General features: G+C 36.7%; 1 protein-coding gene and 2 pseudogenes across 1 annotated transcript; all 3 read left to right on the top strand.

Annotated features, from left to right (window-relative positions):
- The first annotated feature begins 11220 nt into the window (after positions 1–11220).
- LOC115866444 (protein MAL2-like) lies at positions 11221–19474 on the top strand (annotated as a pseudogene).
- Positions 19475–69314: 49840 nt separating this feature from the next.
- Positions 69315–115999, top strand: EMB (embigin). Its single transcript, XM_030881973.3, has 9 exons — positions 69315–69625; positions 80380–80469; positions 92832–93018; positions 93250–93338; positions 102850–102977; positions 105555–105834; positions 106627–106660; positions 108999–109053; positions 109632–115999. The coding sequence occupies exons 1-9, from the start codon at positions 69517–69519 to the stop codon at positions 109647–109649; spliced, it is 990 nt and encodes a 329-aa protein (XP_030737833.2). The 5' UTR covers positions 69315–69516; the 3' UTR covers positions 109650–115999.
- A 2437-nt stretch (positions 116000–118436) lies between these two features.
- Positions 118437–119234, top strand: LOC115866428 (peroxiredoxin-4 pseudogene; annotated as a pseudogene).
- Positions 119235–144179: the final 24945 nt, after the last annotated feature.

Raw genomic sequence — 144179 nt, 5'->3', positions numbered from 1 at the left:
TTAAGGGAAAACAGAATAGAGGAGTAACCATGGGAGGAATTAAATGGAACACAATTCTTCTTGATGGAATACATTTTCTCTTGTGTATTACCATTTTCTTGTTTGTGGCAGAAGCCTTAGGTATTCATAAAGCGTTTTACAACCTTCCTGGTTTGTTATGAGGTTAACCTCTTTATTAGTAAGTAATTTCTGATATAGAATTTTAATATTAACAATCTCTTTGGAAAACATGTCTCTGAAAAATTATTTTGGGAATGAAACATTCTGTGTATAAGTATCTGAAATGAGCATTTCTGGTGGCATCTCGAGGGAAGTTTGAGATCTTTTTCTCTAGAGCAGCCAAACGGCCTTGCAGCAGTGTCCCAGGGGCTGTACTGAGGAGCTGACATTTCCCTGAAGAATGTAATAAGGATAAAGGCTGAATTTTTACTTTGGCTTAGGGAGAAACAAAAGTTCCTTCTGGAGTTTCGAGAAGTCAACTTAAATGAAAAGTCAGCCATTTCTGCCCTAAACAATGCTTGGGTTGCTAAAGGGAGAGCAAGTATGTTTCAGCAGAAGGTATACATTATAAAACAGCAAAATTAAAAAGAGTGACACTTTCCCCCTCCTTCCCCTCACATTTTCATTGTCATCACAAATACCCAGGATGTCTTCCTCTTCTTCTCTTTTAAGAATTCTTTAGTTTTCATTGTGTTCATATCATTAAATGTACTGCAGTGAGGCTGTTTTTCCTCTTGTTTGTACTTCTTAAACTTCATTCTATCACAAAAGTTGGCCAGGAAATAGAAGAACATGGACTAAATTCATCATTCATAAATAATCACAGTAATAAAAATCATGTTTTGTTTGAATTGTGCGTTGTACTTTTTCAAGCACTTATAGCTATGATTGTCTCACTTTACAAAACCCTCTGAGGTATGTACGGCACTTGATCTCATACCCTTTCTTTCACATTTATTTATTTATTTATTTTTGGCAGCTTTGGGTCTTGGTTGCTGCACGCGGGCTTTCTCTAGTTGGTTCAAGCGGGGGCTACTCTTCCTTCCGGTGCGTGGGCTTCTCATTGCAGTGGCTTCTCTTGTTGCGGGGCACGGGCTCTAGGCACGTGGGCTTCAGTAGTTGTGGTCTGTGGGCTCAGTAGTTGTGGCTCGTGGGCTCTAGAGCGCAGGCTCAGTAGTTGTGGCGCACGGGCTTAGTTGCTCTGCGGCATGTGGGATCTTCCCGGACCAGGGCTCGAACCCACGTCCCCTGCAGTGGCAGGCAGATTCTTAACCACTGTGCCACCAGGGAAGTCCCGATCTTATACCCTTTTGACAGTAAGGAAACTGAGGTCCAGATTGCTTACTGATGTGTTCAAAATAAAGAGCAATATTATGATGAGTAAGGCGCCTGGTGCCTAGTCTCAAGTTCAGAACCACAGACTAGCCTACATTGCTCCTTCTGTACCAGGGGTCCCTGTGGCAGGGGTTTAGCTAGACATTCTGGGCCCTTTATTGATAAATCTGTAAAGAACATGTTTATCCTGCAAAATTTAGGGTTCATATGGGTGACAGAGTGAGAAGACAATTAAGGCACGCCTGACTCTGCTCTTCTCCCCATAGCCTTCCATGCAGACCAGAGAAACACAAGTCATTGATTTTCCATCATCTAAAACATTGATTTTGAGCAAGAGGTACTTCCTACAGGCATAGGAGATTTAGCTGAAGCAAGGACTATAAATACAGTACCTAGTAACTGATTCAATATCCTTGGTTGAGTTATGTCTTCCTATTTTGTGACTTCCAAATTTGTCTCTTGGGAGCTCTCCAGTTACTAGGCCTCCAAGCCTTGCTAGGTTTCCTCCCGCTGAACCCATGCACTAGGGTTGTTGTGTTGTTGTGGTCATTTTCAAGGAAAAGAGAAGGGATATCTTCAAAGCAATGCATGACCTAAAGTAGCAATTCTCAATTCTGACATTTAAAAAATGAACTCACGGGCTTCCCTGGTGGCGCAGTGGTTGAGACTCCACCTGCCGATGCAGGGGACATGGGTTCGTGCCCCGGTCTGGGAGGATCCCACATGCCGCGGAGCGGCTGGGCCCATGAGCCATGGCCGCTGAGCCTGTGCGTCCAGAGCCTGTGCTCTGCAATGGGAGAGGCCACAACAGTGAGAGGCCCATGTACCGCAAAAATAAAAACAAACAAACAAAAAAACCCCAAAAATGAACTCACACCTTGACACCACCCCAAAGATTCTGACTTAATTGGGCTCAAGCAACAATATTTTTTAAAGCCTTCAAGAGATTGTAATATGTAAGTGGGGCTTGAGAATCACTGTTTCCAGGAAATCATAACAGATGTATTTTAGAGAAGTTCCAGAGAAAAGAACAGAGGGCGATGCAATACTATATGCATTTAAAACTTTAAAAGAACATACGTACATTAAGAAAATGCACATATTGAGGAAATGCCAGTTTTGAAAAGGGATTCAGAATTGTGATGGGATTATTAATACATACAAGTTTTTAAATGGGTCAACTCAATTCTTCTTTTCAGGGAAGCTAAAACTTTACAAATGGTGCTCTGACAGAAGAGAGATTTAATCCAGTCAAGACAGGTAAGAAGTATTAGAGAACCTTTGAAAAGGCAGAAGTGGGAGAGAAAGATCGATAAGAAAGGATGATGTTCGATTTTTAAAATCTGAGTTGGGCCAAAAATATGAAGTGAGGAGTTAGAGATGTGTGATGAAAATGGGATCTGTGGTGAGAGCCTCGTAGCTCAAGATAAAGATGTTGCTACAATTACTGCACTATATATCTAAATATTTCAGGGTACTGTTCTGGTGAGATGAAATAATGACTTTTACTTCTTTCCTGACTTAGAAAAGGAAGCGCAAAAGTCATTGTTAATTTAATTGCTTTTTCCTGGAGAGCTTGCAATGCTTGGCAGCAAGGCAGAGAAGGAACGATATGTGCTCGGGACTCAGACCTGGAATCATACCCTGGCTCAGGCCACTTATTGTAGTGATGAAGGATCGTGCAGTATTGAACTGTGTGCATCTCTTTCTCGTCTGCGCTTCCTGAGGATTCCCTTCATAAACAGAGGCATCTACTTTGCCTTAGAGTTATTAGGTAGAGCAGAGAGGTAAAGAGAAAAAACAGTTAACTTTCAAACGTTTTTTACTTTAAATCTAGACTTTTGAGAGTAAAACAGAAGGCTGTCAGAGGAGCAGAGTACAGATGTCTGCCATAACTACTTATCTCTTCCCTGGGGGATGTTATGTGAAGGTGGCCAGGCTGGAGGAGAAGTGGGGAAGGGAAGGAGTGGAGGTCTCCCTGTGGGAGTTCTGCGGAGAGGAAGACTTCCAGGCAGTGGTGCAGTGGCCATGACAGAGGAGAAGGTTTTGAAGAGCATTTAAAAAGATTTGCTTGGACCGTCCCACAGAGATGCTGGTAAGGTCTGGGAGTGAGACCTGGCTGTGTGCACACATTTGAAAGTCTCCCAGATGGCTTTGACATGCAACCAGTGTAACAGAAAGCACGCTACCTGACTGAGAGTAGGCAATCAATAAGCACTGGTCTCTCTTCCACCCTTTTCATTACTTCCACCATTACCCACATGCCCTCATCAAGTCACGTCTATATTACTGCAAAAACATCCACACTTGTTTCCAAAAGTTTAATTTTACCAGATGAAATGACTGCTTTTACTTTGTCATCACTGTGACTGGAAGCCACTGAGGAGTTTACTCCCACTTTGGAAATCAAGTCCCACATCTCTAGAGTTTACTGTTTCTCACAAACTTACATCAACATGCCCATGCTGACATAACAAGTCCTCCAAATTCTCTGCCTTAGGTAAATAAAGCTACGTAAAGTTAAGCATAATAGGCAATGTCTCTTATTTATTCAACTAACAGGTTTTATCATTTTTGAACTATCTTGTGCCAGTTGCTTGACATACGTAATCTCATCAATCCTCAAAGCCCCCATAGCGAGTAGGATAGTAATGTTATTTTTATCAGTTCACGTTTTGTAAGTTTTTAAGAGAAATGACTGTGCCTTGAGCCTTTTGGAGCCTTGTTCTTCAAAGTATGGTCTGGGCCAGCAACATTAGTATCACTCCTAGAACTGCAGAATTTTCAGGCAACACCTACTGGACCACCCTACACCTAAGGGACCTAAAAGTTAGAAAGAGCAGTTTAACATTATGCTCAACTGGTCATTTACACATTACAGTTTAGGAAGTACTGTAAGTGTAAGTACTCAGCTAGTTTAGCAAACGTCAATCGCACAACAAAAATGTTTAACAAAGCTTTTACTCTGACCTTGAGAGACATACGTGTTTGATAATAGTAAAGGTTATTTCTGAACTTACAGATGGTCTATAGTGTTAACAAAATATATAATGAAAACCAAAAGCCTTGAGTCTACAAATTAACGACAGGCCATAGTACTTTGATATCCTCTTTTGAGATATTCAAAGAATAGATGCTATTTCTGAGTTGAACTACAAATTGATACTCAACCAAATAACACTAAAATAGATGTCTCAGGAGAATTTCCATACACATCACTATCTAATATAATAATAGTAATATGATTAATTAATAATATAATAAAATAAACTGTACACAAATAAAATGATATGAAAAATAAAGATGATTATTTAGTTTAACCATCTGCTGTGGGCTGAATATTTGTGCCCCCCCCATTATACAATAGGATTAGTGTACTTATAAGAGGAGACACCAGAGAGCGTGTTCTTTCTCTGCCATGTGAGGACACAGCTAGAAGGTGGCCATCTGCAAGCCACGAAGAAAGTTCTCACTAGAGATTAACCCTGCTGGAACTGTGAGAAAATAAATTTCTGTTGTTTAAGCCACCCGGTCTATGGTATTTTGTTATGGCAGTCAAAGCGGCCCAGTTACCAATTTTCCCTTCTGCTAACCTCACAAAGAGAATGGAGTTAACAGTTGGTAATATCATTTACGGGGAGCTCTAACTTTTAGCAAATACATGAACCCAAGGTTCTCCTAAAATCACTGAAGAAGTTTCCTAGAGTCCCCTTAAGTGGCCAGGTACTTTACAGGGACATATTTCAGAGTCTCATTTACTGAGCATACAATTTTTGACAAGTCTACTTATCTGGTTTCACCTCTCATCGAAGATTAAAAACTATAAAAATGAAAAATACTAGAAATTTGGTAAATTTGGACACCTTCAGTGCCATAGAGGTTGACAGCCTTCTATTTAAGAAGGAAGACACACAAAGTCTAAAATACAGTCCTAGTGCTTTATTTCAATAATGGATGTTCATCAAAAGTCATTAAGACTACACGGATGTGCATAGATTACCCTTGGTTTAAAGAGGCAAAAATGAGATGTCTTTAGTAATGATCCTTCTAACACTATAAAAACACCATAAGGGCAGGGACCATGTTCTCTGTTGTATCACAGGGTTAGTCCCATGCCTGGCAAACACAGCAGCCTTATACAGAATTTATACTTATAGAAGGAAATAGTGAAATATACTCAGTGATGCACCTTGGAGCTGAAAGCTTTAGTTAGCTGGAAAACTTACTATGTATAAATATGCAAACCTCAGTTACTGACTGTTTAATTTTATTTCTAAAAGGAGTAGTTCATTGTTAGAATGTCAACACTGAAGAATTTTTACATGCTATTATTTCTTTTATTTTTTTTATTGAATGCACATGGTACAAAGGCACACAGTATAAAATTCTAAAATGTTCCTTCCATAAAGTTCTCTAACCATCCAGTGCTTTCCCTAGCGGCAAATATAATTCCTTGCTTCTTTTGCATCCTTTCCTAACTACTATTAAGTGCAAGCAAAATTTAATTTTATTCGTTTCAATATTGTTTAGGGGATGTTGCCCTGAAAAAGCAGGTGTTCTTTTTTATAAGGTAAACTTGTTGTAATTAGAATAATTTGCATCCCACAGATAAAATGCTGTCCAAAATTCAATGATCCAGAAGTGTTCTTTGAACATTAAAGTAAAAATGTGTATTGTTGTTCTTTATTACTCTCTGACGAAACTGGACTTGGCAGGAGCAGAGTCTGCGATAATGCCAAGTTTATTTCCAGAGTTTGCAGTCAGAGAGTAGACTATACTAGAGACCATGGAAGCAGTATTGCAAATGATTATTGGCCCAGCGTTTGGGCATTCACAAAGGACTGGAGAGAAAAAAGGGAACTAATACTTATTAATCAGTAATAACCAATACAATGTGGTAAAAGAATTCTTGGACCCTGGCTCAAAACACCTGAGATAGTTCCCTGATTTTCTTTCCAAAAAGTTGCTTTACCTTGGAAAATTGCCTTAGCTCCTCTGGGAATTGTATCCTTACCTATAAAATAAAATTTCAAAGATTTCTTGCAAAACTTATATTCAGTAATTCTCAAAAGGCTGGTCATAAGTTATCGTAACCATTACCATATCTCTTCATTGACTATGAAGTGTCATAGAACCTAAAGTATTGTTATTGTGGCTGGACACAGGATCGATGAGGTTTTAAACTGATGTTGAACAGGAGCATACCTGTTAAGTGTAAGATCTCTCGGCACCCCCTGCTTTCCAGTTAATCTGCGAAGAATTTAGGATTTCTCAATTTAGGCTTTTAGGATTCCTGGATCTGGGTTTTCAGCAGAGTAGGCTGTGATGTGTCCATACTACTTTTTTGGACTTTGAGTGACTCTGAGTGTGGGTCTCTGCATGTGCAGATTTTTTGGCCAACAGCAGTGGAATCTTATGCTCTAATGTTGGGAAGCAATAGATTAAAACAATTAAATCAGACAAACCTAGGATTTGAGCTCTAGCTCTTTCAGTTACATTTTTTGATCTAAATAGCAGTTTTCTCACCTACAAAAAGTATCATAAATAATAGTAACTTCCTAGAGTTGATATAAAGATTAAATGAGAGAATTCACTTAAAATATTTAGCTCCGTACCTGGCATCAAACAAAAATTTAGTACATTCTACTGTGTTTATTGTGATGATGTTCTGATAGATCCGATTATTTTCTTTCTTTTTTCAATGTGCTAGGAAGTTGCCCCATAAAATTGATTTTGGTTTTCAGTTGGGTGAGAATTCAGTTGTTGGAGACATAGAAGCTTTACTGACATTCACATTTCCTTCCCTTAGTTCGTTTTTTAGGTAATAGATTTATTGTGATAACATTCACATACCATATAATTCATCTATTTAAAACATATAATTCAATGATTTTTATTATATTCAGAGTTGTACAAACATCACCACAATCAAGTTTAGAAACTTTTAATTACTCCAAAAAGAAACCCCATACCCACTAGCAATTATTCTCATTTAGTTCATTTTGCTTGCAAAAGTGGGGGAAAGGTCGTAAGATTGCTCTTGGAAAAAAATGAGTGCTGAATAAACGATCAGTGGGTAAGGGGAGAGTATATCATGCAAATAAGTTTGAAAACAATATACAAATATTGTAACAGAATAAATGCAATAAAATTCAATAAATTCTGTTTCAACTCTGTGGAGTAACACTCTTTGTGGAAAAAAGGAACATAGGATTTCTTTTGACAAATAGTACCCTCATCATATTATCATTCTTTTTGGAAATCGTTACAAAAACATTTATTATTCTTGACTTAATAATGTTCTTCTGGGAATATATCCTTAGGAAATCATTCAAATTAGCAAAAAAAAAAAATTTTTTTTTTTTTGTAAGAGCCCTGCTTATGGTTAGGATGTAAAAGAACGTGAAAGATCTTCACTCCTACTGACACAAGTTACCCAATAAACTGAAAACTGATGCGTTTGTTGAAAACCACCATTTTGTGAAAATCCTATTTGGTACAAATAAATCTAGAACTAAACTGTCCAGAGAGATAAACTCTTCACAGCTGAACAAGAGACAGAAAACACTTTTACCTGGTGCTGTTACTGAGGCTGGGGACAAGACAGGTGGAGGAGCAAGCCTCCAGAACAAGGACAATCTTTGCTTTGAGTAAGGGACAACTGCCAAATGTTTTTTGGCAGATTTTTCTTTTTTTTTTTTTTTCGGTACACGGGCCTCTCACTGTTGTGGCCTCTCCTGCTGCGGAGCACAGGCTCCGGACGTGCAGGCCCAGCGGCCATGGCTCACGGGTTCAGCTGCTCCGCGGCATGTGGGATCTTCCCGGACCAGGGCACGAACCCATGTCCCCTGTATAGGCAGGCGGACTCTCAACCACTGCGCCACCAGGGAAGCCCTGACAAACGTTTTTGAACCTCTGAGCTGATGCGAGGGCTTTGAGTCTGAGGAAGTCTCAGATGCAAAGAAAATGCTCTTTCCAGTTAATTCTCTTACATGAGTATGTTACTGAGTAATCAGATCCAGAAATCGAAAGACATGGCATTACCTTGCAATCTCACAGTTTAAAACTCTCTTATTTTTGTTGTCTTCTGATCTCAGAAACCCTGTGGTCTCCAAGACATAAATTTGTGAGGTCTCACTGTCCTGTAATACTACAAGAACTAGAAAAAGTGACATGTTGCTAAGAATGTGGAGCAACTGGAATGTTCATACATTGCCAGTTGGGATGTAAAATGGTACAATTACTTTGGAAAATGGTTGAGTAATTTCTTATAAAATTAAAGATACCTACGCTCCAGAAATTCCAGAATAAGTATTTATCCTGGAGAAATAAAAATCTATGTCCACAAAAGACTTGTACAAGATGTTAATTGCAGTTTTATTCATTATCTCCCCAAATTGGAAACAACCCAAATGTCTTTCAACACATGAATGAATGAACAAATTCACACACGGAATACTACCTACCAATAAAGATGAACAAACTACCAAGACAGATGACAACATGGATAAATCTCAAAAATATTATACTGAACCAAAAAAGCCAGACACGAGAATAACTACTGTATGATTAATTTATACTTCGTTCTACAACAGGCCAAACTAATATATGATGATAGAAAGCTTGTAAGTGGCCTTGGGATGGGAAGTTGGGGGGAGGGTGGGATTGGCTGCAAAGGAGATCAAAGAAAGTCTCTGAGCTGATGAAAATTTTCTATATCTGTATTGGTGGTTATATAAAAGTGTACATTTGTCAAAACTCATTGGTCTTTATAATTAAAATGTGCACTTTATTATATATAAATTATATCTCAAAGTTGATTGTTTTAAAAAATGTACTTTAAATTCAAATAAATCTTTGAAACAGTTATTTGCAAGTCTTGTAAACAATTATTTGCTGGAAATTAATCATTTTAGTGTTTCCAAATACAGAAAAACAAACAAATAAATAAATTGAAACAAACTATGTAACTAGCAGTTGGGTGATGGCATAGTCAAATTAAGGTAACTCAGTGTGGAATAACATTATTCAGGGCAGTTACATTTCTAATTTTATTAGAATATTTATTGGAATTTAGTTAGAATATTTAATAATATTTCTAATATTATTATTCAGAATACCATTATTCAGGGCAGTTAAAATTTTAATTACTAAAATTTTAATTATTAAGACTGTGTAGCAGCACAGGATATACAAATAAACATTTAACTAGAAAACTTAGACAAAAAATCTAGAATGTTATGGACTGCTGACATTGAGATTAATGAGACTCATAAATCTAAGATCTACAGTCTTGAAAAAAATCATAGTTAACATTTTTAGCTGATTCTACACTTTACTGATAATGTGCAAACAAAATAACCATAATAATAAGAAATAATACTGCCAGCAAAACTTAGTAGAATAGATCAAGAATGTCTAGTTTAAGGGATTACATTAAGTGATTACATTTGTGAAAGTTTATCATCATCCTTTCTCAGTAAGAATTATAAAAGCCTTGGTGGAAGTTTGGCATGCTAAAATTTTTCACTTCTAGCCTTATTATAAATATTAATATTTGTTAAATATTTTCCCAGTCCATTATATCTATGTAAAACAAGCAGCATAAAGTATGTATCTCTGTGTATTATTCTTCATAAATATTTTAAAGTTTAGCAAACTCTTCAGATCATGCATTTTATTAACATATCAGTTTATTGTCAAGTTTAGCACCAGCCAATACTTGTGAGGAAATGTCTTAATATATCACTATTCCTCAAGTTCTGTAAATATCTAATATTATGGTGAAACTCTTGTAAAAATGAACCAGTATCCTACGACAATAACCTGCATTTCAAGCCTACTTGGTAAGGAATAAAACAAAAGAAAGATAGCAGTGATATCTGCATACATTCTAGCATAGAAAAATACTCACAGCAGCAGTTCACCTGTTCAGTGTTCTTAATATCCTCAGAAAAATAACTGATACTGATTTCAGTTGTGTTTGTATCTGTAATCTGTACTTACAAGCAAGCCATGCTGTGCTTGCAAAGCAGCTGTAGGTGAGACAGTTAATATACATGAACTTGATTTACATTTTGGAATTCAAGGGCAAGGATAAAGGATAACTGGGATTTGATCTGTCGAGGAGCATCTCCAGAGTAGTCAGCAATGAAGTAAAGTGAGACTAAGATTGTTCCTTTACACATGGTGAGGAGTGCAGCTGGATCGTGTCACTGCAGCAGCATTTAATTGTAAAAGTAGTCCATTTGGGGAAATGTAAGATGTCAGACTGTGTCTAATATGGCCAGTCCCAGAAAGAAAGAGAGAAAGGTAATATCTCTTCTCACGAACTAGAGCTTTCTTAAATATAAGGTTTTTTCTAAATGTAGCTACTAATGTTTCTAGAATCGTTTACAGTTAAAAAAAACAAAACAAAACAGATGGCAGTCAGTTTTTCAATTTCTTCTAATGTGTTGTCTACAAAACTCAGGCACATTGGAAGTCCACAGACTGTCTCATATAATTAATGTCTTCACAACTGAAGAGTCACTATTGTCTGAATTACTTAAACATCTATCTTTAGTTACAAGTTCCCCAGACACAATCTTCTCTGCTTTGATAAAATAGAGGAGAAAGAAAGTACTAGCCTTGAAGTACTTCATGTGTGGGTAAAGGAGGATAAACTTGACAAAGAAATTGAGTAGTTGCAGGCAGAATATGAGAAGAAGACTGGGAATGAACAGTACTAATGAAGCCAAGGGAAGGAAGATATGGTCAACAAGTACGAAAGTTACAAGGAGACTAAGTACGATGAAGTTGAAAAAAACCTGTCAGGTTAATCATTTAATAAGGGAGAGAATGGGGAGTGAGGAGTGAATGGGTGTGAAGGAAACGAAAGCGAATATGGACAACTTATTAGAAGAGTTTGGCTGTGAAAGGGTAGATAGAGAGGGATTTAGGGGCGAGGTTTTCTGTTTTGTTTGCGTTTGTTTTGCCTGGTTTTAAATATGGAAAAGACATGAAGATATTTAAAAGCTGATATGGCTGAGGCAAGAAGGATAGTTGGTAGTGTCAGTTTCCTAAGAAGGCAAAAGACAAGTTGATTCAGAGTGCCAGTGAAAGGACTGGTCTTCAACAGGAAGAGGGTCAGTTCCTTTATTCTACTTTAAAGGAGGAGAAGATGAATGGAGAAGGAGACAACATTGGTGGATTTATTGGGGAGAAACTGAGGTAGGTCCAATCCAATGGCTTTTGTTTTTTTTTTTTGAAGATGGGAGACATTGTAATTAGACATCTAGTGTCAGACTTAGTTTCCTACCTTTAAAATGGAATGTTTTGAGGATTAGTTGAAACAATGAATATGAGAGCACTATGAAACTGAAAGTACTGTTTACAGTAATTATTTTCATTATAGATATACCCTTGTAAATTTGGATACTATCGTATTCTCTTTAATAATCAGAAAGGTTTTTTTACTGTGTGGCATTGTTTCCAAATCTTGTTTTCAGATAAGTAACAGTATTTATTATCTAGAGATATTGTGAGACTAATAAATAAATATAAAATATTGCATTTTATTTAAAATCACAAGATAAATTCAATATTTTATTTCACTATATAATATAAGTATAATATTCATTCATACACAGTTTCTTTTGGTAGTTTATTTTTAGGGTGGAAAGGTAATTGTATCATGTAAAATGTCTAAGAGTAACTCCAATACAATAATTACAAAGTCTATCAGATTTATGTGAAAACACCACAAGATGACCAATATCTATATTTTGATGTTCTTCCATTTCAGCTCTTTTTTATCTCCTTAGGACCCATATGCTTATTTATCTTTCTCTGTTTCCTTCCACTTGGAGAGCAAGTTTGGTCAACTTCAACATGTGAGGTAAAAAAGAACAGAAAAGAAATGGTCTACTGTTTGCCAAATTCTTTTTCAAATTGTATTCACACATGTCTGGAAGCATTTTTATAATCATTTTAGATTAAGCCTTCAAATACTGTGCTAATTCCTTTCCCCAAGTATTTTTAAAGGCTACCTGCTTCTGTATAGGTTTAGCAATGCCACTTGCTATCAGCTACACCTGTCCATTCCTGTCATGTTCTTTATTGTTATATTTAAAAATGGACCACCAAGAATTTTTAACGCAATTCAGGAATATCATGATTAAAACAAGATTATAGACCCCCTCAATCTTTGGAATCATCAAAATATAGCATAGTGTACTGAGAAATATTTATGAAGCCTACTGTAAGCAAACTCTGTGCCCTGCCATGTCCCCCAGGTTCTTAGCATTGTAGTACATGCCAGTAGACGTCCAAGAACAGCACATACATTTCTTTGTGGGTTTTCTCTGGCAGCTGGAGGCTGCTATGCTGGTGCATGGTAGCTGGCTGGAAGTTCTGGTAAATTTACATCTCTTGGGAACATCTTTCAACCACAACTGATAGGAGATAGTATTTAAATACCCCAGCTCCCTTGCCCCTCAGTTGGGATAAGGCTGAGGTGCATGTTCTACAATGGGTCCCAAAGCCCAAAGTAGTAACTTGCTTAATAAGACACCCTTGTTACTGCGCTGTTATCACATTTTTATGCTATTAAATTTGTCTCCATTCCGTTTCACTTTCTCACTCTGCTACCAGTGTTTCCTGAGGTCATCTCCTATCTAAACTATTTACACTTGAATTTCTTTTTCAGGGTTTACTTGTCAGGGGAGTAAAACTAAGATACTACCACATATTCTCATATATATTTTCTCGTGTAACTTAAAATTTCTAAATATGGTGGAGAGAAAAGAACACAGAAAGGAAACATGTTGCCACAATTTTCAGAAAAATTAACCTTATGTCCACTGTGAACACTGTAGGACTCTTGAAAATACCTGAAGTCACCTATATAAATTACAAAATGATGAAAGTTCTATTTATTTGTGATTGTAATATATTTTCATCAACATATATTTTAAAAGCTACAACTATCATGCCGTGTATTCATGCATTCAGTCAGAAATATTTCTTGAGCACCTCCTACTCGATCCAAAGTACAGTGCTAGGTTGTGAGGATAAAATGGTGAATAAAATTGATAAGGTCCTTTTTTTTTTTTTTTTTTTTTGCGGTACGCAGGCCTCTCACTGTTGTGGCCTCTCCTGTTGCGGAGCACAGGCTCCGGACGCGCAGGCTCAGGCTGCCATGGCTCACGGGCCTATCCGCTCCGCGGCATGTGGGATCTTCCCGGACCAGGGCACGAACCCGTGTCTCCTGCAATGGCAGGTGGACTCTCAACCACTGTGCCACCAGGGAAGCCCGACTATTAATGTTTTGTTAAGAAATTTGGCCTTGGAGGATTTAAGCTGGGAAGTGAAATAACATTTATATTTTTAAACAACTGTTGTAAACACTGTATTGGAAGATGAGCATAGATCACTTCAACGTCCAAGTAATTTGTGTTAAAGCCTAAAGTTCAAGTCCAAATCGTTAGAAATGTCAAACTATTTTAAAATATGCTGCATCAACCTGACTATTTAATAATATGTTGAGATTGCAAAGTGTTTCAAATGCTTACTTGAGAGTAGTTATAAGAGCATAAAATGAGTAGTCTTTCACAATGTCAGGACTATTCTTTGTTTCAAATTCAAAAGCATCTCTTCGTTTGCATTCAAATATGTGTGTGTGTGTGTGTGTGTGTGTGTGTGTGTGTGTATGGCACTAGCCAGCAGCTTCTCTATTATCAAAAAATAAAGCAAAGTAAAAGCTCAGTGGCAAAGCCTATTTAGTGCATAATGGCTTCCACATTTTCCACAGTCTCTGTGCTGCCTATTCTTAATGCTGAAAATAATTGGAATAGGCGAAGCATGATGTCTTCCCCTTTACTTATAAATTACAAAGCTCTTTTTGTCAAAGCTATGATTGCATTCATTCGAAGACACAGCCTGAACTGAAAGAAATTCTGTAATAATAATTTAAGGAATTTAAATGGAATCACCAATTACCTTTCTATCTTCCCCTTCTTCTTCCTTCTTTTTGTTCTCCTCCTTTTTATTCATTCTGTAGGCACTTTCCTTGTGTCATTTTACCACTGAGCCAAAAACCATGGATACAGTTAGATTTTCAGAACTGTTCTGTGGAGCTCTGGGCTTAAAGATATGCTCATTTTCTCCCCTTAATCCTTGACCCACTATCTCACTTTGAGTCTTCTTACCCACTGAACAATTATATCCTGTTATGGAGGGAGTTTCATGAGTCATTGCAGTTATAGATGTCAAAAGAAAACCATTTGGAAATTGGGAAATCCACTGAAGAAAACACCATGATATTTTCAAGCAATTATAAATACATTGTTATAAAGGAAAATGATTACTTATAAAAACAAGCAATACATTCAGAAATTTTACTCATCTGGGAGGAAATCCACACTTTTGATGAATCAAAAGTGAAACTGCTTTATTGTATCTTTTCATTTGAAGCTCTTAAAGCATTCAATACATAGGAAAATAATTTCAATAAACATATTTTATAATAAAAAAAGTCAGAAACTGTTAAAATTTCAAGATCAAAGTGAGTCAATGATACAATTGGAAGAGACTAATATGTTCTAATATATGACCAAAGTAATTATTTTTATTGTACATTGCAAATGATAATAACCATTTTTGCTGAAAATGAAAACTGGGACATAAAATAAAGCTATATTAAACATTTTAAAGATTATAAGAGAACATAATAAATAAATACATGTCTATAAATTTGAAAGCATACATGAAGCAACAATTTTCTCAAGAGGATATATTAAGATAATCAAGCCAAAACAAAAAATCAGAAAAAACAATAGACTAATAGCCAGTTCATCAGGTATTTTTAATGGTAATGCCAACTAATAACTTTGTTTTGCTGAAGAAAAGATTAGATAGACTTCAAGGTCAAATGTCAGAAGGGACACATGCTAAAGAAAAGATTTTTCTGATTTATTACCGAAATTATCTAGTAAATTGAACCACAAAACCCCTTTTTAATTTTTAATTAATTAATTATTTAAACATCTTTATTGGAGTATAATTGCTTTACAATGGTGTGTTAGTTTCTGCTTTATAACAAAGTGAATCAGCTATACATATATTCCCATATAAAACCGCTTTTTAAATATGTGTAAATCTGATTCAAAATACTGTAAAAGGAAGCTATGCTATTATAATAATTCTATAATTAATCTTAAATTATTTCATTTTACCCTTTTAAAAATCGTAACCTCAGTCATATTTGGGATAACAATTCTAATCTTGATGAGAAAATGACTTGTATCTTTTTTTTATAAATTTATTTTACTTATTTATTTCATTTTTGGCTGCCTTGGGTCTCCATCGCTGCACACGGGCTTTTTTCTCTAGTTGCGGTGAGTGGGGGCTACTCTTTGTTACGGTGCACTGGTTTCTCATTGCAGTGGCTTCTCTTGTTATGGAGCACCGGCTCTAGGCGTGCGGGCTTCAGTAGTTGCAGCATGGAGCACGTAGGCTCAGTAGTTGTGGCTCACTGGCTTAGTTGCTCTGCAGCATGTGGGACCTTCCCGGACCAGGGCTCGAACCTGTGTCCCCTGCATTGGCAGGCAGATTCTTAACCACTGCGCCACCAGCAAAGTCCCGAATTGTATCTTTTTTATAATTAGCAGTCATTGACAATCAACTATAATTAGCAGTCATTGACAATCAGTCAGCTTTTTTTGGCTTATATGTGAAAGATCTACTTTATCTTTAATTCATATTATATTATGTAAAATGCTGGAAAATGTTATGTAAGAAATTGCAGTTGAACAAAATTTGCTTTCATAGGCTTTGTTCAAGTTGCATGGTCACAATGGTACTGCAAAATGTGCTCTATTTAATTACTTTTCTTTTGTTTTACTTAGTTATCTCAATTTTCTGAGCTACACAGATGTAAGTCTTGGCACTGCACAGCATACAGACATGGGAGTGTTTTATTGTTTTATGAGAAATGCAGTTGGATAGATCCCTAAAATTTTCTAAATGATTCAGGTATGATAATATAAAGGTAGCTAGATTATGATAACTTTTCTTCTCTTCCTGAAAATGACTATAATATTTAACTGCTGTGCAATGAAACCATAAATTATAATACAGACAGCAAAGAAAGGAAGAAAATCTGTCAAAACACATTCTAAATTGTTAAAGACATAAGTGGATGTGTCTGGCTAAATGAGATTTAGAACTCCTTAAGCCTTTTTTACTTTTAGAAAGGAAAGAGATCTGGAATTTTTAAGTCTGAATAGAATGATAAAAGAAAACAAAGTATTAACCAATCTCTCTATCATTAGTTATTTTGATCATCCATCTATATTCTTTATCCAATCAAATTATATAAAAATTTTAATAGGGAGAAAGAAATTTTACTGAGAGAGGAAAATAAATTTTACTAATTGAGGAAACTAAACCGAAGAGACTTAATAAATAAATGCTTTTTTGGGATACTGTAATTAGCAATGATAACAGCAATGCATAAAGCAAATTATGAGAGTAAAGTGATTTTTCTTCCTGCTAGGCTATAAAAGATGCTTTTTTAAAGGGCACATTAGTATCATTCCCTTCTTAATGTAAGCTTGGGCATCAGCCCAGGTACCATTTCTAAAAGCAGTAAGCATTTAACAAGGTGTTTATAGAAATACATCAGTAGTATCACTCAAGGGGAGCTTTGCATCTCTAGTGAAAGGACTAAGTAGTCATTAGCAACTTAACTTATATTGAAATCTTTTGGGCAGTTTTCATAGGAAAGCAATGAGGTATTCACTAAACTGCTCAGGAAAATTAATTCCAAATGAAAGAAATGCATTTAAAGTTCAAGAAGTTGAATGGAAATGCCAATTAATCACATTTTCTATTTAAGATAAGATTAGATAGACTTCAAGGTGAAGATGGCAGAAGGAACGCATGTTAATACACCAATTCTTGTGTGCATTCTCTCTGTATACATTACACATCATATATGCATCTCTTCCTGCTATGTAACATATATGTGTGTATGTATAAAATGTGTATGTGTGTGTATATATATATATACACACACAAAACAGAAAAATTAATAGAGATGTAGAAAATGGTACAGATATAGAATTTTTAATATCAGAACAAGAAAGTAAAGTGTCTAGATGTCTAGCTGCCAGAAACAGAAAAGAAACATATAGCAATAAGCCATATTTGAAGCCATTAGACCTGTGCAGTGACTGTCACCTAAAAAATCCACAGCGGCTAAGGCCTCAGCACCTGTAGAGAGAGAGAAGCCAAGTCTGCAAGCCCCATGTACAGTGGGGAATCAGAAGTTGGAACCATCTGTGAAGCCAGAAGATGGACTGCATTCAAAGTGACAAAGGGAAATTTCATAATGATAAAATGAAAAATCAACCAAAATATGACAATTGAAACTTGTGTGCACTGAACCAGAACTTTGCAATATATAAAGCAAGACTGATATAATTACAGAGGAAAAATCTCAAATCTACAAGTATGGTAGGATATTTTAAGCAACTAATTAAGAAACTGATAGATTAAGCACACAAAAAGCAAGTCTTCAAATATCCAAACTTGGTTAATACTTTTTAGTCCATAGATATTTTAGAGATCTATTCACCCAATAAAGAATGTATATTTTTAAGCACATATTTTCAACCTTTATAAAAATGAATCATTAGTCTGATCAAAAGTTTTAAGAGATTCAAAAGAATAACATTAAACAGTCCATAACTCTCTAGTCAAAATAAATAAAATTAGAAACCAGCAACCAAAGATATCTAATAAAACACAATAATTTTGGAAATGAAATAACATATTGCTAAATAACACACTGCTAAATAAATAACAATGGAGATTTTTAAATATTTAAAATTAATAAACAGAAAAGGCACTTTATGTTTCAACTGGTGGTCCTAAATTAATCTTTGAATAGAAATGTATAATTTTATATTCATAATTAAAAGATAAGACCAACCGAGAATAAATAAACTTAGCAATTGTCTCAAACAGTTAGAAATGTAGTAAACCAAGAAATACCAAAAGTAAAATAGACACTAATAATATAGAAAATGACAAGAGTAACAGAAGCAATAATAACCAAATATCAGAAATGATGATCAACAGAACTAAGAGATAGTTTATTGAAAAACAAATAAACATTCTTACAAGCCTGGTAAATAAAGCTAGAGAACATAATGCATAAATATCAACACATTTGAGGTTGGTTGTTTGGCCTGAGGTGACCCAGCACTGGAGCCTACCCGGGCTCTTTGGTGGGGCTAATGGCGGACTCTGGGAGGGCTCACGCCAAGGAGTACTTCCCAGAACTTCTGCTGCCAGTGTCCTTGTCCCCGCGGTGAGACACTGCCACCCCCGCCCCCTCTGCAGGAGACCCTCCAACACTAGCAGGTGTTTGGGGGACTCGTGTGGATCCTGGTCGCCTCCTCCAATGCTTCTCTACCTCTACTGCATGGATGGGTCATGTTCGTGTCTGTGACGGCTTTCATCTGTTCCCTCCTCTTCCTGGGTGTGTTCCCCTCTGGCGTGGTGACTCAGATTAATGCCAGCTGGAACTTCCTGGGTTTTGCTTACCATTTTACAGTGTTCGTCTTCTACTTTGGAGCCTTTTTGTTGGAAGCACCCGCCACATCACTGCACGATCTACGTTGCAATAGAAGCATGGCTGTGCAGCCGCTCTTGAACGATAACCAGTATAACATAAATGTGGCAGCCACACTCTAAGGTCACTTTCCATTGTCACAGAAATGATTTGCTACATCCTCAAGTCCTGATAGCTGCACTTTGCTTGGCTGTGAGATCACTGTGCGAATAGACATCTCATCGTGAAGTTTTGAATATGTACCACATTAGGGGTCTCACCACTGCTTAACAAATTTTTGCCTTTGTGACGACAGCTTGTTACAGTTGCAGTTTGGGTCTGGCTTTACAACGATGGCGACCGTAACATCCCTTACAAACTGACTGCTTGTGTGTTAGTTTCATTTGTGTACTTTTTATGTCTGATCAATTTGGATACCATTTTGTCCAGATATAACAACGTCCCCAAAGTAATTTGTTTAGTATATGCAGAGAATCTAAGTATAAGTTTTGGTTCATTTCACGGATGGAATTTTAATTTTAGTATGATGTTAAACAGAGAAACAGCCTTTAGTTTTACATCTGTCTCTTTCTCTTTTCTTATTTTAAAGAAAATATCCCTTTACATCCATAAAATACATAGATATCATTCATGAAAAAAGGGGTATCTCGTGTTTAGTTACTGAGTCACCTGAACCTTAATTTTAATAGGTAACTAAAACTCCTGAAGAAAAACACATTTCAAATAAGCTTTCCACTGAACTCTGTGTTTTAGTGTAAAACAGAGATCGACGCTCTTTAAAGGTCCAGATAGTAAATATTTTAGGCTTTGTGGGCCATTCAGTCTCTGTCACAATTACTCACCTCTGCTGTTATTACGTGAAAGCAGCCATAGACAATAAGTAAACAAGTGAGTGTAGCTGTGTTCCAATAAATTTTTATTTACAAAAACCGGCAGCAGGCTGGATTTGGCCTGTGGGCTGCAGGCTATCGTTTGCTGACCTCTGGTGTAAAACTTTGGTTATGGGTTCTGTATTTTATTGAACTGATCCTGAAAGGTATAAAGCAAATTAGACAAGCCACGTAGTATTTAGTCTCATGCAGTAATCACATTGCCTTTGGGTTAATGGTCAAATACTTACCCTTGAGGGGGCTATAGTTTCTCAAGCTAATTCAAGCAGAGTCTTGGGTACAGGAAAAAGTAATTTATGAAGTGAACCCTAGTTGCTTAATCCACCTAAGTGTTTCCTAACAACTAAGCAAACTGCTCATCTGGCATCGTTAAAATGAGAGCCCCAGAGACCACTAACCACTCCCGGAACTGGTATCTAGCTCCTCATGTCTTACTTTGGGTTTATTTATGCTTCAAATGCAGCTGTTTGCCCTGTGCATGAATATACAAATATTTATGTGTGGATATGTGAGGCTTTACCCAATAGACTTCTTCAAAGGGTGAACTTTTTACTTCTAATTCTTTTACATGACTCTGAGTTAAATTTGAATAGAATATGAAATATAACTTAAGGTTGTAGATCCTCACATGTTTAGAGAACAGTCCTGACATCTATTGAATATGAATAGTACAGAGACGTATTTTAACCCACCTCAGAGACCCTGGCCGTAGCAAGATGCCAAAATGGCTTGAATGGGAGAACAAGATAGAGTTAGGCCCCCAGCTCACACCACCCGTCCAAACAAGATACTTATCTCTTGCCTCGAGAGGGTTACCTCTGGGAAAAGAGGGCTTTTGATTATTTTATACTTTCAACCCTTTGCTTTTTGGCTGAATCATCCACTACAAGTGCCAGGTATAAGCTGGGCTGTTAGATTTCATGGAACATAGAACAATACTGAATGAGTAGCATAATCAATGCTCAATGATCAAATACTGTTTATGTGATAATCCCCTAGAAAGAAGAATCTTATTACGGTTTGGTTTGTGATGTAATTACAGAGATAAAAGGTATATTTACTATGTGGCAAGAGGAAATCAGTCTTGTGACTTTATACTGATGTCATAGCTTTTCTATAATATCCAACGTCCCTGGTTTTTCTAGCTCAATGCTACACTCTTAACCCTGAATTATGAATTGTATATTACAAAGTCATATATGTGCCATAAGGATATATTGTCCATTCCGGCTGGAATTGTTAAAAGTTAGTCTGCTAGATTTAGTTGTGAGATTATATTTTTGTTTCCAAGGTATAACAGGTCCATGCTTGGTGGCATTAAATTAAATGATTTCATGAAACTGCTTGGTGACACTTTTGTAAATGGATTGCTTCTAGATCATTAAGAACCAAGCCTAAAACTCATCTAACTGTGAATACTTAGCATTGTAAATTAATCACGGTCTAGATTTGTGAGCTGACTGACAAAGCACTTGAACAAAAATTATGGCATTTGAGAATTTCTTTATATATCTTAGCTGTAAAAATGGAAAGTGTTGGTTGGTTTTAAAATCTGGTAACTCCATGATGAAAAGAAATTTATTTTATAAGTGTTGTAACTCTAATAAAGTATCCATTTGATAAAAAATAAAATCAACACCTTTGAAAGCATAAATGAAACTGCAATTTTCTCAAAAGATTGAATTATGTAAGTCAAAACAAGGCCAAAAAAAAAAAGATTTAAAAAACCCCAAAATATATAGAAGACCTAAAATTTCTCTCAGAAGCAGATCCCCAAGACAAGCATTTGGGTGCGAGTAATTTATACAGGACTTGACCTCCCAAAGCACTGACTGAGAAGCGGAGAAGCAGTACTGGGAAGAAAGTTTTTGTGTGGGTTACTGCTGAGGGCAACTGGGGCTCAATCCCATTGGAGACTCTGGAAGGCTGTGTAGAACTCCGCTCAGAATTATCGTGCCTGAGGAGCGAAGAAACTAGGCTATTTATCCACAAACTCTCATTTTTCCTTTGTTGAGGGTTTCTCTTGGGGATGTTAGTTCCCTGGAACTTGTGGCCTGCTCTGCACAGAGCCAAAGAGTCTGCAACCAGAGAATTCCAAGTGCTCCTAGTAAGCAGTAGTTGGCATGCACAGTACAGATGGATTATGGGCAGGGCACCAATAGCCTGTGCTGAAGTATCTATTCATTGTTTTTTTTTTTTTTAAATACTTCAGCAGGATGGCTGGAGGAGAACAGTGATGGGGGTCCCTCACCACCAGGCGTCCAACTTGGGAAGCCTCTGCATCCCCAAGGGCCTGAGAGCCCCCTCTCCCATCCAACCTATTAACACTCAAGTCTTTTCATTTGATTAGAGAGTTCAGATGCAAGACAACTCATTTTGGTTTGGGGTAATCAGAACAGACTGTTTGCAGGATGTGAAATATGAGCAGAGCAAGTGTTCAGTGGGTAGCAAGGAATGAAGAGGACACTCCAGGTAGAGAAGACTTGTATACACGGAAGGAGCAAAAAAGAAGAAATGAGAAAACTCAGTTCATGTTTCCACATAAATGAGTGATCTAGGTTGACTGGGGCAGAAAGTTTGATTATGTAAGTGGTTTGTATGACAAATTTCAGTGACAGGTGATTTAGAAAGATCTAGAATATGATTTTAATCAACACTGCCAGCTGTTTTAGGTAAGGAATTGACAAAGAGAATGGTGTTTTAGAAAGTTAAATCTGTCCATAAGGTCAACGATGGGTTTTAGGGCAAAGAGCTGCAGTGATTTTTGAAGTAACGTAAAATCTACAAATAAAGTGATAAGTGCCTATATTTGGACTGGCTACAGTGGGGATAGAAAAAAAAGGACAAATATGACAAGAGGGAGGATCACACAGAATTTTAGAATCTATTTTAGAACACCACCCACTTCCCCACCATTCTGAAGATCAGGTAACTGAAGCAGAGAGGGGAAGTGTCTTATCTGATGTCACAAGGCTAGTTAGTAGCTGAGACAAGTATAGATTTTGATCACTGGACTCTAGGTAAGGGTTATTTTTAAATTCAGAGGCTCCTTCTTCCCATGGTAAGCAAATGATCGAACTCTGCTTGTTGCATTTAGAATTTCCTTTCTCCTTTCTGGTTTGAGGCTTAAGAAGGGAAGTAAGAAATAACCAACGATCTTTTCCCTTATCTCACTAGAAAAATTTTTAGAACTTGCTAACTGGTTAGACATGAGGTTCAAAATCAAAGACTGGAAGACAAATGTATACTTTGAAGGCTTAATGATTGAGGAAATAAAATGGATTTTAATTGAGAAAGTGAAACTATTTTTGCAGAGATAAAGACATTTCCTCTAGGCTTACTGAGTTTAAGGTGACAACAGGATATACAAATATGTACGGTCAGCATGAAGATGGAGTATATGGTCAGGCGGATATGAGACTCATCTGTATACAGGTGCTGACTTTACTTATATACCCATTGATTTCAGACGTGATTTTTGAAGTTATTTTATTTAGTCAAATTTCTCTTCTTCTCTATCCTGAAAGACCTAGGATTGAATAGGAACTTCTTATTTGTTTAACTTGGTACAGTTTGATTAATCTCTGATGCCCAGTTGCTATATAATAATACCTGCATCACATTTATAAATTTATAGTTATTTTTATATACTTATTTTTTAATTTAACTATAGTTGATTTACAATATTGTGTTAGTTTCAGGTATACAATTTTAGATTATTTTCCATTATAGGTTATTATAAGATATTGAATATAGTTCTCTGTGCTTATACAGTAAATCCTTGTTGTTGATCTATTTTATATATGGTGTGTATCTGTTAATCCCATACTCCTAATTTCTCTCTTCCCCTCCCCTTTCCCCTTTGGTAACCATAATTTTGTTTTCTGTGTCTGTGAGTCTGCTTGTGTTTTGTAAATAAGTTGATTTGTACTGTTTTTTTTTTAGTTTCCACATGTAAGCGATATTATACAATATTTAGACAAAGTTATTTTAAAAGGAAATATCACAGAGTAAGATTTGACTGTCTGGAAAATACAATATCTAATTCTATAATATTGCCAAACAAATGCACTACAACCTTTTTTTAAAGTCAAGCATAAATTATATTTCTTATTCTTTAGAGAATGTTTAATAAGAATATCTTGAAAAAAATATTTTTTAAGTTTGTCTGAGTCTCTGCTCTATTAAATTGATTATGAAAAGTATTTTTTTCTTTGAACTATTTTCTTTCTTTGGACAATTTTTTTAGAACAGTTTTAGGTTTACAACAAAATTTAGAGGGAGGTACAGAGATTTCCTATATACTCCCTGCCCCTACACATGCATAACCTCTCTCATTGTTAACATCAGTCACCAGAATGGTACTTTTTTTTTTAAACCAAGGATGAACCTATATTGACACACCATAATCAACCAAAACCTCATAGTTTACCCTTGGGTTCACTCTTGGTATTATACATTACATGGGTTTGGACAAGTGTATAATGACATATACACTGTACCCATTATTATTATATCAGAGTATTTTTACTGCTCTAAAAATCCCCTTATAATCCTGCTTATTCATCTCTCCTCCCCTTACTCCACCCTCAGCAACCACTGATCTTTTTATTGCCTCCATAGTTTTGCCTTTTCCAGAATATCATATAGTTGGAATCATAGAGTACGTTGCCTTTTCACATTGACTTCTTTCACTTAGTAATATGAATTTAAGGTCTTTCTTTTTTAATACATTTTTTATTTCATTTGCTGCTACAGTCTCTAGGTTATATAATTGTTACCTATTTGTTCCAAGACCCATTAAATTTTTATTGCTATTAGTGAATATTTATTAGGCAGCTAGTTGAATGGAGAACTAAATACAGTATGTGTTTGGAAAATGTCTGCTTTCTAATACATGTAAGCTTAAGTGATTTAAATTGGGAAACAAACAAAAACCAAAATAAAACTTCTACTATACGCCAGGCACTCTATGAGCATTCCACTTAATCCAGAAAGCAGCTTAAACATTGGTCTTATTATCCCCACTTTAACGATATAGAAACTAAAATAGAGATTAAGTAACTTGCCAATATTAATATAATTACTAAGAGATAGAGCCTACAAGTGAACCTATCTTCATTCACTTAATCATTCATAACCAGGAGATTGGGAAAAACTGATCCTTCATTTTAGCATGACAACACTTGGCACTCACCAAGATACCCACCACTCTCTGTTGTCTTCTACTGGGCCTACTTTACTCATTGTGTGATTTGCCTAGTTTCTCGGTGAGCCCAGAAATAGCTCAATAGCCTTTGGATAATCCTGTTTATTTTGAGAAACTTATGCTGAAAAGTTTCAACATTGATATGAAGTCTCAAAAAGCCAAGAACTATCCTGTGGCTCCTTGGAATTCCTGTAGTTGCCCACAGTCATCTAGGAATGCCCATGAAGCCTCTTTTACCCTAGGAATCTCCTGATGAATAGGTGAGCAGGAAGAGAGGCCAAGCATATCCCCGTTTTTGAGTTACTGACAGCTGCCTAAAATTTCAACAGGAACTTTAGGGAGTAAATCATTTCTCTAAGTGTAAATTGACCTTCAAATTAATGACCCATGGAGAACTGAGGTATTAATTCATTCAGCAGTAAATATTTATTCCACTCCCAAAGTGGGCTTTGCACTGTGTAACGTGCTGGAAGGGTCCCTGGAAAACAGGTTGGGCATGGTGTCTACTCTTATGGAGCACGGGTTGTGTGTGTGTGGGGACAATAAACAACTTAGCAAATAAATTAAAAATATATAACTGTAGATTATGAGAAGTGATGAAACAGGGTGCTGTGATAGGAACTGGCATAAAAGGCTTTATTTTAGATTGGGTGGTCATGGAAGGTTTCTCTGAGGATATGACTTTTGGGCTGAAACGTGAGAAATGAGAAGGGTCCAATCACATGAGGGGACAAGGAAGCAGAATTTCAAGCAGAGCTAATTGCAAGAGCAATGTGAGGTGCTGGTTAAAACTGGGCTTGTTCTAAGAACAGACAGAAGGCAAGAATAGCTGGAGCTTCCTGAGGAATGAGGCTAAAAGCAGAAAATGAGGTAATTAATTGTTCTTATTTCATGAATTTAATTAAAATGTTCTGGCATATTTGTAAACCACAAGACCCCTCAGTGGATTCTGAAGGCTTCTCATTGTTTAAAAGTGAATAAGAAGACAAACATCAATAAAAATGAACAAAAGATGAAAAGACACTTTCCAAGAAGATAGGACATGGTAATAAGCACAGGAAAAGACGCTCAGCATCATTGCTCAGCAGAGAAACACAAATTAAAACTACCAGGAGCTAACACTCCCCAATAAAATGGCTACAATTATAAAGATTAATAATGTCGAGTGTTGGGAAAGATGCAGGACAACTGGAACTCTTGCACATTGCTTGTGGGTCGCACTGCTTTAGAAAATAATTAGGTAGTTTCTTCTAAAGTTGAACATACACTTACCCTATGACACAGAAATTCCACTACTAAATTATTTACCCAAAATAAATGAAAATACATATCTACAGAAAAATTTGCACACAGATGCTCATAGCAGCTGGATTGGTAGTAGGCAAAAATTAGAAACAATGAAAAGGTCCATTCACATGTGGTGTATCAATATAATGGCATATTCCCCGGCAACAAAAAGAAACAAACTACCAGTAAACACATCTATATGGATGAACCTCAAAACATTATGCTGAGAGAAAGAACCTAGACATACATATAAACACAAATGTGTGTGTGATAATTCTATTCATACAAAATTCTAGAATGAATAAAATTACCCTATGGTGACAGAAAGTGAAAGCCGATGAGACCAGTGGTTGCCTGGTGTTAAGAGTGGGAAAGTGTTGCCGAAAAAGGTCAGGAGAGAACTATTTGGGGTGATGAAAATATCCTAAACCTTGATTGTGATGATGGTAATATGGGTATAGATATTTGTCAGAACTCATTGAACTGTATAATTTAAATGGGTACATTTTATTGTATATACATTATACCTCAATAAAGTTCATGAGAAAGATAAAAAGCTAATTAATTTTTGTTAACGTTCATTGTTATTGTTCATCAGATCTATTTTCCACAGTAAACTAATCATATGTTTCCTGTATTTCTTTAAAACATACTTTTTTATTATTTTTTTAGGGTGTTAGAAATATATATATTTTTAATATCTTTATTGGAGTATAATTGCTTTACAGTGGTGTGTTAGTTTCTGCTTTATAACAAAGTGAATCAGTTATACATATACATATGTCCCCATAGCTCTTCCCTCTTGCGTCTCCTTCCCTCCCACCCTCCCTATCCCACCCCTCTAGGTGGTCACAGAGCACCGAGCTGATCTCCCTGTGCTATGCGGCTGCTTCCCACTAGCTATCTATTTTACGTTTGGTAGTGTATATATGTCCATGCCACTCTCTCACTTTGTCACAGCTTACCCTTCCTCCTCCCCGTATCCTCAAGTCCATTCTCTAGTAGGTCTGTGTCTTTATTCCTGCCTTACCCCTAGGTACTTCATGACCATTTTTTTTCCCTTAGATTCCATATATATGTGTTAGCATACGGTATTTGTTTTTCCCTTTCTGACTTACTGCACTCTGTATGACAGACTCTAGGTCCATCCACCTCACTACAAATAACTCAATTTCATTTCTTTTTATGGCTGAGTAATATTCCTTTGTATATATGTGCTACGTCTTCTTTATCCATTCATCTGTTGATGGACACTTAGGTTGCTTCCATGTCCTGGCTACTGTAAAGAGAGCTGCAATGAACATTGTGGTACATGACTCTTTTTGAATTATGGTTTTCTCAGGGTATATGCACAGTAGTGGGATTGCTCGGTTGTATGGTAGTTCTATTTGTAGTTTTTTAAGGAACCTCCATACTGTTCTCCATAGTGGCTGTATCAATTTACATTCCCACCAATAGTGCAAGAGGGTTCCCTTTTCTCCACACCCTCTCCAGCATTTATTGTTTGTAGATTTTTTGATGATGGCTATTCTGACTAGTGTGAGATGATATCTCATTGTAGTTTTGATTTGCATTTCTCTAATGATTAATGATGTTGAGCATCCTTTCGTGTGTTTGCTGGCAATCTGCATATCTTCTTTGGAGAAATGTCTATTTAGGTCTTCTGCCCATTTTGGGATTGGGTTGTTTGTTTTTTCGATATTGAGCTACATGAGCTGCTTGTAAATTTTGGAGATTAATCCTTTGTCAGTTGCTTCATTTGTAAATATTTTCTCCCATTCTAGGGTTGTCTTTTCATCTTGTTTATGGTTTCCTTTGCTGTGCAAAAGCTTTTAAGTTTCATTAGGTCCCATTTGTTTATTTTTGTTTTTATTTCCATTTCTCTAGGAGGTGGGTCAAAAAGGATCTTGCTGTGATTTATGTCATAGAGTGTTCTGCCTATGTTTTCCTCTAAGAATTTGACAGTGTCTGGCCTTACATTTAGGTCTTTAATCCATTTTGGGTTTATTTTAATGTATGGTGTTAGGGAGTGTTCTAATTTCATTCTTTTACATGTACCTGTCCAGTTTTCCCAGCACCACTTATTGAAGAGCCTGTCTTTTCTCCACTGTATATTCTTGCCTCCTTTATCAAAGATAAGGTGACCATATGTGCATGGGTTTATCTCTGGGTTTTCTATCCTGTTCCATTGATCTATCTTTCTGTTTTTGTGCCAGTACCATACTGTCTTCATTACTGTAGCTTTGTAGTATAGTCTGAAGTCTGGGAGCCTGATTCCTCCAGCTCCGTTTTTCTTTCTCAAGATTGCTTTGCCTATTCAGGTTCTTTTTTTTTTTCTTTGTTTTTTTTTTTTCACTGTACGCGGGCCTCTCACTGTTGTGGCCTCTCCTGTTGCGCAGCACAGGCTCCAGATGCACAGGCTCAGCAGCCATGGCTCACTGGCCTAGCTGCTCTGTGGCATGTGGGATCTTCCCGGACCGGGGCACGAACCCACGTCCCCTGCCTCAGCAGGCGGACTCTCAACCACTGCGCAACCAGGGAAGCCCTATTCGGGGTCTTTTGTGTTTCCATACAAATTGTGAAATTTTTTGTTCTAGTTCTGTGAAAAATGCCAGTGGTAGTTTCACAGGGATTGCACTGAATCTGTAGATTGCTTTGGGTAGTAGAGTCATTTTCACAATGTTGATTCTTCCAATCCAAGAACATGGTATATCTCTCCATCTGTTTGTATCATCTTTAATTTCTTTCATCAGTGTCTTATAATTTTCTGCATACAGGTCTTTTGTCTCCTTAGGTAGGTTTATTCCTAGATATTTTATTCTTTTTGTTGCAATGGTAAATGGGAGTGTTTTCTTAATTTCACTTTCAGATTTTTCATCATTAGTGTATAGGAATGCCAGAGATTTCTGTGCATTAATTTTGTATCCTGCTACTTTACCAAATTCATTGATTAACTCTAGTAGTAAAACATATTTTTAAATTATTTTATTATCCTTTACCAGTCCTGACTGAAGTTTAAAAACTGATTAGTATTTTACATCACATGGTACAGAGCTATAAGAAAAATAGGATCTTTTCCTGACCTAGGTTAATTTCCTGTATTAAGGAGAACTTTGTCTTTTTTTTTGTTTTTTAAACTTGGGGTATTGTTGTTAAAGGGTGAAAACTATGGATATCCAAGTGGAATTTTACAGAAAGATTTTTAATTATTATCATAGTATTTTAGATTTCTTACAGATTTAAGAATAGATATGCCCCAAAGTTTGATATCTTAAAGCTCCCTGAAAAATAGAGACTACGCCTAAGACTTTATGAGGAGGGTCAATGCCCGGGCAACAAGAGTGAGGGAAAAAGAGGTGAGTCACAGAAGGAGGAAAGGTGGTTCACTGTCCAAAAGCCACAGCTTCAGATGGAAGCACAACGTATTTCTCATAATCAGTACAGAAGTCTTTGAGGAAGGTTTTATGGAATCCTTGCTACTCAACAGTCTGAAAGAGAAGGAAAGGAGAGGAATTTATCTGCTGGCTCTTTCATTTTCCTGACTCTAATTAGCCTACATTTGTCCATGGGTGTTAAACCCCACACTTCTGAGTTGTGTTATCAGGTGCTGGCGGAGCCTCGTCCCAGGTCCCACTGCACAATACTTTATATGAGTCTTGCCATGACGGGAAGAACCAGAGCTACTGTGAGTCCTATCAAGTTGGGCCTGGGTGCGTGGGCCCCTGCACTTCCCCTTGTGGATGGTGTGCGAGGACTGTGCTGGGCCAGCTGGCAGCTGGGAGGGCGGAAATACTGGCGGTGTGGCAGATGAAGCACTGCTGGTGACAGCGGGGACATTCCAGTGAGCACCCTGTTGAAGCCTAGCAGGCAGATGTGAACGTGGGAACCTGGGCAGGCATGTGAAGTGGGTTCTATACTTGAGGTCAGAAGACTCTAGAAGCCAATTGAGCATTTGTAACTGTAGGATAATTTGTCCTTTAAGTTTGGGGGAAATTTGGTGGTGGTGGTGAGGAAAGAAAGGAAAATTTTCCCTCTTGGACTGCTTTGGCAAGGGAGTTTACTACTTCAAACTAATAACGATATTTGGCAACTAACTGTGCTTTTAACCTAAAAAAATCAATATTTCTTATGAAGGTACAGATTAATGTCTTTTGATGGTATTACCATATTTTATTTCCACCATGAGCCCATCTGCACTACTTTATTAAACTACAGTTGTACATTTCAGAATATTCATTCATCTACAAGGTTCTGGTTTGGTCACATCTGCAACTTAACCCTTAATTAAAAATGAAACAAAACAAAATGAATCACCATAATATCATCGTTATGTAGGCACGATGTCAATTAATACACATTTTAATTCAAATAAAGCTGAATACCACCTTATGCAATAAATGTTCACCTTAAAATTTGAATTAAGATTTAATTTTTATAAATTAAATATTTTAAATGTTAGGCTAAATCCATTTGAAAGTAAACAAATCCTACTTAATTTATAATTCTTGGCATATAAATTTTTCCATATAGGGTCATAAATATTTTATTTCTTTAAAATACAGTTGTGCTAGAATTGGATAAAGCCAATTTTGTTATACAAGAAAAACTGCATGGCCCTTGCTAAGTAGAAAAGTTCAGGCATTAGTAAATCATCCTATTTCTCCTCATTTTGGGGAAAGTACATCTGCATGTACTTTCTTTGTTTTTTTAGGTTGCAAGTAATCTAAGTTTTCTTTTTTCCCCCCACCAAGAATGAACTAGAGAAACATCTTTTTTCATTTTTTGTAGTGCTAGGAAATTTTTTTGTATCTCAGGGGGAAATTCTGAGGCACACGTAAGTCATGGGTTGCCTAGGGAAAACTAATTCTACTAAATATAACAAATAAATACAATCAGTATGGATTATGTAATTATACATAGAATGCCAGATAATTTATACAAGTGAGAAAAGAATGAAATAGAAAAATAATATCAGAGAAGTAAGGTCACAAAACTGGTCAGTGACCAAAGACGGTCTAGAAATTTGAGAGCACAGAATCCTAACCACTAGACCACTGGGGATAGAATTTTGAAAATCTACGGCTAACTACGTTTTTGCTTACCTCAAAGCCCATCCTACTGCAAGACAATTTTTGTCTAGATCTGACCTTAAAATTCAATGGAAGGAGAAGAAATAGTCTCCTTAGCCTCATTCAGAGTTATCTCAACAGTGTTTATATCCAATATATAATTTCAATTCTGAGGTTGGCAAAGCAGAGGTTTCTAGGTCAGAGAATCAATCTCTTTGAGTCTCTTTAATCAATATTTTAGTTAGGTTCAGAGAAACTAAATATTCCTGTTTGATTACAGTTTGTGTTCTGTGCCTTGGATCAATTTCCATAATTAAAAATTATACCACAGACACTTTTCTCTGCGTACACATACATGAGCACACATACTTGTGCACACATATGGAGCAGCATACACATTCACATGACATCACAAATCTTGATTATGAAAAATACAGTACATCTTCCTGGGATGAAATGTGGATGATGAAAACAAAGAGAGATTGAATTTGTGTCACCGTTATACTTATTCCAGGTAAGATGACACGGGTCTCTCATTCCTAATTATTAATTCTGATTTTTTGTACATGTATTACTCTGCAAGTTATGATTTGAATGGGGTAGAAGATCCTTAATAACATTAATGACATATTATTAATTAAATATTGAAGAAATTAATTTCCACACATAAAAATAGGAAAGACTAATGAGGATTTTTATGCACAAGATAATACTCTGTTGACTAATGCTTAAATCACAAAAATATTTGTGAAGCTACAAATGTTTAGTTGATGGATTTTAAATTTTTAATTACTAAAATGTACTATGGAATATTTTATACATTCCAAAAGAACAAAATGTTAACAACAATCTATATGCTAATCGCCAGCTTAGAAATAAAACATTCCGATATAGTTAAAGCTGATTATGAATCTCTTTTTAATAGCAACACATTTCCTTCAACTTCTGAGGTTACTTCTTTCATGAAATTGCTGTTTATTACCACCATGCCTGGCAGATTATATATATATGTATAATATGTATATATAAAGGGTTTAAAAGTTTTATTTAAAAAGCATCATACTATATATATTTTCTGGCAATTTTTTTCAACATTAAATTTGTAAGGTTCACCCATATGGGTTTGTATAGCTTGGATTTATTTGTCCTCTCTGCTGTGTAACATTTCATTTTATGGGTCTATCACAATTTATCTAGTTTCCAATTAATGGACATTTCAGATTTTTTTCTATTATAAAAGTACTGTAATCAGTTATTTTAATTACTGTCATAGGTGGATGACTGATCCTGTGACTGGAAAATTCAGGTGGCTTGTTGAAAAAAGTTCTACTTGCAGATGTTTTCCCATGATCTGTCATATTTTAAACGTTTCAGTAGATTTCTTTCCTTCCAGTTTTATACATTCAAAATACGATTATTGTGCATAGATATTGCCTTGTATTCAATTTACACAGAGGAAAGAAATGGAATATTTTAAAACCACATTAGAGAACAATTTTCTGGGAGCGGGGGAGAAGGAATTGTTTGGTTGGTTGGTTTAAAACAAACTGTGCCTAGAAAGTGCTTAATACATTTTGTTGAATAAATGAATAATAAATTTAGAAATATTTTATAGCTTGGGAGTCCAATTTAAAACAGCCTCTGGTTTATTGTTTCCCAATTTCCCATTATAATATGTATAAAGACAAAGACAAAGCCCACATTGCCATCAAACACCTAGGATAGCAGTAACCCTACTGCTAGAATCTGAGAGGAATATTTACTATCCCTAGGTTGATACAACCAGTTAGAAAAATGCAATGGACAACTTCCTTGGAAGAGTGCATCTCAGATGGTACAATACTGCCTTCTGAAGGTAGGTTGAGAGCAGTGTGCTGCAGCCAGCTCATAGTGGTTTGAAATAGTCAAGTGCTAAATTATCAGAAATTTTGCAAGCTGGTTGTTACATTGGAGCTTGAAATCAGCCACGGTGCCAATATTTACATCATAGAAATCATCAAAGGCTACAAATCAGCCTTTATCCCCCAAGCTGGTTATGAAACATTTATCAACTCATCACTCTTACTGTACTCCCTTCCCTCTCATTACCCCAATCAGAATTCTAAATGGCTGTTATGCTACTATATAGGTACTGCTTTGAAGGCAGCAGGGATATTTAAACGTGCTTCATTTGTGTGTTTTGTTTTGTTTTTCTATGCAGTTGGACACTGTAAATTTCAGAAAACAAAGTAAGGAGAAGTAGGCAAGGGAATAGAATTTACAGAGGCAACAGGGTGCCAAGGGGATATGGGCATGGTAAAATCCCTACAATTAAAGCACTGCATTGCAGGTCAGACATGGTTTGGGGAGGGGACTGGTGGACAAAGCAGACCCATCCAAAAACTAAGTTTCATTCCCCAATTATGCAGCCACTTATCAGGGAAGTGACGGGATGGATGTTGGACACGAACCACACTGTTTACTTCAGCTTGGCTTAGCCTACTGAAAGGGACTCATTCTACCTGGTCAACCTTATTCCTCATGATTTTGTAATAGGCACAAAAATTAGGCTATTTTTACTAAATTTTTATCCTTCAAATAGTTTCCCCTAAATGGATCCTCCTTTCCCCCTGTCTGGACTGTCTGATCTCTCCCTCCCATAGACCTTCAGACTCAGGGTCTGTGCATTACTTGCGTCACCTGTCAACACAGCCATGTTTAAACCTCTGTGTGTTTAAGAAAGTTTTTTAGGCTGATATGTATTGTTTTTATACTCCCTTTTCGATTACCTTTCTGTAGCTCAAATTCTTGAGTCTCTCTAACCTTCCTATTGTGTCTGCTCAGTCTCTTTCATGGCAATTTATTTCTGTGATTTCCACATGTGTTGTTAGTTTTTAACTGTCATTTTATTCCAGCGGGGCTTTTGTCCTCCCTTTCTTGTGAGACTATATATGCGGCACAGCTTTAAGGAACAGCTTTGCATTAGCTGTACCAGGTGGCCTAATGGTAATCACTGTCTCAGGAACAGTATGATGCATTAACAATACGTGTTAATTTTCCCTCAAGCCCACCATAGCCATAGGACTAGAATTTCACTTTATTTGGGGAGATATATATATATATATATATATATATACTTCTTTTTTTTTTTTTTTCCACATAGAGTGGAGGAAGAGACAGGACAAGCTTTCTTATTATCTCCCCGTAACATTGGGCAATTTAAAAAATTAAATCATCCACCAAACTTGTAGACATGTGAGGGTCCCAGCTCTGTTCAAATTTCTGAGTTCCAATTCACTGTCCTGTGTAGGCTGCAGAGCACACCCCTTGTTCCCCGTCTCACATGGGATGGACAGCTTGAGTCCCTAAAGTTCTGGGAGAAAAAGCACATCACAGGACAGTCTCAGGTTCCACTCACATGCTTACCATTTGGTTTTCGGTTTCCAGTTTATTTCTGGTATCGATCAATTTGCGTCTTTGTTGAAAACTTAGTTATGCATTTAAAATAAGTTTTGTTATATTTCACCTGCTGTGTCTAGGTATTTACAGGGGTGGTAGAGTTTCTTAGTCAACTTTCCTGCTAGAAATAGGAGTTGCATTTTACAGAATTTTATAGTCAGGAAAAATTCTTTGAAAAGTGAATTTATCCTTCAGTAAGAATAACAATTGCTAGTAAGCACATTTTGGTAGAATTAGATGCTGCTTTCTATACTGCTAAAGTATAATATATATTTTTTAATGGGCACTACATAAAATTTGCCACTACAAATACATGTGGGGGCTTTGAATTGGTAGAATTCTTCCTAAGTTTAATAAATAAATAAAAAGCTCCCTCCAAATGTAAAATATTACTAAGAATATCAAGAAAATAGGGAAAATAAGGCATATCAGAAGAATATAGCTTTGTGGAATACTTGGGGAAGATACAAAACAAATTTTTCTCAACAAATGGGAGTTTATTTATACCCTAACTAAAAACTGAGCTGTAAAGGTAGTCATATAAATCAGACTGCAACAATGCTGATGTAATAATCCATTTCAATTTATTTCCCAAGCATTTGAGATGCATGTAAAACGTGCTGTGCTCAGACCTGGGCAACCCAAACACCGTAATTATTCTCAAGCATCTTACTGCCTACTGTGAGAACGGCATGTAAAAAAAATTAAAACCCAGAATAATGGTGTGGTACTAACAGCACGTACAAGAAACACAGGGAAGGAAGACTTCACTGAGGAGACAGCACCCTAGCAAGAATTTGAAAGATAAACAGAATTTGACGTGTTAACTAATAAGGGAAGGACATTCCAGGCAGGCACAATGAAGAAAATGCCTCACACGCTGATGTGCAGCTTAATGGAAATGATGCTTAGTTGGGATCATCTATGTTGAACAAGAGTGTATTAATACTGATTCACAGAATTGGAGCCAGAGGACCTTGGAATATCTGAGTCCTCCCTTGTGAGTTTGATTCAGTTACTAATCAAGAAGAAACACATTTGAGAACTGATGTGGATTTCCCACACACGAGAAGAACAACCAATTAGAAAATAGAATATAAATCTTAGAATTTGCTACAGTATCCCGCAGTCACATGAGAAATGTGAGTTAACTTGGATGGGAGCCTGTTTTGTACCAATGCAGGTGCATACTGTGTGTCAATGATGGTTGTATGATCAGCACTCAATCATAGGCCCCCTTTTTCTCTACACACTTTGTATGTGATGTGGTGGTTTTGAGCAGAAGCAGGAGCCTATGATTAGCTTCAAATCCAAACTCCACAACTTGCAAGTTCCATGACTTTGGAGAAAGTACTTAACCTCTAATTGCCTCAGTTTACTCATTTGCACGATCAGAATAATCTAGTAACTACCTCGGGTCCTTGTAAGGCTTCAGTGTGCTAATGTGCACACAAGTATTTTAAAAAGCGACTGGAATTTAGGAGATATTAGCTATTTCTATTATTGCTATGTAGATCGTCTGCCTTGGTTTTGTCCCTCATTCCTGTTACAAAATATTTGTTCAGAGTTCTCTTGGGGGAAAAAAAATCCCACATATCCTCAAATCAATATTATATGTATTATCTATGGGGTTATGTTCAAAGTGACCTTAACCTTATCTACAATATTTAAAAATTTTTATGCAGAGAAAAAATGTATTACTTACATGTGATACAAATTTACAATCATTCCTACTCTCGGCTTGTAATTTCAGTTTAATGCTGACTGAGATACAAGTTTTATCTTACCAAGGATATTTATTTTATCTTTTGAGCTTTTTTCAGATACAAATACAGATATAATCAGTATCTCCCTTCTCCCACCACGTGTGCATTTACCATTCATTCATTCGTCATTCATTCAGTCATTCATTCCTTTAATCTTCAGTTACTGAGTTCTGACTATGTACAGACATTGCTTCTCATTATTTAGATATGAATTATAGTTTGATCTGCACAATTAGCAGATGGGTAAAAGAGAACAAAAATATTGTGTATAAACATTTGAAGCATCTCAGCAGGAAATCAGTATTTTAGGAAAATTTATAAGACTTGTAAGAAACACAGAATAATGATTCTCATATACGCATAAAGAACAGGTAGAATGCTGATGATAGCACCACCTGGGCAATTTTAAATATAGCTTGCAATGGAGGAGGGGATGTTTTTCACATGTTGATATGTGATTTTTTTAAAGGAAAATAAACATAAATACAGCCAATCAACTATGAAGCACACATAGGATATTATGGGAAAAGATTTAAAATGTTTTCTGCAACTTTGTAGGTGGAATAAATGATCCATAGGTGACTAAACTATGCACAAAGAAGTGAGGAAGAAAATAAAATTTATATTAAGGTTTGTTTGTGGTTGCATTATTTATGTTTTCTGCCAATAGGAAACAAAAAAGATACTCTGAGGCTGAACTACATGTTTTTTTTGCTAATTTTTTTAAATTGAGGCAACATTCGCTGATAACATTATATAAGTTCCATGTGCACAAATTATATGCCGACTTCTGTATACATTACAGCGTGCTCACCAGCAAAAGTTTAATTTCCATCCATCGCCATACAGTTGACCCCCTTTATCCATTTTGCTCTCTCCCCACACCCCTTCCCCTCTAATAACCACTAATCTTGAACTTAATTTTTGTAAGAAAATACTTAACCCGACAAAATGTTCTTTCCTTTTTTCCTTCCTTTCTTTCTTGCTTTCTCTTTTAAAAAGAAATCTAAACATCATACTTTTAGAAAGAATCTCCATTTCTGTACTCTGGTGGAAAATACATAAGGTTTGGCATTTTGGCCAGTTTCATTTTGAAGTATCTTGATTTTATTAAAGTCTCATGATATATTTCCATGCCGCTTAAAAAAAGAATTTTCCCCTCCACTAAGTTTGAGAATCTTTATTAATATGCAGGGCCCTTGACACCACACTTCCCAACAGTCAAGTTGTTTCTCACACTCACCCAGCTTGTTTGTCCTTCCCCATTGCCATTTCAGATGTGTTCCCTCCTGCAGGACAGCTCTATATTAAGCTTTATTAAGCACATTCCCTCCTAAACCCACCTGATATCTGTCATGACTACTCTAAGTCACCCCAGTACTTGTACCATCAATTTAGATAAACTGTTAATTTGTACTTACTTGTTCCTCATATGTAGTGTGTTTGGCTAAAACAACAATAGCTAAATTCTTCTTACACCCACCTTATAAACCTTTTTAAAAACTCTTAAAGAGTAGAAACTATGTTATATTTATTTTGTGTTTTCTTTTCCATTCCCTGAATCTTTATGTAAGATAAAGAACAAGTATTTTATTTCTTCTCTAAATTTTAATAGATAAAGTGTCCAAAACCAAATAAAACAGAGAATTGGTCAGTATAAACTCTACCTGTAAAAGCCAATTTTTCTTTGATTATTACTCTAAGGATGATGACAGCGTCTTTTAAATGACTGGATTTGCTCTGAATCTACAAGAACTACATTTATTTTATTTGCTTAGGGAATTTCTTATCCTAAGAGAAATGTATTTGTGTATCAAACCAGAAACGAAACAGAGGAGGTCAAATGAATTAAATTCAAAGTTTGTTTTCAATATGTACCTTAAAAATAAGTAGAAGTTTAATGATTTATTTTGTTTTCATTTTTAGATTCTCAGAATAGCCTTCTCTCTCAATCCCTTCTAGCTAAGGGCCTATTTTCCAATTTTCTGTGTATCCCGCAAAAGAGAAAAAAAAATCATATTATATATATGAACATTGTCCAAAGGTGTTTGTGAGATATATTTAGCAGTATTATAATGAGGTCATTATCATGAGAACAAGAGAGAACTGAAAAAAGAAGTACTGTCAACATAGTAGAAGTACTTTCAACAATTACCTTTTTTTCAAGTTGTTTGATCTGCTGAGTGTTCCATGAGATGATTTTAAATCTATGAGAAAAACATCTTGTGAGAGTTTTTTCCCCTTAAATGTGGGGGACACCACAAGATAATGTAAGTCAAAAATGACAGTGAACATTTGGATAGCTTTAAAACTAAGCTAAATTTAAACTTTGAAATAGATAAAATATATCTTTCTAAATTTTTAAAGTGGGGATCTACTTTCTCTTTATCTCTATGTCTTTATTGTATATCTTACTACGTACATTTTCATAGATCACATATATGTGTTTGTCATATTTTCCTTTCAAAATGACTCCACCCATGTCAATTTTCCTTCATTCCTTTATTCTGTGATAACACTTAATGCCTGGATAAGCACAAGGCATTATTGCTGCCTCCTGACTTCCCAGGTGTCACTCTTGATCTCATAAACCAAGATCAAGCCTTCTAAAATACTGTTTTTACAGTAACATCCCTTGCTCAAGAACCATAAATTGTCCTCTACTGCCACTCCAATGGGAAAAAAAGCACTGACATAGGAATCAGATGGCAGCTCCAACATCCGTACAATAATGAGCCTTCTCTACTATAAAAATGAATAATGATAATATTTACCTCACAAAGTTGTTAAAAGTGGTTTTGTTTAAAGGACCAAAAACGATAAGTATCTCAAAGCAGTTTTAAAATTGTAAAGCACTATACAGATAGAATAGTGTACTATGTAAGTTTCAAGGTTCCTCATAAATGGACTACCACCTACCTGTCTAACCTTATTTCCCATCACTGATGTATAGGCATAGTCTGCTCTGAGTAAATTAAACTCTCTGTCCTAACATGTCATATCGATCCTATCTTTATTCCTGCTTGTCCATTCTATCTGCTCACTTCTCCCCCTTTAACCCTACCTGACTGCCCAGGAAAACTCTTCATTCTATCCTGACCTCCTGCTACATGTATCTTCATGTCCTACTACATGGATTAGATTTACAGTCTAAAGGCAGTTTGTGAACACACAGTAGGTATGCAGTAAATAGTTGTCAATGGGTTTGGTTTTTGTGTCAACTCTCTCTCCTTCCTCTGAATGCTATGGCATTATTTGTTAGGTTGAGAAAACAAAGGAAACTAATTAAAGTCACTTATGATAGTTAATTTTATGTGGCAATTTGACTGGGCCACGGGTATTTGGTGAGATATTATTTTGAATATTCTTGTGACAGTGTTTGGATGAGATTCATATTTGGATCAGTAGACTGAATAAAGCAGATTGCCCTCCCTAATGTGCACGGGCCTCATCCAATCAGTTGAAAGTCTAAATAGAACAAAAAGGCTGAGTAAGAGGAAACTTCTTCTGCCTGGCTTTGAACTGAGATATCAGTTTTTCCTGTCTTCAAACTCGAACTGAAAGATTAACTCTTCCTGGGTATGAAGCCCACTGGCCTAAGGACTGGAACTAGGCTTTAGCTCTCCTGAGTCTCTAACTTGCTTACTCACCCTGCAGATCTTGTGCCTTTTCAGTCTCCATGATGGCATGAGCAAATTCCTTATAATAATAAATTCATATATATAGGTCCCTTAGGATGCTTCTTGTCAGTGTCTTTTTCAAATACAAACTACTTACTCTTAAATCTCCATGCAAACAAAACAAGACAAAACAAAACAAAACAAAAAACAACAACAAACCAAGACCAACAAAACAAAAAAGAATGAAAGAAAAATCAAATGGTTAAAAGACCTACAATTAAGCTATACTCTAGGGAGGATACATACAAGAACTTAAAAAAAAAAACCCCAGAAAATTAGCTATAAGCATGAATAACAGTATTCTGTCTAATTTAAATTTGAGAGAAAGAAATACTTTAAGACACTCATTCACAAAGCCCAAGGAATAAACATTTAGTTACCGTGGGCATATTAAGATATGAGTACGTAGTAGCCTACTCTCTCTGAAGATACTTTGGGAGTATGTGCATAATGTATACATTCAACTTGTTTTTAAAAAATGAAATATCACTCACGAGAAATCTTAAAGTATGATTTCCATCCCACTAACTTGGACAGTTTAATATACATTCCCATCTTGATCTCAAGTGTTGTCTTTCTAGTGGCATTCTTGTACTTTGATTGTAATAAAATTTGAAGCAGAGGCTTACTTTTTAAAGGGAACAGTAGATTATAGTATCATTATTACTATTTTACTTCATCTCTCTATTGCACCGAGCCCTTGATTTATATAGCTTCCAATGTGCTTTCCACTGTATTTTGCAGTTTTGCCTTAGGTCATTGGACTGAACACAGGCTCCATAAAGTCAGGGTCCTTTCTGGTTTTGCTTGCCTTATATTTTCAGCGTTTAAAATATTCCCCAGACTATTGTAAAACATCAAAAAATTTTACGGGTGAATACATGGCAAAATAGTGTGCCAAAAGAATTCAGCAGAGTCTGTTCAGGCAGATTTCCATTAGAAGATAAGATCTGAGTAAAATCTTAATTTGTAAAATTTTGCTACACTACCTAAACTTTACAGGTAATATTAAGAATAAGATAAAGATAAAGGTTTCTAAATACACCTAAAGCAATACATATATGTATATTTTTAATACATATATATTTATCAGAAGAAAATTAATGGAATCAGTTACCTTAAGTGAAACTTTTTTTTTATAATATAGAATCTCATTAAGAACAGAACAACTCCCGTTAACTGTTAAATATAAAACATGTCATATTTAGCACTGATAATTTAAGAGAATTTCCAATAATTCCATTGTCATTTTTAAAAGAGAACTTATGCCCTTTTGTGGTAAAAACAACAACAACAAAAAGTTTCTGAAACTGTGTGATTCCGGGGCAGAGAGGAAGAAAGCAAACACACTTTAGAAGTTCCTCATTGCCTATGCTTGATATAAATTTGCAGGTTTCATAGCAGCATTTCTAACCTGGGTGGAAAATAATGAAGATTTTTCCTACTTCAAACTTATCAAACAAGTAAAATATGTAAAAATGTAAATGACTGCAAAATTCAATTAAAGTGTAGAGAAGAAGTATGGTACTTTAAAAAAATTAAAGTAAAATCTGCATGAGTATGTCTGGTGGTTAGATTTTTAAGGTATGGTATTTCTTAATGGTTGTCTTGCTAAATCTTTTTTAATGTAGCTCCTGAAGAATAATGGAAAAATTCCAATTGTCCACTTCTTACCTATTTACATATTTTAACTTCTTGATTATCCAATTTCTTGGATGTTTCTATCTGCTTTCTTATTTCATAGAGTGAATTTCTCTTGTCTTTGTTGTTTGCTTTTATTCTTTTCTAGACTCCCTGCCTCCCTCCCTTTCATTGTGTCTTGTACAAAAGAAATGTATGTAGTTGTAATAATTATGTTGTGTATTTTGATTTATACATTACCTTCTATCCTCTGGTACATTCATTGACTAAAGCCTTGTATATAGTAAGATCTTAGTGTGGTGCTTTTTTATTCAACTAAAATAAAGATCTCAGTTTCCTCACTTGTAAGGTAAGGTGGAGTGGATCTTTAATCACAGAATACATCTGCCCCATTCTTCCAACGAATCAGCTTTCCATATTTAACAAGCATGGAAGCACCGGTCACTGAACTACCCAGGCTCCAAATGGGAATTTCAACTTTGGTTTCTTCCCTTCTGTTTCCTATACCCTAGAACCAAGTAATCCCCAATCCCTATATATTCTGTTTCCTAAATAATTCTTGAATAAATCCATTTCCTATCTTGTTTATTCCAATCCATTTTCCAACAAAAAAGCCATGTTAACCATAACTTGAAACTCCTGCATATTTCCCCTTCCTGTGTGATGAGGTATAAGCTCTAACATACCCTAAGAGGACATTTTAGACTCTGGCTCCAGTCTTCCTCCTTCATCTTGGATTTCCCCATCACTCTCTTCCCTGCCCCACTGCTCTACTCTCCAGCTATGTTGAATTTCTTTCAGCTCCTTGAACCTGCTCGTTCACTTGTGCTGGCGGATTCTTTTTCTTGCTTCCTGGCATTTGCTCTTCTCTCTGTCTGGAGCACTCTTTTCTCAATTCTTCCTAACTCCTGCTTATCCTTCAGGATTCATCTTAGATGTTATTTCCATGGGCAAATCTTAACTGACTCTCCAAGACAAGTTCTCTGAAGAACTCTATTCTCGACCCCTTCATGGTCCTTACACATTATTTTTAAGTGGGTAGTCCACCATACTGCCATTTTTTAGAAGGAAATTTTTGTTCATTATTTTGTCTCCAATACCTAGCGTAGTACATTACTATGATAAGCACTAATAAAACATGTTTCAATCAGTGAGTTCATATATTTCCCTTTAGTGTTATTATTTTTACTAGATTGGGCACCTGCTTTTTGTGGGTATGGGGCACTTCTTATTTTTTTCTGTTTCTTCCACTTCCTCTGTCAAAGATAAACGAAGCCAGACAGTAAAGTGGTAAGGACAGACTTTAATCAGTAATATACTATTGCACAGTGAAAAGAGTCTGATGTGAACTGAACTCAACTTCGGTTTATACAGAAGTGACTGGTTTTAAAAGGAACGCTTTACACAGAGTTTTAAAAGAAGGAGTGAATAGGGAAGGAAGTGAATGAGGGCTCAGTAGAGTCAAGGAAGTGAAAAATTACAAAAAGCAGGTATAAGTGTTGGTCCATGTGAATGCCATCTGGGTTTGCTAATTGGCGTTTATTACTTACTGAAGATAATTAAGCTCCTATCCTCCATCAATGCTGAGAGACAGGGGCTCCCTCTTCAGGTGTTGGCTGGAATACAGTAAATTTGGGGGGCATCTGTGAGTTTTCTCTGGTCTTGAGCTGTTAGAGAATATGCTACTGTTTAAACCTTTAAAGGCCAAAGTTTAGCTTTAGTAGAGAGGAAGGCTTGGAGGAGCTTGGCTAGAGTTTGGTCAAGGAGACAACCTTTGTCCTTCTTTGACTAATTTTTAAAATCTCCTCTTTTTAATTTTATTTTGCTTTTGCTAACTCTTCCATCCAATGGAATTAAAATAAATTAAGTGTATTAAATAAATCTTAACATTTAATATAAATTTAACACACCTATATTAGCTTACACTGATTATGCATGTAGAATTTGGAATTGAGAGAAAGTTGAAAAGAACTGGTACTAAAAATTGATTTCTAATACTGGTGCTGTTGCCCCAAAATAGCGGCTTATGTATCTGGTTTATGTCTATTCCTGAAAAGCCCTTGCTGGCCTTTCCTAAAGTGACTCTCATATTTCTTTTCTGAAGTGAGTAGTCAGTCTTACCATTTTTTCTGCTCTTATCTTTCTTACTCTACGGTAAGGATTATAATCTTACATCTTGCATGTCTGACATCTACATGTCTTCGTTATTTCACTAACTCAGAAAGGGCAGGTAATAAAACTTTCTTTATAGTAAGTGTTTTTTCACTCCAAGCTCAAAGAGGGAAGTTTTAGGGAGCTTGAAATAAATGTTATCAGTCAAACCGAACAGACTCGGTTAAGCCAGGAAGTTCTTTCCTTCTCTTATATTTATTGTCCTATCCCGATCAAGGACAAAATAATCTATGAATAAATTAAGTAGCTCAAGATTGTTTTTTGAATATTTGATCCACATGCTAAATCGTGTAGTTTATTACTAGTATAGTTCTTCTTCAATTCTCCTTTCTGACTCCATTTTTTGGTTTATAAATAAAAATACAAGGGCTTTCAAATAACTCAATTAATTTCTTATAGTTTAATATAGCCCTCTTTATGATATGTCTATTTGCTAAAGCTGTATGGTCGAAGATGATATTTTTCTTTCTTTCTTTTTTTTTTTTGCAGCCGCTCTGCGGCATGTGGGGTCTTCCCGGACCGGGGCACGAACCCGTGTCCCCTGCATCGGCAGGCGGACTCCCAACCACTGTGTCACCAGGGAAGCCCGATATTTTAAAATTCTATATAAAGAGCTATGTTGTAAAATCACCTAAAATCTGTTCTTAAGAATGCCAGTTAGCGGGGAGGTTATACCTGTGAGGGGCGTATGGGGAATGTCTGTAACTTTCTCTAAATCTTGCTGTGAAACTAAAACCACCTTAAAAAATTGTCTGTAAAAAAGAAAAAAGAAAAGTGCCAGTTAGGTCTTTGCTATTATTTATATTCTGATAGTGCGGAAAGGGAAATAGGAAGGCAACTGGTCAGTTGTTGTTTATACCAATTGACAATAATCTCCTTCACCATAAAACAGTTAAGAATAATCTGTTTTAAAGAGTAGAATAGTGGTTGCCAGGGGCTGGGAAATGGGGGAGATGGGGAGATGTTGATCAAAGGGTAGAAGCTTCCAGTTACAGGATGAGTAAGTTCTAGGCATCTCATGTACAGCATAGTGACCAGAGTCAACAATACTTTATTTTATACTTGAAGGTTGCCAAGAGAGTAGATCTTAAATGTTCTCACCACACACACACAAATGGGAATTATGTGATGTGATGGAGATGTTAACTAACCTTATTATGGCAATCATTTCTTAATAAATATGTGTATCAAATCGCCACATGTACACTTTAAACTTATATGAAGTTATATCTCAATTATATCTCAATAAAGCTGGAAGAAAGGATAATCTGCTTCATCTCTAAATTCAGAGTGAGTATAAGTAAAGGTTTTAATAAGGAAAGGAAGAGAAGGGAAGGAAGTTGACAGATTTTTTCAAGGCAACCAACAACTTCAGTAAGTATTTTATCATTATTTGATTAAGCTTCCAATAGCTTATGGATGCTACCATTTTATCTCTGGGACACTGTTACCTTTGTAGATAAATGCTTATTTTTCAGGAAACAGGGAAGTAATACCTTTAATGTAAAAATGCCTTGCTACTCTTACAGGGCTTAAAATGGGGTGAGAGCTTATAGGGGAACGTCAGGTAAAGGAAGAGTTTTGTTTGTTTTGTTTTGTTTGGCGGCACCATGCGGGCTTGTGGGATCTTAGCTCCTTGACTGGGGGTTGAATGCAGGCCCTCACAGGCAGTGAGAACACAGAGTCTTAACCACTAAACCGCCAGGGAATTCCCAAAGGAAGAGTTCTTGTTTTTAGAGAAAGGTATTACTTTCAGACAAAGCTTTCCTAGAGAAATGAATCCAAAAACCATTGAAGAGAAAATTTCTTTTGCAATACAATCCCCAAACTATTCCTTACCAAATCCATAAAAGATGGTTGCAAATTGCATGTAGTCATACATATGTAAGATTGCACTTGAACTAATTTGGGTTTAATAAGATCAGGGAAACAAAGTAGGTTTATATTCAAGAAAAAGAATTTCATATAAAATCAAAGAACTCATATTTAAAATTACCACTAGAGGGCAGAAAAGAGGGGGAAAAGGATAAATAATTGGGTTTCTACAATCAAAATTTTTAAGCTCCTGGAATCTCTGAAAACAACTGTAATAATAACAACAGTTAACATTTATGAGGTGCCTACCATGTACTAGGCCCAGTTTTAAGATATATATGTGAAATGTGAATATATATATATGAAATTAACTCATTTAATTTCACAACAACCCTATGAGATAGGTATCTGGTAGATGGGGGAAACTGAGGTTAAATTGAGTAGTGCAAGGTCATGTAGTAACTCAAAGGTATCACTGGATTCAAATCCAGTCAGTTTTACTTCCAAGACTGTACACATACTCACTACCTTTCCTCATGGGTGACGATCTCTTTTTGTGTGTGTGTACTTTATTACAGTCATCCTCTGAACTGTGACAGCAAGTAGTTTTTTTTCTAGCGTGATAAGTTTCCTAACTTGCTTCTACTGCGTTATCTGGCAAGCCACGAATTTTGTGGCTGGCCTCAAATATACACCTTAGAAGTCTAAAAATGTGTTTTATTAATGTTGCGAACTGCCAACACTATTAAGTTTTCTGGATAATCTGAACTAATAAGCAGGGCCTGTAACGGTAACATTAACAGTGTCAGGGGGAGGCTGACCCCAGAATGGAAGAGTAGCTGTATTAACTAAACACAGCAGAGTGATACAGGACAGTGCTGGAGCTCTCCTGGTAGACACTGAATGATACCAGGTATAGAAAGACCAGAGACCCCAGCTTGTCCTTAAGCCATACTGGTGCTGTGTGGAGAAGGGTGCAAATTAAAATAGAATGGTTGAGCCTTGATTGTTAAACCACAAGCTCTCTGTACTCATCCCATTTCTAAACTCACCAGTCAATTGCAAGTTAGGGCCTAAATTTCAAACCTGCCCTGAGCACATATGACTTGTCAAGGTAGCTGATTCTCCAATACCAATGCCCAGGAAAAATTAGGAAACTGTCATATCGGTGTTATAAAAGAAAGCCAATAAACTAAAACCTAAAGTCAGCGGGATTAAGGGACCAGGCAAAATAAGGGTCTAAAATATGCATGGTCAATATTTTCAAGGAGATGCTATCCTATTTTCAATCAAAATTCAATCATGCAGGTTTGGAGGAACTTAGCAATTATATTCAAAAATATACATGGAAGAATAAAGGTCCATGAATAATTTAGTCATTTTTATCTAAAGAAAAGCAAAGAATGGGAACACATCCTGCTAGATACAAGACATAGTACAAAGCCATAATAATGATACGATAATAATAAAACCAGTGCGGAATTCATCACAGATAGAAAGACCACAGAACACAATGGCAAGCTCAGGAATATATATACACACATAAATCACATACATGAATTTTCTATATGATAATGTTGAACTATAAGTGAGTGCAAAAATGATAGATTGTTTGGTAGACGGCATTAGGAAACTGATATAAAATTAAGTTGGAGCCATACCTTGTACCATAAATAAGCTACCCCAGGTGTGTTTAAACATTATAATGAAAAGTAAAATTTAAAAAGAAAAAATTCAGAAGAATATATATGTTGCCTTGGGGCAGTGGAAAATCATATTAATTAAAACTCTAGGGACTTCCCTGGTGGTCCAGCGGCTTAGGCTCCACGCTCCCAACGCAGGGGGCCTGGGTTCTATCCCTGGTCAGGGAACTAGATCCCACATGCCTCAACTAAGAGTTCGCATGCTGCAATTAAAGTTCCCACATGCTGCAACTAAAAGATCCCTCATGCTGCAACAAAGATCCTGTATGCCACAATGAAGATGCTGTGTGCTGCAACGAAGACCTGGTGAAGCCAAATAAATAAATAAATATTAAAAAAAATAAAAACAACTCAAGGAGGACAAACCACAAAGGAAAGAAAGAGAGTTTGATAGAGAGAGAGAATATGGATTTGATTACATTAAATTAAAGAGCTTTTTCAGTGAGGAAAAAACAGAGACAAAGTTAATAAATGGTTAATAAACTAGGAGAAGTGTTGCAATGTATGAAATAATCTAGGGATTGGCATCTAGAATATGCAAGAAATTCTTGAAAATCAACACGAAAAAGACAAATATTCCAGTTTTTAAAAAATGGGCAAAGGAGAATAATAGACAATTTCCATCCAGAGAAAACTACACAGCTAAGAATTCTGTGGAGAGTTGCTCAACTTTCCCTGTAAACAAAGATGGGTAAAGTAAATCAACAACGAGATATGACTTCACCCATTAGTTTGGCAAAATGCTGAGAGCTGGATATCACCAAGTATTGGTAAAGCAATGGAAAAGGGAGTGTAAACCTGTGTAGCCATTGCAGAGACCAAACAGAGTGGAATTAAAACTGTACAATTTATGCCCTCGTAATCCTACTCCTGGGAGTTTCCTAGAGAACCTTCTACCCAGATCCATAAGGAGACATGTATGAAAACATGTGTTCATTACAACATTGTTTTGAAAGCAAGAAGTATGTTACAACCTTGCTGTTCTTACAGGAGAATAAATTTTAAAAATGATCAAGGCATACTAGGAATAACAGTGTGGCAGAGAGAAGCACTGAGCTAGATGTATTTGAAGACCATGGATAGATTTTTAAATAATGTTAACAGAAAAAAGTAAAAAACAGCCAGACCGGAACTTCCCTGGTGGTCCAGTGGTTGAGAATCTGTCTTGCAATGCAGGGCACGCCAGTTTGATCCCTGGTCAGGGAAATAAGATCCCACATGCTGCGAGGCAATTAAGCCTACGTGCCATAACTAGAGAGAGGCCCAAGCACCACAACGAAGCGAAGAGCCCACACGCCGCAACGAAAGATCCTGCGTGCCGCAACTAAGACCCAATGCGACCAAAAATAAAATAAATAAATAAATATTAAAAAAAACAACAGCCAGACCACTAGGATACAATCATTTAGTTAATAAATTCAAAACACCTACATTCCCCAAATACAATACAATTTTCAGAGTATAGGGGAGAAAAAACTATTTTCCCTCTACCCATCTTAGGTTCATTGACTGGGCCCTATAAATTAGACTAACAAAATACAGATTAGCAAGAGAAAAGCAGTTTATTAATGTATGCATTGTGCATACATATGGGAGCACCCAGTGATGAGTATCTTGGCAGCAGGTGGTTAGAACTTGGGTTTATACAGCATCTTAACAAAAGAACAATACATTTTTAGAGAAGTGACAAGAAAAAAGCAAAGGACTTTGAGCTTCTAGGGGCACGAATTGTGGGAAGGCAAATATTTTGGGACAAATAATGGTAGATAATGCCTCTTATGGCAAGGTTTGCTAAGTAGATTCTTCTGGTTCTGTCTTTGGCTGATAAGGGTTTAGAGCTGTCTCCTGTGAGTAACTGCTTTTCTTCCTGGTACAGAGGGAGGGGGAGATGCGTTTATAAGTTTATGTCCCACTTTTAGGCAAATAAAGGGAAAGTAGAGAGCTATTCTTATATTTGCTTCTTCTCAGTTACCTTTAGCTCAAAATAATCCTTATGCAAAGTGGCGCATTTTGGAGTGGCATATTCTGCTGCCCTTCAAGGGTAATTTAAGACCAGATATCCAGCAAAGTGCTTAGGTGGTGAGGTGGGAAAGGTGATAAAGGCAGGACCCAGAGCTAATAGGAAAAAGTGAATACAGACCAAGAGAAGGCCTTTTCTGTGCTGATAATACTTTTCAGAGTAAAATTAACTCAATTTCCTGCAACTGAGTTTTTAAAAAGTAAGAAAAATAGAGCAGTTTGAAAGAGGGATATGGAAATCTCTAGAAAAAGAATTTCATTTTTATATGTAAGTAAATTCACATTGCTATGTTTATAAATTATAGAATATTTCCAATATATTTTGAAACACTGTTACTGTTGAGGAAGTACTTTGAACAGAAAATTTTCTCATGTCTTTTAATAAAAATATTTATATTTGAGGTACTGGGCAGAAGGGGCCTTGGATTATGAGCCAAGAGCAAGATGGTCTGTATGCCTGTGAGAAGCCAGAGAGCACAGAAGACACCGTGGAGATGTTCTTTTCTGTAGTACAATTTCAAAGTCAGTAGATGATATCTGACTTACAAAAATTAATAAGAGGAAATCAAGGGTAGGAAAAAAGGGAAGGAACCAATTCATAAAAAAAAAGACAAACATTTCAAATTCCTTGAGTTTTAAGAGAATAAACTGGTATTCTCACTGCATCAATAGTTCACTGTGATACAAACACTGGCATTATATATATATATATATATATATATATGATACAAACACTGGCATTATATATATATATATATACACACACACACACACACATTTTATATATACATGCAAGGTACCTATATGCACACATACACACACATTGGCATCATATATATATGATACAAACACTGGCATTATATATATATATATATACACACACACACACATACACACACATTTTGTATATACATGCAAGGTACCTATATGCAAACCCATAAACATTCCTAAGTGACCACTATTTTGTATTCTCAGTATTTTTATCTGTAAAGTAGAATTAGTCACATTCAAATGAATGGTGACTTCTAAGCCACTGAAAGTAAATAAAAAATGAAGTCATGTTTTGGTCTATTATCTCATAGGGAACAAATAGACATTACTACCAGGGAAAATGGAAACCTTTACTTCTCTTCCACCTAGTTTTATAATTCAATAGACAATTTCAAGCTGCCCAAGAAAGTATAAAATATTTTTCATCATTGTACTATTTTTATGATTCTATTAAACTATAATTTCTCTAAGATTTGAGATTTTTATGAATCTTTTATGGAGGCTGCTTATGTTTTTAAAGTTTCCTGTTATCTGATTTTTACAACCTTGTAATAACATAGGCTTATGAAGAGATGGTGTGCTTACTCTACTGTGATACAATGGAAGTATGGAATACATTTATAGTCCATTTCACTTTTTTTAAATCACTTTACACACGTGTCAATATGTACTGAGCATGGGAAATTAGAAACATATGTGCACACACACACGCACATAATATTCCCTGCCTTTGTAGAGCTTGCAGTCCAGATGGGGTTTTGACTTTAAATTGAACCAAAAATCTCAAAAAATCTACCTTCCTGTGACATTTTAACTGCTCAACCTCAGCAGCAAACCAATTAAACTTATTACCTCTTCTACATGAGAGGCTCTTTAAAAATTTCAAGATTCACCAGAACCCTCCTTATACAAGTATTGAGTGCATCCTCAGATCACATTTCATTTCCACCAAGACCCTCTTAAAATGCAATACCCAGAATTGAATGTAGATACTGTCTACCCAAACAGTTAAATTATTAAGTATGAGAAAACAGATGGTATGCAGTATTTTAAAGCAGGTGGTATGTCAACAACACGTCATTATTGTTGAGGTTTTGTAATGTGTCAATTTGGCTATGCAGAACTACATTTTCCATAATTCTCTTTCTTGTGTGCTAGGGTGAACCACAAGGGAGATACTTGGGAGACTGGAGGCGAAAGGGGAAGCAACAGTTCTTTTGTAGCTCACAAATGTTTTTGTTCTGCTGACTCACCTCCTTGAGGTGAAGTAGCAGCTGGGTGGGCCTGCAACTGCTCTAGCTTGCCCTGAATCGGAGGTCAGCTTCATTTACACCTGGGTCAGCTGTGTGTGTTAGCTCTGTGACAAAGGACCCGGGAAATTCGGCAGGACACCCTTGTCACCAAGGTCCCAGGCAACAAAAACTGACGTGACTTTCAGTCTGCCCTCTTGTGGTTCCATTCGTGCTTATGGGCTCCCACTTTCCCTTGATCTCCTCCACTTTACGTCCATCTTCCCTTCCGGCCTCCCTTCCTAGTGGACTTCATGCTCCAGCATTAGAATCGGGGACAACCACCTAAGACTGCTTAACCAGCTCCCACATTTGCCCAACTCCCTGTAACAAATTGTATATATTTATCTCCTAGTAGTTCTGCTTCTCTAGCTGAACATATACAATTACTAAGTTTTTATTATTTTCTAATTTAATTTTGAAATAATTCACACACACATATATTCCATTTATGAAGCAAAACATTACTGATCCATCTGATGCTGGTGCCCTTATGCTTCCATTACTATTATACTTGCATGGCCTCACGGATGCCTCTTCTCTCTTAGTAACCACTGATCTGAATTTTATGCTTATCATTCCTTGCTTTTCTTAAAGTTTTAATGTATATATTATTTAATTTTGAATATTTTTTGAACTTTAAATAAATGGCAAAATTTTAGGCAGCCATATGACAGTGAGGACTTAAAAATTATTTACTTAAATCTGTACATCTTTTGTTAAAAAATATTTTCTGTATAGGTGTCTTCCATCCCATACTATATTTTTCTCTTATTAAATGTGGTAACATTGATTTTGGACCCTCAACCTAGACAGTTGACATTAGCTTGGATCTTGGTTCAACTCTCTAGCATATCAGATTTCCCACCTGAAGCTTTGCTTTCCCTCAAGTCTTGCTAAGAATATTTTCTATGTTTTCATTCAAATGATAAAAATATTAAGAGGAGGGCTTCCCTGGTGGCGCAGTGGTTGAGAGTCCGCCTGCCGATGCAGGGGACACGGGTTCGTGCCCTGGTCCGGGAAGATCCCACATGCCGCGGAGCGGCTGGGCCCGCGAGCCACGGCGGCTGAGCCTGCGCGTCCGGAGCCTGTGCTCCGCAACGAGAGAGGCCACAACAGTGAGAGGCCCGCGTACCGCAAAAAAAAAAAAAAAAAAAAAAAAAAAAAATTAAGAGGAGAGGCTGAAGGACATTGTACAGACATGTGCTACTATTAGCTTCACCTTCGTTTGGCCTTCTAATTCAATTTATATGTTGCTTTGCTGCGTTACCAAAGTGTTCTCAGGCATCATCCTTATCACACATTGCTGTAACTGTTTATTTACTTATCACTCTCAACAGCCAGACAGTAATATCCTTGGTGAAGGGACAAAGACTGATTCAATTCATATTTTCTGTGCAATCACAATTCTTGCATTAAAGAGGCTTTCAGTAATTATTTACTGAATGTACAAGCTTCATTTAGAAGGATAAATAGGAATTCAAGAGATGAATAAGGTGGGAAAGGGTGTTTTAGGCAGTGGAAGCAATGAATAGGCAGGGCACATTGGGCAAAATTGAGGACAAGCTCAGTACTATTAAATTTCCTTGAAGGAATTAATATTATAGAAACATAGGTAGGCAAATAAACCAACCATCAGATTAGGCCTACAGCTGAAGCATCTCCAGAAATTTCAAAAAATACTACAGGAAAATGATAGTAGGGACCACTGACTTTTGAAAGAAGTGTTCGTATTTTAAAAGGCATAAAATGGGGGCTGTCTTCCTGGTCTTACATCTGTTTTTGAATAGTTTGGTGTGATTTTAAATGGGCTGGATAAACCATCATATTTTTCACTTAAAAAAGAAACTCAGAGCTAGGATATTTGAATATTTGCTTTTGTTTTCTTAAGCAAGGATTTCTTGATACTGACTTCTTCATTATTTCTTTGTTTCTCTCTTCCATCTTACATCAGTGATTTTTGTCCTTGTAATATGGTTGAAGGGAGAAAGAGGGAGGGGAGGAAGGAGAAAGTTGGAGGGAGGAAGGGAGAGAGGCAAGGAGGGTAGGAAAAGGGTTATAAGTTTTTCTTCCTAAAGATTCTAATTCAGTAGATCTGAATTGGGTTGTACTGTGAACCTGTAGTTTTAGACATTTCCAGAATTGATGGTGATGTGCAACTCAGGTTGAGAACCATCATCTAAGGGGTATGACAATGAACTGATAGAAAAGTGAGCACAACCACAAAAAAATCATCTATATGAGTCTAGTGTAAGATACTGATCCACCATTAGAATATTAGTGAAGGATCTCTCCAAAGGAAAAAAGATGGCTCAAAATTGGAAGCTCATCTCCATCAAGCTCATTCTCACATCAAGAATTACCTGGAATATTATTCCAAATTATTCCATAACAAAATATGGGAGAGAGGAAAAGCCTAAGAAAAACAACTACAAAGAATCAGAAGCCATAATAAATTTCAAAGTCAAGCTGTCATGAATATAATATAGAAGTATTAAGGGAGAACATTATCTATTCAGAGTACAGATTTTTAAACCAAATTAACTACAATTGGTTACAATGTTAAAACTGGACTTTGCTGCAGTAGTTATATTTTGAGACACCTTGATTTTTCAGAGGTTTAAAGTTATTTTCTAGTAAAATATCTTTAAAAATCAATCAGTATCAGAGCTTCCGTGATGTGTAGTTTTCAAACTACAGTGCATTTCTGGTTTGTCTTTTTTTTACTACATAGTTTAATTTGAGAAAGATAGGGATTGAAATAAGCTTAGGTTTGATCCTAGACTGAGAAAGTTGCTATTTGACAGGATTATGTTGCTATCTTAATACCACTAATAAGTTCATATACAAAAAAGTTCTGATTAGTTATAAGTTGTATATATAGTTTCATATTTCAAAGGGTAATAAACATTAAATTTTACTTTTTCATGGAATATTTGGACTTTAGTCAAATATTCTGACTTTAGTCACATATTTTGGGGATATAGATTTATTAAACTGAAAATTTTTTGTTATATATATGAATTTGATATATATGAATATATATATATATAAATCTATATAGGGGTGTGTGTGTGTGTGTGTGTGTGTGTGATTTGAACTGAATTTATGTATTTTAAGGCCATCTTGTTTGCTTCCATTCCCTGAGAGCACTACTTTTGTTATTTGAGAGTTTCTGAATATTCTTTTCTGCAGATAAAATAGAATTAAGGAAAAAAATCTAGACAAAATATTTAACAAGTGTTTTAGATGATTAATTATAATAATTCAGGGCAATAAAGGATATTAAACAGATAACTATTCCTAGTCATGCTAAAAGTCTAATGGTATGTCTAATGGTATAAAATTTTTATAATATATGTATAACGTTGATGAAATTCCTCATTAGATGAGAATACAGAGAAAAATACCATTTTATAGTCCAAGTCCATTTATATGCAATGCAGAATGTAGCAGTAGAGCTATCTGATAAATATATGTAATATTTAACGGTAAATATTATAATTTTCATAAAATATTTTTGCATTTACTCTCCTTGAAATTGGTAGTAGATATATAAGGTACAGATCCTACTGAATAGACAGTAATCAGTACCTCCATATACTACATACACGCATGCACGCGCGCGCACACACACACACACACACATGCACACACAGAACAATACATCTTTAGGACCAGTCTCTATTTGGAACTTTCGGAAATATAAATTTTAGAGAAAAATTTGGCTATTGCTGTCAAATAAGCAATAACTCCAAACGTAGAGATGTTAACCCAGTCAGGTAGTAACTCTTAACAGAAATGTATGTAAAGTTGGTGGAATGGCTGAAGTTGTGGAAGAAAGCAAATTCACCCAAGGAGTTTCTTTAGTAACAGATTGGCAAGAGTCCATCTTCTCTTCTGCCTTTCTCTTGATGTTACTTACTTGTCTCCCCATCTATAAACTTGAGTTGATTAGAGAAGTGAAACTGAAAGACAGATGTCTAGAATTTCAGTTCCTTGAGGAGCAATGATATCTGATCTCACACTACTCCACTTCAAAGATAAATGGCTTTGTTAAAATAGGAAACATAGGTAATATAATGCCACTGATGGGTACGATCAGTTGTTTGAAAATACTCTAGAAATTGCAAAATACTGTAGCTTTTAAGATGAGGTAGGAGAAAATTAAAAAAAAAAAGAACTTTGCTATGTATTTATAGTTATTTCTGATAATATTTTAAAGTAAAAATGTTTATTTAACTTTAAATATAAAACACTTTCTTTACGGTTTCTAAAGTTTAATTGTATTATATTGAAATAATCATTTTTGTTGAGGTATAGTTGATGTATAACAGACTCATCTATTCAGGAAAATAATTAAATATTGAAATGTAAGGTACATTTATTATTTGTACATTATAATCCTTTAAAGACTAATCTACCAAGTAATCTTCATTAACAAATATGATGTGTGGAAGAATGGATCACCTTTGAAATCAATACATGTAAACTATGAGCCCTCATCATACACTGAAAATGACATAGAAGGAAACATAGGGCAAACCTTAGTTCCTTCATGTGTCAGTCCTTCCTTACTCATCAGTAAGTTGAAGGAAGAGAGTAGGTATAATGTGCATGTGTCAAAAAGCAAAATAAAAACAGCTGAGTTACTTTTGAGCAGCATTTTCATTCACTTGGTAAGAACCAAATATATACTTACATATAAGCTATGAAATATGAATTGTGTAATTTCAGTGATTCTGCAAATGAGTTAAATGCTCTTATATTTACATTTAATCTGGTATTGCATAATCTAATGACGAACGGTAAAATTCTTTCTAATAATTAAAAACATTTTTTTTCTTTACTTAGAACACCATTACATAGGAAATAAAAAAGACATGATAAGTCAAGGGAGAGAACACAGAAGAAAGTTAAAAACTTTATAGTTTAGTATTGGTAATGAAACTTCTTCCTGCTTTTTGAACAAGAGGCCCACATTTGCATTTTGCATTGGGTTCTGCAAATTATGGAGCTATCTCTGCCCAGTTTAACGAGGCCCTGGAGAGGATACCACAGTGGCACAGATGTCAGTGATTCCGTCTCGCAGGTGCTGCAGCAGGTACTTTGACCACCCTTCCTGGCTCCACTATTGTGGCAAATCTCTCCAGATTCTCTTTGAAAGCTTGCTGGGGCCAACTCACTCAGACTCACACCATTGCCCTGGCCTGCCCTGTTAACTTGCTTTGCCAACCATGGGGCCAGCATTTCTAAAATGTTTTTTTCACAGCATTGCCAAGACAATGGAGCTCTTTTCCTTTGCCTAAGGAGCCTGGCTGAGTCACAGATGGAGAATGTAATTCATCCCCTCAAAGTTCTGAAAGATACAAAGAACCTGCAGTACTTGCTCGGCACCTGGCTCCTCCATTGGACCCCGTGATCTGAATGAACCTGCTGGTTACTTTTCCAGCTGTCTCTGTGCCAAAGACTTTTCTGATGGCTCTATCTGTCCTTTTTATTTCTAATCCATGCAGAAGCTCATTATAGAAGCCATGAACTGAGATCTATGGTGTTTGGAGTCTAGAAAAGGAGGCTGAGAAACTGCAGTAGACTCTACTTTCTTACACAGACTTTTAAGACTAAGCCTAATCCATCTATATATTGTCTCAAATGCATCCCATCCCACTTTTTTTCAAGTGGAGGCTTTATCTTTTGTACTGATTTATTAGTATTCTTTTAATATTAAGGGTATTAATGCTTTGTAGGTGATATCCTGTACATATTTTTTCCCAATCTGTATTTCATTTTTCATCATGTAAATGTTTTCTTTTAAATTTTATATAGTTAAAAATTTGTGACTTATTTTGATCTTATTGAATACTTTGGAATTCCTATAGTATTCTGCTGTTAAATATATATATTTTTGTTGTTGCTAGATACCCATAATTATACAAAGAAAGTTTCCTTCTATTCCTTGCTTACTGAAAGTTTTTGGGTTGTTATTATTTTAATAGAAAAATGGATGTTGACTTCTTATCAAATACCTTTTGAGATGTATAGAGATAACTATATAATTTTCTCCATTAATATAAAATAATAAATTACATGAGTAGTTCCCTAAGGTTGAATTATTCTTTCAAAATAGACCCGATTTGACCTTGTGGTGTTATTGCTAAATTGCTATTTTGGTATTATTAGTGGTCTTGATAAATATTCAGTGTTTACATTATTAGGTCTATATATTTCACAGCTGATAATTTTAGCATATTAGGAATATTTTTGTTTTTCCCCCTCCTTTTGTTTTTCTCGTGTGTGTGTGTGTGTGTGTGTGTGTGTGTGTGTGTGTGTATCTGTTGCTATTTCCCTCCACCGCTTATCAGTAGTAGCCTCTAAATACAATTTCCAACAAGGTCAATCACATAAGGTGAACTTAGACATCTCAATTATTTTCCTGGAAACAACCCTCCTGGAGACCCTCTTTTTCCGGTCTGAGCTGGTTGTACTCTGGATCTGAAGCACAACGGTCATTCTAGGACTCCCCTTTTCCTTCATACTTTGAATTCTTTGTCTTTTTCTGGCTTGGATCTATTGTTTATGGCTCCCATCTTCCTCTTACTTGATTTGTTGCAGAGGCAGGGGGATGAGAGCCCTCAAAAAGTTACACTACTCTAATCTGAGCTGATGGTGCTCTGTGCCGGTGCTCATTTATCATCCTGGGATCTCCCTTCAATGTCATCCTGATGATTTCTGTTCCTGTATCTCCCCCTTTCATTTGATTTACTCTCTTGATTTTGAGGAGTTCCTTCTTCAGTAGCTTGCTGAGAAAAAGTATGCATGAGAGATAAATTTTTTGAGACAGTTCATACTTTAACATGTGTGTATTTCATTCTCAAATTTAATTGACTTTTCAACAGGGTACAGAATTCTAGGTGGTAAATGTTTTCCTTCAGAATTTTGGAGATAGTTCTCTTCTGTTAAGACCATCAAAACTATTCTATTTTCTGACCAGTTCCATATTCCTTCCCCCTTCTATGGAACCTATAGAATTTTCTCCTTTTCCACAGTGTTTTGAAATTTTACAGTGATGTGCCTTGGTGTGGGTCTATTTTCATTCATTTGACAAGGAACGTGGTGGCTCCCTTCAGCCTGCATTTCCTTCAGTTTTAATTTTTGAATTATTTCATTGTTGATTTCCTCCCTTCTGTTTTCTCTGTCCTATCTTTCTGTTATTTGGATGTTGAGCCTCCTGGACTAATCATTTAATATTATCTTTCTTCTCTTCTTACAGCTATCTTTGTCCTTCTGCTCCACTTGCTGTGGGATTTTTCTTAACTTTATTTTCCAAAACTTCTTTCATTTAGTCTATCATGTTTTAAAATCTGATCACCTTTTTCTTTCTTAAATGTTCATTTACATAATAACTTGCTCTCTTTTTCACAGATGTAAAATTGTCTCTTAATATGAGGGTTTTTATGATAGTTTTCTATTGATATTTTTTCTCTGTGTATATTTTTTACTTATAAATGATGTTTCTTCTGTTTTGGTTTCTTTTTCCATATTAAATCTTTTCCTTGGGTGTTTGGAAATCTTTAGGTGTTTATTTTGTTTAAGATTGTGGGATTAAAATTTTATTTTAATCACTGTGAGTGTATTGGACTTTTTTGACTTTAAACTTCACTTGAAGATTATCTTAAATAATATGTTTTGAGGGATCCTTGGGCTGGTCATATACACTTGAAAATATTCTTTCAATCTCCTCTCTGGAGAGCAAAGGTAATGGCCCATTAGTAAAGCTTCTCAGTGTTCAGCATACACTACGTGTGTGGACACTGACCTTCCTATCTTCAGTAAAGTACTATGTAGCCAATTATATGGGGGCAGAACCAAATTGTACAGTCACATTGAGCCCTGAGAAGAGCCCCACACTTGATTTGTCTATTGTAATTATCTTGAAATTAGTAATTTTTGAATAATGAACCCAGCAAGTTATGTATCCAGTCCTGGGTATCCACACCCTCAGGTCTGCAGATCTAAGGCCAAAAACCGTCAGTTTTATCTTCTCCAGTTCTCTTTAAGGGTGCAAGAAGGGCATTTGCCCAGCAACGTATAATTCAAGTGGGCATCTAGGGATCTAACTGTTTCTAAATTGGACTTCACAGAATTCTCTAGCACTGCCTTTCATCCTCCTTCTCCCTCCCTCAAAAAGTAGCTGTGCCTAAATCTAGCTTTCCATGGGCACCAAGGTCACAGACTGCTAGTAGCTGATTTTTCTCTGTCACTCCTACATGTGGCTAGCTACCCAAATCCAGAATGCCTGTTGATAAGTAATCTTTTATTCCTCCACCAAAAAGGTTGCTGTTTATTAACCGTGGGGTAGGGTCCTTCCTGTGAATGCTAACCCTCCCTCTGTGTCCAGTAGAGCACCCTGGCCCTAGAATACTTCTCTGTGTGATAAGGGGACATATTGGAGGACCTGTGCATTTCTTTCCTGTGATCATGCACTTTATGCTTTGCCAATAAAATTTGTTTCTTAACCCATTAGAGTGACTTGGTAGCGGCTTCAACAAAACACAGCTCCAAACGGATGCATTCGACACTGTCGGGGAGCAAAATTTGCCACCCCAAAATGTGTCTCTTTGGAATAAGGATTAATTTAGGTTGCTTATTTTTAAGAAACAGAGGACTCAGAAGTCTTTCTTTTTACCTCCCCCTTAACTGCAGAATGTATATAAAGGGCCTGTTGAATAGCGCTATTGCTAGAGATATCTGCAAAGAATATGGGCTAGGTGTGGTGGGCAGACTCAGCAAGGCCTGCAGATCAGAGTCCACTCTGTTTCCCATTGTGTCTGTTTGGCTCATAAACCGTTTATTTACCAAACATTTGCTTTTTCATCTCCATGTCAATTGCCTTCCTCCCCTTTGAAGTCCCAAACCAGTACCCCCAACAACCTCTTTTGTCTTTAGCTAAGGATGGTATCAAAGATGAGGGTTTTGGCCTAGTTTTCCTGGGTCTCTCCCACGTATAGATGTTCTTAAAATTTTGTTTGATTTTCTCCTGTTAATCTATCTATCTCATGTCAATTTCATTCTTAGACCAGCCAGAAAAACACAGAGAGGTAGAGAGAAATGTTTTTTTCCTCCCTGACACCACAAAACTAGAAAAAAATATAACTTTTGTGAAATCTACAATAATAATAGTAACAACAAACGTTCACATATTTTGTTTTATCATTTGCAATACTGCCAAAACTGTTTCTTTCACCTTTACGACACTGGCAGATACGTATTATTTTCCTATGTTATGGGAAAAGAAACTGAGGCTTGGAGTGGTTAAGTGATATTCCCAAATTTACAAAACGATTAAGTGGTATTGCTCAGTCTCCAAACTGCTGCCTCCAAATATCTTCTTAATCAGTGTGAACATGCAAGGCTGTCTCATCCACAGGCTGAGTTTTCTCCTTTTTTATACGGCATCTCCATTTTTGCTAATCTTTTCATTGAGGAAAGCTAATCTTCCTGTCTTTCCCTCTTAGTCAAGAGCTCCTTAAGTAATACCTAAGTTTATTAACTAAACACTTTCCTTAGCAACCATTAATCTTCCAGAATGACTACAAAGCTGCTTTGTATCAGAACGCAAATCAGGGTTACAAATGATAGATCGATTGATTGATTTCTTAAGCCACATCTTCAAAGACATTTATAGAGCACCTAACAGGTTGTAAAAACTAAGAATATGTTTTCTTGGCAACAGTTTAATGAAAAAAAAGAGGACATCATTACAAACGGCCAAATATCTAGTTGTTGAGATCAATCAGTTTTATTTAACTTGTCAATCTTATTTTTAAAAAATTTTAACAAAACAGTTAAAATGTTATGGGAAATAATATATTGGCACTATTTTGAGATAAAACTCTCTGCATAAAGTCAAACATTTGGATAAAAATTGCGAATTTGAAAGCAGTTATAGTGGAAAATGTCCTTTCTCGCCATCCCCTCTTTCACCCCTCACTCCTATTGTAAAGGTTGAAATAAAATGTTATGGATCAGGCTTGACATCTTTGATTTTGCTTTCTGTAAACTGCTTTATCTCTAAAATGTGAACATGAACGGGATCTCTTGAGAATGAGTCCAGCTATGAAATCTTCACTTCCATCAGTCTAAATAATCAGATAACTGGGTATAATCAGGTTATTTAATTTTCCTTTCTCATTCATATATTCGGTTAGCGCTCTTCCCCATAGTTTTAATTAGACATTGTCACTTCCTTGAGCTAGCATGAAGTACGAGAAAGTTAGGAATATTAAACAAATAATAAATGAATAATTCATTTAAATGAGTGGATTATTTTATTGGCCCAAACACAGAAGCAAAATGAAATTCTAAAATAAAAGATGACTGGATATGACAGGAAGATGAGTCATAACTGTTGTTTATAAATGCATCAAAAAAATCAAACATAAAAAGAGAAAGCAAAAAATACTAGAAGAAATCATAGATATTTTTATATTTTTCTTAAAATAATGAAGGCTTTTTCTAGCTATGACAAAAGCAGAAATCATTTTTCTTTTTTTCTAAAGACTGGTTAATCTGACTGCATAATACATAATTTTTAATTATATAATTAATGCCGAAGACAAAAGGCATACTGGGAAAAGTTACCACCAGAAGTGAAATAGACAGTGACAAGTGACCCAAGGAGGCTTGGTTTCTCCTGAGGCCTCTTACCTTGACCTGTAGATGGCCACCTTCTCTCTGTGTCCTCACATGACCTTTTCTCTGTATGCACATCCTTGGTGTCTCTTCTATAATCTTGGATTATGTCCAAGATTAGTCATATTAGATTCTGAGCCCACCCATATGACCTCATTTAACCTTAATCACCCCTTTAAAGGCCTATCTCCAAGTACACTCACATTCTAGGGTACTGGGGGGTTAGCGCTTCAACATATGAATTTTGGGGGAACACAATTCAGACCGTAACACTTTGTGCCAAGTGATCATAGGGTATCAGGCTTTGGTCTTCCACTCTTCACCTTTATGTTGGGACGCCCAGAATCTCCTCAGTCACAGTGCTGAGTGAGTCCCACAGCAAAAGGTCTGTATACCTTTAAGTCATTTCTAGACTAGGTGGCTAGCAATAACTTGTCTCTATACCAAAGGGACTGCAAAACACAAAATTATATTAGAATAAATCTCTACCAAGTATATCCTTAACTCAACTTCCTTTTAGCAGGACCCCCAAAACAGACACAGCATGCCATCTGACATGTGGGAAAGTATGACGCAAGAGAAGTTGGAGTAGAAATAAATGGTCATATTGAGTAGTTCCAGTTAAAACAGCTTACTTTAGCAAATTTTACAAAAAATCAGATGGAAAGTGAACATATTACTAGTTCCTGTCCCAGAGCCTTAGAATGCATCTGTACAAGTCATGGATCTGACTTCCCCTTCTAACAAGACTTGCCTATTTCTGGGGTTAGATGGAGTGTCTGCATTTGATATGAGTAGAAGGTATATTAAGTTGAAGGAGTATCTGCTTTTGTTTCAGAGAATAAGTATGAAGAAGGGTTGCCTGTCAACAGTGAATAGGACTGGAGAGAATATTTGACATATTCAGGACTTCTTATATTCTGAAAACGCTTCTGTATTTGGAGAAATTTTCACATTATGAATCCTACCTCCCCCCACTGAGATCAGAACTCAAATACTAGCCTCTCTTGCAGCTAGCATTCAGGCATGTGCCCTAGCCCTTCACACACCCAGGTGAATGAGACCAATTCAGAGATGAGCCTGGCGGCACTCCTGTTTATGCAGGGTAGCTCTCCCATTTGGCTGGTGCAGGTGGCAGCAGGAATTGCAGGAGCAAGTTCCTGACACACAGGCAGCATCAGTGATGGAGGCAGTAGTGGATGTGGGGCGCTGAGTCCCTGGCATTTCATGTTTGATGGAGGAGGCATCAGTGGTATCCATATCAGACCAGTATACTGTATGGTTCTTGGTGTTCCTGGAAGTTTATCCTTGAGTTTGTTTCTTCAACAACCCCAAGTAGGACCTAATAAGCTTTAAGAGGTTATTTTTCTGGTTAAACTAGCCAGACTGGATTTTGTTGTTTGCAATGTTTGTACATCACATTTTAACATATAAAAAATACACACCCCGACTTACAACTTCTTATAAAGAAGTACAAATTGTAAATACATGCCATTTTTCAACTGTCAGATTGGCAAAGATCAAGGATTTGATTTCTTGGCATTAATATAGGGAAACAGGCCCTTTCACTGTTGGTGAGAATGTAAACTAATAATTTTGAAGAAAAATTGGTACAGTATCTACCAAAGTTTAAAACACAAATATCTTTTGATGAGGAAATATTATTTCCATGATTATATTCTACATGTATACCCTTGTATGAACCACTAAAGAAATGTACAATGATATTAATTTTTAAGCTGCTTGTAAATGGAAGTATTTAAAACAATATAAATGCAGTCAAGTGAGACCTGGTAAATACATAGTTGGACATTCACAGAATGGAATGATATTTAGCTGTTGAAAGGGGAAAGCTCTATTCAGAGGAAATAGATATATTGTCAAAGTAGAAAAGTAGGCACGGAATGCCGCCATCCATGTGAAAAGGCATAGGCGTACAGAAATGTTTTGCATAGATTTGGAATATCCCTGAAGAAGGCAGCACAGATAACTATCATCTCCGGGGAGGGAGTCTGGGTGAGGGACATGCCAAGAGATGGTTACTTTTCAGAGAGCATCTGTAGATTTTGAGTTTCATTCTTTAATTCATCTCTGTGACAACTGTGTGCTGCTTGCTCTGGCACATGGGACATGAAGGTAAACCAGACACTGTTTCAGCATTTAGGGAGCTAAATGACATAACTACACAGATGATTATAGCATAATGCATTAAGAGCTGGGATAGGTGTGCACACAAGATGCTGTGGAAGCCAGAGAAGAAGCTCTTGAAGTGGCACAAAGAGAACTTTCTGGAAAAAAGGGCACGCAGAAATTGAAGTGAGAATTGGCAGTGGAGCTATAGGCAAAGCTATTCCAAGCATTAAAAAAAGAGAAAAGAAAAGAAAAAGAAAATAATCAGAGGTAAAGTCAGTGAGCACACAAAACAGTCAACTTTGGGGGAATTCTAAGTATTTCAGGATGAGTATAGTTTGGGTGGGGGAAGATGTCGAAAGGTAAATTAAAGAATTATTTAAGGTCCTTAGATACTGGATATTATCCTCACAGAAAAGGTGAGTAACTAAAGCTAGGAGGTGGAAGGAGAATCCTGTGTGGAGACAGAATGGGAGTTCCAAGGCAAAGTGCAAGGCTTTTAATTTAAACTAAGGAAGTACTCGAACAGACAGGAATGCATTCAACTGCTATGAACCAAAAAGAGTGCTGTAACCAGTAGTTATTATTTGATACAGGTCTGGAGGGAGGCATCTCAGGGCTGGTACAGTAACTCAGAGATGTACCAAGGACCCAGGTTTCTTTCTTCTTTCTTCTCTGCTATTCTTGGAAAAGTTGCCTGGTCACCACATCATTGCAAAGTTGCCACCGCTGATACTGGTATCATGGTTATATTCAAGGCAGGAAGAAAGAGGCAAAGGGATGGGACAAAAAGCCTTCTCTACTTAAAGCTTTTCTCTCTTTGATGAGGGAAGCCATTCACAGCAGACATGCTCTTGTATTTCATCAGCTATGCTCCCCTTAGACACACCATTGCTAAGGGGAATGAGATTTTACTCATGCTTTTAGACCAATTATGATTTATCTCCTAGCATGTACTAGAGGACTTCCATCCCTGAGATCAAAGGATCTCCATACATTGCATAAATAATTTAGCAATTATTAAATATATATACATATGTGTATATAGTATATATATATACATGCATGTCTATACATGTAATACCCATGTATATATACACACATGTATGTGCATATATATATATATATATACACACCTATATATCAATGTATCTATATATTCTTTTTCTTCCTTCCAGAGAAGGAGAGCAAATGACTGTCAGATGGTCATAGGTCCCAATTTAGAAATGGTATAAACTTCTGAGTAGCTTTGGAACTTTTTCATCTAATTCTTAATATCTAGAGACAACTAATGTGGTTTCTTTTTCCTTCCATATCCATTCCTGACCTTGTTCAAGTATAGGATCATTTTTTTACAATGTAACTAGAATCACATCTGATGGGTTGCCCTGTATTAGTTTATTACCAACAACTTAGTGATTTAACACAAATTTATGATCTCATAATTTCCATGGGTCAGAAGAGACAGGCACAGTTAATTGCATCCTCTGCTCAGGGTCTCACCAGGCTGCAAAGTGTTGACTGGGGCTGTGATGTCATCTGAGGCTTGGGGCTTCTTCCAAGCTCACTGGTTGTTGGCAGAATTCAGTTCCCTGGGGTTGTAGGACTGCCATGCTCAGCTCCTGGAGGATGCCCCTCTCCATGGGCAGTTAGTTCACCATGTGGCTGTTTGCTTTTTCCAGACAAGCATGAGGGTATCTGCCTCACTAGGAATGTCTCCCTCCAGCCTGCTGAAATAGAGTCTTATCAAATGTACCCTAATCAAAATAGTGGCTACCCCAACATATTCACAAACCTGCCCACATTCCAGGATCACCCCATGTGACCAGGTGTCAAGAATCTTGGGGGAGCCACTGAAGAATTCTGCCTACCATTATCTCATGACTTGGATTTGTATTCTACTAATGGGCAGTAGCAAATTCCCACCTTTATTTTTAGTACTTTACATATTACTGTCTGATATAATGCTTTTTTCTAATAAAATTTTAAAATTAAATATTATTTTCAGTAGGAACTAACCCACTCCACATTCCCATTCTCATTTTCAGAGTTTCCCAGGATCATGTCATACACTTTTCACTCAACAATAGCTTAAGGAAAAAAAAAAAGAAAGATTTTATAGCATTATTTTACTATAGAAAAAGGGAAAACAGAGTTTTAGGAAAAACAGAAGAAGAAAAGAGATGGTTTGCCTATACTGAAAAGAGTTGTAATGTAGTCGGGAAAGAAGATATAATCACATAAGTTGAATACCAATAAAATATTTAAATGGGGGTTGAAACCAACCATGAAGGTCAAGTCACAAGGCTGTAAATTGTTGTCAAATTAATCCTAGGGAGATTCAGAGGACAGTGGTTGGATAATTTATTGTGGTGACACAAGCTACCCTTAACTTTAGTGTCTTAAAACAATAGTGTTCTTACATCTCACAATTGTGTGGGTCAGGAGTACAGGCAGGGCTCAGCTGGACAATTCTTCTGCTTCAAGGAGCATCACGTGGCACTCAGCAGGCCTTGTCTGAAGCTCCAAGGAGGGTCCCTCACAAAACTAGAACACCTTACTGCCCCTCAGCCCCTCTTTCTACATGGCACCTCATCCTTCTAGGCCCCCCATGTAGTTTGGGCTTCTCACAGCACGGTGATCTCAAGGTAGTCCTACTTCTTTCCTGGCAGCTGTCTTGTAAGACAAGAAGGAAGGAAATGGACACTCTTGTGGTCTGGATCCGGAAGTAACACAGTGTTACTTCAGCGATATTCAATATGTCAACAGGAGTCACCCAGCTCAAGGGGAGGAAATACAAGACCCTCTTTCTTCTTCAGCATACCTCATGATGAGGACAGTGTCAAAGCAGATGTGGCCATATTTAATTCACCATGGAGGGAAAGGTCAATCTGGACCAGAAAGGTCAGAAAAAGCTGTACATGGAAGGTAGTATATAAATTGATTTTAAAGGATACGGATCATTTGAAAAAAATGGACTGGGGATAAGGCTAAAAAATATCAAATATATAAATATAAACCAGTACTAATGGGGAAAACTTTCAAAATGCTTAGCAAAACAAGAATTATATTTCTTCCTCAATTTATTTTGCTCTAACAGCAAAAGAGAAGTGGAAACTTGCCTCAACCTGGCAAGTCACTTTTTTCTGTTCATAAACACGTTGATCTGACTGGGAAGATAATTTTTCCTTAAATGAGGTCAGCTTATTTGAAGAAAGGTGAATTTGAGCTTAAGGATTTTATTGGAGTAATTGGGGAAGGTCAGTCAGAGTCCAGTTTGTTTCGAGAAGTGCTTAACTGTTAAAACTCTCCAAAGACATAGGGAAATGCTTGTAGTTAGTCTTGAGACAGGATGCAGGGCAGGAAGACAGGGGTGTGACTTAGTGACAAGTGATCAGGCAGTTTGGGTTTAGCAAGTCCGCTCAAGGTCTTAAGAGGGTCATGATGTAAAATGTAGTCCTTCAGGGTCTCTCATAAGGCTTTGTTCAGAAAGGTTTAATCATTATAGCCATAATTTTCTGACTGAGAAGAGGTTTTCCTTAGATTTGTAGTTCATAGATAAATAGCTCTCTAGGTGTGTGTGTGTGTGTGTGTGTGTGTGTGTGTGCGCGCACCCGCGCGCACATGCGGGCACTCCTTGCAATACAAGAAATGAACACATTGCCTGGCACTTGGTGGAAATTTAATATTGCTTAACGAACTGTATTATTCATGTTCTCTCGATACAAATTTAAATAATCTACATTTTCCCTCAAAGTTTTGCCTATGTAACACTAAACTGGAAACAGGAATATTTTAAAAATACACACCAATTAAAAATCATTCCTGTATGAGGTGAGCATAGCTCTTGTCTTCACTTCAATTTTCAAAATTCGTATCTAACATTTTCTTTCAATCCTTTTTTTGACACTGATATATTTTGAATTTATGACTATCAAACCTGACATTGCAAAGACAAAGGCAGAGGGAACAAACTCATGAGAAATACTTTTAAAATATATCTTTTAATGTGTTATAACAGCCTGGAGAATTATCACATCTTACTACTCCTTTATGTGGTAATTAGATTCCTCCTACCCTCTCCGATAAAGCAGTAGCTTTTAGCTGTTTTATTTTATTTGGTCGGGAGCACTGAAAAATTCCAAGCTACAGTAAGTGATAACATCTTAAACGGTGTTGGAGTTTGCCAAAGGTCTACAGGCTTGTGCATTTTACACAGTTATCTACTTTCCGTAGTTTTGTTTCTTGAGCTCTAAGTGGCTTCTCGGAAACTGCTAGGTTAAGCAAACAAAAGAAAAAGGAAAACAGACTGCGGGACTCTTGAGACTCTGAAACCGTAATCTAGAGCGAACCGGTTAAGCCTTCAGAGACCGGAGAGAAGGCTGTGTGCGATTGGTAGGCAGAGCAAAGACATTAGTCCAGGATGCCGGGCAGCTGGATAGCGCCTTTCACCAGCGCACACATAAGCCTTCTTAACCCAGAATGGCCGGGGGAGCTGAAACGCGTTCCCACCCTCTGTCCCACTAGAGTAAATAAGTGAACCTTGCTTCAGATGAACTGCAAAGGATAGTCTGCAGATATATCTATAGATATATAAATATTAGGAGTTTCGACCTCTCTCCCAGGAGATGGGCTAGGCGCCACCTGCCAGCGTCTTCACCTATCTCCCTCCCTGACCTGCTGGGGCGGAGAGGAGGCGGCGGAGGATGCGGCGCGGGGGTGGCCACCGCACATCCGGGCGCTCCTGCAGCCGGCCGCTGGCTGCATAATTGATGGAGGGCCGGGCGCAGCTCTGGGTGTGCTGCTGGCGCGGTCAGAGTGTCTCAGGGGAGGAGGGCAGGGCGGCCGGCCCCTCCCACTCCTCCTTTTCTCGAGTGTCCTGCCCCCGGGCCTGGCAGCGGGTGCCGGGCCGCCGGCGAGTGTGCGCTGCGACTCCGGGGACCGACGGCGGTGGGTGCGCGAGGACCGCGGCGGACCTGCTGGCGCCATGCGCTCCCTCCCCAGTTTGCGGGGGCCCCGGGCGCCGCCCCTGCCGCTGCTCCTCCTGTGCCTCCTCGCCCCGGTGCGCCGGAGCTCGGAGGACGGCCGTACCCCAGGTGTGATGGTTTCTGGGCCAACGAGGGGGCGGAGAGCGCGCGGGGATGCTGGTTACCGCGGGTGGGGAACGGCGTCCGCCTCCGCCCGTCTGCCACGCTAGGGTTATCTAAACTAGCCGAAGAGGCCGGTGTGGTTCGGGCTCCTCCGCTGGAACGAACAGCGCCCTACGAGACGGGGTCGTGGGTAGTAGGGCAGTGTCTGGTGTTCCTAGGAAAAGGGCGTGAGGGTACGGGCAGGAACAAGGCAGCGACTTGGCCTCTGCTAAAGTGGCAGGAAAGCCACATTTCCCAAGGCCCTTCACTTAAATCGATAGTGAGGCTTAAATATCCCCTCCTCCCTTCCTGGCAGGTGGGTTGGCTTTGATGATGTTTTTTAGAGCTGAGCTGAAATAACACAACAACAACAAAACAAAGCCCCACGACTTAAGGATAATAATGTGTGTATCTTCTTTTCTACCTTGGTCTTTGAAAACAAAGACCATGGGTTTTTCTTTGTTTGTATTTGTGGTTGTATTAAGACACTGAAAGAGGGATTTTGGTGCAAAGCATCAGGGAAACGAACACCAGATTTGCCATTTTAGCTTCACCTGTTTATAATTACTTTTTATGGTGAAAGTATTCTATCTAACGTACTTTCTAATGCAAGTTCCTGTGTTATAAATTTCAAAGTATTAGCGGCTGATTAGGATAACAGTCCACCTCCAAGTCTGCAAATATTGCCCATCAGTAACTAAAATCAGGATATTATTCTACACAAGGTTTCGAACCTTTAATAGGAATTCATTTTTTATGAGCTTATAGCATGTAGATTTTTTGTAACATACTTTGAAGATGGAAAGATAATCAAATAATAAGATTACCCATTTTTAAATAAATGTCCTTTAACAGGCCTAGCTGTTAACAACTTGGACAAAACATTTTGGGTTGCCTCAGTTTCTAAATTTCCTCACCCCGCTTTGCAGCCACCTTTCTCTTTTTCATTCACACCACTTATAAAGAATGGTCAAGGACGTTTTCTACACCCTGGGCTATCCCTGATTCACCTATCATTCACCTGAGAGTACTACACTTCTGAGGACCAACGCATTCTAGGTGTGTCCTAGAACTTTGGTTCTCGAGTTGGCTGTATGTTGGAACTACCAGCGAGCATTAAAAATGCTGATAAGTGGATCCTGCCCTCAAAAATTCTGATTCAGTTGGCCTGGGATTCAGCCTACACGTGAGGAGTTTTAAAAGCTCCCATGTGATTTTAATCATATGATCCTAAGCAGGTTGAAAACCACTGCTTTGAAATGATATGGCCTAGAGAGTGCACTGTTGGATAGGTATTCCATTGGTATCAGGGAGTCAGGTTTAAATTGACACTTAGAGCAGACTTCCAAAGAGAAAAGTAGGAAACAAATGAAGGTGGGATAAATTAACAAATAAAGTTTTAAATAAATAGAATGATGTATATATGTACGGCCGATGTCTGTGTGTGTATGTAGCACAAGTCCTGTCCTTTAAGCTCCACTTAAGCTAAAATTATGGAAGAATGTGACATATGAAAGGCATGAAGTTACTTAACATTTCATTTCAAGGCAGAATTAAAACTTGTGAGGCAGCCTCATCTCACTTTATATATACTGTATCGATGTCGGTGAGGTTCAGTTTCCTCCTCGCTAAAGACCATTGTGAAGTTTACTGGCTATTTTTTACCTACGTGCTTTTAACTACTTGGAAGTAGGTGTTCTATAAACCTAAGATTTGGGGCCAAATTTTAAAAATAAAAATGTTTATCATTTTTTATCGTAAATGTATCATATTTACTATGTGACAACTGTGTCCCAGGCATTGCACCATATAGTTTATAGCTCTATGGGTTAGTTTTTATTATCCCTGACTTTCAGATGAGGAACTTGGAATTTAGAGAGGCTAAATAGTTGCCTAAGTACAAATGATTAAGCAGTAGAGCAGGAAATTTAGCATGTTCAGTCCGATTCCAAATACTGTGTTCTTAAACTCAGTTGTCTCTCTGAGATGAGTGGGTATGTTTATGAAAGTTTGGAATCACTGACAGCAGAGTGTGTGGATACAAATGCTAGATTTGGGTTGTAGGGCTTGCTGACTCAGTTTGAGTCCTGGAATAAAGTTGGTACAAGGACTCACCTTAACTCTTTTAGGCTGTTTTAATTAAATAAGAAATGTAGAATATCTTTATGAAGGAGAAATATTACATAAATGGGAATATTTAAAAATCATTATTATTACTCTTATGGGGGAACAAATTGAAGGAAAGGGTCATGCTTATCTTTTGAAAAATGTTTGCAGGGGAGTCATTTGAAATGATCATTTTTAACTTCTAAAGGATGTTGCTTACATGCTTCCTTGATCAATGCCCCCTTCCTTTCTAGAGACACACAGAGCAACTGCCCGGTAGTAAATATTTGTTGGAACAAATATTCGAGTACCTACATATGCCTTACATTGTTAGTCTATATCTAAGCAGAAAACTTTAGCAGTTTTTACCTGTCATGGCATTTAAACTTTAAAGGAACGGATGGGATATAAGCCTGTCTTTAATAGAGTTATATCTGGGGCATCAAAATTTTGACCCTAAATTACCATCACATTTGAAATTACATTATATACACTTTTGTTAAGAATTAGTTCAACTGGCTCTTCCTCGTCCTGGTCTTTTATCCCCACCTCTCATCCCCATCTCCTTCCCTTCCTTCTGGGAATGAGTCCTGTAGTCATTAGGTGGGGAAATGCGGAAGCGTCTCCCCTGTTGAAGGGACCCAAACTGTTTCAGATCAGGGAATTAGAAGCTGAGCCCAGTCAGGATGGCATCCAGGTAGGAGGGCAGCCCCGTGTAGAGTGTTAGAGCCGAAGAACATGAGGTGGGCGTTCCTACAGAAGGGTGGTCTGGCGAGAGGCCTCAGCGCTGAGCAGTGACAAGGGCTTCTACGCAGCTATGGCATGCAGGTCTGACCCTGATCACAGGATGGAGGTAAAGCATGCAGGAGCAGACAGTGCAGGATGCTGGAGCCTAAGTGGGTGAGGAAGACATCTCTTTGGGGCCAACAGGAGATTAGTTATATATGGGGGGATTGATCAGATAAGTAAAGCTGGTGAGGATAATAGAATCTAGGTTTTTCTCTAGAGAAGAAGGAAATAAACGGGGAAGACTAAAATGAACCTTGTGGTGTTGGACTGCAATTGGCAGCATTAGCGTGAATTCATGACTTTAAATATCTATCTCTATCCATGTCTTATGTCTATATATATCTATATAAATAGATGCATAAATATAAACGTGTATGTGTAAATATATGTATAATGCATATATGTGTCATATATATTGACAGGTGATCCCTGAACACAAAGGTTAATCTATGTATAATTTATAGTCAGCCTTCTGTATCAGTGCATCTAAGGATTGAACCAACCATGGACCATGCAGTAACGTAGTATTTACTCTTGAAAAAAATATGCGTATAAGTGGACCCTTGAAGTTCAAACCCTCATTGTTCAAGGGCCAACTGTATATATGTATGTATATTATACCCATTATATATATGTTGTGTGTGTGTCTATGAATATGTACACATGTATTCTTAGGTCTGCCCACTGCGATGGAGCAGTGATGGACATACTTAGCACCCAAATCTTGACTCTAAATACATTTTTTTTTCACTAATAATAACTTGGACTTTTTATAGAAATGGCTGATATCAGGACTGGAGGGGGGAAAGGATAGGATAAGCCTGGAACATCTTATGCCAGAAAGCAGTGAAGTGTTCAAAGAATAATGGGTGATGTCAAAAGGATACAGAAGCCAAAGTGAAGTGGGTACGAATGGACAAATAGAGCGTGAAAGTAAATAATAATACTAATGGACTAGTATCCATATGCACTCAATAATGTCCATTGAATTATATAAGTATTCATGAGTACATACTGAACTTAATTAATTACATTGAGTCAATTGAAAGTTTGATTAGGCACAAAATATTATATAGTTCCAAGTAACTTCCCACAAAATTGGCATTAATGAAAAGGGAGAAAGAATAACTTCTAAGTGGAGAAGCCTGGCAGACACCACTTTAATCAAATGATCAGAGTGTAAATCAGTAAAGAAAGAAATAAAATTGTGTGTCATCTGATAGGATGCAGTGAGAAGAACACAACATCTCCTCTGTGATTTTCCTGCCAAAGATGTCTACTCTGAATGTAATTGTATTACAACTTAACTATCCTGGAACTTTCATAAGCATCAAGGTCATAAAAGTCAGGAGAGACTAAAGCTGTTTAGAGTGAAGAGAATAGAGGGACATGGCTCATGACAGCTCATTGATCCTGAGCTGAAACCTTTGACTAAAAAAGTACATTATAAAGACTTTTGTTGAAACTTAGATAAGATGTGGGATGAGATGATAGTGCATAAATGCTAATTTCCTGATTTTAACAGCAGTATTGGGGTGAAGTGGACTATGTCCTTTGTAGGAAATAATGTTGTAATGTTTCTGAGGTCGAATGGGTCATCAGGTGACCAACTTGTTCCCCAGTGGTTCAGGGGAAACATTCTTTACTCTGTACGGAAAACTTTTCTGTTAGTTTGAGATTGCTTTAAAAGCAAAAAGAATTTCAACTCTGAGAAAGCTTGAATTAACAGACAAACTACAAGAATAGCTGAGAAATAGTCATCAGTTTATGTAATTAGGTACGATTTTCCAAAGGAGTATTTGCCCTCAAACAGAGACAGATTGTAAGTGTTGAGGCTGTCTGTCCTAGATTGTAATCTTTTCAAGTTACTTATGTATAGCTGGCCTCACATATTTCACAATATTAGGTGAACCTCGGAAATAAACAACTTAGGACACACACATTGACATAGAAGGAAAACAACCTCACAATGGTTTACTAAAATTAAACTCTCTACTCCTAATAAAACATAGTCACTATTCATGCACAACAAAATATCTCAAATAATATATTGTTAGTATAGAATTAATAGATGTTATATTTAAAAATGGTGTTTCTCTTTTAATTGAAAATAATATTTTTCTGGTATTTTTAAAGTTACTGTGGTCATATCATTACTAATGTATCCCTACTCTCAAGATAGAATCTTTTTTTACTATTGCCTTATAATTATATAGTTCTGAGATCCTGAAAGAGAATTTAGATGTCTCATCTGATTGATCTTGAAGCCCAGAGTGCTTTTGTGATGTAGCCAAGAGCCTGGAGCTAGCTAACAGCTGTAACTGGTTTCCTAGTTTGCATTTTAAAACGCCATCCAGCACTTGGTGCCTCTTTGGAAAAGGTCCTCAAAATAGGTACGGCTGCAAATGTTCATGCTTTAAAATATCTGCACCTAAACCATGTAAAACAGGACCTCAGGGCTATAGGGCCACTTGAAGATTTTTAAAAATCATCACTTTGAGGAATGAGGGTTGAAGATGTACCTGTTTTGAAATCAGGATTTCTCAACTTTGGCATTACTGACATTTTGGGCTGGATAATTCTATGGGGGGCTGTCCTGTAGAATGCTTAGCAGCCTCACTGGCCTCTACCTTTGTAGTGGGTGAGTTGTGTCACCCCCCAAAAGATGTTCAAGTCCTGACCCTTGGTATCTGTGAAACTGACCTTATTTGAGAGTAGGGTCTTTGCAGATGTAATCAAGGTAAAATGAGGTCATGTTACATGAGGTCATGTTACATTAGGATAGACCCTTAACCCAGTGACTGTGTCTTTATGAAAGAAGTGAGAGGGAGATTTGGATCTAGAGACACAGACACACAGAGGGAAGATGGATGTGTAAAAATGGAGCCAGGGAATGCCAAGGATTGCTGGCAACCACCAGAAGCTAGGAAGAGGCAGGAACAATTCTTACTTGGCACCTTTAGAGGGAGCAAGGCCCTGCACCTTGATTTCAGGCTTCTAGCCTCCAGAACTCTGAGCGAATAAACTTCTGTTGTTTTAAGTCACCGTATTTGTGGTAATTTGGTATGGCAACACTGCGAAACTAATATAACCTACCAGGTACAAGTAGTAACCTCCAAGTTGTGATAACCTGAATGTCTCCAGACATTGTTAAATATCCCCTGGGCAGGGTGCAGGGAAGAAGAGAATCACCTCTAGTTGAGAACCATTAAACAAAATCTAAGTCCTATAAGAGAATAACCTAGTGCGTGAAACATTAAAAAAACCCACAGTCTCTAGAAAGAGCAGAAATCCTAGTTTTATTTGGCGTAAGTTTCACTGTTAAAATATCTTAATGACCCAGGTGGAGGTAGTTTGAAACATTAGTTTCCACACTGCCCTTCAAAATATGTTTTATTGCAAAAATCATATTTTAAAGAAAAGGTCAATTTATTTGCATTTCTATGTGACCAAGTTTTAAAAATAGTTTTACAAGGCTGTGTAAAAGTACACATTGCTTTTGTCATTAGGCTTTTTAATTGTTCTTTAATTTTTTTTAAACTAATCTAAAAATGACCTTCTTGTCCAATAGTTCCCATGTATATAAAAAAATATGAGTTCCCTATCTAGACTGTTACCTGTCCCTGACTTAGAAAGTCTGACTTATAAATGTTCCCATCAGGAATTTATTTTCTTGACAAAACTTCTTTCCTCTTCTTTTCTTGACAAACTCTCTCTGGGGTATAGTGTCTAGGAATCAAGGTAGCCGTATTCCCCTTCTCTTCTTTTACTACTGCCGCTAGGGACAGGGGATAGGGATCCTATATTCCTAGAGCCCAGCGGTAGAACTCTAAATGTAGTATTGGTAATTAGATATTTTAATGCTATAGTTCAGCTATATCATGGCTTAAATGGCTTTTACAATTTGGTGTGGGATCTCATGGTTATGTATAATGATAGTGTTGCTTCCACGGGGAAATATATTCTGAGTTTGAAACCTCTGTTTTATAATATATGTTATCCATTCCTAGGTTGTGTTTCTGTCATTGGGTTGCACATTTATATTGCTATTTATCAGAACGCTAAAACTAAGACTTATTAAAATAATTTTAATTATACATGTTGATAGCAATCAATACATTATGTGGATGAGAGAGAGAAAGGCAGGGAATGGTATTTATCCTAATAGCTGTTTCTTATACCTTTCTTTAAATGATGTCCAGACCCTTCCAAGATTTTAAAATATAAGAGATTTGTGGGGGGTATGTTAGAGAAAATGCTTTTTTTTTTTTAAATTAATTAATTTATTTACTGATGGCTGTGTTGGGTCTTCATTTCTGTGCGAGGGCTTTCTCTAGTTGTGGCAAGCGGGGGCCACTCTTCATCGTGGTGCGCAGGCCTCTCACTGTCGTGGCCTCTGTTGTTGCGGAGCACAGGCTCCGGACGCGCAGGCTGAGCGGCCATGGCGCACGGCCCCAGTTGCTCCGCGGTATGTGGTATCCTCCCATACCAGGGCTCGAACCCGTGTCCCCTGCATTGGCAGGCAGACTCTGAACCACTGCGCCACCAGGGAAGCCCCAAAATGCTTATTCTTAAACAGAGGTATAGTTGAACTGATTTTCTGACTTAAATAAAAGCAAATCTTAAAACCCAATGCAGTTTTTTAGTGTTTATCTTTTTTTTCTTCCCAATTTACTTCAATTTAATAGGGCCCCATTTAAACTAGTGAAAATGTTACCTTAATATTAAATAGAAATTATAGCATGTTTATTTCATTTAAAATGTTAATAGCATAAATTATAAACCCTTCTAGGAATGTCTGTTATAAAATGTAATATGTTAAAGATATCTAAGTGGAGATCATTTTGCAATTTCCCATGAAACAATATAGGTGAAAATTAGAATGTTACACAGTTCTTTGATGCAACACCCTCATGCCCCATCGCCCAAGTAGAGGGAGAAAAATCTTTTAATCTCTGTCACAACTACTAAAAGCTACTCTTTTATGCTGGCATTTTGGCAACTACCTGTAAAAGAATGCTAAGTGGAAAATTTCCAGCAATGATTAATAGAGCAGTGAGTATGATAACTTAAGGAATGAGTGTTATGATCTTGGCACCATCACTCAATATTATCCAGTTTTTCTGATCCTCCCTTCTCCATGAAATGAAACCCCAAGTAACAAGTCATTGGCAGAACTTGGACCAGGATACAAATCCCTGACTCTCCATTCTGTACTTCTTTTTGTGACTCAGCCTAATCCTTTCAGGGAAATATTCAAACCACATCTGCCTGAATCTCCTGCCAATTTCCTTTAGACACTAACATCAGCTGCATCAGCCTCTTGCCAGCTGTCCTCCTACTGAAAGCAATAAGGTTTACATTCTCACTTTTTTGATTAAAAAATATCTTGGCTAAACAATGAACTTCTCACTTTAATATTCTAACACCTTTTGCAGACTGTCCTGCTCTTGTACTCAAGACTCTTAGAGGAACTTTTCCCAAGACAAAAATCACAACAGTTATACATGCCCTTTTGCACTTGGGGCTTCTTCAGTGGAGTCTGGAGCCTGATCATGAATGCTTTAAAGGCAATAGGAAGTTAGGATACAGGTGGTGGCTGGATTATAGATGTCTGTTTGTATTTTTAATATATGAGTTGGCAATTGGAAGTGGTCACAACAGTTACTATATTCTGGAACTATCCAAATTTTCCTACTCTTGAAGCTTGGTTTTTCCTTTTCCTCCTATTCCTTCAACTTTCATAAGCTTATATTTTGCCCAAGCCAAGCCTAGACCCCTTTTCTCTCCTTGTTCTAATGTAGGTCCTAGGGGGACCCATCCATCCACATCCTGTTGATGCAAAATGGGAAGATAACCCCAGCCTCAGAGCTCATCTCCTTGGCATTATCTCCAGCTCTATTCTACCTCCAGAGTCCTTCAAAGATGTAAATCACACTTCATACTCTGTAGCTCACATACCAACTTGTATACACCACATAGGCTAGTTACAGTCAATACTATAAATGGGTGCTACCCTGACATTTTAATGACTCTCAATCACAAATTGTGGGCCTAAACCAACATTATTATGATCCATGCAGCCCTGCAGGAACCAAATTTACTCAGCTTCACATTCCTTACTGGCATCAAGCATGTATGCTGTATGTGTTCACGTATTTAAGTGAAATGAGAATCAGAATGACAGCATTTTTTCAGCTTACGTCATCCTTACTATTGCTGATACTGTGACTAAGAATAATGATAATGATAATAATAATAGTCAGACCATCTCAAAAGGGTTATGAGCTTGTTTCGGGGATAAAAAGTGTGGTGAAGATCTTCATGATGGCATTCTGCTCTGCAATAGGCTAGGCCAAGAAAAAAGGTCTCCCTAGCAAAGGAAGCAAAGATATCAAAGCTTATGTTTGCAAGCTTCACAGAACAGATGATAGAGTGGAACAGTTCTTTCTTTCCCATCTGCTGTTCCCAGATGCTGCTCCCTCCTGGCTTCCTGCAACCTGTAAGTGAGCTATGCCCAATAATAGAAAAAAAGAATTTTCATATTGATAGGTGACTTTTTGGCAATGTGTGTGTGTGCTTGAGAGAGAGTGACAGAGAGAGAGAATAGGAATGAATGAATATTAGGTGTGGGTGGAGGAGAAGTTTCGTATTCCTGGCAGCCTAGTGAGAAACTCAGGGCATATTTTCCTAAATAATCAGTGTCAGAGGGTGGTATGATTTAGGTATGTTATTTGTTAAAGGACTATTTTATGGGAAAGTGCATCCCACCTTCCAAGACTGTATTAGAAGTGATAAAAGCTCTGGAATATGGCTAATTGGAGACCTAGGTTCTGCGAGGTAGGTTTTTTTATTAGGCAATATTGAAAAGCTGTGTGTAAGCTGAAGCAACAAAAATGATCACTTGCTTTGGTAACATTTTTCATACATATAAGAAAAGAACTAGAAGTCTAATCTTGCACTAGGAATAACTTTCTGAGCACAGTATTAAAAATGTGGTGTAAAAAAGGCCCAGGTTTAATTTAAAGTGAATGAAGGGTCTTAAGAATGCAGCCAAGTTTACAATAATGAGCCTTTCTCCTCTGACTTGTTTGGTAAAGTTGGGGTAGTTTTCGTGGGAGGTAAGGTCTGTGTCCTAAAGTCAAAAAAACAGTAGCTAGTGTTAAAAAAAAAAAAAAAAAAGAATCTTTGAGGAGAGTGGGACAGGTGGAAATGGAAACCTTGTTTCTTCGATGAATGTTTTTGAAAGAAGACATAAGTGACAGAAAAATGGAAAGTTGGTTTGGTAGAGGACACAGTGGACCGTCACCATAGCTGGAAAACAGAGCAGCACAGACTCTCCCTGTCCATCCATTTATGTTCTCTGTCCTCTAGCGCCCAGTGCACTCTCTCTTATTCCTTTTTTATGCCCTTTATTTTGGTCTCTCTGTCCCTTTTTGTGCTCTCATCTTCTCTCTGCCTTTCTATGTTCTTTTTTTCCTTGGCACTCTTATCTAATTTCTCCATATCTTCATTTATGTTTTATAAAGAAACTATGAATACTTTTAGGATAAGGAAAGGTTTTTTTTTAAAGCCATTTGATGTAATCAATAGGGATTTTTCAGTAAGAAAAGAACATAGAAAAATTGGAAATTTTGTTACATTTAATAGCTCAGTGTGTTTCTGAATGTCTGTGGAGCGTGTAAGACCTAGTGAATCAGAGCTTCCTGAAAACATTATTTTTCATTAATAGTATACAATATACCATTTTAGCTGCTGTGAACTAGCTTTTAGACAGTCACTTAACCTTGATAATAATATGTAATCACATGTTCTTATTCTTACAGCTGCATCTTTCACAAGCCTACCTGTCCGGGAAGAAATGATGGCAAAATACTCTAACCTTTCCTTGGAGAGTCATAACATATCACTGACTGGTAAGTGTATTGTGTTTCAAATAATATAATGCCAGATAATTTTTCATTTTTAATTAAGCTACTTTATGACTTATGAAGTACTAAAGCCTGCCAGATTGGCGGGAGAGACACACCAGTACCTTATACAGTCATAACACAGTGTGATGGGGTCCCGTGCGACCAGGCTGACGTGCCCTGTGTGAGGGAGGAGGCAGCCTTTCCAGGCATGGGGGTTAAATGCTCTCTAGAAGGAGGGCACCTGGGACGAGAGGAGGGCTCATTTTGATGTGCAGATGCTCTTCGGTTTTCATCACACCTTGCTGGTACATCTGTTCAAACCACTGTTCACTGAGAGGAGAATTCATGTATCTGCTGGAAGGCCTTTAGGCAAAAAATTAAAGATGTTATCTATGACTGCTATGGAAAATCAAGCGAAGAATCCTGACATAAAACTCAAGTCTGCTTTCTCTTTTCACAGTTTTGGATTCCAGTATTTTAAAAGTAATCTCAGAGTTCTTTAAATGAGCAAGAGTAGTTATCTGTTTTAGCAACAATATCAAAAGTATAATTAGAATTTTAATCCTATTTTTTAAGTCACTAATAAGTTTCATCCAATTATATGTCCAGGCTTTAACTGTCCTCTAGTTTAAGAACGGTTTCTCTATTTCTGTTTAATATGAATTAAAGGTGTGCCCCTCCCCCCAATCTGATACCAGTGGAATATTTGCAGTGAGTTTTCTGGTAGGAGAACATTTTTATGACTTTGTGCAACCACTGTTTGTTCCCAGATGTCCCCATCCTAGTATTTGGAGCTTATTCCTACTTGTAAAAAGTAATTACAACACTCCTGTGTTGCTACTTCTTCTTTTACTTTTTGCGCGTTCTAGTCGTTGGCTTCCTTTGTTAGGATGGAATGTTTCTTTAAGAGAGATTTATGTGAAAACATAAGTTTGCAAATCCTTTGATTGGCCTGGCAGCACACCCCTCACTTATCCTGTGTAGCTGGAGCCTGGGAAAAAAAGGGTCAGGTGCCCAAAGGGAGAGCAAAAATTGGACTTTTTAGTTGATGTCAGGTTGGTTATTTACTTAACCCGTTTGGAGGGTTTCACTCCTAACCACTCTTTTATTCTGGTACCAGTATTCCTACAGTATTCATGAGAGCATGTGTTCACAATTGTCCATCACTCACCTTCAGCTTTGGCCTGATCAAACTTTAGTCAGGCTTTTCTCTTCCTCCCAGACCCCTGAACTTGGCATGCCTCAAGTCTGAGCAAGCAGTAAATGCATGACCACAGCCCAATCGTGCTGTCTGCTTCTAGCCAACAGTTGCCTCATTTCTTCTCAAAAGTTCCTGCTAGCCTGCTTACCCCTCCCTATAAAAGTCTTTTTCTATTTGACAGTGAGATACTTGTAGATCCAAAGCTTGGAGCATTTTTCCCTATTGCAATAGACTTCTGGAATAAAGTCTCTCCTTATTTAAGTCTAGGTTTGTTTTTATTTGACAAAAGAAAAGATTTGACATTAATTTCGAAACACAGGATCTCTGAACTGTGACCCTTGTTGTTCTGTTTGCCTTCCCATCAAGAAGTTTGGTCTTAGGAACTGCCTTTATTGAAATATAGAATTTAAATCTGAAGACATACTTATGCTTATTAGGAACCATAGGCTTTCTTCTTATTGTTACCATCAGGATTTTTAATCTACTTCATAAATAGAATGTTTTCATATTTTGTCATATCATTGTTTATTTGAATTGTGCTTAACATTTCTGTGTTGTTACTTGTTTTCTCTTCCCCTCTGGCCATTTTAGAAGTTGATCTCTCTGTTGGGAAAAAAATTTTTTTTTACAGAGATGCAAATGTAGTACATTAGTTGCAGATTCTGGACCAGCATGACAACTTTTGGCCCAGTTCATAGCACATTTCCTCAAAGATGCTTGAGACTGGGAAACAGGTCCTGTGCCTTGGAGAGTGAAAAACATGACCTTTGGTTCATGAAAGCCTAATTGTTTACCTGTTTTATGTTTTTAAAATACTGCTAATCATTTACTTAACAGACATATGGTATCGACTATGTACCATGTATGTATTTCTACATATAACTTAGTTTAAACCTCATAAGAACCCTAAGCAATGGGTACTATTACTATTTGCAATTTGCAGGTGCCACGCTATTAACCATCATACTTTGCAGCCTTTCTTAATGCCCAGTTACTCATTTCTTTCAGCAGTGTTATTAATACAATTATACCTATTTTAAGGAAACTTAGATTTGCTATGAGACTATGGAAAGAAAGAAGTTTCAAAAACAATGAAAACAAAGGTATTCTGATTGCCCCTTGCTAAATAGGTTTGTCTTGGAAATTGCATTTGCTGAGATAATGGATATCTTTGTAAAAGTATAATTGACTTCACTAAGCATGAAGTGTTTTTTTTCCAGTTGTCTGATGTCACTGTGTTTCAAAAATTGTTCTTTTAATAATGGACTATTTTAACATGACTGTGCTAGGTTTCCCAATGTCAGTATTCAGAAGTCATTGTATTACAGCAATGAGAGTATTTCTTTATTGTTTTATTTTTTTCTTTCTCTGTGCATATTATAGTGTTTGGTGCCTCCATTAGTGTGTTATAGTTTAACCCACGAGGTTAAAACCAAAGCATCAGCTGGCAGCTTTCTTGACTACCCTGGTAATGTTGGCATAGGCTCTCCCCACGGGCACATTTTATTTATCATTTTGAGGTGTGAGCAGCTGGCCTGGCAAGGACCTCGTGAGACAGGGAGATAGACAAAGCAGGCATTGGAGCTACAGATACATATATCAAGGCATGGAGTAAAATTTGGGAAGATTAGTCAAGGTCAGGAAAGGCAGCCATGTTGCTTAGACCAGCTAGACAAGAAGTTGTATTAGGACCATTCAGATTCCTGGTTCAAGTGCCTGGTCAATCAGATTGAAAAAAGAAAAGAAGCGAGAGTCCCTTACATTTGGCTGCTCAGACACTTTGTTGCAGGGAAGATCCCAGAATGACTCTAATGAGGTGCACATGTTTAGGATGTTTCTCAGAAGCAGACCACCAGTTATCAAATCTTATGTAGACTGTAGATGTACAGAGGAAAAAAAATGTGAATCCTAATATACACAGAGAGTGAAAGAGAAGGTAGAAGAGGGATCGCCCATAGTAACACAATTGGTAGTGGCTGTTAGCAACTTTTGTTTTACACTAGGGTTTCTCATTAGCATAAATAGTGACAGTTTGGGTTGGATAACTCTTTGTTGCTGGAGTTGGGGGGAGCATGTTCAGGGCACTGTAGGTTGTTTAGCAGCATCCTTGGCCTCTACCCACTAGATCTGAGTTTGTTTAAATTTTTTTCTATTGTAAACCATGAGCAGTGAACACTTCTACATATCTCTTTCTGGGCATGGTTGTGTGTGTTCCTCTAGAATAATTGCCACAAGTAGAATTGCTGAGTTAGAAACTATGCACATTTTAATTTTAATACATACTTGCAAACTGCCCTCCGAAGTAGCCTGACAATTTACCCCTTCCCCCATCTGCATATTTGAGTATAATTTTCTCTAGATCCTGACCAACCTTGATAGTATTAAACTCTTCGCTTTTCTGAGTGTGAAAAACTGTTAATAAAACAAATTATTGTTTTAATTTGCATCCTGGAGTTAGGCATACTTATATCTGTGTATGTTTATCTGTTAAATACCCTTTATTCATTTTCCTATTGGGCTTATAAATTCTTCAATGTATGTAAATGAGACAGCTATACATTTTGAGTACTAATCTGTACTTTTTATAAAAGTTGCAAATGTTCTTTCTTGTCTTTAAAATTTTACATGGTGTTTTTTATTGTGTAGAAATTTCATTTACACATTTCTCCTAATATTTTCATAGGAGTTCTTAATAGGAGTTTTTAACCTTCAGTTTTTAAACCATTTAAAATATGGTTTTACGTATTGTGTGCGATAGAGCACTAACTTTATTACTATTTTATATAGATAGCTAATGTCCCAACACCCTTTACTGAACAGTTCTTTTTCCTACTGCTGTGAAATAGCACACTAATCATATTCCAAATTCCCATATGCTATTCTGTCTCTCTACTGTTTCAATGTTTTTCAAACTTTTTATAGTGCTACACAAAGTAAGGAACAACTTACCTTGTAAACTGATGCACTACCATGCATGCACCCACACGTCAAGCAACACCCACACCTAACAGATGTGTTACACTTGATAATTTCTCTTTTCTTACAACCCATTAAAAAACAAATCTGGTGGTAACTACCAAATTTATTTCCTGATCCACTAATAGTTTCCAACTTGCTTCTGAAAAATTCTGCTTATTTATTCCATTAATTTTCTAGCAGCACTAACAAATTAATATTAATTTTTGAAACATTATACTTTTGTTCTTTTTTTTTTTTTTTTTTTTTTTTGCGGTACGCAGGCCTCTCACTGTTGTGGCCTCTCCCATTGTGGAGCACAGGCGCCGGACACGCAGGCCCAGCGGCCATGGCTCACAAGCCCAGCCGCTCCGCGGCATGTGGGATCTTCCCGGACCGGGGCACGAACCCATGTCCCCTGCATCGGCAGGCAGACTCTCAACCACTGCGCCACCAGGGAAGCCCCTGTTCTTTTTTTAAAAGATAACTTTTCCTATTTCCTGGACTTTTACTCTTTCATGTGGGTTTTTTGTTTCTAATCAAGTTCCATAAAAAATACTTTTTGGATTTTGACTGATTTTTCACTGAATCTATAGATTAATTTGGGGGAGAATTAGTATTTTTATGATACTCTATTATCACCTGTGATGATTTAGATCTCATTTGACTTAGGTTATCTATTATAGTTAAATTTTTCCATATATATATATAATTTTTAATAAACACTGTATATAATTAAGATGTACAACATGACTATATGGATATATATATTACTACAGTCAAGCAAACTAATTAACATACCATCTCACAGTTATCATTTTTTGTATGTGTAGAATGCACTTGAAATCTACTGTCTTAGCATATTTCCAGTGTTCAGTACAGTATTAACATAACACACAGCAGGTGTTAATCATATTTGTCAAATTGTACATTATATCCCTAGTACTTATTTATCTTGTAACTGGAAGTTTGTACCTTTTGGCCACCATCCAGTTTCCCTTCCCCTCACCCCTGCCTCTGGTAACCACAGATCTGATCTCTTTTTCTATGAGTTTGTTTTTGAAGTATAATTGATTCCACAACACTATGTTAGTTCCTGGAGCACATTTTAGTGATTAGATATTGCTATATATTTCAAAATGATCACCACTATAAGTATAGCTAAGTCTATACCATCTGTCACCAAATATGTTACATTATTATTGGCTATATTCCCAACACTGTACATTTCACATTTGTGACTTATTCATTTTGTAACTAGAAGTTTATACCTCCTAATCTCCCTCACCTATTTCTCTCAACCCTATACCCACCTCCCCTCTGGCAGCCACCTGTTTGTTCTCTGTATCTGTGACTCTGTTTCTGTTTGGTTATGTTTGTTCATTTGTTTTTTAGATTCCACATATAGGTGAAATCATACAGTAATTATCTTTCTCTGTCTGACTTATTTCAGTTTGCATAATACCCTCTAGGTCATTCATGTTGTTGCAAATGGCAAGATTTCATTCTTTTTTTATGGCTGAGTAATATTCCATTGTGTGTGTGTGTGTGTGTGTATGTGTGTGTGTGTGTGTGTGTGTGTACACCACATCTTCTTTATCCATTCATCTATTAATGGGCACTTAGGTTACTTCCATATCTTGGCAATTGTAAATAATGCTGCAGTGGACATAGAGGTACATATATCTTTTTGAATTAGTGTTTTTGTTTCCTTCGGATAGATACCCAGGAGTGGAGTTGCTGGATCGTATGGTAATTCTATATATAATTTTTTGAGAAACTTCCATCGTGTTTTCTGTAAGGGCTGCACCAATTCACATTCCCACCAATAGTGCATAAGGGTTCCCTTTTCTCCACATCCTCACCGGTACTTGCTATTTGTTGTCTTTTTGGCAATAGCCATTCTGACAGGTGTGAGGTGCTATCTCATTGTGCTTTTGATTTGCATTTCCCTGACGATTAGTGATGTTGAGCATCTTTTCACATGCTTGTTGGCCATCTGTATGTCTCTCTGGAAGAATGTCTGTTCAGGTCCTCTGCCCATTTTTTAATCAGGTTGCTTGTGTTTTTTTTAGAAGATGTTGGGGGTAGGAGTTTATTAATTAATTAATTTATTTTTGCTGTGCTGCGTCTTCGTTTCTGTGCGAGGGCTTTCTCTAGTTGTGGCAAGCGGGGGCCACTCTTCATCACGGTGCGCAGGGCTCTCACTATCGCGGCCTCTCTTGTTGCGGAGCACAGGCTCCAGACGCGCAGGCTCAGTAGTTGTGGCTCACGGGCCTAGTTGCTCCGCGGCATGTGGGATCCTCCCAGACCAGGGCTCCAACCCGTGTCCCCTGCATTAGCAGGCAGATTCTCAACCACTGCGCCACCAGGGAAGCCCCTGTTTGTGTTTTTGATGTTAAGAAATGTCCATATACTTTTTTTTTTAACATCTTTATTCGAGTATAACTGCTTTACAATTATGTGTTAGTTTCTGCTTTATGACAAAGTGAATCAGTTATACATATACATATATCCCCATATCTCTTCCCTCCCACCCTCCCTATCCCACCCCTCTAGGTGGTCACAAAGCACCGAGCTGATCTCCCTGTGCTATGCGGCTGCTTCCCACTAGCTATCTATTTTACATTTGGTAGTGCATATATGTCCATGCCACTCTCTTTGTCCCAGCTTACCCTTAAATTTTTAAGAGAGTATTTAGACAGAGGTAAATTACTGTATGATTTAAAGAACATTCTTTTTAAAAGTGTAGTTCAGAAACCGAGCAAATGGGTATGGTCTTGGAAATGTCGATGTCATGGATGTTTTCATAACATTCTAAAACAGCAGAAATGCATTGCAGTTGTGGAGTTTTGGGGAAGTTGAAACATTGTCCATTGAGTTAAATGGACACATTAGTTTTCTGGCTAACCAAAAAATATTTTAGTATTAGGGATAAAACTTTCTACGTATTTTTGATGCTTGTGATTTCCTGACAGGAAGGAAATCAGGCTGCAGAAGCATCAGCAAAGTATGAAAAACAGTGAGATAACAATTAGGGCTTGGAGGATGGCTTGGCAAGAAGAAAGGTTACGTTGCGTAACTTAGTTGAAAGTATGAATGTTTAAAATATGTTGATCAAGGAAAAAATATTTTTTCTTTTTCATTTATTTTGTATCTCTATGAAGTGATGGATGGTCCGTAAACTTACTGTGGTAATCATTTCATAAGGTATGTAAATCACAACATTATTCTGTACACCTTAAACTTATATAGTGCTGTATGCCAATTATATCTCAAACTGGAAGAGAAAAATTTTTTTAAATTAAAAAAACGTTGATCACATCATCTATCATCACATTGCTAAATTATAAATTTGTTTCATCTTCTTTTAATGTTTTCTTTCATTTAAAACCTTGGTTCAGTAGTTTGAAAGTGATGAAGAAGTTAATTTCACTGTCATGAGCATTTCATATCTTTGAGAGTTGGTTGTGAGAATCTGGACTCAGTCACACCTAAATTTGAGATTCTCTGCTGTTATTATCTTGATGCATGGTTTTGGGCAAGATAGTCGACCTCTCTTTGCCTCAATTTTCTCATCTATGAAATAGTGATGAGAATAATGGTACTTACCCCGTAGAACTTCTGTGAAGATTAAATGATATAATCAATGTATAACTTTTAGCAACATACATGATAACTTTTGTTATACTACCCAAATGAGATAAATGGTGATAGGGAGGAAGTGTGTAATTATTCAGCAATTACTATATTACTAATACTTTTCTTATGATAGTTCATTTAATCCTTTCTACTATCTTATGAAATATGTATTGTCCCATTTTATAAATGGGGAAACTGAGATGTTCAATATAAATATACTTTGTTTTGCCCTGTAAGTAACCTCAGGCACAGAGCCCCTGACATTGGGCTGCTCTCTTGTGAAATGGGGTAATAATTCATATTCTAACTTAGGAGGCTCCAGTGAACCACATCACCAAGCAGAGCACAGTGCCCTGGAATCACCTTCTGGAATGTTAATATCTCTGTACTGTTTCCTGCTAGGGGTGATAATGCAGTTACATCTCCCTGCCAGTTCTCCCCAGGGAAGTTTGTCATCAGCCTCACGAGGTGCCGAAGAAATAAAGCAAGAGTCAAACAGCCTTTTCTGGGTGCTCTGACTGCCGGAACCTCTTACAGCTCCATGCACTGGAGCGAGGCCTGGGCCTCCTCGTTCTGAGCAGGGGAACCCTGCACGAGTTAGACTTGGGTTGAGCAGCATCCAGCAGGAATCAGCTCAGCTCAGACCTAGGGAGGAGACTCACAGACGTCTACAAAGATTTTATTCCTAAAGCAGAGTTTTGCCAGATGTGAAAGAGTCTTTTGTAGAGTTGAGTGATGGTCCACCTACCACATGTCCTAGGCATTTTGACCTCCTGAGGCCTCTTCTTTCTTTATAAGCTAAGCTTTCCTTTCATACACAAAGCAGGAAGATAAACCAAACCAGTTCAGTCTTCAAAGGAGCCATGCAGTACCAAAAAAAGGCTGTAACTACTATGAGCAGAGACTGCAAAAATGCAGACCCCTCCATATGCATGGAATCGTGCAGTGTTTGTCCTTCTCTGGCTGCCTTATTTCATTGGGCCTGGTGTCCTTGGGGTTCATCCATGTTGTGGCATATTGCCAAATGAATTTCCTCCTTTTTAAAGGATGAGGGATGTTCCATTGTTTGTATATACCACACTGTTTTTGTCCATTCATCCATTGACGTTTGGGTTGTTTCCACATCTTGGCTATTGTGACATAATGTATCTAAAACAGTCAAATTCACAGAAGCAAAGAATAGAGTGGTGGTTGCCAGGGGTTGGGGAGGGGTGGGAAATGGGGAGGTATTAGTCAAATGTCTAAGTTTCAGTTAAGCAAGGTGAATAAGTTCTAGAGATCTACTGTACAACATTGTGCCTACAGATAAGAGGGTAGGTCTCGTGTTACTACCACGAATTAAAAGCAAAAAAAAAAGTATACTTTTTTTGGCAAATGAAAGGTACCTAATCAGAGTAGAATAATAATCTGAGTTTTACTTTAGAAGGACAACTTTGGTGTTGTTAAAAAAAACATGTAGAGGAGGAGAAACTGTAGCCAAGAGAAGTTAGGAAGTCATTTTTCTCATCCTGGTGAAAGGTAATGAAGGTGTAGGGGAGGAAAAAGTTTTCCTTGACCGTCTTAGGGTCCCTAACTGGGTCTGAAAATTAAACTGACAAACATAGTTTAACAGAATTAAAGCATACAAATTAATTTAAGTTTTATGTGACACAGCATCCTTCATAAGGAGAGGAGGACCCAAAGAAACAGTTAAATCTGAGTATTTTTATGCTAGGCTTGATGAAGAGTGGAGAGTCGTGGGAGAATATGATAGATCAGAGAGTATGAGATAAGTGTAATAAACTGGGGGAAATATAGCAAATCCTATTTGTTATAATTCTTCTATGTGTCCCTTTGTCTGTGGAGATAAGGATGCTCCTTTCCCCCAGCTATAGAGAAGGCACCTCTCCCATGAAGGTTTTATGACCTGTTTCAAGGGAGAAGCACAGGGGGAATGTCAGAGTGACCTTTCTGCTTCTGCTATTTTCACAAACTCCTTCAGCTTAAGACATTTAGTATACCAAGGTGCCATATTTTAGGGATAGCATGTTCTCAACCCCATCAAAGCCCTACAGTAAGAAGAGTTGGAGACAACTGAGCAAATCTGATTGACATTTCAGAGGTAAGAATCGACTGAATTCTACTGGATGTGATTTAATCTTAGGGGTCAGGAGAAGAGAAGGCTAATGCATCTCCCTCGGATATTTTGAGTTTGAAGAACCTTTGGGATATCTAGGTTTAGATGCTCAGTAGGCAGCTGGAGCTGTGGGCCTGGGGATCAAGAAGGAAGTCTTGAATGGAGCCAAGAGTTTTACAAGTAAAGGATATTAGAAATAATAGTTGAATCCAACATGGGAGTCTCAAACAGAAAAGTAAAGAGACCAGAGAGCAAAGTCCCAAGGGAGACCAACATTTAGGGGTAGTTGGAAGAATTGGTGTGGCTAGCAGAATGTTAGGATCATGAAATGGGAGTGAAGTAAAGGGAATTTCTAGGAGTCGGTAGTCTCTGGCAACATCTGATATTTCAGAGACATCAAACAAAACATGAGCTCTGAAAAGAGGTCATCAGGTTAAATAGGCCATTTTTAACCCAAGAGAAAGCACTTTCTGTAATGTGGTAAGATACTAGAGTATGCCATATTGAAATGAGAACATGGGTGAGGACAGAGACTGTGTGTAGAAAACTCTTAAGAAATTGGCTAACGAAGTAAATTTCTTTGACAGACAGGACTAAGTTTTAAGGCTGTCATAGAGCTAAAGATGAAGTGAGGAAAATTTATAGAAAACAGAGGCTCAGAACCAAATACAGCAGATCTTGCAACATTTTCTCCTATTACTAGTACCTAGTATAATTTCTGCATGTACATATGCTGAAATGTATAAATCTCTTCAGTTTTACTGACTCAATTTTTTTTCCCTGTATAATTGAATTTTGTTAAGGTCTTCCCATAGCTAGGGTTTTTGTTTTGTTTTGTTTTACTTTTTGGGCATAAAATTCAATTCAGCAATTTTAGAATTACACGAGCGGTTATTTCAAGCATGTGCTCACAAAGCACTTCACACTAGTTGTATTTCACTGTTGGCAAAACTTTGCACGTAGTCATTGCTTAAGGAAGCACTTTTGTGAAGTTTTAAATGTAATTAAAAGGGATGTTATGCTATTTTAAGTTCTATTTTTTTTCTTTCTACATTTTGGCTCTGCATTCTACTTTTAATGATACTATACTATTGAGCGTGAGATGGAGAAATGTTTATATAATGCAGTGCCCTCTCCCAAACACAGCCCTTTCCTTCCCATTAAAAGTAACCATCACTGTTCTGATTTTTTTAAATTGTTTTATTACATAGGGGTACATTCCTGGGGCGCAGTGGTTAAGAATCTGCCTGCCAATGCAGGGGACACAGGTTCGAGCCCTGGTCTGGGAAGATCCCACATGCCGCGGAGCAACTAAGCCCGTGTGCCACAACTACTGAGCCTGTGCTCTAGAGCCTGCAAGCCACAACTACTGAGCCCACGTGCCACAACTACTGCCTGAGTGCCTAGAGCCCATGCTCTGCCCCCTTCCACTTTACTTTTTTTTTTTTTTGGACAAGATTACTTCTTAGGTAGTGGGGTGTTCCTCCTCAGGAGACACACAATTCTGTTTTCGAGATGATTGCAGTAGTTGATGCAAAATGACTGGATTCATGATTCACCAGGGTTTCCTGCATCATTGTACTGTATTTCTATGATTTCTTCATTTATTTGCTGGAATTCTATAAACAGAAAGTTATCTTCCTTTATTATTTGGTTACCAGTGGTACATTTAGTATAGGAAGAGCAGTGTGCTTACTTGATATTTTTTTCTTTATTTACCACTGTTCAAAATTTTAAAAAGCTGGCTCTAAGTTGGATATATATATCAATATCTATACCTACATATTTATATATAGATATATCACCTAATGGCTTTGTACTGATATTTCAAATGCAGTGAAAATTCAGAACTGCAAGATGTTTATTTAAATTCTTCTGTCTCACGACTGTATCTTTATCCCATCCCTACAAATTCTTAAGGAGTAAGAAGACTGGGACGATAAAATTAGTATATCACACAAACCCACATTACACACAAAACCTTCTTGTAGTAACTACCAATAACATGATTACTGAAAGGAGCTGAAACAGTCACTCCTTTCTCTCCTTACTAGTTTCTGTTTGTTTCTACGGTTGTACTGTTTCTGCACTGTCAGAGCACATGGCACTTCTTTCAACAGTACTCTTCCCCCTGTATCCTTGTCAGCTAGTGAGTTTAAGCAGATTAAGATCACAGCGTTAGGCTTTTGTGATTCCATTTCTGTTGTAACAAAACTTTTCTTCAGCTGTGCCTATGAAAGAAAATAATAAAGGGAACTAAATATATGTTACAGAGGAATAATTCTTCAAAGGAATGTTACATTAGGAAACTGTTGATATAGCACTGTTGTTACATTAGGAAACTGCTGATATAGCCCTATTGTTGATTATTTAAACTTTTTTATATCTTGGATTTCCCCTAAATGTAACTTTTACAACATCGTTTTGTTTGTTTTCTTTTGTGGTAAACAGAACATTCCAATATGCCAGTCGAAAAAAATATCACTTTAGAAAGACCTTCTAATATAGAACTCACATGCCAGTTCATGACATCTGGAGATCTGAATTCAGTAAATGTGACTTGGAAAAAAGGTGATGAACTACTTGAGAATAACTATCTCATCAATGCAACAGGAAGCATCCTGTATACCCAATACATGTGAGTAAACAAAATTTTAACCTGTATGGCTAGATGAAATTAAATTCTAAATATTTTCCTGAATGAGCATCCTTTCCTTTGCTGTCACTTGAATGTTATGCTAATATTCTAATTTGCACATTTACAAATTTTTTTCATCTTTAAATTTTGATTAACGGCTGAGTCTTTCATTTTCATTAAGGAGAGTTTTTTGAGAACTAAGCCTGTATTAATAACTTAAATTATCTTTAGGTTCACCATCGTTAATAGCGAACAAATGGGAAGTTATTCTTGTTTCTTTGAGGAGAAAAAGGAACAAAGGGGCACATTTAATTTCAAAGGTCAGTACTAATAATTTGTAGAGTAATAACTTTAGCATTATATTCTTAGAATTCTAAATCCTCAAATTTGTTGGGAAGAAAATACCTAGTTTTTGTGCTGAAATAAATCTTTACCATTATGTAAAGGTCTTGGATCTTATGCCATCATCTAAAATCCTGTTGTGTTCACAAAATAATTGTTGTAGAAAATAAACAAATAAATCCTCAATTTTTAAAATTATTATTACAATACTAAAAATACAGCTGAAAAAAAAGGCATCATGTGCTTTCTATTGAATCATAAGTGGTGACCTTGAAAATGGAGCTTCACAGTGTCTTCCCAGTGCTCCCTCCCCCAGTTTAAAACACAGGTTTTAGTTTGAAAGATCAGGCTGCCAGATTATTTGTACCTCTCTTGTAGCAGTCTCTTGAATTTATTTATTTATTTAGCCCTCCCAACTCAGACCTTTTATAATACTCCTCTAGGTGTCTGAGTTATTGCATTCCTAGACTGTGAGAATATGCTTTGGTGTTCTGTATCAGTGGCTCCAGGACTTGGGATTTTAGGAACCCATAAAATTTAAAAATAATTTGGAGACTCACAAAGGTTGCCTGCTTTTGATTTCATCAAGTAAGGACAAACCCCAGAATGTAATCCACAGTTCTCCCCCATAGGAAAAAATAAACTCAAAGTATTTTACTCTTACCATCATTAAACCAAAACTTTAAAGGTCTCAATCTCATAATAGAGACTAGTTGTTCAAGTTGGGTAATTATCTTCATGAAAAACCCATATTCTCTGATAGATAAGTGAATGTCACTGTCCCTGATGGTATTTGGGAAATGCAGTCTGTTGCCATATTAACTATCTTGGGCTTTGTTTCACATTAATTTACCAGCACACATGAGAAATTGTTTACTTTTTCCTAAAAATTGTGAAATCCAGCTAGCTGCTATGACAAAATACGAATTCTATCCCCAAAGTCCCATCAGTAGCAGAATGGGCTGACTCATCACTGCCATGATTTCAGATGGTCCCCTCCTTCATCCCTCCCTATAGTCCCTCTGCACTCAGACTCATTTCCTTCCTGTGGTTTTATAAATATTCCTACTGGGTAAATATAATAAATCCTTGTATTTATGCACTTTGGTCTCTGCAAAGGCAGAAACTATTATCATCTTTTGATTATTTTGATCATGTACATTCTCTTTTAACCTTCTTTCCTCCATTTGCCAAATTTAACCTAGTGAAGGATAGACATATCATATACATTTCCTTCCCTTATTCCTTTTCTTAACTTCCCTTTTCTTTTTCTTTCCTCAGTCTTTTTCTCTTGCCCCCGCCTTGCCATCCTAATGAACTAACAGATACTAAACACATGGACACACATACACACACAAACACACAATCCTAGTACACATTTTATGTGTCTCTTTTAAATGTGTAAAGACGGCCTACAGGTCTTGAGGAAATACTCATCAAATCTTGAGGCTCAAAGTGCCTCCAGGAGATTCAACTTTAAAAATTGCTTTGGGCTTCCCTGGTAGGGCAGTGGTTGGGAGTCTGCCTGCCGATGCGAGGGACACGGGTTCGTGCCCCGGTCCGGGAGGATCCCGCGTGCCGCGGAGCGTCTGGGCCCGTGAGCCATGGCCGCTGAGCCTGCTCGTTCGGAGTCTGTGCTCCGCGATGGGAGAGGCCACGGCGGTGATAAGCCCGCGTACAGCAAAAAAAAAAAAAAAAAAAAAAAAAAAATTGCTTTTTCCCCTCTTCTAAATAGCACTGTTTTCTAGAAATATGTACTAGTCATGCCTGTTCAAAGTTTAAATATCGAATATATTACATTTTTTCTTATTAGCACTGTTATGATAAATTACTTAAATTATTACTTGTAAGTGATCATTCTAGTCTCTAATGTGAAGATTAACAGAAGCATTTTAGTTTTCAGTGTACTAATAAATTTAATGCCAAGTAGTCTTAAAGAAGGCCTCTTGATCTGTATCCATTTTGAGTAACTAGGTTGATGCTGGCTGGTGTCAGAAGCACCTACACAAGGTCTAGGTTTGAAATCAAGTGCTTGAGGAATGCAAAGAGCCACTGAATATTTACTTTTTTTCTTTTTATAGTTTTCTTAAAGCAGTTTAGTTCAGTTTATTTGTTTTAAATGCCCACTTAACAATGTAACTTTTAAGTATGTACTATATCTTAAAGATTTTTATACAGTTAGTAAGTTGGGCCCTTCCAGATTTTCTTTGGTAAAATAATAATTCTCTTTAATTTATCTAAGTTGAATATTGCTTGGAGGAATCATTTCATTTGAGTACAATTTAAAGGCATCTGCAGAACAATTCATATTATAGTTATTATTTAATTAGATCTTGTAAGGCTTCTAGAATGGTGTATGTTTTTATTTTTACAAATATCCTATTTTACTCTTTCTCCACATGGATTGCTTATGGCTTTTCCTAAGAAGAGGATTATCTGTTCAATTGAGTGTGGATGAAAAGCCTGTTTTATCCTCCCTTTAAAATTGAGCCAAAAAAAAAAAAATTCTGCTATCGATCACATGAGTCAACTAAAGTGCATGAGCCTGAGTCCTCAGAACAATTTATCAGCAAAGTCCCTCCTTCTGCCTTTATGGGAACTGGTTGATTTATTACTACAAGATTATAAAAGGGCCTCAACATCACTGATTAGTACAGTGTGGAAAAACCTGCTGACTTTGTGTGTTTGGCTGTTGATGACAGTACAGGGAGAAAGCCAAAGTCACACTGGAAGCTTGCAACTGCTAATGTCACTGACTGCCTTTCACCAAGAAAGATGGGTGGTGGTCTGCAATGTTTTTTAGTAGTAGGTCAAATATTCTGAGGTAGATGCTGAAAATTTCTATAATAACCATCAATGTTAAAATCTCTTAGTAAAAAGATGCAGAAACTTAGTTGGTAAAGCATAAGTAATAGGACATAGAACTTCTTGGAAGACGTGGTGAGATTCTGATAGTACCAAGTGCTATGAAACCTGCCTTGGCCCAGCCATCTGTCCTCACTGGGAAGCATCCAAGGAGTCAAATGGAAGAGCACAGTAATAGAATCAGTTTGAACTTAAGCTTCAAACCCCAGTGCTAAAACCTAGTTCGCTGTCTTTGACTATATGGAAGAATCTTTTTCCCAATTTGATAACACCTAAACATCCTTGAGCCAAAAATGACACAGGCTAATGTTTTCTAGTCCATAAATATGCAAATATAAATCTCTAAGATTTACAACTCCATAGGGTTTTCACTTTCACTGAGTAGTTCCTAGACCTCATCTTCCTAGACACTAGTTTGAATCAGCAATTTCACCATCTTTAAACTTGAATTCTTTCAACCCCAAGATTTTGTGTGTCCTACTTTATCCAGAGTTCCCGCAGCAGTGAATTCCACCATTCTGTCTTCCAGGTCACTTATCTGTTCTTCTGCCTCAGTTATTCTGCTATTGATTCCTTCTAGTGTAGTTTTCATTTCAGTTATTGTATTGTTCATCTCTGTTTGTTTGTTCTTTAATTCTTCTAGGTCTTTGTTAACCATTTCTTGCATCTTCTCTATCTTTGCTTCCATTCTTTTTCCAAGGTCCTGGATCATCTTCACTATCATTATTCTGAATTCTTTTTCTGAAAGGTTGCCCATCTCCACTTCATTTAGTTGTTTATCTGGGGTTTTATCTTGTTCCTTCATCTGGTACATAGCTCTCTGCCTTTTCATCTTGTCTTTCTGTGAATGTGGTTTTTGTTCCACAGGCTGCAGGATTGTAGTTCTTCTTGTTTCTGCTGTCTGCCCTCTGGTGGATGAGCCTACCTAAGTGGCTTGATGGGAGCGACTGGTGGTGGGTAGAGCTGACTGTTGCTCTGGTGGGCAGAGCTCAGTAAAACTTCAATCCACTTCACTGTTGATAGGTGGGGGCTGGGTTCCCTCCCTGTTGGTTGTTTGGCCTGAGGCAACCGAACACTGGAGCCTACCTGGGCTCTATGGTGGGGCTAATGATAGACTCTGGGAGGGCTCACGCTGCCAGTGTCCTTGTCCCCACGGTGAGCCACAGCCCCCACCCCCCACCCCCACCTCTGCAGTAGATCCTCCAACACTAGCAGGTAGGTCTGGTTCAGTCTCTCCTGGGGTCACTGCTCCTTCCCCTGGGTCCCGATGCACACACTATTTTGTGTGTGCCCTCCAAGAGTGGAGTCTCTGTTTCCCACACTCCTGTCGAAGTCCTGTAATCAATTCCCACTAGGCTGCAAAGTCTGATTCTTTAGGAATTCCCCCTCCCATTGCCAGAGCCCCAGGTTGGGAAGCCTGATGTGGGGCTCAGAACCTTCACTCCAGTGGGTGGACTTCTGTGGTATAAGTGTTCGCCACTCTGTGAGTCACCCACCCGACAGTTATGGGATTTGATTTTACTGTGATTTTTATTTTTTAATTTTTCTTTTTACATCTTTATTGGAGTATAATTGCTTTACAATGGTCTGTTAGTTTCCGCTTTACAACAAAGTGAATCCGTTATACATATACGTATGTTCCCATATCTCTTCCCTCTTGCGTCTCCCTCCCTCCCACCCTCCCTATCCCACCCCTCCAGGCGGTCACAAAGCATTGAGCTGATCTCCCTGTGCTATGCGGCTGCTTCCCACTAGCTATCTACCTTACGTTTGGTAGTGTATATATGTCCATGCCTCTCTCTCGCTTTGTCACAGCTTACCCTTCCCCCTCCCCATATCCTCAAGTCCATTCTCTAGTAGGTCTGTGTCTTTATTCCTGTCTTACCCCTAGGTTCTTCATGACATTTTTTTCCCTTAAATTCCATATATATGTGTTAGCATACGGTATTTGTCTTTCTCTTTCTGACTTACTTCACTCTGTATGACAGACTCTAGGTCTATCCACATCATTACAAATAGCTCAATTTCGTTTCTTTTTATGGCTGAGTAATATTCCATTGTATATATGTGCCACATCTTCTTTATCCATTCATCCAATGATGGACACTTAGGTTGTTTCCATCTCCGGGCTATTGTAAATAGAGCTGCAATGAACATTTTGGTACATGACTCTTTTTGAATTATGGTTTTCTCAGGGTATATGCCCACTAGTGGGATTGCTGGGTCATAAGGTAGTTCTATTTGTAGTTTTTTAAGGAACCTCCATACTGTTCTCCACAGTGGCTGTATCAATTTACATTCCCACCAACAGTGCAAGAGTGTTCCCTTTTCTCCACACCCTCTCCAGCATTTATTGTTTCTAGATTTTTTGATGATGGCCATTCTGACTGGTGTGAGATGATATCTCATTGTAGTTTTGATTTGCATTTCTCTAATGATTAACGATGTTGAGCATTCTTTCATGTGTTTGTTGGCAGTCTGTATATCTTCTTTGGAGAAATGTCTGTTTAGGTCTTCTGTCCATTTTTGGATTGGGTTGTTTGTTTTTTTGCTATTGAGCTGCATGAACTGCTTGTAAATTTTGGAGATTAATCCTTTGTCAGTTGCTTCATTTGCAAATATTTTCTCCCATTCTGAGGGTTGTCTTTTGGTCTTGTTTATGGTTTCCTTTGCTGTGCAAAAGCTTTGAAGTTTCATTAGGTCCCATTTGTTTATTTTTGATTTATTTCCATTTCTGTAGGAGGTGGGTCAAAAAGGATCTTGCTGTGATTTATGTCCTAGAGTGTTCTGCCTATGTTTTCCTCTAAGACTTTGATAGTTTCTGGCCTTACATTTAGGTCTTTACTCCATTTTGAGCTTATTTTTTGTGTATGGTGTTAGGGACTGTTCTAATCTCATACTTTTACATGTACCTGTCCAGTTTTCCCAGCACCACTTATTGAAGAGGCTGTCCTTTTTCCACTGTACATTCCTGCCTCCTTTATCAAAGATAAGGTCACCATATGTGCATGGGTTTATCTCTGGGCTTTCTATCCTGTTCCATTGATCTATTATTTCTGTTTTTGTGCCAGTACCATACTGTCTTGATTACTGTAGCTTTGTAGTATAGTCTGAAGTCAGGGAGCCTGATTCCTCCAGCTCTGTTTTTCGTTTTCAAGATTGCTTTGGCTATTCGGGGTCTTTTGTGTTTCCATACAAATTGTGCAATTTTTTGTTCTAGTTCTGTGAAAAATGCCAGTGGTAGTTTGATAGGGATTGCATTGAATCTGTAGATTGCTGTGGGTAGTAGAGTCATTTTCACAATGTTGATTCTTCCAATCCAAGAACATGGTATATCTCCCCATCTATTTGTATCATCTTTAATTTCTTTCATCAGTGTCTTATAATTTTCTGCATACAGGTCTTTTGTCTCCTTAGGTAGGTTTATTCCTAGATACTTTATTCTTTTTGTTGCAATTGTAAATGGGAGTGTTTTCTTAATTTCACTTTCAGATTTTTCATCATTAGTGTATAGGAATGCCAGAGATTTCTGTGCATTAATTTTGTATCCTGCTACTTTACCAAATTCATTGATTAGCTCTAGTAGTTTTCTGGTAGCATCTTTAGGATTCTCTATGTATAGTATCATGTCATCTGCAAACAGTGACAGCTTTACTTCTTCTTTTCTGATTTGGATTCATTTTATTTCCTTTTCTTCTCTGATGGCTGTGGCTAAAACTTCCAAAACTATGTTGAATAAGAGTGGTGAGAGTGGGCAACCTTGCGTCCCTCCTACTGTCTCATTGTGGCTTCTCCTTTGTCTTTGGGGTATCTTTTTTTTGTGAGTTCCAGTGTCTTCCTGTCGATGATTGTCCAGCAGCTAGTTGTGATTCTGGTGTTCTCGCAAGAGGGAGTGAGAGCACATCCTTCTACTCTGCCATCTTGGTTTCTCTCCACAAACTCTTATTCATCTGCTTTAGCCAAGGACTTGCATAAGTGTTTCAAGCAGCAGAATTTGTTTTACAGCTTCACTGAAAAGTTTTTTAATATATGTTATTAAAGGATGGATTGGTGCCACCTCCAGCATCTCAAAGCTACTGTTTCTTCATTCTTCTGGGCCTTGTCTCCTGTGAATTCATCTTTTATTTTTCATCATTTTAATCTCTTTTAATCGCCTTTCTCAGATTGTCTGGGTGTTCTGTAAATGGCTCAGTTTGGACCCTTTTCCACATTTGGGGGTGTCTTTATACATTCCTATGGTTCTGAGATGAATTCAGGTGAATTTCCAGTTCTCCTTTTATTCTGTGTCTTATTTCTTCTCTGTTCCACATGGCCAACTGGCCTAAAAATCATTCTTGCACGTGACAATAATCCATGCCATTAAGCTGGCTAATGTAGGAAGGCTGTGGGCATTACAAATTGTACGAAAACTCAATTAAGAAAAGCAATACCAGTACATGATGACAACAAAAGTTCTAATTTTGTGGTGTTTGCTCTACACCAAGCCCTTTATATATTGTGTTCCTGTACTTAATTCTTTACAGTAACATTGTAGAAGGGTATGACCAACCTATGTCCTCAACACTAGTAACACTGAAGCTATAATTCTAATATTTCCTGGACCCAAATCTTACATGTTTGTCACATCATTGTCTCATTGTGCTGACTACTTCAAACGCTCATTGAGCTTTGAAATGGACACATATTAACCACATTTCCCTTAGTGTCCCTCAGCCTAATGGTAACCAATAAGGAGTGTGGGACACTAGTAGCCATTCGAAAGAGTGTTCAGAATATCCTCTGGCAAGGTCAACTCACCAATTTCTTCTGGCTGGGATGACTTCAGTCATGCCAATCACATGTGTTCACTTCTCTCCTACCTCAGGAGTACCCTAGTGGTACCTTACTAGGTGCTCATAAACTATTAGTGGGGTGATTATAAATTCTGATTGGCAGTTCACATCTTTGGGTAATGTAAAATTCATTCAGTTTTATCAAAACATATTTCCTTGGTTATGAAAAGTATGAGAACCATTGACTTATAGCTTGCTCTGTCATCTTACGATTTACACTTTCAGTGGTGATATACCTTCCTTATTTGCATCTCTTTATTATTAGCAGTGCCTCATTCAACACTCTGCTGGTCAGCACTGCTGATGAAGGAGGGGGTGATATGTGCAATTGTATTTAGGCCCACGTTGAACCATAAGGAAAACTGAAGACTTCTGACACTCATCACTGTAACATTAATCACCTAAAGACAGAACCTGTGAAGAAATCCAACCCTATGTTTACCCCATACAAGTGGTTATAGAAGTCAGAATTTCTTTTCCACTTATTACCAGTTATTTCCCCCTTCCTCATCTTTACAGTTCATACATCCAGCAAATGCCCAATATTCTTCTGGTAGTAGAAAGCCAACAGCGTTTAGAAAATGTATTTAATCTGTAAACCTAATTTTAGCAATTAAAATTGATCTTTCCATTTTCCACCCTGACCCTCCCCAAAATAAAATCTAAAAATAGGATAACAAGTGAATAGCACACAGTATCTATAAAATTTGTCAACACAGTATTAAAAATTTAGACATTGTCTCTCTGCTGGCAAACCAAAAAAACAAAAAGGAAAAACAAAACACAAAACCTACTAAACTTAGTAAAAGAAAAAAAAAATCAACAAAAGTCATCTTTGTTGATAAGTCTGTCTCTCATAAAAGTGTACATTTTATAATACATCTTTTGAGGTCAATCAGAAGGAACTGATTTCACCATGGAAGCTGCTAGTTGGCTTTTTATTGCTTTGCTTATGTTCTTATGCTTTAATTTTCTTTACCAAGTTATCCATAGCCTTAAAACTTAATTTTTCTAAATTCAGTGCTCATTTTTATTGTTACTAATGGCATCTGCTTCAAACTTTAAGAAATTTATCACAATGAATATTAGTTTTTGTTTTTTTCCTACAAAACCACATGGAAGTGGGTTTTTTTTTTTTTTTTTTTTGGTATGCGGGCCTGCCTCTCACTGTTGTGGCCTCTCCCGTTGCGGAGCACAGGCTCTGGACACGCAGGCTCAGCGGCCATGGCTCACGGGCCCAGCCGCTCCACGGCATGTAGGATCTTCCCGGACCGGGGCACGAACCCATGTTCCCTGCATCGGCAGGCGGACTCTCAACCACTGCACCACCAGGGAAGCCCAAAAGTGTTTTTTATCTCATTTTCTTTCCTATTCTTTTCTCTTTCTCTAAAATTTCCTTTGCTCCTTTCTCATCTTCCCATCTTCTCCAACTCTTTTCATAGATCTGTGTCAAATAAAAATTTTAAATCCTGAAAATTTTGTCTCCTCACTAGAGTGCCATTTAAGGGTAAACTTTGAAAAAATATTTGCTCTAACGTAACTTAGTAGGTGGGAAGAAAGAACAGTCTTGAAAACATGAAGTTTCTTTCTTATCCAAAGCATGTAACAAACAGTCTATTACAATACTTGTAATTGTTATTGGCTCAATAATAGAAGACCTTCCTTCTGTTTCTATATTACTGACAATTATATTGCACCACCTACCTACTACAACTATACATCTATTCAACTTGAATACATTCCCCCTATTCAAACTCTTTCAGTAACATATGTTTCTCTCCATTTTTCTTAGTCCCTGAACTTCATGAAAAAAAGAAACCGTTGATCACTTATGTAGGGGATTCAGTTGTCTTGATGTGTAAATGTCAAGACTGTTTTCCTTTAAATTGGACCTGGTACCGTAGTAATGGGAGTGTACAGGTAAGATCATATTTCTTTGACTTGAAGAAAACAAAATAAAAACTTTTATTTGATAAATAATAAGATTATAATACACTCACAGTTCTTAGGACTATTTATACTTCTGTTATCTTGTTCCTTAATATGTGTTCATGAAGAAAGAACAGTGATGAATGGAGCTGTCATTTGGTGTTTTTAGCATATTACATTATACATCTGAAGATACTCTTAATGTTTCATTAAGTGGTACTTTGTTTTTTAGATTTAGCCATTTAATAAAATTCTATGAAAGGAAGTTACAGTTCATTTTTAGTTGACAAGTTTAGATATAACCCCAACAAAAAAGATTCTTTTTTTCCTTATCATTTCATGAGAGTAACTAGAAAAAAAGAAAGGGAGTTTTCTTTTCCTGTTTCTGTCTCTGGAAACATTTGTGATAGAATGCAATACACTGGCAGCATCTGAGAAAAGAATGAAAATTTGGTAACTTAAACTCAGGTTTTAGGTTCTTTTAGTGTCACTGACCTCTTTTGGACTTCCAGAGACCTAAGGGAAGCCAAATACTTTAAATTCCTATTAAAGAATTAATGGCTTTTCAAAGAGCTGATATTAAGAAAAACATGAGTACTTAAGAAATCATTTCTGGTTTTCTTCCTCCCAGATAGCCTCTAACAGCAGGGAAATTTAGGACATTGTCCTTTAGGGGACACCCTTTTATTGCCCTGGTGCTAATGAGCATTGAAATTGAAGTCTTGTAAAGGCAATTCTAGAAGGAACGGTATGAGACAGGGTAGATCTTAGTGAAATATTAAATTCCTTCTTAGACAATATTGATGCTATTGTAGACTGTTGACGACAGAGGGTATGACTTAAAAGGGTGAGTTACTGATTCTGTGATTGGTTTGAGTTTTCAAAGAGATAGCTCCAAATCACTTAGGAGTAGATTTAAACTATTAATATTTGTACTTATCTTGTTATTGATGATTAGGAAAGGCAATCATTTTGTGTATGGAAATAGTTTTAAAGAGCATGTAAATTTGTAAAAACAAGTAACAGACATAGTTTCTGAATTACATAGCCTAATTTATTTACGCATATGTGATACTAGACAAAAAAAGCTTGTCTAATTATATTAAACTTTTAGAATGTAGTCTGTACTTCTCTCCATTTGCTATACTAAGTTTCTCTCAATTTGGCCCTAAGCATGGGTTATGTTAGGATATGAGAAAAGTGCAGGGAAGAGGGTGCAAGTCAAAACTTTAGGTCAAGTGTTTTTTCAAAAAGTAGGCAAACCATCATCTTCATCAGGCTTACCTGGGGCACCTATTAAACATGCAGTACTTTATCAGCTCTGAGTTAGAGTACATTTGTAACAAGCATCATAGGCAATGCTGTGCACAGTGAGCTAGGTTGCTATAATTTTTTTGGCAAATAATAAACTCACAGTTCTTCATCAGATAACCTCCAAGAATATTTGTATGCAAATTAGCATTTACTGAGCAGTGCAGCTGAGTGATAGAGCAATGAAGGCATCAAATGGCCTGAGAATAAAATTTAATTTAAATGGATTAAATAAATTAGCCACCAAATAGCTTAGTATGGATCTTAAAAGGCTGAGGAAAACCCAGTGAATCTCAGAAGCCAACATGTCAGAAAGAGAGAAATTCAGCTATGAGAGAAGACAGAAGGTGCGCAGACCACCATGTATACCAGGCTTAGAGGGATTTCTACCATTTCTTCTACATCAGCTTCAAAGGCCTGAAGATTTCGTCTTCAGTTCCAGTTTGAGGAACTCCCAATGCCATGAGCCAGTGAACTTCCTTTACAGGAATGATCAGATATAATAGCTTCATTAATTTAATAGTTGATTTAATGAATGTATGCCTGCAATTGTGAAGGAGGAAGTATTCTGAACTAGTAAGGGATTGTAACATGAAACCCGGATGGCTGGAAAATTTCTGTATTTCTAATTCGCATAGAATATTTACCCACGATGACTTGCACACTGTAGTTTCAAACATTCAGTGCTAAGTAGTTAAAGCAAAGTGTACTTTTCCTTTGTTTGCCACCTTTAAAAGATCAAACTATGGTAAGACTTGAGCTCTGTATGTATAACTTCTCACATACTTTAATGTGCTCCCTTCTTTAATAAATTTATTTATTTTTGGCTGCGTTGGATCTTCGTTGCTGCGCTCGTGGTTTCTGTAGTCGCGGCAAGCGGGGTCTACTCTTCGTTGCGGTGCGCGGGCTTCTCATTGCGGTGGCTTCTGTTGTTGTGGAGCACGGGCTCTAGGTGCGTGGGCTTCAGTAGTCGTGGCTCGCGGGCTCAGCAGGTGTGGCTAGCGGGCTCTAGAGCACAGGCTCAGTAACTGTGGCATACAGGCTTAGTTGCCCTGGCCCAGGCTCGAACCCCTGTCCCCTGCATTGGCAGGCGGATTCTTAACCACCACGCCACCAGGGAAGTCCCTAATATGCCCTTTTTCTGGTAAGCAGTTTTCTTGGTACTATCTTGTAGCTTTCACTCAAAACTAGATCATTCAGGACATGTATCTTTTATGCAATATGATAGGAATGGATTTTAATGTCTCCTTCTATTAGGTTCCTGTTGGTGTTCCAATGAACAATAAGTATGTGATCAATGGAAAAAATGCTAATGAAACAAGGCTCAAGATAATGCAACTTTCAGAGGAAGATCAGGGATCTTACTGGTGCCATGCAATATTCCAATTAGGCGAGAGTGAAGAACACGTTGAACTTGTCGTGCTGAGTTATTGGGTGCCTCTCAAAGCATTTCTTGGAATAGCTGTTGAGGTGGTTCTTTTAGTGGCTATTATTCTGCTTTTTGAAATGTACACCCAAAAGAAAAAGAAGCACTCAGGTAGGATTTCTTTTTTTTAGATAATTCTCATGTTATGACTTAATCCATTATGGTGGCTTTAGAAAAAAATCTAACTTTTGTTTTTTGTAGTGGTATTTATGTTAACAACAATGGTGACAGTGAGCTATGAGCTTATATTGATGGTCTTCCTGTATCAACTTCCTAAAAAAATTTAATGTTAAAATATACCTTTTTTCCCTTTTCTTTGGTGTTACTGGGACCAGCACACCAATTAAGTGATATGTGCACTGGTACTGGAATATTAGAAAATTCTGCATTAGCTTAATATAAAAGATCTCAAAGACAAACAATTATTCTTTCATTTAGATAACTCATTTTTAAAAACGTTTTATCAAACATTCTGAAATTCTCATAAAAGACATTGCCTGCCAGCTTTCTGTTTTCATAGCCTGTGCCTGATGGATAACAGACTGAGAAACCAATGGTCCCCTAAGAAAATTTATTTTATATTCTGTATTTTTTCCTGATTTTGTACTAAATTTTTCATAACTTAAATAATTACAAATCAGTCAGTTCTGTTTTTGATGATCCCAGGCACCAGACTATGCTTGATCAAAACTGCAGGCAATTTTGCAAGTCGGGAGAGCAGGGAAGGAGTGGACATGATGGAGGGGCAGCTGTCTGATGGGGCCCATCTCTCTCATTCCAGAGCGGGAAAACAGCACAGGCAGTCAGGGGATGTTGAATTCAGGGGAAAGTAGAATTGAGCATATATGCTTTGTAAGAATAATAAACCAATCTTAAGAGTTAAATTCTTCTTTTGTTACACAGATGATGGGAAGGAATTTGAACAAATTGAACAGCTGTAAGTATTATTTTTTAATAGGTTAATTTTCACATGCGTAAAATACAGATAAATATGAAATTAAATAAAATGTTTGCAGTTAGAGGAAAAAAGTACAAGAGTATATAACGTGTGTGTTATTTTCTGTAGATGTCCATGTTGTGGTGAAGAATGGCATTTGGCATTTACCTGCATGCAACAGAATCCCCCTCCACCACTTACTTTCACCTCTCTGTGCTTCAGTTTTCTCTTCAACAAAATGGGTTTAATGATATTACTTACCACATAAGGTTTCTGGATTAAATGACTTTCTATGTGTAAAAATTCTTAGCATAGGCTTTGATGCACAGGAGGCACTCAAGAACCATGAGGAAGTATTATTTGTGTAAAGCAATGATTCTCAACCCTGGCTATATTTTTGATCACTTAGGATGCTCCTTAAAATTACAGTTACTCAGACCTAACTGGATATCTTAGATCAGAACCTCTGGGATGGGTGCCTGGGCATCTGTATTTCTTTAAAGTGCCTATCACTGATTCTGATTCTCAGAATTCAGTGTTGAAAATCACTGGGCTAGAATTGTGTCATTATTTTTGAAGGAACACAAATTGTGGCATATTTCTGTTACAGTCTCCTTTGTTTAGAGTTGAGCGGAGCATGAGGAGAACTAGGAAGAAAATTACCAGGGATATCATTTGGTTTGGTGAACGTGGGAGTTACTGAGCCCACCAAGCCAGAGAACTGACAGTGGAGCCTAGTGAGAGAGGTGCTTAAAGTCCAAGTAACACTGCCAAGGGCTGGGGACCAAGAAAATGAGACCAGATTAAAGGAGCCGAAAGAAACCTAGGAAATGGGAGGGCTGAGCAACTATTACCAACCCAAAATGACACTGAAGTTTATCTTTTTCAGTCAACAGGGGCTCTGAGGTGTGAGTGCTATAGCCACAGTTAAAGAGCAGGAGTGGGGCGGACAGCTGTCAAGCAGATATTCGTAGACATTATTCAAATAGTTATTTTTTACTCAGTTCACACATGGCAGGTAACTTAAATCAACAGGATATGAACTTCTAAATTAAGAGCATAAAATAATAATTAAGGGCATAAAATAATTATTTTATGGGTCAGGAGTTCCATAACCCCAGATAGGAAAAAAGTGTTGTCTTAGAATCAGAGACTCTCATGGTTGGAAGGAATTTGAATCTCTTTCCGGAGAACTTGGACATCTTGTTTGTATTGATTTGAACATTTTATCTTTCTGGTTCCCATGTATTGATTACCTTTCTTATACTCAGAGTCATATAAAAAACATGACCGTCATTCAGGTATTTGAAACAACTACTCTGTTGCCTGGATTCTTTTGTTCTCCCAGCTCAGCCTCCCCAGTGTTTCTATCCAGTCCCTTGCAGTCACATTTCTCATCTTTTGGTTATTTCAGTATCTTTAGATTTAAATCAAGTATCAAGGGCACTTGTACTCATTTAGAGCAACTTTCACCAATGCTGTTTTTAGAATTTTTAGTTTAGGAGATAAATTTTTCTTTACAGAGAATATTGTTTATCAATACATTTTATATTTGATGCTTATATATGTGTTTAGATACCAGTGATTCATAGAATTTCTTGGTGAAAATGACTTTTAACAATAGTACACTACTAAATAAGCATATAATATCAAAACAAGCTAGTCATTTCAAACAGCATTTATCTGGTCCACCCAGATATTTAACCCACACAATTTCACACAATATTTAACCTACCTGCCCCATCCCCCAAATTTTTAGACAGCCGATTAGGTTGTTGAATTTATTATCTGGTGGTACTAGTTTAATGAGCTCAAGCCTGCCAATAACATCTAGAAGGGTATTTATTATATACCCTTGTAACCTAGTTTAGTTTTCCTTAAGAATCTGGAGCCCACATTGTGGTCTTACTCTGATGCACATTGGGTAGATAAAGAACCATGTTTAACCTCTAATTCAATGTAATAAACATGTTGAATTACAGCACCTGTATTGCACATACTGGCTGAGCTCCTGATTGGCTATTATCTTGCATGTGGCAAAGCAACATATTAAGTTAGGCTATATACTCAAGCCTCCACTCATGCTTGGGGAGAAGCAATTCTCCCTCTGCATAAAAGAAACAGGCCTTTGTCACTGTCATCTGTGGCAACAGTTCCTCTCCAAGCAATGGCATACAAATAAAATCAACACTATGAGTAAAACATTTTTAGGAAGAATAAATTCTGTCTGTATTGACCTTTTAAATTTTAACCTGATGGCCATGATATAGGTGGTGTACTGACCTTAGTTTTATGCAGTGTAAACATCTAGTAATTTTCTTTCTTGTTTTCTCTACAGGAAATCAGATGATAGCAATGGTATAGAAAATAATGCCCCCAGGCACAGAAAAAATGTAAGTTGCTTCAAAATGGTATTCCAAATAAAATTCAATATGCATAGGCCATTAATCCATCTACATTTTTTAGTTTTAAAAAGACCTAGTCATTCACTATGTGCTTGGATATGCTTTTTTAAACAATATTGTAGGAGAATATATATAGTTACACAAAAATAAGCATCTTTTTTCCACCAGAGAACATGTAACAACCAATCTAAAAGTGAATCTATTACACTGCAGATATATATTGTTTCTTTTGTCACCACAGGCTAGTTTCTTTTACAATTTTTTATGTAGTCTTATTTTTTTTCTCTCTCAGTTTTTCTGGATTCTCCTATTTTATTGTCACATATTCCCATATACTTGGTGCTATGAATGAATCAATATTAGCTTATTTTCTTCACTGATTAGAATCAAAATTTTCATAGTTCATAAACATTTTTTTCCTTGAGTATTTAGAATAGGAACTGTTGGTTTTGGCAGTAGTTTGGATCACCTCTTCCAGACATTTTTGCTTTGCTAAAGTGATAATAAGTTATTATAGAATAACCAGGTTATGCTAATTATGTTTCATTATGCTTTATGTAACTCAGGAATCTGTGGGCCAGTGAATGAGAAACATCATGTCAAGAGTCACAGGAAGATGTCAAAGAGTTTGGATTTCAGCTTTGTTTCTGCTTCCTGTTAAGAACACATGAATTTTTATTTTTAAAAGGATGAAAAGTTTGTGCAAGATGCTCAGCAGTAGCTTTGTAAATAATATATGCTATTTCGGATCTAAAGATATATTTTCATTCTATTATTATTTTACATTAAAGCAAGGTAAATTGTATTAAGTATGTTCTATGAGCTGTAACCCAGGACAATTAATTTCATTCTAGTCCTCAAGTGACACACAGAACAGACACCAGCAAAACCAAATAATACACAGAGCGAATGTCACTCAAGACCTGTTTATAACCAAAGAATTCATTAAAGACAAACCCTTTGCCATTTGTCTTAAAAAGCTTTTTTCCCCAATCATGTTTACTAGATGTAGAAGTATTTGTAATAATTTTCATGTAAAGTTCATCCTTCAGTCATATTGAAAAAAAGTGTCCTCAAGGGGAAATTAGCACTTTCTACCTTTGTTAATGATGGTTACTGTACAATGTCCATAAGAAAAACATACTTTTCTTACAAAAATATTGGTTTAAGGCAAGGAAATAAAACCATACACTTGCCCCAAATCTCCATCACCACGAAAGCAGATTTCCTAATCTCATTCCACTCATCGCCACTGTTTTCCCACACCAGGCTAAAGTGATATTTAGTCTTTATGGAGAACGTTTTTTTATTTTTTTTCTTTGTGGTACGTGGGCCTCTCACCGCCGTGGCCTCTCCCGTTGCGGAGCACAGGCTCCGGACGCACAGGCTCAGCGGCCGTGGCTCACGGGCCCAGCCGCTCCACGGCATGTGGGATCCTCCTGGACCGGGGCACGAACCTGCGTCCCCTGCATCGGCAGGCGGACCCTCAACCACTGCGCCACCAGGGAAGCCCCCTGGAGAACATTTTTTTAAAGCTATGGGTTTTGGATTTCTTAAATGACAGCTGGTGTTGATGTTGTAGGGTACAGGTTCACATAGACGGGGTGTAGCACTGCTACTGACATGCTTCCGTGCTTCATGATTTCCTGGTATCCATGGCTGGCTAAATATCTAAAAATGAATTATTACTGGTTTATAATACTAATCCTTTGTCTGAAATCAAGAAGTACTAAAGCAGTTCTATGTTGCTGCCAGTAACTTAGACTTTTCTTTAAAATAGAATACTTTGTTTCTATTGCATATATAACTGAACTATTTTATAAAAATCACTATAAGTCCAATGAAATCTGAATAGACATGAAAAGTTGTTAATGGTTTTAAATGTAACATTAACATCATATGGCAGGATACTAGGTTAGGTTAAAGACAGCGATGTGAAACCTGCTGGGGGGCCCTTGGTTCTGATGTCCCCCTGCTCACAGTGCAGCAGGGTTCCGAACAATCACAGGCAAAGAGGGAAGGATTTGGGATGGGGGCAAAGAACCCATGATCTTGGTGACTAGGGGATTAAAGCTTGAAAAAGAGGTGTTCAATTATTTGAAAAAAATACTTTTTAGACATTTATATGATGTTCTGGTTGAGAAAATTATCATAAAATTCAGGTAGTGAAAAATTATACTTTATATGGCATCTTAACTAATGATGAAAATATTACTAGTATAAATAATACACATAAAGTGTCACTTGGAAGCTACTCATTTTGTTGCAGCAGTGCTTTGTGTAAAGATGTTAACTGTTGACACAAGTTTTGTTGAATAGACTACATCATTTAATTAATGGCAAGTTTCATCTTATTCTTGTTTTAGAGCAATAAGCCAGGCATTTGTTTTGGTTTAATTAATTATTAATTTGATAAAATGATCTTGGGTGGTATCTATATGATGGCAGACAACCAAGCAGTTCACTTATTAATCTAAACAATTTGAATTCAGTGAAAAATTATTCAGACCTGCTATTTGACTAAGTCCAATTCAAAACAATGTATTTGTGACTGGACATATACAAATCCCCAATTTGTAGCTCATATGCAGTACACATTCTTCTCTTGTGCCACCACAAAATGGTTCTCAAGCAAGAAAAATTGCTACCCCAATGTAAAATAATCTGAAATATTTATGTAGTAAATTGAATTTTTAAGTGTTAATGCTTGCTATTTTTCCTAGCAAAGACAATTCTCTTCAGTAACTTTAAGCAGAAAAGGTACTCAGAAAATTAAAGTTGAATTTTGGCTTTTCAGAGTCTCTCTGGAGAACTTCCAGAAAATTATTCCACCACTGTTAGGTTAAAAATGGAATGCTTCCATTAACTAACCTCACGGAGATGAATGGATTAACTAAAAATGACCAATTGTAAATTGAAATGACCAACTGAAAATACTAAGCAAGCAGAAAAGCTGAAGTAGGAAAACTACTCCACGTTTATATATTAGACACCTTGGGAAATTCTATCAGTCTTTCTAGCCAACAGAGTTTTGCAGCATAATAAGTAGATTTAATGATGTCTTAAAATTCCCAGATTTTTCATATTCAGTTTATGCTCTAATGTAAATCTTCTCTTTGCAGTCTTTCCCTTTTTTCTCAGCATCTAGTTACCCAGGCCAAAACCTAGAGCTCACTGTGCTATTTTCTTCTCTATTAACTAATGTTTATTAGTAATGAGTCTCTATTCCTTTGGCCTTTTTAATAGCTCATTAATCCACTCACTGCTTCCCCTACCCCATGCTCGCCAGCTGCAACAGCTAAGGTCTTGATTTTCCTACCTCAGTCTCATCTTCGGTTAATCATGTTTTGCATTGCTGCTGGGCCATATTTCTGAAACACAAATCTCACTATGTAGCTTAATGTGGCAGCTTCCATGACAAAGCTCTACAGGCTCACCTTTCCCATATCTTAGTATTGCAGTTTTCCAAATTGTGAATCCTTTCCCACTGTCTTGATTTAGCCTTGACATAGAGAGTCTGTCCAGAATGCTGCCCCCTGTGCTCCTCCCTTTTGATGAACTCAAGTTCAGCTTTCAAGACTTTAATCTGATGTTACTTCCTGGCAGATCCCTCATACCCAGCTGAGTATGTGCCATCTTATGGGCTCAAATAACTCCATGTTTCTTTGTGCTTATTACCCTGTATTATAAATATGCACTTATATGTCTCCTTCCTGGATTCTGCTTTTATTTCTGTATCCCATACCTACCACAGAGAGGGTACATTGGAGATGCCATGAAGTGTGTGGTGCATGGATAAATGTACAGGTAAACATCAAATTTCATAAAGTTATACTTATTTTTAGAAGAAAAATCTAAATTATGACTTCAGAATTGAAACAACATACTTTAACAGAGATAAACAAGCCTTTAAAACTTCATTGTTTGCTTCTACTTCTTTGAAAAACAGTAATAATAGAATAAAAAGTCCTGTCAGATTTTAATAATGTGTAATAATCAAATGAGCAAAGGGAGTTCTGATTCCTAAACTATTATACAGGGTATGTTGCTTTCAACTTATCTAAATTCCTATTGGGACTTCCCTGGCAGTCCAGAGGTTAAGACTTCGCCTTCCAATGGAGGGGGTGCGGGTTTGATCCCTGGTCAGGAAGCTAAGATCCATATGCCTCCCGGCCAAAAAACCAAAACATAAAACAGAAGCAATATTGTAACAAATTCAATAAAGACTTAAAAAATGGTCCACATCAAAAAAACTTAAAAAAAAAAGTTCCTATTGTCCTTTATTTTTCATAGGCAGTGCAAATGTTAACCTTATTTTTATCCTTTATTTTATTTTTATTTATTTATTTATTATTATTTTTTTTTTGCCGTACGCGGGTCTCTCACTGCTGTGGCCTCCCCCGCCGCGGAGCACAGGCTCTGGACATGCAGGCCCAGCAGCCATGGCTCATGGGCCCAGCCGCTCCATGTCATGTAGGATCCTCCCGGACCGGGGCACGAACTTGTGTCCCCTGTATCGGCAGACGGACTCCCAACCACTGCGCCACCAGGGAAGCCCAATCCTTTATTTTAATAATACAGTGTATTGACTTTATATAAAGAATTTTAGTAATTGTAGTTCTTTGCATGGTACTGTAGATATTAGTGTCCACTCCACTAATTTTCTCTTTCCTCCTCCCTGCCAATACCTCAAGAATATCTCAGAGTACCTCAAGAGTACCTCAGAATATCTCAGAATCCAATTCAAAATTTGTATTAAATATATTTTTTAGAAAGCTTTCGTTGGTTAGTTTTGGTCACTGAAAGTTTGTCGTTAATTAAATTCATCAAAAGAAAAAGAATGTCAGTTCTGCTCACTTATTCCCTGGGTTTTCATCTTTGAGGCATTTAAATAGATTTGTGCAAATTATTTACTGAATATCTACTTCTTTATAGAAAATGAATCTTCTCTAACTGAACAAGTTATGCAATGAATTAGGGACTTGCTTCCCGTTAGCATGTTTAGGTGGCAGCAAGTTCAAGTGTGTGTTCCAGTATTAATTAAAAGGCACACTGACCTATTATAGCTTTCTCTGAATTTATATTTATCGACTGACTGAAAAATAGATGAATGACTCAATTATTTTGGAATCTTAAATTATACATGTTTATGTACTATCTACTTTGATTTTGATTAATTGCGAATTTATCTTCTCTAGCATAGATAAAAAGAAAACTGGAACTATCTATGTGCATTTTTTTCACGTGATATTTAGGAATGTATTTGCAGTATACCTGAAAGGTCAGTTACATGCTCAGTTTATCAGCTGAGTTCTTTATTGAGGGTATATCATATTATTAAATAGTAATAAACACATTTGTTGAGTGCTTAGCATGTGACAAGTACTGTGCTAAATACTTTGAAATGTGTTATCTCATTTAATTTCCACATCATCTTATGCTACAGAAACTATTAACTACTTTTTTATAGATGAGGAAACTGAAGCTTGAGAGATTAGGTATTTGGATCTGGGATTGAAATCCAAGGAGTCCTCCTCAAGAGTCTAGGTTTAACTACGTTGAACAGCTTTGGCCTGCTACTTAGGTGCTTCTTAGAAAAATGAGGCTATTATCTATTAACTGTCTTTCTTTAAAAAAAATTTCACTCCTTTTGATGGTCAGTTAAATAATAAGTTCCATAATTTTATTCTTAAGGCTTACAGAACCTATTCTGTGGCATACTTGTGTTCCTGCAGTGGTGCTGGGGAATCAATATACTTCTGTTTGAGAGTCTTCACTGTTTTCTCAATAACTAGTGTGACCATAAAATTTATCATCCAAACACTGAGAATGAAATAAAGTGCTATTTGTAATTTTACCAGGACAAACAGAAAACAGACTGTAAGTCACATTTTTAGCCTGTAGGTAGGAGCTAAGTACTTTATGGATGATCTAGCCTAGGCAAAGCAGTAATGTCTGCAATTTTGAGTAATAAACGCTTTGAAATTTACCTCCAAGGAATGACCTATCTTTAGCAAATGCCAGGTGAGTTTCACTATAGAGATGTGCCTATAATGAGACAATTTAGTAAGCTTAAAGATTTATTACTTTTCAAAAGTAGTATGATTAAACTGTATCAGCATTTGAAAATGTGATTCACAAGTTGTAAGAGAAGCTGGGAAAGAAAGTCCTGTTTTTGATGGCCTGTGAAACGAACTAGACAATTCTTTGGACTTGCTTACCTTCATGATTAATGTGTCATAATGATAATATCTATATAATTTTCAATAAATCAGGAATGCCTGATTATGCCCTTATAATGAAATTTACTTATGAAATCAGTGAACATCACTCATGACTAACATTGTCAAAATTACTTTTAATCACATGATTAACCTGTAACATTTATATTTCATTATTTCTCATGTCCCAAATGGGAGAATGCTAGTGAAACTTGTTTAGGATATTGGTTAAAGTCTATATATTATTTTGGTGTGTTATCTATTAAGAACTTTTGCTTATAAAAATTGATTTTGCTATTTAATTTGTAATTTACCTCAGAAAATAATTAGCACAAATTCTTATTTTTCTAAAGTTTATTTGATAAACAAATGAAAATATTAGACTTATTACATATATAATTAACTATAATGCTATGTAATGGTTTAAAAATACCACAAAATATGATGACATGAACTGCTTTTGTGTCTCTTAAGATAGAAATTTGACCATAAACTTTACTTTTTTTTTTTTAAATCAAGGACCATGGGTTTATTATGACATATTTCCTAGTAGTTGTAATGTTTTTTTTAGCATGTGTGTCTAAATTCTCATTAATGTCTTTCTGTATTTATGTAAACAGCACAGAAAATGTTTGTATTAGAATGTTTAAAAATGTTTTTGTTGCATTAACTCAAAGGATATGCCTAATATGTATTTAAATTCAATAAAATGTACTCTGAATTAAAAATTTAAGTATCATAAAACTTATTTTAAATTTTTAATAATCACTTAAATGTGAATTTAAAGGCACTAGATAATAGAAAACACTGACTTTTTGATTTTTGATTATACACCCAGGAAATTCAAGTTTTGTAAAACAATTTGTGCTTCTCAAGTCCAACAAAAAAAACTGCCTACAGCTGGGATTCTGTATTTTGACACATCAAATAGAAAATTAGAAAGGAATTTTCAAAACATATCAAGATATGTTTAGAAAATTTAAGACAACTGTGGCCTTGACAAAAATGGACATTTAAAATGAAATTAATGTATAGAACATATTTGCTTGTTGTCCTGGGTGATTTTTTTTCCCAACATTGCAATGTCATTTTCAATTAGTTTAGCAAAAACAGTTACAAAATATTTCAAAATCTGTATTCTATGAAAATGTCTACTGCTACAAAAGAGAATCAATATTCCAAACAGAGCATTTTAATGGTCCTGCCAGTCAGTCAAGGTAAAAAGAAAAACACATTAGGGAGAATAATAGCATATTTCACTATGTATTACACTTGACTCTTACTTTAATTGAAATAATTAAATATATATATTAAAATGATGAACGGCTAATAAAGAAGTGTTTGTGTTGTAAAGCATATGAGGCCAATTTAAAAGGAGTGAGTAATTGTATTTGGGCAGTGACTAGATTAAAAAAAAGAAGAAATGATTGGGGAGATCCATGTCTGGAAAGACGTAGTTGACATATTTTCCTCTGTTCCTCCATCCAAGTATAGCTAACAATCTGTGCCTTATTAAATAAGTAAATATTTAATATTTACAGTAAAATATTCTGAAAAGTGAGGACAAGAATGCAGATCAACTAGGAACTTTGGGAAACAAGTTATGACACACCAATGAGATTCCTGATTCTAGGTGCTAGAGAAGCCAACAGCCTGGAAAAACCAATGGGTTCAGGTACAGAAAGCTCTCCTCTCTTTAGCCAAAGAACCAGGAAAGGAAAAATCTAGCGAGGCAGAAAGACATTTAGATAATAACTATTCTTCTCCAGCCAAACACCACCACTGTGGCTCCCCCATGCACAACCAGCAGCAAAAGTTGAGTGGGGAGCTTAGACTTTTAACCCACCTGGTGGTAATTAGGCACCTCTCCCACTCCTAGTGGAAGGCTGAATTCCCACTTCCATCCTAGAGGGACAAGGTACCCCTCCTTCCCTGGATGTCAATGGAGGCAAAAGAACTTGGATTTCCAACTCTACCTGACAGTAACCAGGTGAAGTACCCCTTTTCCCACCAAAGTGTCTCACAATACCTAAAGTATCCAGGTTTCAATAAAAACCTCACTCGTTTTACCATAAATCATGAAAACGTCTCGCTGAATAAGAAAAAACAATCAACAGATGCCAATACCATGATGAAAAGAGAATTATCTGATGATGATTTTAAAATAGCCATCATCAAAATGCTTCAGTGAGCATTTATGAACAAATGAAAAAAAAGCAAATAAATAAAAAGTATCAGAAAATAAATAGAAGGTATAAGGAAGACCCAAATAGAAATTTTAGAACTGAAAAATACAATAACTGATTTTTTTTTTAAACTCAGTAGATAAGCTCAACAGCAGGATGGAGATGATAGAAGGATAAATCAGTCATACTTAAGACAACAATAGAAATTGCCCAATCTACAACATAGGTCATCTAGACTAAAAAATATGACAGAGCCTTAGGGACCTGTAGGATAACAACAAAAGATAAACATTTGTGTTACTGGAGTCCCAGAAGGAGAAGGGAAATGGCAGCACTGAAGATGTACTCCGAGAAATAAATAATGGCTGAAACTTTCCCCAAATTTGGCAAGTGACATAAACCTACAGATTCAAGAAGCTGTGCAAATAACACACCATAAACCCAAAGAAATCTATGCCAAGACACACTGTAATCCATGTTGTGAAAACTAAAAATAAATAATCTTGAAAGCAGCAATACAGAAACACCTTATCTGCTGGGACAAAAACAAACTGAATGACAGTGGGTTTCTTATCAAAAACCATGAAGGACAGAAAGAAGAGTCACAGCATTTTTCAAATGCTCAAAGTACTGTAAATCCAAAGTTCTATATCTGGTGAAATGATCCTTCAATAATGAAGTAGAAATCAAGACATTCTCAATGAGGGACAGCTAAAAAACTTTGTCACCATCAGACCTACCCTAAAAGAATGGCTAAAGAAAGTTCTCTGCAGGGGGTGAGCAGGTGGGGCTCACACCTATGTGGCCGGGTGGGGAGCCCGGGGGATGGGGGAATGAGGAGGCGGGGCAGGTCTTGCAACGCCGTGCTTCGGCTCACATGGGCATTGGGTGCACGGTTGCAGCTGCCTGGTGGCGGGCGAAGTGGCGCTCGAGCCAAGGGACGTGCAACTGCCCTCGCGTGGTCATGGAGGCGCTGCAGCGGCTACCGGCAACCACTTCGGCCCCTGGCTGGAGCCGTAGGCTACTGCTGCTGCTGCTGCTGCTGTTCCTGCTGCCGGCCAAAGCTCTGTGGGTCTTGGAGGTGGAGGAGAGGCCCCCAACCCATGAAGAGGAGTGCCACTTCTATGCGTGTAGACAAGTGTACCTGGTGGGTACACACTCCCTGCACCTCAGCAAAGCCAAGATTTCCAAGCCAGCACCTTATTAGGAAGGAACAGCTGTGATAAATGGAGAATTTAAGCAGCTGGAAGTTAACTGACTATTGTGGGAAATACCTGTTTTTTTTTCTTCTACCCACTTGATTTCACTTTGTGTGTCCAACTGAAATCAGTTATTCTTTGGTAATAGAACTGAGGAATTCAGATCCATAAACACTGAAGTGGTAGCATGCTCTGTCGATTCACAGTTTACCCATTTGGCCTGGATTAATACCCCTCGAAGACAAGGAGGACTTGGGCCAATAAGGATTCCACTTCTTTCAGATTTGAACCATCAGATCTCAAAGGACTAGAGCGTATATCTGGAAGACTCGGGCCACACTCTTAGAGGTCTCTTCATTACTGATGACAAAGGAATCCTAAAACAGATTACTCTGAATGACCTTCCTGGGAGTAGATTTGTGGATGAGACACTGTGTTTGGTTCAAGCATTCCTGTACACTAATAAACATGGAGAAGTCTGCCCTGGTGGTTGGAAACCTGGTGGTGAAACAGTAATCCCAGATCCAGCTGGAAAACTGAAGTATTTTGATAAACTGAACTAAAAAATACTTCCTCAGTTCTTGATGCTTGAAACTTCTCAATAAAGTTCAGTATTTTATTAAAAAAAAAAAGTTATCTGAAGAGAAAGCAATTATAAAAGAAGAAATTTTGGAACATCATGAAGAGAGAAATAACAATGGAAAAGAATAAAAATATCAGTGAATACAATAGACTTTCTTCTCTTGATTTTCTCTATTATTTTTTACTGTTAAAGCAAAAATTACAACATTGATCTGGTTGTCAGTATAATGTAAATGTAAAGGAAATATTTAATATGTGTACATAATAAATGGGAGTGTAAAGGGACATAAAAGAAGATAAAGTTTCTACACTCAAACTGGTAAAATGTCTACATCAGTAAATTGTAATAAGTTATGCATTATGATACCTAGAGAAACCACTAACAAAGATATACAAAGCTATTATAGATAAATCAAAATGGAATGTAAAAAAATGTTCTAGTAACCCACAGGAATGCAAGAAAAAGAAAACAATGATAAAACAGTAAAGTAAAAGGATGGAAATATATGCCATGTAAACTTTAATCAAAAGGAAATAGGAGTGGAGACTATTACTATCCAATGAAGTGGTTGTCAGAGCAAAGATAATTACCATTAACAGAAAAGGACAATTCATAATGGTAAAAGAATCAACCCACCAAGCAAATGTAGACCAAACAGCAGAGTTGCAAAATATGTGAAGCAAAACTAATAGAACTGAAAGAAGAAATAGACAAACCCACAATTACAGTTGGAGACTGCAACATCCTTCTCTCAACTGATAGAACAACTAGACAGAAAAAATGGCAAGCAGGTAAAATAACAACACTGTTACCAAATACAAGTTCTTGTGCCCCACACAGTGAGGACAAACTGAAACATGAAACGTCAGAGTTTGGAGCAGAGAAATGTTTATTACAGAGCCATACAAGGAGACAGGTGGCTTGTGTCCAAAAAGCCCTGAACTCCTTGAATGGCTGCAGCAAAGCACTTTTAAAGGCAAGGTGGGGGGAGGGGGGGAGAGTGGTTAGTTGCTACAAACTTCTTGGTGTTGAAACCCTTTGTTCTTGCAGCTGTCCACGAAGGTCAGGTCAAGATGTTCCTGTAAAGCTCCAACACATGCTATACTCTGTTTTGCAACGTTTTATCTCTATATGAATGGACTCTTACAGGTGAGAGCCCTGAGAATAGGGCTCCTATATATTTCAGGCTATAGGCAACATTCTTTTTTTTTTTTTTTTTAGGCAACGTTCTTTTACAAAAGCTGCAGAGCCAGCATGACTAACCACAGGCAACAAAGCACAAGGTTAAAGTAAAAGGAACAGATCCAATATGGAGTCGGATTTGTTCTTCCCTATTACAACACCATCAACAAATAGTATCTAATTTACATATATGGAACACTAACACAAAACAGCAGAACATGTGCCTATGGAACACATACCAAGATAGATCATAGCTTGGATCATAACCCAAACATCAACAAATTAAAAAAAAAAAAAAAAAACTAATGTCAGAGTATTTTTTCATCCAAATGGAATCAAAGTAGAAATCAGTAACAAAGCAAACAGGAAATCTCTAAACTTGAAAGTTAAACAATACACTTGTAAATAACCTATGAGTCAAAGAGGAAATCTCAAGGGAAATTTTAAAAATACATTGAACAGAAAGAAAATGAAAATACAACATCAAATTTATGGGATACAGCTATTGCAATGCTGACAGGGACATTCATAACATTAAATTCTTACATTAGAAAAGAGGAAAAGTCTCAAATCAATCTAAGCTCTCACCCCAAGAAACTAGAAAAAGAAAAAATAAATCCAAAGCAAGCAGAAGGAAAAGAATAATATATATAAGAACATAAATCAATGAAATTGAAAGTACAAATAATAGACAAAATCAATGAAACAAAAATCTGGTCCTTTGAAAAGGTCAATAAAATTGACAACCTCCAGCAAGACTGACAAAGCAAAAAGAAGACAGAAATTACCAATATCAGGAAGGAAACAAGGCAATATCATTAGAGAACCTGCAGACATTAAAAAGATAATAAAGATATAGCATGCACAACTCTGCCCACATAAATTTTGACAATTTAGATGGAACAAACTACACAATTACCGCACAAACAAATCACACAATGTACAAAAGTTAATAGAATTGCTCAACAATTATTAGGGAAATTAAATTGATAATTTAAAACATATCAAAAAGGAAATCTCCAGGCCCAAATGATTTCACTGGTGAATACTACCAAACATTTAAAGAGAAAATAACACCAATTCTTCATAATTTGTTTCAGAAAATAAAAGAGGAACAAACATTTCCCAATAATTTTTATGAAATCAGTGTTACCCTTACACTAAAACCAAAGATAGTACAAAAGAAAACTATAGACCAATACCCCTTGTGAATATAGAGCAAAAATCCTTAAAAATATATTACCAAATGGAACTTAGCAATATATAAAAAGAGTTATATACCATGACCGAGTGGAATTTATTCCAGGGATGTAAACTGGCTCAATATTTTAAAATCAATCCTTGTAATCGACCATATTATCAGTGTAAAGGAGATAAATCACAATTATCAACAATTGGTGCAAAATAAGCCTTTGACAAAATGCAACACCCAATCATGATAAAAACTCAGAAAATGAGGAACAGAGGGGAACATCCTCAACTTGATGAAGAACATCTACACAATCCAATAACTAACATCATACTTAATGGTGAAAGTGGAAAGCTTTCCTTTTAAGTTTGGGAACAATGCAGTGGTGTCTCCTATCCCCACTGCTAGTCTACATATTACAGGAAGTTCCAGGAAGCTCAATAAGGTAAGAAAAAGAAATAAAAGACACACAGATTGGAAAGGAAGATATAAATATGTACATATTTGCAGATGACATGATGGTCTACATAAAAAATCCTAAGAAATATACAAAAAACTTCTAGAACTGATATTTAACAGTTTACAGTTCAGTAATGTCTTAAGATCCAAGTAAAACATACAAAGATTAATTGTAGTTCTATATAAAAGCAATGACCACTCAAACTGAAGTTAAGAATATGATACCGGGGCTTCCCTGGTGGCGCAGTGGAGAGTCCGCCTGCCGATGCAGGGGACACGGGTTCGTGCCCCAGTCTGAGAAGATCCCACATGCCGCGGAGCGGCTGGTCCCATGAGCCATGGCCGCTGGGCCTGCGCGTCCGAAGCCTGTGCTCCGCAACGGGAGAGGCGACAACAGTGAGAAGCCCGCGTACCGAAAAAAAAAAAGAATATGATACCATGTATAATCTCTAGAAATCAAAAAGATTAAAGACATGTATAAATCTAACATGACATGCACAGGACTCCTGTGCTGAAATCCACAAAACAGAAAGAAACCAAAGGAGATCTAAATGAATAGACATTTGGTGTTTATAAATTGGAAGACTCAACAAAGTAGAGATGTCAGTTTTCCCCAGAGTGATATACAGATTTAATTATCATAATCCAGTAAGGTTTTTTCCTGAAGATAATTATTAAATAATAAATAAATAAAGCAAAATTATTCTAAAATTTATTTGGAAAGGAAAAAAGAAATAGAATAGCTGAAACAATTTTGAAAAATCAGAATAAAGGAGGAATTGCTTCATTCAATTTCAAGATGATACAACTGTTACACAAGACTGTGTGGTACTGACAGAAGGATAGACATACAGAACAATGGAATAGAATAAAGCATTCAGAAATACTCCCACACAAGTACTGCCAAAGAGTCTTTTCAACAAATGTTGCTGGAGGAACTGGTTATCCAAAAAGATGACCCTCATCTTAAACCTCACATGTTATGCAAAAAATATCTCAAAATGGATCACAAATTTCATTACAAGGCTTAAAGCTAAATCTTCCACATCCATGTTCATACAGCATTATTCTCAATAGCCAAGAGGTGGAAGCAAAGCAAACATCTGTTAAGAGATGAATGGATAAACAAAATGCAGTAGAGTCATACAATGGAATTTATTCAGCTTTAAAAGAGAAGGAAATCCTGTTACCTGCTACAACATAGATGAACCTTGAGGAATTATGCTAAGTGAAATAAACCAATCACAAAAAAGACAAACACTGTATGATTTCACTTCTGTGAGGTATCTAAAGTTGTCAAATCCACAGAAACAAAGGAGAATGGTGGTTACCAGGGGCTGGGGAGGAGGGGAAAAAAGGAGTTATTTAGAGGGTATAGAGTTTTAGTCCTGCAAGATGAAAAAGTTCAGAAGATCTGTTTAACAACAATGTGAATATATCTAATACTACTAAGCTGTACACTTAAAAATGGTTAAGGTGGTGAATTTACATACTTTTTTTAAACCACAAGAAAAAAAAGAATGACAGGGTAAAAAAATAACCTATATATCCTTTGGGAGAAAAATAGGAGAAAATCTTCAGAAACCAGGGCTTGGTAAAGAGCACGTAGGAATGACATCAAAAGAACAATCCATAAAAGAAAAAACTCGTAAATTATAAACCATCAAAATTATAAACCTTTACTCTGCAAAAGACATTCTTAAAAGGATGTAAAGACAAACTACACACTGGGTGAAAATATTTGCAAGTCACATATCTGACAAAGGACTCATATTTAGAATATATAAAGAATTCTCAAAACTCCACACTAAAAACAAAACAATCGAACTAGAAAATGAGCAAAAGGCATTAAGAAACATTTCACCGAAGAGGATATATAGATGGCAAATAAGTACATACAAAGGTGTTCAACATCACTAGTTATTATGGAAATACAAATTAAGATCACAATGAGCTATCACTACATACACATGAGAACAGCTAAAATAAAGAATATCAAAAACACCAAATGCTAACAAGGATGCACAGAATGAAATCTCTCATATATTGTTTGTGGAAACGTACAGACACTCTGAAAGATGGTGTAAGAGTTTCTTAAAAATAATAAATATGACCCAGCAATCACATTCCTAGGAATTTATCTCAGAGAAATTAAAACTTAGGTTCACACAAAAAACCTGTACATGATTGTACACAGCAGCTTTAATTATAGTATTAGTTTTTGCTATGACTATAAAGAGGTAGCACTGGATATGACTATAAAGAGATAGCATTAAGAAGATCTTTGCAATGAGGTGTTAGTTTTGTATCTTAGTGGTTACATGAACCTACATATGTGATAAAAAACAACTAAATATTATACCAATGTCAATTTCCTGCTCTTGATATTGTGCTATAATTATTTAATTTGTAACCATTGGGAGAAATGGGATTAGGATAAATGGAACCTCTCTGTACTATCTTTGCAATTTCCTATGAATCTATAATTTTTTCAAAATAAAATGTTTAAAAAATGTTTGAATCAACTTAGTCTAAGCATTAAGTGATTAGAATTAGAAAAGAATATGGTAGAGACTTTTTCCTTTTTTATTTTAAATTCACTTAAAAAATCAACCTAAAAGTCAGCTAAAATCACTGACAAAAAAGCAAAGTATAGGATTAGTTACAAGCCCCTAGGCTCACATTATAATACCTTATCATTTAGTACTTGCCAAAAAGAAGAGAAAATCTATTTTTATTCTTATTTAAATGACAATAAATGTTTATAAGTTCCTCCCCATCACTGAATTGACAATATTTATGTACAAACTTGAGAAAGATCATCTGAGCATAAGAATCTTTATTCTGTGCTATTGTAGTGCAGATAAAAAAATGCTGCCTGCCATTCTAGTAGACAATGAATGTTGCTGTCCATCAAGCTATCAAGCCATCAAGTCATCAGCCACTGTGGCTGCCCCCAAGGGTGCTCCCTGAGGGGAATACAGGATGGAGAAAAACAGGATATTGGACCTAGATAGTTAAGATGCATATCTAAGGAATAATTTCAACAGCCCAGACTCTTACATCATATAGGAAAGCACTAAAATCATTAACTTGAGAGGTCTGTATTTTTTGTGATCAGCAGTAATCTTTTGATGTTTGACTACATGTTTTTGTTTTTTTCAGAAAAGACTCCTATATATCCTGGCTCCTCCCTTACTTCTTCAGAATAGTTCCTCACAGCTACCGGAGAGGCTGTCTCCCAGCCTTTAATTCTCCTAAGGTCCTCGAATAAATGTAACTCACAACTTTTAGGTTGTGCGTTTTTCTTCAGTTGACAGTAGTTATAAAAGGGATGGAAATTATTTATATTAAATCTTTCATCTTTCCTAACCATAGCTACAAGAGCCACATTAGCTTTCTGCTGACCAAAAAAAAAAAAAAAAATTGTTTTATTTTGGAAATAAATCCATAATCAAGGTTGAATCAAAACCTTGCCCATTTATAAAAATATATCGGTATACACAAAATACCAGAGTATATATATATATCCCCATTCATATCACCTCCCTATCCTAACTATACTCATATATTTGTTTATTTGAATAGGGGTTCTGGAGCCATTATAGTTGTTACCGTTTGGAACAGGAGATAAGAGTGATCAATCAGTGTCAGTGTTCACAGTGATTGCAGTGGCAGGAGACAATACAAGTTCACAAGTGAGAGAGACAACTGTTGATGACACTCTTCTAGGTCAGTTAGCTCAGAAAGCATTAACATTCTGTGTTACAAAATATTCTATGTTTTAAAAACTTCTCCTGAAATTCTGAAAACAATGATCTAATTATAGTCTAATTTTGCTCTCAGTGATGCCCTGAAGGTTCCTTAGTTGGTGCAAACAAAAATCTTTAGTTAAATAATAAAAAAAAAAGTTAGTTTAAAGCACTATAAAAAATAAGTATATTTTACCTAAAGAGAAATCAAAGCTTTGCATTTTTTAAATGTTATAAAAGTATACAAAGAAATGACAGAAACAATACAAATTTATATGGGGAAAACCACAATTAAGAAAATTAATCCTCAGTCATTGATATTAGATTTCTGTTTTCACACCTATTAAGTGGTGCCTTGCTATTTTCAATGGTATTGTTTGAGCTTAACAATTCATGGTGAAATTACAGTTTGAGTTCATGATGCAAAAATGTGTCCATTAAAGTCAGTTGTAGAAAGAAATGATGACATTCCCTTTTGAAATGGCAGTAAACATCACATCATTTTGGGCTCGTAATCTGGCTTTAAACCATGTGAAATTTATCTGTCATTCTTACTTTTCTGTTTTAATCATAGAAGTTTGCCAAAGTGCTAATTCTTTTGTATCTGTGTCCCTACCATTGTGCACACAGACTAAATGGGCCCCAGTTACTGTAATAATATGTTTCAGAAAAGCAATCAGTATCCATAGGATTAAGCTTAGGCTGGAAACTTCTCAGCCCAAATGAGAGTTTGGGCTGAGAAGAGAATGAGCCCAAAAGACAGGAGCTGAAAGCCCTTGCACTGGGCTGACTTGAGAAAGAATGTTGCCAAATGAGTGGACTATGACACAGTTGAATTTTGCAAAATCCTGGGAGCTGTGGCAAATGAGCTTTGAACCACTGAGATCATAAATAAAAACATGCTCATTTTTTATCAATTTTCTTTTTACGCCACACATAATAGAATGTGGTAGAGTTATATTTAAGTTATACCTGGCAAAATTGTTGCTAATCAGTATCTAGTGAGGGAGAAAGCCAGGCATCAGCCAGCACTTTGCTTTAGCCTTAGAAACCCCAAGAACTTACCTTTGGGGAAGGAAGTTAAGGTATTTAAGAGAGATCATAATTTGAAGCTAGCTTGTTTTCCTGGAATTAGGTCACAGTTGGGCTGACAGGAAAGCATCTGTTTACTCACATGTTTCTTCCCAGGCTCTTTCCCACCCCAAATCCTAGTTTTGGGTGTCTTGAAAGACAGAATAGGAATTGCAAGAATGTGGGAATTAAATTCTTGAATTTAAATTGTACAGAGCATTCTTTTCACTTCATTTCATATCCTCTTCTGTGACAATACCATGAGCATTTTTGCAATAAGTGTTATTGAAATTTTCCTTGCTCATTTTTTTAGTGTGTGTTTGTAAAAAGCCCTTAGCACCACTTAAGATTCAATTAACATTGTTATGACAAAAGATTCAATTAACATTGTTATGACAAATATTTTATATACGTTATTTCATTCAAATCATGGGAATGACTGTAAATGCTCTTAGAAAGGCTGGTTTATGCCTTTCACAAGCAACTGTTGAGGATTTACTTTGCTCAGCAGTGTGCTGGCCACTGGGAATACACGGATGAAAGAAGCAGGTCCTAAAGAATTTACAGGCTAGTGCTGGGGAAAAAAATAAACAGCAATTTTCAGTACAATGTGAAAAATGCTTTCTTCTTTGCAGAATACTTTCTGGACTAGAAACAGAAAGAGATCTTCGTTAAAATGGAATGACCTTCCCACAGGCTTTAGTGCAGAAAAGAACACCTTCTCAAAAATTCTCAATTTTAACAATTCCTGACAGTTTTCCAGAGTCTGGGCTCTTAAATGTCAGGTCCCTCTAGTTTGTCCCTACAACTTCCTTCTTAGGCTATGATGCTGCTGCCTCAGCTATACTGCCTGGGTTAATTGCCACTATTTTGGACACAGCCCCAGTGCCCTGAATTTTGGAAGAGGCCTCTGCTTTCTTTCTGCTTCATTCTTAGATGTGGAATAGTTCCTTTCTCTTTATTCATCATGACATAGAGAATATTTATCCAGATGTTACTGAAGGCTTGACCATACTGGATGAGAAGTACAGCATAGAAAATAATTTATAATTACTCCAAGGTTGCAGCCCTATACTACAGAGTTCTTACCCAGCTTCATTCCTGTTTGAATTCCTGTTGAATCCTGTTTGAATCCAGCTTCATTCCTGTTTGAATCCAGCCTGCCTCCATCAATAGGAGAACTACCAGTGTCTCTCTCTCAGAGCCCAGGCCACATGTCCAAAATACTCAGAAAAGATGAAAGCTTTTCAAACTTCTCTGCCTGTGGTGCACCACTGGAGGCTCACTTTCTTCCCCAAAATTGACGTCTTTCCAGTGTGACTGACTGTAGGATAATTCACTGAGGGAAAATTCCACTCTTCATAAAACAATCACAGCCAAACAATCCTACAGTCATGTGAGATCAGTATATTTCCTGAATTCTGAATTGTATAATGTGGGATTATACCTTGGCCAAAACAGTCAAGTTCAGGATGGGACACACAGAATTCACTGCATTTCCATTTTGGTCTCTTCCCATCAAATTAAAAAGAAGACTAAATTTATGGTCTAATCTCACCAAGATTCTTCCTGTTTCCTGAGTGTAAAAATGAAACCAACAACACAATAATTCACCAAACAGCACTTTGAAGGCTCTAAGAGAACTTTAACAAACTCACCATCAAAAAAATGACCAGTGTTGACTTCCCTGGTGGTGCAGTGGTTAAGAATCCGCCTGCCAATGCAGGGGACAGAGATTCGAGTCCTGGTCTGGGAAGATCCCACATGCCGTGGCGCAACTAAGCCTGTGCGCCACAACTACTGTGCCTGCGCTCTAGAGCCCGTGAGCCACAACTACTGAGCCCACATGCCACAACTACTGAAACCTGCATGCCTAGAGCCTGTGCTCCGCAGCAAGAGAAGCCACGACAATGAGAAGCCCGTGCACAACGAACAGTAACCCCTGCTCGCCGCAACTAGAGAAAGCCTGCACGCAGCAACGAAGACCCAATGCAGCCAAAAATAAATAAATTTACTTAAAAAAAAAAAAGACCAGTGTCATATCAGTTTACCAGCCTAACTATCCTGGGTATAACAGATAGGATGATAATATGAGTAAACGGGTATGTACATGTATAATCAATTATTCATATGTTCATACATTCAAGAAATACATACTGTGCCGTAGTGCCTGGAATGGTTCTTGGTCTGGGAGACAGAGTAGCAAACAAAATGAAGTGCCTACCTCATGGAACTTAGCTTTTAGTGGGGAGGATAAACTAAAAGGCAAATAAAAAAATATATTAACTGGGATTAATAAATGCTATACAGAAAATAATAAAGCCGATGAAGGAAGACTAACCTGTGCTTTTATTTAAGATATACTGGTTAGAAGTCTTTTCTGGAGGAAGTCCAAGCAGAGACCAGACACTCACAGGACTCTTATGCTCCGGGAGAGCACGACAGACTGAGGGACAGAAAGCACATAGACCCTAAGGTAATAATGTGCTTGATGCGTCCAACGAGTAGCAAGCAGTTCAGTACAGCTGGAATAGACTGAATGTAGATGAAGTGTAGGAAATAAGGGATAAAATTAGCCAAGGAGCATGCAGGCCACGGAGAGGATTTTAATTTTATTCTCAACCACATGAAAAGTTAGAATTAGGTACAGCTGCAAATGATGAAAAATTTATATTTAGACTAGCTTAAGAAAGACAGAAGATTACTTCTCTTTCATATAAAAACATCAAGATATAGGCATCAAAAATTTCAAAAAATTGGCAGGGACATAGCTCCTTCTATCTTGCTCTTCAGTCATTCTCAGAATGTGGTTTTTAGCCTCAGGAACTGAGATAGCTGAAGGAGCTCCAGCTATCAACTCTGTATTTCAATCATCAGAAAGCACAAGGGAGCACCCTTGTATAAATGCTTCTATTTATAAAGTTGTATCCCCAAAAGTGTTCCAGACATTTTTTAAAATTGAAATAGAGTTGATTTACAATGTTGTTTTAGTTTCTGGTGTACAGCAAAGTGATTAAGTTATACATATATATACATATTCTTTTCCATGATGGTTTATTACAGGTTATTCAATATAGTTCCCTGGGCTATACAATAAGTCCTCTGGTTTATCTATTTTATATATAATAGTTTGTATCTGCTAATTCCAAATTCCTAATTTATCCCTTCCCCACCTGCTTTCCCCTTTGGTAACCATGTTTGTGTTCTATGTCTGTGAGTCTGTTTCTATTTCGCAAATATGTTCATTTGTGTCATATTTTAGATTCCACATATAAATGATATCCTATGGTATTTGTCTTTCTCTTTCTGACTTACTTCACTTAGTATGCTAATCTCTAGGTCCAACCATGTTGCTGCAAATGGCATTATTTCATTCTTTTTTAAGGCCAAGTAGTATTCATTGTATATATGTACCACATCTTCTTTATCCATTCATCTGTAGATGGACATTTTAGGTTGCTTCCATGTCTTGGCTATTGTAAATAGTACTGCTGTGAACACTGGGGTTCATGTATCTTTTTGTCTAGATATATGCCCAGGAGTGGGATTGCTGGATCATATGGCAACACTATTTTTATTTTTTTAAGGAACTTCCATACTGTTTTCCACAGTGGCTGCACCAATTTACATTCCCACCAACAGTGTAGGAGGGTGCTTTCTCCACAACCTCTCCAGCATTTGTTATTTGTAGAATTTTTAATGAAGGCCGTTCTGACCAGTGTGAGGTGGTACCTCACTGCAGCTTTGATCTGCATTTCTCTAATAATTAACGATGGCCATCTGTATGTTTTCTTTAGAGAAATGTCTAGTTAGGTCTTCTGCCCATTTTTTGATTGGGTTGTTTGTGTTTTTTCTGTTGTTGAGTTGTATGAGTTGTTTGTATATTTTGGAAATTAAGCCTTTGTTGGTTGCATGGTTTGCAAATATTTTCTCCCAGTGTGTAGGCTGTCTTGTTTTGTTTATGGTTTCCTTTGCTGTGCAAAAGCTTGTAAGTTTGATTAGGTCCCATTTGTTTACTTTTACTTTTATTTCTATTGCCTTGGGAGACTGACCTAAGAAAACACTGGTATGATTTATATCAGAGAATGTTTTGCCTATGTTCTCTTCTAGAAGTGTTATGGTGTCAAGACATGATTACACTCCATTGAATAGAACTCTGTCTTATGGTCACACCTAGCTCTGAGAGAAAGCAGAAAATGTAGTGTCCATTCTATACATCTGTGAATATATTGAGGGTTAAACTCTCAAAGAAGAATGGTAAATAGGTATTGGCGGAAATAAGCAGGCTCTGACGTAAGAGCCATTGGATGGTGTTCAGCAGAAGCATGACATGATCTGATTTACATTATTAAAGGACTGCTTTGACTGGTGTATGGAGAAAGGAGGATGCAAGAGTTGAAGCAGGGAGACCAGCTGAAAGTGTACAGTAGTTACCTAAATTCTTTAAGGCCACCTTAGTTATGATTTAATAGATACGTAGTTGTAGGGTTTACCCGGAACAAGCCAAATACTAGTTGTTGATGTTACTTCCCCAACTTTACCTTTTCTTAATTATTCACTTAATATTTGCTTCAAAAAAACAAAGTCGGGCTTCCCTGGTGGCACAGTGGTTGAGAGTCTGCCTGCCGATGCAGGGGACACGGGTTCATGCCCCAGTCCGGGAAGATCCCACATGCCGTGGAGCAGCTGGGCCCGTGAGCCATGGCCGCTGAGCCTGCACGTCTGGAGCCTGTGCTCTACAACGGAAGAGGCCACAACAGTGAGAGGCCCGCATACCGCAAAAAACCCCCCAAAAAACAAAGTCAATTGACAATACAGAAGTCTTTCTGAATCCCTATTCCGATGAGGTGCACATCAAATCTCACTAACTATAAATTCTATCTATATTAAATATATAAATTACTGCAAAAATTATGATAAAACAAATTAATATATGTTTGGTGATACTGGCAGTCTTTAGAGAAATCACTGAAATCAATGTTAATCACTGCAGAGCATAATCTCAGTAGAAAACATTTTGCCATCATTCTCCTTCCAGTCTACATGGATTAGAATTTGAAATAGTATTTCTACTTAGTACAAATCTCTTTCCAGTGAGAATCCAGACAATAGTTGAAAGACAGATAGAAAGAGAGAGAGAAGGAAGGAAGGGAGGGAGGGAAGGAGGGAGGGAGGGGGGAGAGAGGAAGAGAGGAAGGAGGGAGGGAGGAAGAGAGGGAGGAAGGGAGGGAGAAAGAAAGAGAAAAAGAAAGAAAAGGTAACAGTCATCCATGGCTGAAAGGCAGCAAAGAAGATAATCTGGTAAGGTTACTTACAGATTTGAGTGTTTTCCTGTTATTTTTCATATTAACCATCCCTACCAAATGTTTTAATAATGTATGAATTTTTTTTTCACTGAGGAAAGAAAAAATTATGCTCTGTTTCTGAGCAGACATGTCTTCCAACCTGGCTAGGGAAATGCAGTTCGTGTTGTGCATGCTTGAGGGCAAGGTAGAAGGAGAGAAAAATAGAAAGTAAGAAAAGAAGCCAGGAAACTAGTCATTATTTTCTCATCAGCTAAAGAGCATTAAACTTGATTTTCAAATACTTGATGTGTTTGGTATCTTGATATCAAGGCCAGCTGTCTGTGCAGTGGTCTAATTTGAGGAGTATTAGGAAAGTTCCACCAACTATAAATATTTCCTCCACTCCTTCAGTGAAATCATTGATTTGTCAAAGCACCACTTAGAAAGTCAGGGACATATAAAGGGGACAACAAAAATCAATTTTCTAAGGGGCAGTATGATGGATGGTGCAGTGCCTGTCTATATATAGGCTAGGAAGAATAATGTTTCAATATTTTTATACTTCATTTTAGTATACATTGGAGTTTAACAGAATTATTTCAAGAAGCTCTTCAATAAACAAAATGTAAAAAATCAGCATCAAATTTACACTGTCAGGTTGGAACTATAAGGACCATGTAAATTTAGCTTAACTAGACTAGAACAATCTCCACAGTCTAAGAATGGTTAGGAACTGAAATGCAGTAGTTGCTTTAGAAATTCTTGATGAGTCGTCATGGATTGTCAGTGAATTAGATTTCCCCCAAATTTTTATTTCCTTCTTATTCTGCTGTAAATGTTTGTATATAACCCAAAGAATACCCAAGTTCATGAATCCAGAAATGGTGGAGGTCAATCACCCCACAGTTATAAACTGGACAATATCAAAGTGTCTTCTTTTTACAAAAGCATGGATGGCTTCCTAAAAAAATTTGAAATGGGCAGCCAAGCTCCTCATTATGCTTCATATAGTAGTCAGTTAAGAACAGAAAATATTCATGCTGTGAAGAAAAATTCAGGCATTTAATAATTTAAAATTTTCTGTACCTTTAAAATGTCTCTTTGGAAGAAAATGAAATATTGCAGGAACTGAAACTTGATAATCATAATGTTTATCAAGGAAAAGCTCACCATATGTTATCAAAATGCTAAGTGGGAGTTCAACTTTAATGAATCATAGATGATTGATCTAGCTGAATTTATTCCTTTAAGAGAGAAAAATATTCCCTTACTTGTATGTTCCTTCTAGTCATCCCACCCTGTGGTACCAATCTCAAGAGTGAGAAAGGATTCCTAACTTGATTTCTTTTTGTATAATCATAGAATAAGTATTTAATTACAACTAAAGGAAAAGGTAGAAACCCAATGGACAAATATTTTTAACTACTGAATAATTAAAGGAGAAATTTTTCAGGGAGAAGAAAGCATAAACAAAGGTATAGAGATAAGAAATACAAGGCAAAATCAAAGAATGCTAAAAATTGTGACACCAATTATTAAAAGGGAGGATAGAAGTAGGGGGCTGGGAGTTAAGTGTTTGTTGATGAACCTACAAAATTAAATTATATCCATAATTTGAAAAATCTTGAGTAGAATCTTAAAGAGTTAATTAAGAGTTTCCTGATGAAACACAACTATCATTCTTTAAATTACCTACCTTGATTTTGGATAGTTAAAGTAATGGTGGCCACCTAAATTAAAATCTCCCAACGGGCTTCCCTGGTGGCGCAGTGGTTGAGAGTCCACCTGCCGATGCAGGGGACACGGGTTTGTGCCCCGGTCCGGGAAGATCCCACATGCCGTGGAGCGGATGGGCCCATGAGCCATGGCCACTGAGCCTGTGCGTCCGGAGCCTGTGCTCCGCAACGGGAGAGGCCACAACAGTGACAGGCCCGCGTACCGCAAAAAAGGAAAAAAAAACAAAACAAAAAACATGTAAAGAAAGCATATCACTTAGAGAACGCAAATATAACAGATATGGTAATTGTAACATAAATACTTGGATAGAGTAGAGACCAAACATATCAGACTTTCCAATAAATATGCATGGGCTTAACTTATCTACTGAAAGAAAGAGATTTTCAGTTTAACTGACAAAGCAAGACTCAACTCTGTGATGCATCCAAGAGCACACCCAAACAAAGGATTTAGAAAGGTTAAAAACAAAAGGATGACAGAGGTATACCAGGCAAAGGGAAACAATAAGAAAGAATGGGTTGCAATTCTTATATCAGACAAGTAGAAATTTAGTCAACATGTGTTAAACATGACAAAGAAAGGTACATTTTATCTCAAAGCCACAATTTAAAATGAAAATATAGTAATTACGAGTATCTATGCATCAAATAACTAACTTTATAAAGCAGACACTACAGTCAATGTAAGAAGACACTGATAGAAACATACTTTTAAAAATAAGAGACTTTTATACACCTCTCTAAGATTAAAAGGACAAACAGTAAGTAAATGTATAAACGATCTGGGGACTTCCCTTGTGGCACAGTAGTTAAGAATCCATCTGCCAATGCAGGGGACACAGGTTCAAGCCCTAGTCTGGGAAGATCCCACATGTCGCGGAGCAACTAAGCCCATGCGCCACAACTACTGTGCCTGCACTCTAGAGCCCGCAAGCCACAACTACTGGAGCCCGCATGCCACAACTACTGAAGCCCGCATGCCTAGAGCCTGTGCTCAGCAACAAGGGAAGCCACCGCAACAAGAAGTCTGCACACTGCAACGAAGAGTAGCCCCTGCTCACCACAATTAGAGAAAGCCTACATGCAGCAACGAAGACCCAAAACAGCCAAAAATAAATAAATAAGTTAATTAATTTTAAAAAAAGTAATGCTTAGAAAAAAAATCTGTACAATAAAATGAACTAGGTAGACCTTATAGTTAGATATTGATTTCTACACCCTGATAAAAGAGAATAGATTGATAACATTTTATAACAAGGCAATAAAACTAGAAATTAGTTACAAGGTATAAAACACAAAAGAGTCTTTCCACCAGGAATAAAATCCTTCTATTAAAAGCAACTCTTTGAATATTTTTAAACATACGTTTTATTATTATTTAGGTACAACAAGGTCAACAGATCAGGAGATAGCTGCCATTGAAAAGAGTTTGTCATACAGATCCCAAGAGGAAGGGGCGTGCCTTCCTTTAGGGGTCACACAGGGAGGCACGTGGGTTGGTCAGAAAGCAGATAGAGTAAAAAATATATATATAGGCAAGAACTTTTATTATGCCGGAAGGAACAGGCAAGGCTGTTCCAGGTAAACAGGTTTCACATTGGCTAGTGCAAATAATTTTGGCAGACCATATCTGGTACCAGGCACTGGGGTGTTTAGGGCAGATAGATAGAGGCCCAGATTGTGAAAACCTGATGAAGGAGGTGGTTGCGAGCATGGGTTTTGAATTGGTTGGTCTGCATATGGAAGGCATGCTCCAGGTAAGTTGCTGACTGTTTTTACGAATTAGGTAGCCTTGAGAGGGCAGTCTCTCCAGAGTCAGCAAGGCTCCAAGGTGTCAAAGGATCAAAAATACATAATAAAAAGACACAATTTATATATTGGTGAAAGGGGAAACAAAAACTAAAATTAAAGAACTTTAAAAAATAATGATAAAAACTACAGCCAGTGCAGTAAGGTAAGAAAAATAATATAAATGCTTACAGGTGGAAAGGAAGAAATAAAATTGTTCTTATTTACTGTTGACATTATTGTTTATATAAAATATTGCAAGAGTCTAGAAAAAGAAATTCCTAGCACTAAAAAGTGAACTCAGGTTACAGGATACCAGGTTAGCAGACAAAAATTCATTCATATACTAAGAACGAAACTGGAATAAAAAACAACAATCACAACTGCTCCAAAGAAAATGAAATTCTTAAGTATAAATCTGAAAAAATGTACAATATATATATGGTGAAAATTACAAAATATTGATGAAAAAATATAAAAAGACCTAAATAAATGAAGAGGCAAACTATGTTCACTTACTGGAGCCTCAATATAACAAAAAAGTTAATTCTCCCCAAATTGATCTATAGATATAATGCAATATCTATTTTTTAAAAATCCCAGCAAGTTTCTTTTGTAGACATAGATAAGCATATTCTAAAAATTTTAAGTCACAGGACCTAGAATAGTGAAAACATTTTGGAAAAAAAAATGAATAAAGTGGAAGGAATGAGTCTACCTGATATTAAAGCTTTCTATAATAGCTAAAGTAATCAAGATTGTGTGTGTGGTATTGGTGGAAGAACAAACATTTTTGCAAGCTTAGTTTGGGCAAAGATGTAACAGCAATGCAATGGTGGAAGGATAAGACTTTTCAACAAACAGGGCTAGAGCAATTGAGTATCCACAGGGGAAAAATTAAAACTAAATCTAAATCTCGTACCTTATACAAAAACTAACCAAAATGGATAATGAACTTAAATGTAAAATGCAACTCTATCAAATTTTAGAAAAAACAGAAGAAAATCTTCAAGATGAAAGGCTAGGTGAAAAATTGTTAGATTTGACACCAGAAGCATGATCCATAGAAATAAAATTGATAAAATGGACCTCATCAATGTTATAAATCTTTGCTCTACAAAAAAGTTTTACTCTGCAAAACCTTTGCTCTATCCTGTGAAGAGGATAAAATGACAAGCTAGAGATAGGGAGAAAATATTTGCAAACCACATATGTGAAAAAGGACTTGTAGCTAGAATATGTAAAATAAAATTTTCAAACCCAACTCTAAAATAATAAAAAATTCAATTAGAAAATTGGCAAAAGACTTGAACAGACATTTCACTGAAGAGGATATACAGATGGCAAATAAATATGTGAAAACATGTGAAAAGATGTTCAACATCATTTGCCAGTAGGAAAATGCAAATGCAAATCACACTGAGATAATCCTATACATGTATCAGAATGGCTAAAATTAAAAAGCAGTTACAACACCAAATGCTGATGAGGATGTAGAGAAACCAGACCACTCATATATTGCTGATGGGAATGTAAAATGGTACAGTCACTCTGGACAAGAATATGGCAGGTTTTTATAAAACTAAACTTGTAATTACTGCACAACCCAGTAATTAAACTCTTGGACATGTATCCAAGGGAAAAAAAAAACTTATGTCCATACAAAAACCTGTACATGAATGTTTATAAGAAGTTTTATCCATAATAGCTAAATCTTGGAAATAATTCAGATGTCCTGCAGCAGGTAAATGGCTAAACAAAGTGTGCTACATCCATGTCATGGAATACTACTCAGAATAATAAAAAGGAATGAGCTATTAATATACACAACAACTTGGATGGATCTTAAAGTATCAGGCTAAGTGAAAAAAGAAATCTGAAAAGACTACATACTGTTTGATTCCATTTATATAGCATTCTTGAAATGACAAATTATAGAGATGAGGAACAGATTTATTTGTTGCCAGGGATTAGGCTGGCAACACAAGGGGTCTTTGTAATAGAACTGTTCTGCACCTTGACTGTGATGGGTAATTACATAAATCTATGCAAGTGATAAAACTGCATAGCATTAAATACACACAAATAAATACATGAAAAACTGGTGAAATCTAAATAAGGTTGACAGATATGCAAATTGTTACCACTGGGGGAAGGTGAATGAAGGGTACACTGGACCTCTGTATTATCTTTTTTTAAGTGCATGTAAATCTACAATTATCTTAAAATATTAAAAAAATCACTACATCTCAGAATTTATGAAGGATCAGAGAAAATGTATAACCTTAAATACTTGTATTAATAAAAATGAAAGAATGAAAAATAATATAGTCCCCAATTCAAAAACTTAGAAAAACAACACCAAATAAAGCAACACACACACCAAACACACACACAAGGAACTAATAAATATAAAAATGGAAATTAAATAAGGTAGGAATATGAAAACATTATATCTAATTTATAACTAAAAATCTTGGGGGTTTTTTTTGAAAAAAATTAAAATAAACCACTATCAGACTTAATTAGAAAAAAGGAAGAAAACACCAAAAATGGAAGAACAATGGAAGAAAACAGAAAACGTAATACATGACGAGTAAAATAAGACATTGAAAGAGAATAAATTATAAACATACAAAACTGCTGACATTTCTTATAAGTAAATATCTAGATTAAATAGATATTGTTTCTAGAAGACATAACAAGTTCTGTAGAAGAAATAGAGAAATTTTTCTAGAAAATAGTCTACAAAAAAGCACTAATGTCATACATTTTCACAGGAAAATTCCACAAAACCTTTAAAAACAAAATTTTCCCAATTTCCCATGAGATTTATTAATTCTTTTTTAGATGAAAGTATAACAGTGGTGCCTAAATCTGATGAAGTCAGTATAACAGACTGTAAAAATAAATCTGATGAAGTCAGTACAACAGACTGTAAATCTGTTGAAGTCAGTACAACAATAAATCTAAATCTGATGAAGTCAGTACAACAGACTGTAAAAATAAAATTACAGTCTAATGTTACATAAACATTATTGCAAAAATATGAAATAAAATATTAGTGAATAGAATCTAATACCACAGTAATAAAATAATACATTATACATAAATGAGATTTATTCTAGGAATTCAAGGTGAGGTCAATATTTTACAACGTAATAATATATAAAACATCTAGCAATCCTACTTCTAGGAATTAACTCTGAAGATACAGTTCGAAAAAGACAAAAACTTACATGCTTAAATTGAACTGCAACAGTATCTGTAACTGCAAAATATTAGGAACAATCTAAAATACTCTAACATAGGTGATTATCTGAATAAACTGTGGGATACCTACACACTGGAGAACCATGCAGCTGTATAAAAGAATGAGCAAGCTTTCTAGGAACTGATGTGGAGGGATTTCCAGGATATATGCTTAAGTTAAAAAAGTAAAGAAAGGGCTTCCCTGGTGGTGCAGTGGTTGAGAGTCCGCCTGCTGATGCAGGGGACACGAGTTCGTGCCCCGGTCCAGGAGGATCCCACATGCCGCTGAGCGGCTGAGCCCATGAGCCGTGGCCACTGAGTCTGCGCTTCCGGAGCCTGTGCTCCACAATGGGAGAGGCCACAACAGTGAGAGGCCCGCGTACCGCAAAAAAAAAAAAAAAAAGTAAAGGGAAAAAGATTAACGTATGCTACATTTGTATAAGAAACAAGCACAAATAAGAACACATATGTATTTAATATAACAAAAAAGAAAGGCAGGAAGAAATGCCAGAATCTAGTGAGAGTGGTTATTTACAGTGAATGGGTGGGATCATGATGGGAGAATTAAGGGTGTATGAATAAGGGAAAGGGATGTGGAGAGGAGTGATAGTTCTCTGAGTATATATTTTGTATAGGTTTGACTTTTGGAACCATGTTATGTTTCCCATTCCAGAGTGAATGAGTGAATAAAGTAATGAATAAAATTAACAGAGATTGAAAAAAAAAAAACCCTAAAATGAAATACAAACGGAAACAAGCCAACCTAAGTGCATTTCAAATAAATACCATAAGCATACTGAAAGGGAGAAAAAAGAACTAACACTAGTAACCTTTAAACACAGTATTTGAACTACATACCTTAAGACAAAAAAAAAAAAAAAATAGCTAAACCAATGTTGAACTCCAGTTACTAGTTTTTCTCCTTCAAACCCTCAGTGGGATGGGTTGGCAGTTTTGAAACTACTTTTAGTATTTTCTAGCATTGAGCAAATAAGTAAATATTATATATTGATAATAATCAGATTCAGATATGTTAAAAGGAGGATCATAGTGAAAACTGTGGTATGTCCCCAAATCCCCTTTTAGGACTGAAGGAATTTTTCTCCTGGTTGCTGGAAATGCTGCAGGCTGACAGCCCTTAGCTGTCAGCAACACAGGAGAATTATCCTTGGCTAAACAGAATTGCCTAGGTAATTATGAAGTGTAGGATCCAAAAATACAGCTTACCACTTTATAGAACTCTTAGATTCTTAGTTTAAATAATGTGCATGAAAAATAATGTTAATCAGCAATTGACAATCTATGACCCATGAACCAAATCCAGACTACCTGTCTGTTTTGTAGTTAAAATGTTATTGGGTTCCTGACTTCAGACTATACTACAAAGCTACAGTAATCAAGACAGTATGGTACTGGCACAAAAACAGAAATATAGATCAATGGAACAGAATAGAAAGCCCAGAGGTAAATCCACCCACATATGGTCACCTTATCTTTGATAAAGGAGGCAAGAATATACAGTGGAGAAAAGGCAGCCTCTTCAATAAGTGGTGCTGGGAAAACTGGACAGCTACATGTAAAAGAATGAAATTAGAACACTCCCTAACACCATACACAAAAATAAACTCAAAATGGATTAAAGACCTAAATGTAAGGCCAGACACTATAAAAATCCTAGAGGAAAACATAGGCAGAACACTCTATGACATAAATCACAGCAAGATCCTTTTTGACCCACCTCCTAGAGAAATGGAAATAAAAACAAATGGGACCTAATGAAACTTAAAAGCTTTTGCACAGCAAACAAAACCATAAACAAAACCAAAAGACAACCCTCAGAATGGGAGAAAATATTTGCAACTGACAAAGGATTAATCTCCAAAATTTACAAGCAGCTCATGCAGCTCAATAACAAAAAAACAAACAACCCAATCCCAAAATGGGCAGAAGATCTAAAGAGACATTTCTCCAAAGAAGATATACAGACTGCCAACAAAAACATGAAAGAATGCTCAACATCATTAATCATTAGAGAAATGCAAATCAAAACTACAATGAGATATCCTCTCACACCAGTCAGAATGGCCATCATCAAAAAATCTGGAAACAATAAATGCTGGAGAGGGTGTGGAGAACAGGGAACCCTCTTGCACTGTTGGTGGGAATGTAAATTGATACTGCCACTATGGAGAACAGTATGGAGGTTCTTTAAAAAACTAAAAATAGAACTACCATATGACCTAGCAATCCCACCACCGGGCATATACCCTGAGAAAACCATAATTCAAAAAGAGTCGTGTACCACAATGTTCACTGCAGCTCTATTTACAATAGCCAGGACATGGAAGCAACCTAAGTGTCCATCAACAAATGAATGGATAAAGAAGATGTGGCATATATATACAATGAAATATTACTCAGCCATAAAAAGATATGAAATTGAGTTATTTGTAGTGAGGTGGATGGACCTAGAGTCCGTCATACAGACTGAAGTAAGTCAGAAAGAGAAAAACAAATACCATATGCTAACACACATATATGGAATATTAAAAAAAAAAAAGTTCTGTAGAACCTAGGGTTAAGACAGGAATAAAGACACAGACCTACTAGAGAATGGACTTGAGGATATGGGGAGGGGGAAGGGTAAGCTGGGACAAAGTTAGAGAGTGGCATGGACATATATACACTACCAGATAGCTAGCTACCATAGCTACCATAGATAGCTAGTGGGAAGCAGCCGCATAGCACAGGGAGATCATCTCGGTGTTTTGTGACCACCTAGAGGGGTGGGATAGGGAGGGTGGGAGGGAGGGAGATGCAAGAGGGAAGAGATATGGGGACATATGTATACATATAACTGATTCACTTTGTTATAAAGCAGAAAGTAACACACCATTGTAAAGCAATTATACTCCAGTAAAGATATTAAAAAAAAAAGCTGGAATCAAATATATCCTTCATTAAAAAAAAAATGTTATTGGGCTACAGGCATGTCCAGTCGTTTATATATTGTCCATGGCTTCTTCCTTCTATATCTGCAGAGCTGAGTAGTTGCAACAGAGACCATATGGCTCACAAAGCATGAAATATTTGCTACCTGGCCCTTTCCAAAAAAGCTGACCCCTGCTCTAAACTACAATATTATTAATTTAGTTGCTATAAAATATGAATCAAGGTAAAAGGACTCATAGGACTTAAGTCAACTACATTTTATCATCTTCTCTATAATTAACAACAAGAAGGAACTCATTCAATGCATATTTTACTGATTGCTTAAGTCAAAATTTTCTAACATTTCTTGTAGGAAATATTGGTCTCTGTGGATATTCTTTTTTTTAAAAGGTTCTGCAGTTAAATAATTTTGAAACATTGCATACATCTTCCTCTTCTGCAAAGTCCCCACACTCATTGCCATGATTAAGGCCCTAAGCAGCCAGACTTCCCATTTTCTTTGTTAAAAAATGTATCTCTGAAAAGCACCTAATAATCCAAAAGGAAAACAATTATAGCCTCTAATCTCACTTTACACATAATACTAGTGGAATACTAGTGGAATTAAAAGCAATCAAAAACAATAGTAAAAACTATAGACATACAAGGATAGGTAACGAAGCAGTATGGAAAGTTATAGGATTAAAAAATAATTTCCTTCCTCCATTTTCCCTCATTCCACCTCTCAAAGGCAATTATCATTAAACTTTTTTTCCTGAGTTCTTCCAGTTTTTTCAAAAAGAAAGAAAAAGAAAATTGACGTGCGTCTCCTTGTATATTCTTTTTGTTGTTGTTGTTTTATACAAAAGGGAGATCATATAATACACCATGTTTCCCACCTTGAAATTTACATTTGAATATGTACTTTGAAGAGCTTTAACTATTAGCATTCACTTTAATTTTCTATTTTGGTAAGTATCCCCAAACTCATTTATCCCTTGTAGACAAAACAAGTTTTGCTTTTTTTGTATATGGTGTTTTGTTGTTGCTGTTTACTTTTGCAAATACGAAAATGCTGAAATGACATCCTTGAACATATGTTTTGATACAGTTTGTGGATCCATCTATAAAACAAAATCCTGACACTGGGATTTCTAAGTGAAAATTCTAAATATAATTAAATCATCATTAATAAATATATAAGGTTAAACATTGTACTGTTATATACTCAACAAGGAATGGGGTATTCTTTCTCCATACTCCTACCAGCACTAAAAATCCTTTTATTTGAGAAATACCTTTAAATGTCTCATATTTAAAGGTAAACATTGAGGAAATATAGTGCTGTTATAATTGTTCCTCCTTTTGTGAAATAAAGCACATGAATAGTGATATGAATAAATAAATATGAATTAAGAAGCACATATTTATTATATTATTATATATTTATTATTTTTAGGATATTATTTATTCCTTATATGATATTTAGAAAGTTGAAATTTATAAAGATGTATCACTGAGTTCAAGAAACTGGAGTAGCATTAAAGAAAGATTTCAGCTGATTATTGAGCAAAGTTATCATTATGTGATTATTAAACTTACCAATAGTAACTCCTAAGAATTCCTTCCTAAAATTAGATAGCTCAAATACCAGAGAAAGTATCGGTGTCCTGCAGATGGTATTTTTACAATTGCTTACAGTTGTTTGCTAGAGTCAAATGGCCAGTGATTTGAAACATAACTCATGACCTCCATCTGTCTTCCTGTTTGCCTCTATTGTTAGGTAATAATCCTGTTGGGTATTTTAGATTTCTCTCAGGAATATCACATTTACATTAACCACAGCCTAACAATGAGAGGTTACAGCCATGGAAAGATTCAGGTGTAAGGACAGGACTTGTGTTAGACTGTTTTCCACCTGTGTTTCTCTCCTGTGTGTCTCCTTTACTCACATAGAACACCTCACTTCTGACACTTTTGGTCACCAAATATGTGGGTTTTTTTTTCCCCCCACACTAAGCAATTTTCTGTGACACCAGCTGGGTGTCCTACAACTTTCTAATACTATCAACCTGTATATAGTGTCAGATCCCACAGGTTAAGGGCTCAGTCCTGCAAGATAGCTCCCACCCTACTTCATATGCTAATTGCAAGTAGTAGGTCCCTAGGTTACCCACAACTTCTGTCCAATTTGGCTAAAATCAAAGGTTCCCATGACCCCTCTCCCTAGGTTCAATTAATTTGCTAGAGAAGCTCACAGAACTCAGGGAAATACTTATA

The sequence above is a fragment of the Globicephala melas genome, chromosome 3 (genome assembly GCF_963455315.2).
Source record: "Globicephala melas chromosome 3, mGloMel1.2, whole genome shotgun sequence".
Classification (NCBI taxonomy): domain Eukaryota; kingdom Metazoa; phylum Chordata; class Mammalia; order Artiodactyla; family Delphinidae; genus Globicephala; species Globicephala melas.
The sequence above is the reverse complement of the archived record's forward strand: the minus strand, read 5'-3'. Positions and strand labels throughout refer to the sequence as shown.

Excerpts from the sequence above, each read along its gene's own strand:
- EMB (XM_030881973.3), top strand. The coding sequence starts at position 69,517 with ATGCGCTCCCTCCCCAGTTTGCGGGGGCCCCGGGCGCCGCCCCTGCCG. Across the intron at positions 102,978-105,554 it reads GTAGTAATGGGAGTGTACAG|GTTCCTGTTGGTGTTCCAAT; the intron begins GTAAGATCATAT and ends TCCTTCTATTAG. Across the intron at positions 105,835-106,626 it reads AAAGAAAAAGAAGCACTCAG|ATGATGGGAAGGAATTTGAA; the intron begins GTAGGATTTCTT and ends TTTGTTACACAG.